This window comes from Phyllobates terribilis, unplaced genomic scaffold (assembly GCF_046119375.1).
Source record: "Phyllobates terribilis strain yellow unplaced genomic scaffold, ASM4611937v1 Scaffold_3__8_contigs__length_932513732, whole genome shotgun sequence".
In the NCBI taxonomy this organism is placed as follows: domain Eukaryota; kingdom Metazoa; phylum Chordata; class Amphibia; order Anura; family Dendrobatidae; genus Phyllobates; species Phyllobates terribilis.
This window is the reverse complement of record NW_027362763.1, coordinates 894,685,690-894,829,868: the sequence shown is the minus strand read 5'-3', so window position 1 is coordinate 894,829,868 and position 144,179 is coordinate 894,685,690. Positions and strand designations below refer to the sequence as shown.

Below are 144,179 nucleotides of genomic sequence, written 5' to 3'. Positions count from 1 at the left end.
ACCAAGAGTCACCTCTGTTTCTGAGGATAAGTTTATCCGAGTCACCAGCCTCAGAAATCGCAGGTTAACAGCAGCTCAGATTAGAGACCAGGTCAATGCCACACAGAGTTCTAGCAGCAGACACATCTCTTCAACAAATGTGAAGAGGAAACTTTGTGCAGCAGGCCTTCATGGTAAAATAGCTGCTAGGAAACCACTGCTAAGGACAGGCAACAAGCAGAAGAGACTTGTTTGGGCTAAAGAACACAAGGAATGGACAGTAGACCAGTGGAAATCTGTGCTTTGGTCTGATGAGTCCAAATTTGAGATCTTTGGTTCCAACCACCGTGTCTTTGTGCGACGCAGAAAAGGTGAACGGATGGACTCTACATGCCTGGTTCCCACCGTGAATAATGGAGGAGGAGGTGTGATGGTGTGGGGGTGCTTTGCTGGTGACACTGTTGGGGATTTATTCAAATTGAAGGCATACAGAACCAGCATGGCTTCCACAGCATCTTGCAGCGGCATGCTATTCTATCCGGTTTGCGTTTAGTTGGACCATCATTTATTTTTCAACAGCACAATGACCCCAAACACACCTCCAGGCTGTGTAAGGGCTATTTGACCAAGAAGGAGAGTGATGGGGTGCTACGCCAGATGACCTGGCCTCCACAGTCACCAGACCTGAACCCAATCGAGATGGTTTGGGGTGAGCTGGACCGCAGAGTGAAGGCAAAAAGGCCAACAAGTGCTAAGCATCTCTGGGAACTCCTTCAAGATTGTTGGACGACCATTTCCGGTGACTACCTCTTGAAGCTCATTAAGAGAATGCCAAGAGTGTGCAAAGCAGTCATCAAAGCAAAAGGTTGCTACTTTGAAGAACCTAGAATATAAGGCATATTTTCAGTTGTTTCACACTTTTTTGTTAAGTATGTAATTCCACATGTGTTAATTCATAGTTTTGATGCCTTCAATGTGAATGTACAATTTTCATAGTCATGAAAATATAGAAAAATCTTTAAATGAGGTGTGTCCAAACTTTTGGTCTGTACTGTATATATATATATATATATATATATATATATGTATACATATATATATATGTATATATATATTGTGACAGTGTCACTGGTTTTATATGTGAGGGGAGGTATGTGTCACTCAGGATGCTCTCCTGTGTGAACTAAGACCTACTTTATTTTTCTGCCAGCGTGTTATATGTTGGTAGATTTACTCTGTTAAAGGGTGTGCGGTTTTATGGGAATGGCAAAGAGGGCGGGACGCCATTCCCCCTACCTCCCCTCAGGGTGTGGCTGAGCAATGTGTAAAAGCTCAGTCCTGTTTTTTTTCCTGTGGAGTGTGTTCTGGAGAGGGAAGTCTCCAGACAGTATTGTGGAAGCTGCAGAGCTTTTCACAAGGACTTTAGCAGTGCAGTTTATGCTACCGAGAGCGGGCGGAACCCCCTCATCCATGGACTGAGTTATACTTTGTTTTGTTTTTTTTCGGTTTAACCCAGAGGGGTCATGTTTGTTTTTCCTGCGAAACCTGCATGGGTTTATGACTGATAATAAACTAGCAGAAAGGAAACCTGGGAACGTGTGTCCTGAGTCTGCCTCCAGGAGAGCCGAGCGAGTCGTCTTGCCACAGGTGGTGTGAGAGTGCGTGCAGGATTCCAGGAACACGTGTACCTGCCACAAAGACCGGTGGATGTCCTGGGTGAAGGCTGCCAGCCAGCCAGAGAAGTCCAGCAGCATGGAGGAGCTTGTTAAGCACCTGGTCCAGGCCCAGCAGAGCATGCAGCAGCAACACCTACAGAGCCAGCAGAGTATGCAGCAGGCCCAGCAGAGCATGCAGCAGCAGCACCAGGAGACGACCAAACTGTTGCTTCAGCAGATCCAGTTGCAGCAAAAGTCGCAACAGCAGCACCAGCAGGAGGTGCAACAGCAGATACAGCTTTTGGCGTATGCCATCCAGAGCAGGGCGGCCGCCCCACCCTCAGGGACGACTGATGATTCTTACGTCAGGAAGGCGGTAAGGCGGGCCATGCAGAAGATGACCCCTGGGGATGATGTAGAAGCATTTCTGACTGTTTTTGAGAGGGTGGCTGATCGGGAGAGTCTTCCACCAGCACAGTGGGCAGAGGTTCTGGCGCCATATTTATCGGGTAAACCCCAGAAGGCGTATTTTGACTTGGCGCTGCAAGATGCTAAGGATTATCCCAAACTAAAGACAGAGATCTTAGCACGTTTGGGAGTAAATATGGTGGTGAGAGCCCAGCGAGTTCATCACTGGGCATATGCTAGCAACAAACCCCCTCGTTCGCAGATGTTTGACCTCCTGCATCTTGTTCAGAAGTGGCTACAACCGGAGTCCTCCACTCCGGCCCAGATGGTTGAGCGGGTGGTGATTGACAGGTTCATGCATTCCCTTCCCAAGCCAGTACAGACCGGGTTGCCCAGGGTGATCCCCAGAACGCAGATGACTTCATCGGCCTGGTAGAGAGGTACCAGGTAGTCGAGAGATCTCTTGGGAAACCGGATGCAGTCACTTCTCCCTACTGGGATACCCAAAAGGGGGCGGGTTCACCACAGAAGGGGTCTAGAGCCACCACTGGGGGACGTCCCACTCCTACTGAAGGTGCCTTTAGAATAGTTGGTAAAGATATAGTTTGCTGGCGGTGTCACAACCCTGGACATGTAGCCGCCAGGTGTCAAATATCCCCTGAGCCCATGGACTGCAGCCTAGGCAGACGGGTCTCCTATTATGCCTATCCAGCCTGTAGCGTGGACTGTTGACCCGGCGAGGGGCCGCGGGCGTGTGCAGTGTCCATTAATGGAATAAAAGTGCTTGGGCTGTTGGACTCCGGGAGTCTGGTGACCTTGATCAGAGCATCCCTTCCCCATCAGTTGATCCCTTCCAAAACCCTGGGCGTTCGGTGCATCCATGGTGATGCCAAGGACTATCCCGTGGCCACAGTAACAGTGGGGACAGACTGTGGTGCCCAGTCCCATGAAGTCGGGGTAGTAAAGGACCTGATACATCCCGTCATATTGGGCCGTGATTTTTCCTTATTCTGAGACTTGTGCGGGAAGGGAACTGGACTAAGTAGCATGGGGAAAAGCCAGGTCCTTGAAGAAGAGCCCCCGACGAAGTCTCAGATGGAGGAGTTCCCACTGTGCGTCCTTGTCGGTGATGAGGGTGAGACGGTGACCGAGGAGGCCGACCTCCCCGCGTTAGATATGTCCAGAGAGAACTTTGGGACTGCTCAAGTTCGAGACCTGACCTTAAAAGGGGCGTTCGACCAGGTTACTGTATGTAATGGGGTTGCCCAAGAGCCGGGGGCCGACACCAGATTCCCCCACTTTGCAGTGCAGGGGGAGTTGCTATATCGGGTGGCCAAACTGAGGGGCGGTGAGATAGTGGAACAGCTGTTAGTGCCGGGGCCATACAGACGGCGGGTGCTAGATATGGCCCATTCACATGTTCTGGGGGGACACCTAGGGGTCGAGAAAACTCAGGAGAGGATATTGAGAAGGTTTTATTGGCCAGGGTGTTATCGAGAAGCTCAAAACTATTGTAGGTCCTGCCCCACCAGCCAAATAACCGCTCCCTCCTCCCACTTCCGTAGCTCCTTAGTCCCACTACCTGTGATAGAGGTTCCCTTTGAGAGGATTGCCATGGACCTCGTGGGCCCCTTAGTTAAATCAGCTCGGGGCCACCAATATATCCTGGTCGTCATGGACTATGCGACTCGGTATCCGGAAGCGGTTCCCCTAAGGAACATGTCCAGTAAAAGTATTGCCCGAGAGCTGGTCCATATTTTTGCTCGGACAGGTCTACCAAAAGAGATTCTGACAGACCAAGGAACCCCCTTCATGAGCAAGGTGATGAAGGAGCTTTGCAGAGTCCTTCAGATAACTCAGCTTCGGACCTCGGTTTATCATCCACAGACGGACGGCCTAGTGGAACACTTCAACAAGACCTTAAAGGCTATGCTCAAGAAGGTCGTTGAAAAGGATGGGCGAGACTGGGACTACCTGCTCCCATTTCTGCTTTTCTCAGTCAGAGAAGTTCCTCAAGCCTCCACTGGCTTCTCTCCATTTGAGCTCCTATATGGGCGGCATCCAAGAGGTCTCCTAGACATCGCCAAGGAAACTTGGGAAGCTGAAGTCACGCCACACCGGAGTATCATCGAACATGTCGCCCAGTTACAGGAGAGAATGTCAAAGGTGATGCCCATCGTGAGGGAACATCTCCAGGCGCAGGAAGCCCAGGCGAGGGTCTATAACCGGTCGGCGAGACTAAGACAGTTCCAGCCCGGGGACCGTGTTTTGGTGCTGATCCCTACCGTCGAGAGCAAGTTCCTCGCCAAATGGCAAGGTCCATACGAGGTGGTGGAGAAAATCAGCGAGGTTAATTATAAAGTCCACCAGCCTGGCCGAAGAAAGCCGCATCAAATATATCATGTAAATTTGCTCAAGCCGTGGCGGGACCGTGAACCTGTGGAAACTCCTTGCCTGGGAGCCGCACCTGAAGGCAAGGTGGAGGAGGTCACTATGGCAGAGACTCTTTCATCGGCCCAGAAGCAACAGTGTCGAGAATTACTACAGCGGAATCGGGAGCTGTTCTCAGAGTTGCCGGGGCATACTCAAGTGGTAGAGCATGATGTGCTGACAGAGCCGCACGTACGAGTGAATCTGAAGCCGTATCGGATTCCGGAAGCACGCCGGGAGGTGATCTCGGCCGAGGTGAAGAGGATGTTAGACCTCGGAGTAATAGAGGAGTCAAAGAGTGGGTGGTCGAGCCCAATCGTCCTCGTGCCGAAACCCAATGGAGAGTGGAGGTTTTGTAATGACTACCACTGGCTGAATGAGGTATCCAAGTGTGACGCGTACCCGATGCCCCGCATCGACGAACTCATCGAGAGGCTTGGACCGGCGAGGTACATCACCACTCCTGACCTGACGAAGGGCTACTGGCAGATCCCCATGTCCCAGATGGCTAAGGAGAAGACGGCTTTCTCAACACCTAATGGGTGTTTTCAATACACGCGGATGCCGTTCGGACTACAGGGAGCCCCAGCCACTTTCCAGAGGCCTATGGATCGGATCCTAGCCCCACATAAGAAGTATGCCGCAGCCTACCTCGACGACATTGTGGTCTTTAGCCCAGACTGGGCTAGTCACCTATCTAAACTACAGGCCGTTCTGGACGCGCTAAGGAAGGCAGGATTTACCGTAAATCCAAAAAAGTGTGTCATCGGGAAGGAGGAGGCCAAGTCCCTGGGCTATGTTGTTGGGAGAGGCGAAATAAAGCCGCAAATCAAGAAAGTGGAGGCAATTCAAACCTGGCCGCAACCACTCTCGAAGAAGCAGGTGAGAGCATTCCTAGGAATGGTGGGATACTACCGGCGGTTTATCCTGAATTTTGCCATGATTGCCGCGTCACTAACGGATCTTCTAAAAGGCACCAAATCAACCACGGTGAAATGGACGGAAGAAACGGAGACCGCGTTTTAACAGTTGAAGCTAACACTGTGCAAGCAGCCGATCCTGGTAGCGCCAGACTTCAAGAAAGAATTTGTGGTCCAGACGGACGCTTCAGAGGTTGGTCTAGGGGCTGTACTCTCCCAAGAGATAAATGGGGAAGAACATCCCATTCTCTATCTAAGCCGAAAGCTGTCCTCCTGCGAGAAGAACTACGCCATAGTAGAGAAAGAGTGTTTAACCATAAAATGGGCCGTGGATACACAGAAATATTACCTACTAGGCCGGAAGTTTAGATTAGTATGAGACCATGCCCCGTTGAGATGGTTGAGGGAGAAGAGGGGTAAAATTGCCAGGGTAACTAGATGGTTCCTAGGGCTTCAAGAGTTTAACTTTCACGTGGAGCATAGGCCCGGGAAGTTACATGGGAATGCAGATACCCTCTCTAGGATTCCCTGCCTGGTGTCAGAAGGTGCCCAAACCCCCGGCTTTGGGCAGAGGGGGGGAATATGTAACAGTGTCACTGGTTTTATATGTGAGGGGAGGTATGTGTCACTCAGGATGCTCTCCTGTGTGAACTAAGACCTACTTTATTTTTCTGCCAGCATGTTATATGCTGGTAGATTTACTCTGTTAAAGGGTGTGCGGTTTTATGGGAATGGCAAAGAGGGCGGGACGCCATTCCCCCTACCTCCCCTCAGGGTGTGGCTGAGCAATGTGTAAAAGCTCAGTCCTGTTTTTTTTCCTGTGGAGTGTGTTCTGGAGAGGGAAGTCTCCAGACAGTATTGTGGAAGCTGCAGAGCTTTTCACAAGGACTTTAGCAGTGCAGTTTATGCTACCGAGAGCGGGCGGAACCCGCTCATCTATGGACTGAGTTATACTTTGTTTTGTTTTTTTTCCGTTTAACCCAGAGGGGTCATGTTTGTTTTTCCTGCGAAACCTGCATGAGTTTATGACTGATAATAAACCAGCAGAAAGGAAACCTGGGAACGTGTGTCCTGAATCTGCCTCCAGGAGAGCCGAGCGAGTCGTCTTGCCACAATATATATCGTCGGAAAGTGGAGAAATAAAGCCGCAAGTGAATAAAATAGAGGCGATCCAAAATTGGCTGCAACCAATCTCCACAAAACAGGTTAGGGTGTTTCTGGGAATTGTGCGATACTATCGGCGATTTATCCCAATTTTTGCCATAATAGCTGCACCCCTGACAAAAGGCACGAAGACATCGATGGTCAAGTAGTCTTCTGCAGCGGAGATGGCGTTCCAGGAGTTGAAGCTCGCCCTATGCAAACAGCTGGTCTTGAAAATATAGGAGGAAAAACGACAATCAAATAATCTCCATCAAGATAGAAAACATATAAAAATATCATCTTTATTGAAAGTAATATTTACAAAGATTCACATCGTGTAATAGAACCAATGGTAACATGATGTGCAAATGACAAAGGACATGCTGCACATCCAGAGAGAATATATATAATTTCCATATAGGATATCTGACCTAGAAATATATCACACATGAACACTCCCCTCATAGTGATGAAAATTCATATCATGTATGCAGATACCAAATGGCAAACAATAATAAATGGTGCAATAAACTTGTAATTATATATAGGGTACCTGCTGGAATGAAATCATGCGGTCCCGCACTCTCTGGTTGGGGCGCATCCACCCCAACGCGTATTTTGGTGAGTCTTTGTCAGGGGGCAGTGCCATAGTGAATCAAACAGCTATTTAAAATGAGAGTCCACCAATCAGCGCATTTCGGACCGGAGGTGACACATGTAGTGTCACTGTTGTCCGGACGACCCGTGGCGTCTGCATCAAGGAGGAGCATATCCGAGTCACGTGGAAACCATGTGATCCCGGAAGGTCCTGGCAGGTAGATGCTGAAAGCTGGGAGGAGTGAGGAGAACCGCGATGCGCATACATGAAGGTCCTGCAGTGGCTGTAACGGGGTCACGGTGGCTAACATAGAGGCATTTGTTTGTAGCTCCAATGTGCTACTATACCCGTGTGGGGCATCTAATATAGAATCATTGGTCATAGTTCCAAGTAACAACCATGTCAGATCCCCATGCATGGTTACCCATGGCTGGATCCGAGGACCCAGTGCACCAAAGGGCGCAATACAGTACATAACTATAATAAATCCAATATTCAATTTTTGGATCCAAAAAAGGAGGAGTGGGTAACAGAGGCAGTAGCCGGTTGCTGCACCTAACACTGTGCCCGCTGTTAAAGAAAATGAATATTCACTGCTCCCCACGCCCTTGGGGCGTGGGGAGTGCATCATGACCACATTTTTTGCTTCAATTTTTTTTTCCTATTTTTTTCCTATTGCAATAGTCGAGGTGGGAGATGGTATTTTGTAGATTCATGGTTGAGGAATGTGAGGATCCAGGAGATATTTTGGAGTTGGAGTTGGCAGCAAGTGGAAAGGTCTTGGATCTGACGTTTGAAGGAAAGAATGGGCAGCCATTGACTTTGATGGATAGGTCAGTTGGGGGGGATGAATGAGATGGTGGAAAGATAATGAATTTGGTTTTACCCATGTTAAGTTTTTGAAATCTAGCAGAGAACAAAGATGAAATAGCGGAAACACATTGTGGGATTCTGGTTAGTAAGCAGGTGATATCAGGTCCAGAGAGGTAGATCTGTGTGTCACCATCATAGAGGTTATACTGAAAGCCGTGAGACTCTATGAGCTGTCCCAGGCTGAAGGTGTAAATGGAGAAGAGCAGGGGTCCTATAATTGAACCTTGGGTGACACTGACACATAGGGGGCGAGATGAGGAAGTGGTGTGTGAGTGGGAGAAACTAAATGTGCTGTCTGTTAGGTATGAGGAGATCCAACAAAGGGCCAAGTCTGTAATGTCAAGAGATCAGAAAGTCTGTAGTAAGAGGGAATAGTGCACTATGTCAAAGGTAGACGCCAGGTCCAGGAGAAGGAGGACAAACTAGCGTTGATTGGATTTGGCGGTTAATAGGTCGTTGGTGACTTTAGTCAGGGCAGTTTCAGTGGAATAGTGCGGTCGGAAGCCAGATTGTAAGCGGTCAAACACAGAGCAAGAGGAGAGATGGGAGGACAGTTCAAAATGGACATGTTGTTCCAATAGTTTTGAGGTATAGGGGAGAATTGAGATGCGGCGATAGCTAGACACAGAGGATAGTTCAAGAAAGAGCTTTTTGATGATGCGTGTGATCAAGGTATGTTTGAAGCATGAGTGGAAGACACCAATTGTTAGTGACAGGTTGAAGAAGTGGGTTAGGGTTGGGATAAAGACTGTGGTAAGGTTTGGAATGAGGTGTGACAGGATTGGGTGAAATTCAGAGGTGGTGAGATGTGATTTGGAAAGTAAAGAGTAAAGTTGATCTTCCGTGATGGTGGAGAAGCCGGTTTTGGAGGAGGATAGATGAGTACTTGTGATGTGGGGCTGTGAGGACTTTAAACAAAAGCTTTGCCTTACATTGTCAATCTTCTGCTTGAAAAATGAGGCAAAGTCTTCAGCTAGATGAGAGGAGAGGGAGGGGAAGCTGGTGGAGGGAGGAGAGAATTGAAAGTACTGAATAGCTGTTTAGAGTTGTGAGACAGGGATGATATGAGAGATGAGAAGTAGGTTTGTTTTGCTGCTGTAAGTAATTACGCAGCATTTTGACAACTTCTGTTACTGGACGGGCTACTCAACTCCCTTCTTTTGGCAGCCACACAGCAGTACGCCTTGTAGGTGAGGGACAGAAGAAGCATGTGGTCCAGTGGATGGTAAGCGCTGCATCCAGTGGCCTCTACTCCACTGCCTCCACCTGAACATCAAACACAGTACAGTCCTAAGAGGTGGCACCCCAATTACCCTTGTTTCCCTTGGTGTCAGAACGCTCCAACCACCCAACTGACTGTGGGGAACCACAGATGGACGAGTCTGTAGAGCTGTTCACACATTCTATTCCGGGGCATCAGAAGTCTGATCCAAAGATTCACAGACTCAAGAGGAGGAAAGCACGTACAGCAATGCCAAAAAAATTTTCAGAGGAGGAAGACGAGGAGGTTATGTTTCGACTTCCCGCACAGACACGGAGTTATGCAACCACGACAAGCACTGCATCCTCATCTCCAACTCTGGCAGTGGTCAGCAGCATTCTCGGGTCTGCAGTTTTCAGGGTTAGCAAGGGTTGCCTAACCTGGGCCTCATCAACCATCGGCCGCTCCATCAACTGCATCTTCTGATTCTTCCTTCTCTGTTACCATGGTAAGTGTTCTCACACAGGTCTACGGCTGCAGAAGCTCCATTTTGGGTTTCCTGCTAAAGTTGGGGTGAGTGAGAGCCCGTCAGCTGTAACGGAAGTGGACATGCCTACTGATTTTTCTTCACCGAGCACACCTCATCTTTCTCAATCCACTGTAACATCTCTGCCTGCACCTCTCTCACAGTCCAGCCTCTGCCTGCACCCTCTCTCTTATCACAGCAGCCAGCCCTCAATCCCACAGTTGTGGTCACATAAAATATTGTTTCCTCCTACACATGCCAAAGCAAAGAGCTTGAACTTCACCATCTCCAATCTGTTGAACACGGAAATGCTACCTTTCTGTCTGGTGGATACAGATGGTTTCCGAAAACTGATTGCCGTCGCAGTCTCCCAGTACCAGTTGCCCAGTCGCCATTACTTCTCTAAGAAAGATGTGCCTGCACTACACCAGCATGTTGCAGGTAGCATCACCCGTTTCTTGTAAAAATCAAAGTCTTACAGGGTGCATTTCACCACTGACACCTGGACAAGAAAGCATGGCCAGGGGCTTTACATCTTGCTGACTAGGCACTGGGTGACTCTGGTGGTTGTGAGGGCAGGCGAGGAATGGGCTGCTCCACAAGTCTTTGAACCCCCGAGGCTTGTAGGGCGCTTGGGGATGGAGAAGTAAACAACTACCCACCAGAAGATGGAGAACTAACCTACTAGACAACAGGGGTTGTACAACTAAACTACTAAACACCTAGAGTTGGAGAACAAAAAAAATACACACCAGAACATGGAGAACCAAACTAATAGTCAACAGGGGTTGGATATGGATAACTAAACTACTACATAGCTAGGGTTGGCAGAGCTCTCAGAGGACCAGGCCTACACGTGTCACTCATCCACCAGTTACTGATCAAAGTTTAAGTTAGAAATGCTGCTCCAAGCCTTGACCAAAGCTGAAATGTGTCATAGTTTCAGGACCACGCTATTAGTGCAACCAATTTAGACTCTTAAATGTGGACTCCTGGCTGTATCACAATACTAGCACAAAATAATTAAAAGCTGAAATGTGGTCTAGTTTCTGAAGAACGGTAGTAACAGATAAAATTTCGATTTTATCATGTGAACCATTGTATGGAGCAGAATATCAGCAACAAAGAATTAAAATATGAAATGTAGCCTGCTTTAGGTAGCACGGTAGTAAGAAAACCAATTTCAATTTTCTCATGTGTACCCCTGTATGGAGCAGAATATCAGCAACAAAGAATTAAAAGATGAAATGTAGCCTGTTTTAGGTAGCACGATAGTAAGAAAACCCATTTCGATTTTATCATGTGTACACCTGTATGGAAAACAATATCAGCACCAAAAAAATTAAAAGATGAAATGTTGCCTGCTTTAAGTAGCACGGTAGTAAGAAAAGCAATTTGGATTTTATCATGTGTACTCCTATATGGAGAATAATATCAGCACCAAAAAATATCAAACTGAGATCTGGTCTGCTGTATCACGTTAGTAACAGAGTTAATTTGATTTTTTAGTATGGATGAGGCCTGTATACAATAAAATATATGCTCCAAACAATTTCAAACTGAGATTTGGCCTGCTGTGTCACCTTAGAAATAGAAGAATTTTTTTTTTACTGTCGATGAGGCCTGTATAACATAGAATATATGCCCCAATAAATTTCAAACTGAGATCTGGCCTGCTGTATCACGTTAGTAAAAGAAGAAATTAGATTTTTTTTACTCTGAAAGAGCTCTGCATACAGCTGAATTTCACTGCTACAAAATGTCAAGCTGAGATATGGTGTGCTGTATCACGTTAGTAACAGGAAAAATTAGATTTTTAAAGGTGTACTTGTGCAGTGCGCAGCAAAGTTCTATGCTGAAATGTGCCCTGCTGTCTTTGTCTGGACCTCACTAGAGGCACAAAAAAAAACTGCTGGAAGGTTGATTTCACAGCCACACAGAATCCTATTTATCTAAATGATCTAACTTAGAAGCAACTGCCTAGGTAACTATGTAAAATCACTCAGTATTGAGGAGCAGACCAGGATCAGCCTCTCTGATCTGTTATACTGACAAAATGGCACTAAAAGAACATGTCCGCTCATTATATAGAGCGGGACATGTAATTTCAGCAGCCAATGGCACAAGCCCTTATGTCTGGACATTGCGGATGGTTCCTTCGCCCTGATTGGATAGCCACAATTTGCACACATTAGATTAGAGAAAAAAAATTAGACTACATACACGCTGCTCCTCTGACCTCTTCTCACCCCTTCCCCTCATCAAACACATCCCTCCCGCTCATCATACAGCACCACTATCTTAGCCAAAGTGCTGAAAATACTGTAGTGGAAACGCAATCATTTGCCGGACTTTTAGCGAATTTTGCCTATTTTAAGTAAAAACGTTTGGGTGTTCGATTTATTATTGGAATTAGCTGGTGTAAAAATTGTCAATTTTGATCACGGACCTAAAGGAAGAAGTTGTTCTTCATTTGTATTTGGATCCTTAGTGAAATGCAACAAATGTTTATATAAATCAGAAGCTTGGGTTCAGGGAGAATTTTATTAGGTGGATTAAACTATTACTGTATATACTTGTGTATAAGCCAACTTTTTCAGCACATTTTTTATGCTGAAAAAGCCTCCCTCAGATTATACTCGAGTAAACACTTACATTCCGGCTGTGAAAGGTGGGAGGGGTTGCGGTGGCAGAGGAGTGGTGCACAGGCAATAGCCAGCTGTTGCAGCTACCACGTGTGCCCACTGCTAAAGGGAATGAATATTCATTCTTCTCCACGTCCATGGGAGTAGAGAGGAGTGAATATTCATTTTCTTTAATAGCGTGCAGAATATCAGTGGCGGACGTCGACTTCCTGCTGCGGCTCAGCGATCCTCTGTGCCCGCTATTAGAGAGTATGAATATTCACTCCTCTCCACTCCCATAGGCGTGGAGAAGAGTGAATATTCATTCTATTTAGTAGCAAGAACACACATTTGCTGAGCTGCAGCAGGAGCTGCGGCCGCTGCGTGATATTAAATAAAATAAGTATTCATTCCTCTCCACTCCCATAGTCCCAGCGTGGAGAGGAGTGAATATTCCCACAGCTCATCTCAGCATCTGAGGGCGCATGGCAGTGATGTCATGCGTTGCTCAGATGCTGAGATCAGCTGCTGGCAGAACGGGATGTAGCGCTGGAGCAGAGTGAAGGAAGGCGAGTAGAAGTGTTTATTTTTTTCATGTGTGCAGTGATGGGGAGGCCATGTATACCAGAATTGGGAATGAGAGGGCTATGCATACCAGTATAGGGGGTCATGCATACCAGGATTGGGGATGAGGGGGCCATGCATTCCAAAATTAGGGGACCATGCATACCAGGATTGGGGATGAGGGGGCCATGCATACCAGGATTGGGGATGAGGGGGCCATGCATACCAAAATAGGGGGACCATGCATACCAGGATTGGGGATGAGGGGGCCATGCATACCAGGATTGGGATGAGGGGGCCATGCATACCAGGATTAGGGATGAGGGGGACATTCATACCAGGAAATGGGGGGCCATGCATACTAGGATTGGGGATGAGGGAGCCATGCATACCAGGATTGGGGATGAGGGGGCAATGCATACCAGGATTTGGGATGAGGGAGCAATGCACACAAGGATTGGGGATGAGGGTGCCATGCATACCAGAATTTACCAGTAGCTGCTGCATTTCCCACCCTAGGCTTATACTCGAGTCAATAAGCTTTCACAGTTTTTTGTGGTAAAATTAGGTGCCTCGGCTTATATTCGGGTCAGCTTATACTCGAGTATATACGGTATACCATTCACCCCAAGCCAGAGGGATGAAACGGTATCATTTCTTTTGGTGCCCACTCTGGCTTGGATAGCAACTGTAGTATATGGGTTTTATTACTACTTGATGAAAAAAATCACAAGGCAAGTGTGAAGAGATTTATAGATTTTAGTAAAAACATACCTTTGAATATTTAGGGATAATTACCACAGGGGAGGTTGTGAGTTTTATATAACTTAACATTATATTGTTAAATAGGAAATTAAATCAGATGTCGATGTGGATGAAGCTTCTGTTATGTAATGTTGATAGCATAGCCCTGATTAAGATGATGGTATCTCACCTCTAGTTCTTTATGTCCTCAGTGTCTGCCCGGTATGGGTGAATGAGAGACTTATTAAATTTATAGAAACTATTCTGAACAACCTGATTTGTTAGCAAGAAAGGGTGAGAATAAAAGTAAATATCTTCTGAAGTCTCAGACAGAAGGAGGCTTTGTCGTCCCTTATTTCCACAGATATTTCTGGGCAGCACAATTACTTACATTTCAGGAACAGGAATTCTCATTTGGAAAGATTTTTACTAAATAAGAGAAAATGGGGATTTTGTTACATTGATAAATTTTTGAAATCAGGAGTCTTGTTTCATGGAAATCTAGTACGTGACCGATGTTTTATTCTTGGAATTATACTTGGGGATCTTTAAAGAAGATATTAAATATTAACACGGCAATTGGATGCATCTTATCATTGGATAATATAAATGTACATAAAATTGTTAAGATACAAGATACAATGTTTTGAAGGTGAAAGGATTTTATTTGGTTAAACATTTAATCCATGAAGCTAATTTGATGCCTTTTATTGAGTTGGAAACACAACTTAGCTTAAATAAAGTGCACGATTTTAGATATTGTCAGATTCTACATGCGGTGAAGAGTATGAAGGAATCAAATAACTTTCACTTCGCCTCTCATTGAGGAATGGATTATGTGTTGATTGGTTGCCATTTTAAAAATAATCTATTTAATATTAATTAACTTGTATATATTCTACAATATTCTATAATATAATGTTAATAAACTATTAACCGTGGATTACTTGCATATTTAATCTTTAAGAAGAAGATTAGTTGAGAAAATATAGAATAAATATTGCAGAGGCTCAATATGTAAAAAAACATAAGTGACATGTCAATCAATCAAATCATAAATTAATCCAATTGATCCATTGGTTCTATTATTTTCACCTGGTATACAGAATGGAGAAGAAAGCTGACAATTATTGTAAACTGTGTAGGAAACACCGGCAGATTTGATACATTTATCATAGGGTATAAAGATATAGAAGGTAAATGGGGGACTTAGATGTCCATTGAGGTCAAATCAACAATTGTAACTTGCTCTCTGGAATGTAAGAGATGAAATGAGGTAGAAGAGCTCATAAGTAGATGGCTTTATACAGCAAGAGTGGATTTGGTTAGGAAATGGATAGGGGAAAAAATTCAAATACTACAGAATGGAAGAATTTATTTCAGAAAGTAATAAAATACGAGAGCGTATGGTTTTGCTCCTCATAGAATATTAAAAATTGGGAAAAAAAATGTAACATTTTTTTAGACAGAGCATTAATACTTGGCGGAGAGGGATAATCAACCGCTTATACATTAATGAGGTTTTTTTTGCTTGTTTTTTATGTTGGTTTATATGGATTTTTTTTGTTTATTATTTTTTTTCTGAAGAATTATAAAAAGGGCAGGAGTGAGGGAATTAGAAGGATTGTTGTTTTTGTCTGATTTAATTTTTTGTATTTCTACAATATGTTTTGTATATTTAAATAACGTTATACAGTTATATGAAAAAGTTTGGGCACCCCTATTAATCTTAAGCTTAATGTTTTATAAAAATTGGTGTTTTTGCAACAGCTATTTCAGTTTCATATATGTAATAACTGTTGGACACAGTAATGTTTCTGCCTTGAAATGAGGTTTATTGTACTAACAGAAAATGTGCAATCTGCATTCAAACAAAATTTGACAGGTGCATAAGTATGGGCACCTCACCAGAAAAGTGACATTAATATTTAGTAGATCCTCCTTTTGCAAAAATAACAGCCTCTAGTCACTTCCTGTAGCTTTTAATGATTTCCTGGATCCTGGATGAAGGTAATTTTGACCATTCCTCTTTACAAAACAATGCCCAAAGTTTTTCATATAACTGTATATAAAAACAAACAGTCACAGCATTCCGATGATGCCACAAATGACTGGACGATATAGTACACTCCGTCATCCAGAGTTCCGTTGAGGGTTTTTGTAGGCGTTTGTGGAGAGAGGAGTGTTCTGTGTGACTTTTGCAAATATGATGAGAAAAAAGCAATTTAAGCGTATTATTGTTCTCTCTGACACCGAGGACAGCAGTGATGATGACGACTTCCATCAGGTATCACTTTTATATTTTTGAAAAATTAGATTACATTTGGAATAAAAATTCCAGAAAAATATGGAGATACAAAAAATATAGCTCCAGGAAGAGGGATGATGGAGTGAGAGTTTGGATCATGTTTGCAGTGTAATGACTGACTTAAGTATTCATGTCAATATGTCCATGTACAGGATACATAATAATATTGTATGAAGACAAGTAAATGTCACCACCGCCCCTATCCATACCCTAACCATAAGTGTCCCGTACACTTGTCATACCGTGCACATGAAGTAAGCACAGGCCAATGGTAACTATATTCATATAGGTGTCTTACTGTAAGTCAGTGGAATATGGAGTAAGATTATAAATTGGAGATTTTCATGTTTATAGATTTTCTCTGACATCTTTGCTATTTTTTCAGTCTCATCCACGAAAGAGGCCAATACTAAGTTCTCCAGGCCAGGATAACATCAGTGGCTTCAATTCGGGCCCGACTCCGAGTTTACCAGGTACTGTGCTCTGATCCAGTAAAGGCTCTTATATATGGATGTGTCATTATAGTCAGTAGGTGCAACTCATTGTGGTCAGGGTTTGGATTTATATTTCTATTGTACATCTAAGGTAATGAGTTCATATTAAATATTTATTTTCAGCATTTTGTCAGGAATATTTATGCAGGCATTATAAAGTCAGAGAGAAATGGGATTTGGGGATTTCTTCTCATGGTGGCCATGCACAGTGCAGGCTACTGCCCCATGTACATATAGGGGTACACTGAGCACTATATTATGATTTATTTCTTTTGATATTTAGCCCCAGTCGTTGCTATTACAAAATTGTATTAAGAGATTTATTGTTTTGTTGCCCCCACAGATCTGATTTCACCACCTTCAGATGCTGATCCGGACAGTACCACCTGGTAAGACTCACGTCTCCTCCATTACTAGTTACATGATGGGTTCATATGTCTGCCACAGTGAATTAAACCTACATATAAGACACAGAAACTAGAATACCATAAAATATAACATTTATTAATAAATATAAAATAAACAGAATAAAATACAAGAGAAAAGTGTCACAACAGAAGCCAGATGGGGGTAGTTAATAATGCAGAAAATTCATACTATCATGTATAAAGAGAAGGTGAACAACAATTTCATCATGACTGAACATTAAGCCATCAATGTGAAACACTAAATGTGTGAAAGCATACATGAGAATATAATCAGGTATATAGAAGAAATATAAATAAAGTGCATAGTGCTAAATACAAAATCTATAGAGACCTATATGTATACACATGTAGAGGTCAAAATGACATATATAACACAATCAATGGTGCATCCATGTAGCTAAAGATATATAGGATGGCATTAGTCTGTGTACTCATGGACTGATAGATTATGCATATACATACATGTATAGTATGGAATAGGAAAATAAAGTGAATACTGACCCCCAAGTGACAGGATCCAACGCGCGTTTCGCCAAGGGCTTTGATGAAGATCACAGTTACATGATGGGGATTAATGGTCGGCTCATTATTTGTTACATTTATTTCACAGCTCCGATGACATCATTATTCTTGATGATGAGAATTCCAATAGAGCGGGAACTTTCGCATGTAACAGTAAGTTTCTAGATAAAATCCAGGGCTATGTTATAGTAGTCATGGTAGAAAAAACATTGAATTTTCTGTACTGTCAGAGATCAGTTTTCAAACGTAAGATTTAAAGACAAATTATAGATGAGTCTGTACATTTTTACTTTAAAGATACATTAAAGCGGTAATCCTATTTTAGATAAGCTTTATTGGTGTTGGTCCAATGTCTGGGACACTTCCATAGTGGGAGAACAACATTTCTTTTCAGCATTTGGTCAGGAACATTACTCATGGATTCGCTCTATAGTCAGGCAGGAATGGGATTTGGGGATTTCTTCTCATGGTGGCCATGCATAGTGTGGGTTACTGTAGCTGAAGGTGATCTATTTCCCAATGTACATATAGCGGTACACTGAATACTGTATTAGGATTTATTTCTTTGATGTTCCTCAGTCGTTGCTATTACAATATTCTAATAATAGGTTTATGTTGTGTTGTCCCCACAGATCTGATTTCACCACCTTCAGATCCTGATCCGGACAGTGCCACCTGGTAAGACCGACATCTCCTCCATTACTAGATACTTGATGGGGATTAATGACTAATGGTCGTCTCATATTCTGTTACATTTATGTCACAGCTCCGATGATGACATCATTATTAGTGATGATGATGACGATTCCAATACTGGAGAACCTTCCACATATAATGGTAAGTTATCATTTCTAGATACAATCCTGGGTTATGTTATTGTATAAAGAATATTGAGTTTTCTGTACTGTCACAGGTCAGTTTCCAAATCTAACAACAAAAAGCAAATCACAGATGAGTCTGTGCCTTTAACCCCTTAGGGAATGGTCAATTTTTCGTTTACTTATGTCTTTTCCTCTCCTTGTTCCTTGAGACATATCTTTTTTTTTATATTTCCACCCACATTGCAGAATAATGGCTTGTTTTTAGAGCAATGAGATGTTCTTTTCAATGACACAATTCACATTACTATTTAATGTATTGGAAAAGGGAAAAAAAATACAAGTAAGGGAAAATTGAAAGAAAAAAAAAAAACATAATTCAGGATTTTTTTTTGGATTTTTAAGGCCTTCATTGCACAGAAAAATGAACATGGAAATATGATTCCCCATGTTAGTATGATTATGTTCATAGCAAACTTTAAAAGCTTTTCTTTTTAGGTGTCAAAAACAATTCTGAAATTATTAATAAATACATTTGATTTTGTCGCCATTTTCCTAGATCTGTAACATTTTTATTTTGCTGTTGCTGGAGCTGTATAAGGGCTTTTTTATAGGGCGACTCAATGGTTTTGTTGATACTATTATGGGGTGGATGCGACATTTAAATCTCTTCTAATTACATTTTTTTAGGAGTTGCACAGAGAAAAAAAAACACAATTCTGGCATTTTGATTTATTTTCACTTTACAGCATTTATTATTTTTGCTCTCTACCATGGATTTGCATTCTGACATGTCTTATTACAAATTTTCATTCTTCCATATTTCTGTACAGATAATTTACCATCTGATAGTGAGGAGAGCTCTGCTACAGAGGAGAGGTGAGTTATGCCGGATGCATCTACATCTATATAAAACCATGACCTCGGTAAGAAATGTTTCCGGTGGATTTATATTTGATTCCTTATCTTTCCCAGGACACCACTATGTAACATCCCCAACTGTTTCCTGGAAGACATTATTTCTCCTGCTTCCATCTACGTTACCCATTTCCAGGTAACAAAGGAGAAGCTGGTGGAGCGACTGTACCATCTATTTAACAGGACAGTCTTCGAGAATAAGGTATCTTATCATTGGTATCTGGCGACACATGTCTTATCCATTATCTCCACCTTCAAACATTCATTTCTATCATTCTAACTTTCTCAAAAGCACCCTAACCTCTTTGTCATGGTTGTGAAATTTAGTTATTGAAAATCTCAGGCAAAACTCACTCAGTTTGGTAAATGCCATCACCCTCTTCTAATCTGTGGGATGAGAGGAGACCTTACATGATCCATCATGCAGAGATATAGAGATTAGCAACTTTTGTCTTGTAGGTCACAGGATTTTACATTTACATATAAAAACTATTTTGTTGACAACTGGACATTTTAGGAAAGATTTATTTTTATTTTTGTTCTCACATGTTGGACTTCTCAGTAGACCCCATGTCCCATACAAGGAGACCAATGCTGTAAATCACACTGGAGAGTTGGGTACTTGGTAAGATTGGGGTCAAAGAGTTTACAGATTTAGTGGAATTTATTTCCTCTATTTTAGCTCCCTAAGAAAATGAACATAGTCTGGAATAAGAGGCTGACATCAGCATCGGGTCAATGCCATCACAAGTTGGAGAGCAACCGCCGTTCTTCAGTTATTGAGCTTTCTGATAGTCTTGGATTCTGCCGGTAGGTTTCACATCACGTCCATCCTGCAGCTTCATGAGACAACCTCTGTACAGGGCAGAAAACTGCTACTTGTGATGTAATACATCTTATAAATTCATTGTAAATGCTGTCATCAGGAAAACTAAGTACACCCTCTTTGAAATCCAATGTTTTACATATCAGGACAAAATCAGAAAAGCATCAGGTCCTTATAAGATCTTAAAAGTAGGGAAATACAATCTCAGAAAACAACATAAATAATATAGCGTAATTATTTATCTAATAAAAAGTAGGCCAAAATGCAAAAGCAGTGTGTGATAAATTAAGTACACCCTTGCTGCAACTTCAAGTTATTACTAATAAAGATCATTGTAAAAGCTAGTGATTTGTGGGGTGTACTTATTTTTCACTCTCCGCTTAGATTTTCTTATGCCTGTATAAACTCTTGTTTTAGTGCGACTACGATCCACACTTGCGCATAAGATGTGCCATGCTGCCTGTTGGATAATCGATGGAGAAGACAGAGATAAACATGGTCCGTTATGGCAGGCTTATACCAGAAGGGTAAATGATATCCATCCCGAGCTGCCAGAAGTGACGATGTTTCACAGTTATACCATCACCTATAACTACCACTACCAGTGCTCCCTGTGTGATAACAAGTACTGTAAGTAGATTTAATGATTCCCAACCCCTCATGAAATACAATCACCGTGGAGAGACGTCAGTGCGGGTCTGTTGGTATAACGCTTTTATACTTTACTACTATCAGAGTGGAGTGACGCCTGGGGGCTGTAGGATTTAGGATGATACAGTTAGGTCCATATATATTTGGACAGAGACAACATTTTTCTAATTTTGGTTCTAGACATTACATTACATGTTAAGGAGCTGAAACTCCTAAACCCTTCATCCAATTTTAATGTGGATACCCTCAAATGAAAGCTGAAAGTCTGAACTTCAACTGCATCTGAATTGTTTTGTTTAAAATTCATTGTGGTAATGTCTAGAACCAAAATTAGAAAAATGTTGTCTCTGTCCAAATATATATGGACCTAACTGTACATGTTATATTTTCTGTGCTGGGGCCAGTCCTTAAGATATTAGTTTCAATTTGTTCTTTTTAACATAATCCATGGTATTAACGAACATTCATTCCAGTCTGGTAATCAATATTCCTCTTATCTTTGTAGACTTCGGCGTTTTCAAAAAATAGCAGAGAATAAATCTTATTGCCGCCGGTGTGGAGGCCGATTACGCCAACTGTCCAGCAGCTGAACATGTAACTATTATTCAGAATATTTAGTCTCTAATTTTGTTTCTTTATAATTTAAAGTTCAGATACTTTTATATACTTTCCCCTGAGCAGCGAGACAATGAGCATCTGTGTTCATCACCAGCACCAGCAATTAGCAGCAAACATTCAGAATCCATCCTCATAGGTTACTATATAAATACTGGTTACATTTTCCATAACTTGCTGGATATGGAACGATTGACAATTTCCCATCAATTATCTACAATGCTTTTGAAAACCTTATAATTTCAACTTTAGTAGGATTGTAATTATTTTCTTTATATTTTCAGGTTCACTATTTGAACATTGAGATTTATCTAAATATCATCATTTCATCTACCTAAGATGAAGGTAAGAAAGAATCCTCCACTATCATCAATAGTCAGTAATAAGTTATTTTTAAAATATTGAGAATCTTGAGTTTCTAATTTAGTCTCTTATTGCCTTATATCATTTAAAGTTTAAATCCTTTCATATATTTTGCCTTTTTTTCACCATGTAGGGAGACAATCAGCCTTCTGATGATGTCTTCATCACAAGCAGCTAGCAACAAACATTCAGAATCCACCTATCCTGATTCACACAAAGCTTCCAACATGTATTTTTAGGTGTTTTTCCTCCATGAGTTTTCTTTAGTTTTTTTCATTTAATAACCAGTACATATTGTCAATTTTTAAAAACATGTATTTTAATTGTTTTCAGATTAATGAGAAAGTCATCTTATTGCTTCTATACAGACATGAGACATCTTGTTAGAAAGAGGTGAATACGTGCACCAACCTTCGCTGACAACATGATCAGATGCCGTTTCCGAGATCTGGAAAATTTCTACATGTGTTTTTTCAATGCTGCCCAGCAATGGATATGGTGTCGAACATTTGAATATTGTTTTTTTTACATTTAAATATAAAAAAAACATAAAAAAAATATAATAATTCTTTCTAGCTTTGGATTTTTGTTCTGAAAATCAATGCATTTTGCTAAACATATTACAATCAATATAAACATAAACACTGAGAGCCACCTCTAAAATGAGAGAATGAGATCCCCACAAGATTAAAATACATTTTTATTAGAAAATAATTAAAAAATACATACAATTCAAGAAAGGTAACTTGAAAAGGAAGCATGAATGACATTACCTGTTGTAGCAACCCGACAACAGATAAAAATAAATGAGCCTGTTTACAATAAGAAATGCAGACTATATTGCCCCAAGTATAGGTCAAAGTATATATAGATGATAGAACGACCAAGGAGAAATGCACGGGGTGGCACACTGTATGAGGTAAAAAATCTTTATTAGTAGAAAGGTAAAAGCATGGATGCGGGGGAGCGGGTCCGCAGATGGACGATTGCTGTTTTGCATGCTAAACACGCTTCCACGGGTCCAGGTATGATATGGCATAGGGGAATGGGGGATACTTAAACTAAGCAGCAAAGCCCTCATAGCTAGAGATGAGCGAATGTTTCAATATTCGGTTCGGATTATGATCGTCGAATCTGCAATTTTTGCCAATTTATTCATCGAATTTTAGATAAACATTTCCGAACGCCATAGGATTCAATGGGGGCAAAAAAAAAACGCATATACAGTGGTGGCCAAAAGTATTGGCACCCCTGCAATTCTGTCAGATAATACTCAGTTTGTTCATGAAAATGATTGCAATCACAAATTCTTTGGTATTATTATCTTCATTTAATTTGCTTGCAAGGAAAAAACACAAAAGGGAATGAAGCAAAAATCAAATCATTGATCATTTCACACAAAACTCCAAAAATGGGCCAGACAAAAGTATTGGCACCCTCAGCCTAATACTTGGTTGCACAACCTTTAGCCAAAATAACTGCGAGCAACCGCTTCCGGTAACCATCAATGAGTTTCTTACAATGCTCTGCTGGAATTGCAGACCATTCTTCTTTGGCAAACTGCTCCAGGTCCCTGATATTTGAAGGGTGCCTTCTCAAAACTGCCATTTTGAGATCTCTCCACAGGTGTTCTATGGGATTCAGGTGTGGACTCATTGCTGGCCACCTTAGAAGTCTCCAGTGCTTTCTCTCAAACCATTTTATAGTGCTTTTGGAAGTGTGTTTTGGGTCATTGTCCTGCTGGAAGACCCATGACCTCTGAGGGAGACCCAGCTTTCTCACACTGGGCCCTACATTATGCTGCAAAATTTGTTGGTAGTCTTCAGACTTCATAATGCCATGCACACGGTCAAGCAGTCCAGTGCCAGAGGCAGCAAAGCAACCCCAAAACATCAGGGAACTCTCCGCCATGTTTGACTGTAGGGACCGTGTTCTTTTCTTTGAATGCCCCTTTTTTTTCCTGTACACTCTATGTTGATGCTTTTTCCCAAAAAGCTCTACTTTTGTCTCATCTGACCAGAGAACATTCTTCCAAAACATTTTAGGCTTTCTCAGGTAAGTTTTGGCAAACTCCAGCCTGGCTTTTTTATGTCTCGGGGTAAGAAGTGGGGTCTTCCTGGGTATCCTACCATGCAGTTCCTTTTCATTCAGACGCCGAAGGATAGTACGGGTTGTACCCTCGGACTGCAGGGCAGCTTGAACTTGTTTGGAAGTTAGTCGAGGTTCTTTATCCACCATCCGCACAATCTTGCGTTGAAATCTCTCGTCAATTTTTCTTTTCTGTCCACATCTAGGGAGGTTAGCCACAGTGCCATGGGCTTTAAACTTCTTGATGACACTGCGCAGGGAAGACATAGGAACATTCAGGTCTTTGGAGATGAACTTGTAGCCTTGAGATTGCTCATGCTTCCTCACAATTTGGTTTCTCAAGTCCTCAGACAGCTCTTTTGTCTTCTTTCTTTTCTCCTTGCTCAATGTGGTACACACAAGGACACAGGACAGAGGTTGAGTCAACTTTAATCCATGTTAACTGGCTGCAAGTGTGATTTAGTTATTGCCAACACCTGTTAGGTGCCACAGGTAAGTTACAGGTGCCGTTAATTACACGAATTAGAGAAGCATCACAAGATTTTTCAAACAGTGCCAATACTTTTGTCCACCCCCTTTTTTAGGTTTGGTGTGGAATTGTATCCAATTTGGCTTTAGGACAATTCTTTTTGTGTTTTTTCATTGAAGACAAATTAAATGAAGATAATAATGCCAAAGAATTTGTGATTGTAATCATTTTCAGGAAGAAACTGAGTATTATCTGACAGAACGGCAGGAGTGCCAATACTTTTGGCCACCACTGTACAACACCTTCAAATGGGCCCAAAAGCTGCCAAAACACATCAAATTAGAGGTAGACACCTGGAAAGTACCATCAATTGACCCAGAGTACAAGTACTATAATTATTATTATTAGAGAGACATTAATTTCGTGGCGCTTTACATGTGAAAAGGGGTCACTGTCGGTGACTCACCAACTGGTACAAGAGGAGAGAGGAGAGAGGTCCCTGCCCGCGAGGGAGCTCAATCTACAAGGAATTGGTGAGGATATAGTAGGTCAGGGTACAGCTAGTCCTGCAGCGGTATGCTGGAGCGAGGGGTACCGCAGATTGTACGCTTGTCAGAAGAAGTGGGTCTTCAGCTTTCTTTTCAAGGTTTCCACAATAGGCGACAGACTGATGTGTTGAGTTACAGAGTTACACAGTAGGGGAGATGCATGGGACAAATCTGCTGAGAGCCTAAATGAAAGGAAGCTTCCAGGAGCTCACAACTGAGCAGATTAACCCCTGAACTGATTAAGATGAAGGCAAAAGGCTTCTAATGACTGCAGAGTGGGAGGAATCTGTTACAGGTGTGGGTGGTGGAACCTTTGTGCTGAGATGCAAGGAGGGACCAGAGGGGCGTAATTAAGTGCCAACTCAGACCGACCCTGGCCACACGGCAGCTTAATCGACTCTGTGAATCAGGGAGGCACCGGACAGGTGGACCAGGTGCCACTCTGGGACCGACATTGTGCGAGAGCAGGCGACTCCCACGGGTCAGATGGCTGAAGCGGTACAGCGAATGAGCATGGCAGTTAGCTTGACGGGTGGTCTGGGTAGGCAAGCAGGCGGGCTCGGCAGGTAGCCAGACAGGTGATCAAGGTAGGCAAGCAGGCGGACACGACAGGTGGCCTGACAGGTGATCCGGGTAGACAGGCAGGCGGACACGGCAGGTGGCCTGACAGGTGATCCGGGTAGACAGGCAGGCAGACACGGCTGACAGACAGGCTGGCGGGCACAGCAGATAGACAGGCTGGTTGGCAGGGCTGATAGGCAGGCTGGCGGGCACAACTGATAGACTGGCTGGCAAGCACGGCTAACAGACAGGCTGGCAGGTACTGGAACCTGAGGGCTGAGGAGAGTGTTAGCACACAAACAACAACCTTGCACAGACACCTCCATTTTGGAGGAGGTGCTTTATATAGGAGTTGTCCTCCGGCCTTTGGCCGGGGACTTTTTAGGACGGCGCGCGTGGCCCCTTTAAGAGGGAGGGAGCATGTGCCCGGGAAGCTGCTCGCGGTGAGCGCAACAGCAGCAGGGGAGCTGGAGGATGCCGGACGGGACCACGGCGGTGAGGGGAACGGCAGAGACGCCGGCGCTACAGAATCAGATGCTGTGGTCTTCTGGCTCCTCTCTGTCATGGTAAACCCGTGACACCTTGCAAGCTTCAACACAATGTTCACAAGGTAAACAGCAGTGGTGATCGGTCTCTTAGACAACGAGCTAACTCCTTTATGATGTTAGAGGCCATCTCCTTAGCTTGCTGCAGGTACTTTTCTGTGGGAATGAGCTTGTCTCCAACCAGCCTGGAATATTTCCAGTGAATTATGGCTTGACGCCATGGTATTAGCAGTGCACCCAGTACCAGAAACAAAGCCATCCACAATTTCCTTCTCAGGAATTTTATTTGGTAGTCCGAGTGCCTGCCCAAACATTCTCACAAAGGAGCTGAAGACACTGAGTGGCAGTAGGTGCAAGTTTTTCCAGCATGTTAGACTGGAGATTACGTAAGGGAATATATCCGGAGACTAGTTCACAGATGTATGGAGGAGAAAGGTTATGGATGGCTTTGTAGGTCAGTGTTAGTAGTTTGAACTGGATACGCTGGGTATTTGCGAGCCAGTGAAGGGATCTTATAGATTGCAATCTTATAGATTGCTGGAGCCAGTCCAAAGTAAAAAAGCAGCCATAGAGTGTCCGGGAACCTTCACACAGACTTTTTTAGCCAGGACTGCTTCTCGATGAGAGTTGTATTTCACCACAGCCATATTCTTTAGCTCAGTGAAAGGACTGGCATAGAGGGAAACAGTATATACTCCGGCTGTCATTTCTCCCAGGAAGTCCTCTAATGCAGTTTGTTCCATAAGCAATGGCAGCCCGTCCAACATCATCTCACACTTCTTGCTGGTGGTCAGTGGAGTCACACACAAAGATCTTTCTTGACACCTTGAATTTCATGATTATAGAGTTGGGAAATGGCTCAATCTGCGATGCGTTTTGAGAAATAACGTGCGTAAGCAAAGCCACGGTTTAGGTTACTGAAGGTCATCATTAAGCGAAACTCATAAAGCTTTCCCACAGACTGAAAGAGGGGTATCAAGACTTCCGAGATAGCCAAGACTTCCCTGTCCTCACCAAGAGGATGACTGTCCATGTTCTCTTCCTCTCCTTATCAATCAATCTGCGTTGAGATGAGGCTGGGATTTGTAGCATCACCCACTCATCAACTCTTATGTGGGGAGGCTGACCTGAATTCAAACAGGCGTGTTGAAGCAGGTATTCAACAACTGCCCTCTGCTGTTCACAAATCCTTCCCAACAACTGCAACGTTGATTTGAAATGTGTGGTCACATCACACGCCAGTCGGTGAGCCGGAAGCTGCAAACACTGCTGAAGCACTGCCAGGGTGACAGAAGCTGCAGCTGACTTTCTGAAATGGGCACACACACAGCATACTTTCACAAGCAGCTCTGGCAGATCTAGGTAGGTTTTGAGAAACCGCTGAACCACTAAGTTGAGCACATTTAGTGCTCGCTCATCACTAATGTGTACCCCTGTGTGGAGAACAATATCAGCACTAAACAATTAAAAGATGAAATGTAGCCAGCTTTATATTCCACATTAGTAAGAAAACCAATTTAGATTATATCATGTGTACCCCTGTGACAACAATATCTGCACCAAAGAATTAATTTAACTAGAGTAGAACTAGTATAATGGGGGCCGACAACTCTTCCACTACAGCCAACCCACAGATGGAGACCCAACCAGGAGTGTTCACAGTTCAAAAAATTAGGACCTGACACCACCATTTTGGTGGCCAACAGATTGGAGATGGTGGAGTTCAACCTTTTAGCTTTGTCATGTGTAGGAAGAAACAACTATGGGACTGTGGGTTGGCTGCTGTGCTGAGAGAGGTCAGAGTACTGTGAACCGGACAAACTGCTGGACCGTGATTGAGATGCAGGCAGAAATGCTACGATGGATTGATAAAGTTCTGGTGTGCTCGTTTTCTGAGATAGGTCAAAAACAGCAGGCATGTCCGCTTCCGTTACAGCTGACGGGCTCTCACTCAACCTGACTGTAGCGGGTAAAGAACTGGAGGTTCTGCTGGTGGGAGACCTGCATGACAATACTTGGCACGGTAACAGAGGAGGAGGAAGAAGCAACAGATGCAGTTGATGGGGCGGCTGATGGTTGTTGAGGTCCACATTTTATCGCAGTGAGATTGCCAGAGTAACGCATGTTGATTGCGCATGTAGAGGTTCATGAATGTAGTAGTCAAATTATTGCCCTTTTTCCCTCTACTGAGTTTTTTCTTGCAAAGTTGCCAGATAACGTGAGTTGGCTCATCCTTTGCGGTGTCAAAAATGGCTCAGGCTAGACAACCCTTATCGCCCCTGTGAGCTGCAGACCCACGACCGGTGCTGGTCGCTGCCACGGTTGTGGCTAAGGATGTAATGCTCATTGCAGTTGCATCACCATCTTGTCTTCTTCCTCCTTCACCTCCTAAGATGAGCTACTCAGCTGTGTGCCTCTGGGTTCACACCAAGTGGAATCTACAACCTCATCATCATCCAATGTGTTATCCCATTCCTTGACCGGAGAGTCACCCTCCTCCTCTTCTTGCCCTGACAGCACAGTACAGTCCGCGTGACCCTCAGGTATCTGAGTCTCATCAGGATCACCCTGGGGGGGGGTTAACTTAACATCTGCTGACAAAGATCAGGAAGCTGCGCGGACCCTATTTTTTTTCCCCTGTATGGAGAACAATATTTGCATCAAAAATATTAAGATGAGATGTAGCCTGCTTTATATACCATGGTAGTGAGTAAAACAATTTTCAGTTAATCATGTCTGTGTACCCCTGTTGTGGAGAACAATATCGGCACCAAAAAATTAATTTCACTAGAGTATAACTATAGTAAAGGAGACCAAAACCTCTCCCACTACAGCCAACCCAATAGATGGAGACCCAATCAGGATTCTCCACATTTCCAAAAATTAGTGTCAGACACCAGCAAAGCGGCATCAATTTCACTGCAGTAGAAATAGTGTAATTATGACCGACACCTCTTCCAGTACAGCCAACCCAAGAGATGGAGACCTAATCAGAAGTGTTCACATTTCCCTAAATTAGGGCCTAACACCACTGAAGTGGCATCAATTTCACTACAGTACAAATAGTAGAATTAGGAACAACACCTCTTCCACTACAGCCAACCCAATAAATAGAGACTCAATGAGGAGTGTTCACATTTTAAAAAATTAGGGTCTAAAACCACCAAAGTGGCACCAATTTCACTCGAGTATAAATAGTATGATTGGGACCGACACCTCTTCCACTACAGCCAACCCAGCAGATGGAGACACAGTCAGGAGTGTTCACATTTATAAAAAAATAGGGCCTAAAACCTGCAGCAGCTGCAAGAGCAGGCACAGAAGCCATATCACAGACTGCAATTCCGCAAGATCAATTCAGCACAAAAAAAAGTACAACATCACCGAGTCTGTACACTCTGCGATTGGGGTGTAAAAGTTCTTTAAGATCCATGACTTGCTCATCTTGATGAAAGTTAAGTGGTCTACACTTTCATGGGACAACCGGCTGCGCTTATCGGTCAGGGCACCACTAGCAGCGCTGAAGATACGTTATGAGAGAATGCTGGCTGCCGGGCACGATAAAACCTCCAAGGCATGACAGGCAAGCTGAGGCCATTCATTCATTTTTGAAGACCAAAATCTAAAATGGTCCAAATTCTCCCTGATGGTATTCATATTGAGCTCTAGATACTCCTGCACCATCCTCTCCAGCTGTTCACCACTTGTCAGACTTGTACTCTGTTGTGCTGGTGCATGAGCTGATATAAAAATTGTGTAAAATGACTCACAGAAATTGCTTCTGCCACTTACTCTGCTGCTGCTGATGCTAATGTTTTGGAGTTGATGAACTAACATGCCAGAGGTTGAAAGACTACAGCTGCAATGCACACTGTGTGCCTCACTGCTATCTTGGGGAAAACCTCTCTTAAGGTTGCTTAAAAGCTTGTTTAGATTGCGCATGTAAAGGTTCATGAATGTAGTAGTCAAATTATTGCACTTTTTCCCTCTACTGATTATTTTCTTGCAAAGTTTGCAGATAACATGAGTTGGCTCATTCTTTGCGGTGACAAAAAAGGCCCAGGCTAGGCAACCCTTGCCATCCCTGTGAGCTACAGACCCGTGACCGCTGCTGGCCACAGCCACAGTTGTGGCTAAGGATGCAGTGCTCCTCGTGCTTGCATCACTCCGTGTCTGCGCCGTAGGGCGAAACGTAACCTCCTCCACGCCCTCAGATGAGCTGCGTGACTCTGGGTTCACACCAAGTAGGATCTTCAACCTAGTCATCATCCAATGTGTTATCCCATTCCTCGTCCTCAGAGTGACTTTTCTCCTCTTGTTGCCCTGACAGCACAGTCCAGTCCGCATGAGCCTCAGGCCTGTATAACATATGATATATTCTCCAAACTATTTCAAACTGAGATGTCCCCTGCTGTATAATGTTAGGAATCGAAGAAAGTATTTTTTTACTGTGGATGAGGCCTGTAGAACATAAGAGATATGCTGCAAACAATTTCAAACTGAGATGTCCCCTGCTGTATAACGTTAGGAATGGAAGAAAGTATTTTTTTACTGTAGATATGGCCTGTATAACATAGAATATATGTTCCAAGATATTTCAAACTCAGATCTAGCGTGCTGTATCACGTTAGTAACAGCAAAAAATAGATTTTTTTACTCTGCATAAGCTCTGCATGCAGCTGAATTTCACCACCACTAAAGGACTAGGTGGCTTATAGCAGAGTGTAACACGTTTGTGAGACAAAAATAATATCTTTGGACTCTGGATAGCAACAGAAAAAATATATTTTTTTCCTCTTAAAACAGCTGAAGTTCAATGCCACTAAAGTACTAGCTGACTTATAGCAGAGAATATCACGTTTGCAACACAAATAAATCTTTTGTGGACTCTGGCTAACAACAGAAAAAATATATTTTTTTTACTGTGCATACAGCTGAATTTCACCCACAAAAAATGACAAAGGGGGCTACTCTAGCTTGCACTATCACATTAGCAAATGAAAAAAAAAGTTTTGTGTGCTCCGCATTCAGAAGCTCTGCAGAGTATGCATACAGCTGAATTTCAACCCCAAAAAATTAAAAGTTGGGATACAAAGGCTTGCTTGCGTTATCACATTAGCAAGTGAAAAAATAGATTGAAGGGATACTGGTGCATACAGCACAATACAAGCAGTGCACAACACAGTTATATGCCATGGACCCTGCTGTTTCTGTCTGAAAACTCAGTAATTGCACAAGAAAAAAAAAGTGCTGCAATATCGATTTCACAGGTACACAGTAGAGGACTTATCTACACTATCTGACTTCCAAAGTAGTGCTTACCTATCTAGCTAATATCTCTCATTAAACAGGAGCACACTAAGCAGCAGCATCTATCACCAGCAGTAACATGCATAAAATGGAGCTGAGGGAACATGGCCGCTCTTTATATAAAGAGGACATGTGATTTCAGCAGCATGTGTCAGCAGGATTGTGCTTAGTAAACCACATACACTGTCAGGTGGGCGCCGTTATACTAAGTAAAATGATACCTTTGTTGATGAAATCCATCCAGCGGTTTTTTACTTTCAGTTCTGACATAATGATATGCATGCACGGGTGCCATTTTGCTCTTGGAAAAAGAATTTGGGTGCAGCAATATGGCACCATGTATGCGCAGTAGCATCTCTCGGTAACCAAGAAATGCTACTGCGCAAGCGCGGGGGCCATATTGCTGCAGGCAAATTTCTTCAAATTTCATTTTCCTGTAGCAAAATGGCGTCCGCATGTGCAGAGTAGCTAAGTGTCCACGCGTGCGCAGTAGCCAAGCACTGCGGTGCCTAGCTTTTGCGCACGCACGGACACTTGGCTACTGCGCACACGCGGACGCTTAGCTACTGCACACGCTTGTACGCCACTTTGCTACAGGAAAAAGAAATTTGCCTGCAGCAAATGCGGTTGCCAAGAGATGCTACTGCGCATGCACGGCGCCATATTGCTGCACCCAAATTATTTTTCCAAAAGCAAAATGGCGCCTGCGCAGTAGCATCTCTCGGCAAACGAGAGATACTACTGAACATGTGCTGGCAGTGGCCATTTTGGTAGGAATGTAAATTTCACTTTGTGACACTAATTACACAGTCTGTATGTAAAATAGTAGGCAGGTCACTGAAATCACACTGACCTGTCACAAGGCAGAGATAGGCATACAAGAATACATAATTACAGCACCAGAGAGCATGCATATCATTATGTCAGAACCGAAAGTAAAGATTATAAAAGAACCGCAGGACGGATTTCATCATCAAAGGTATCATTTTACTCAGTATAATGGAGCCCACCAGACAGTGTATGTGAATTACTAAGCACAATCCTGCTGACAGGTGCGCTTTAAAGTTACAGGAAAAAAAAAAGATTACAAGAGCGCCGCTGCTCTGACCTCATCTGAGCTCTCCCCAGCCCCTCCACTCATCAGACATCCCCCTGCTCATCATACACAAGAACTATGCTAGCCAAACTGTTAAAAGAGCTGTAGTTGACGATTGTGAGAGTGAAGTTTGAGAAATCTTACTAGCCTGCTGGGTAACCTCTTTGTGAGAATTTTTCTTTTAACTCTTGAGCCTAACGTAAGAAGACATAGTTTTATTAATTTTTCTTAAGCGCAGAAATTGACTATAAGGTAGGGAGTTTTTTTGTATGCATTGGATGTGCACTATTGAAGTGGAGAAGGGAGTTGCACGCTGTGGATTTTCTGTATGTTTCTGTTATCAGAGTGCTGCTGACAATTTTTATTTTGACATCTAGAAAACTCAATTCTGAACCCCCAAACACATGTGTGAACGACATATTCATATCATTTTCAGAGTTTAAAAAAGTGACAAATCCCCAAACTGACTTTCATTGACCGACCAAACAATAAAAATGTCATCCACGTAGCGTGTGAGCATTTTTAAGTATTTGAGGAAGGGATTAGTAGTAGAAAATATTTATCTTTCTTCAAATATGGCCAAAAATAAATTACCAATTGCAGATGCTGCTGGTGTGCACATTGCCATGCCAGTGCACTGAAGGTACCATTTATCCATGAATTTAAATGAATTATGAGTAGTGTTGAGCGGGCATGCTCGACACTGCTCGGTACTCGCCCGAGCATCACGCTACTCGGGATGTTCGGCGAGCACCGAGCATTTCTTTACAGAGCCAATGAACATGCAGGGATTTCCAGCCAGTCACTGTAATGCCGCAGCCATGTTGGTTGTGGGCATTACATTGATTGGCTGGCCGCATAGCGTCACCTCGAGTATTTAAAACCGGACGCCGCCATCTTGGACACAGACGGCTGGGATCAGACAGTGTAGGGACAGCGCTGCTTATTTAGGGAGACATATATACTGCGAAATAGTTAGTGTAGGGTCTGTAAAGGCTGCCAGATCAAACAAACAGTCCTTCTCAGGAGTAATATCCATCCCAGATATCAGGCAGGCAGGCAGGCAGGCTGTATTGGAGACGCAGTGGTTATACCAGCAAACGCTGCATTACAGTCCTGTGTGATCCTGTTGCTGAAATTGCTGGACTTAGCTCCAGGTCTCGGGGGCCAGGAAAAATCCTTTTTTTTTTCATCTAAATCCTGCTTTTTTTTTTCCTCCTTCACACTGTACTAATACCAGTCTTATTAACCTTGTGGTGTCCCCCCCTTCCCCCCCCCCAAAAAAAAAAAAAGTGTGTCTCTTATTTTTCAGACACAAATATATCTGTTGAAAATAGTCTGGTGTAGGCCCGAGAAATAGAAGTGTGGTTTTGCAGTTCCACGGGTCAAATCTCTGTATTATCCTACTTTTCGCATTTTTTGCCGTAAAGAAAAACAGTAATAGTGTCTCCTGTATTATCCACTTTTGGGCCATTTTTACCCCCAAAAAAATAGTTTGAGTGTGTCGCTCACTGTTCAGCCGCAAATATATCTATTTAAAATTGTCTGGTATACCCCAGTAAACAATAACTGTGGTTTTGCCATTCCACGGTAAAAAATCTGTATTATTCAGCTTTTGGTATTTTTTCAGTAAAGAAAACAGTAATAGATTCTCCCTGATTGTTCAGATTGCTTAAAAGAGTCGGGTGTAGGCCAGAGAAATAGAACTGTGGTTTTCCTCTTCCACGGTTCTAATCTACTTTATATTATCCTTTTTCCATTGATAGTGCGAGTGTAAGCTATTTTACTTCCTTTACAATGGGCAAGGCGCGTGGCAAGGGACGTGGAACTGGACGTTCTGGTGATGGTGCGTGCAGAGGACGGGGCCGTGGGCAAGGTGAAAATGTGCCAAAACCAACAGCCACATCTTCTCGCTCCCACTTCTTGACCGAATTACTAGGGAAGCACAGAACACCAGTATTGCGAACTGATCAGTGTGAACAGGTTATTAATTGGATAGCAGATAATACTTCCAGTTACCTGGGCACCACCACCTCCGGTCTGTCTTCCACACGGCCAACTCTTAGTAGCCGTGAGTCTCGACCGCATACTCCTCCTCACTCTGATGCTCCTTCCTCCCACCATGCCGAGTGTCGTCAGACAGCAACTGATCCCACACTTGGACACTTTGAAGAGCTGTTCACTGGTCCATTTCCAGATTTGTGCCCCTCGCCTGCTCCGCTTGAAGTGGTGGAAGAGGAGATCCCATGTAGCAATGCCCAAATATTTGAACAGCCACGGCCACAGGAAGTCGACGCTGGCAATTTGTCACAAGAGGTGGACGATGACGAGACACAATTGCCAGGAAGTGAGGAGGAGGTAGTGGATGATCTAGTAACTGACCCAACGTGGCAGGAGGACATGCAGAGTGAGGCCAGCAGCACACAGGGTGAGGGAGGCAGAGTACCCCAACAGGCAGGAAGAAGCAGTGTGGTGGCCGCACACAGAAGGCAGGCAACAGTTCCCCGTTACACCAACACGAGGGACGTTGCCAGTACAACCTGTAGGTCTTCCAGAGTCTGGAATTTTTTTAAAGACTCTGCTAATAACCCCAAAAAGGCCATTTGTACCACCTGCCATGCCAGCATCAGCAGGGGTGACAAAACTACCAGCCTGACCACCACCAGCATGATCAGGCACATTGCAGCAAAGGACCCGACTTTGTGGGGTGAACCCCAGGGTCCACATCCAGTGTCAGCGGGTGTCACCACTGCTTCTTCCGCTGTTGTGCGTGCAATAGAACCCCCAGTTGTGTGTGCAAGGCAATCCCCTGTCCATACTGCATGCCCCCTCCTCTCAGTCTTCACTTGTTCTGCCAGTTTCTCAAGAAACAGCATCAACGTCCACATCCACGTCCCACCGCAGCGTTCAATTGTCCATATCCCAGACCTTTGAACGAAAGCGGAAATTCGCAGCCAACGCCCCACAGGCCACAGTTCTAAATTCGCACATTTCACGACTGCTTGCGTTGGAAATGCTGCCTTTTAGGTTGGTGGAGATGGAATCCTTCCGCAACCTTATGGCGGTGGCCGTCCCTCGGTACTCGGTCCCCAGCCGACACTATTTTGCCTGGTGTGCCATCCCCGCACTACACAAGCATGTGTCCCAAAACATCTGCCGTGCCCTCAACAACGCAGTTACTGGGAGAGTCCACCTGACAACGGACACGTGGATAAGTGCTTGTGGCCAGGGACGGTACATCTCCCTGATGGCACACTGGGTAAACATAGTGGAAGCTGGGACCCAGTCGGACCTTGGGACGGAACACATCCTCCCCACACCGAGGATTGCGGGCCCTATGTCAGTCAGAGTTGCCCCCACAGTGTACAGCTCCTGCGCATCATCCTCCTCCTCCTCATGTTCAGCCTCCATCTCAGATATCACCACATCAGTTACAAGCTGGAAGCACTGCAGTACTGCCTCCGCCAAGCGGCAACAGGCTGTGCTGAAGCTCAGAAGCTTAGGTGAGAAACCTCACACTGCTTGTGAGTTGTGGACAGCTGTGAAAGAGCAGGCAGATCTGTGGCGGACACCGCTGAACCTACATCCAGGCATGGTCGTGTGTGACAATGGCCGTAACCTGGTGGCGGCTCTGAGGCGAGGCGAGATCACACACGTACCATGCCTGGCTCATGTGCTTAACCTCGTGGTTCAGAGGTTTCTTAAATCGTACCCCGAGTTGCCAGATCTGCTCGTCAAAGTACGCCGCCTGTCAGCTCATTTTCGCAAGTCGGCTACAGCTTCCGCCGCCCTTGCTGTGTTGCAGCAGCGTTTGCAGCTTCTGTCACATCGACTAGTGTGTGATGTCCCCACACACTGGAACTCTACCCTCCACATGTTGCAAAGGATTTGTGAGCAGAAGAGAGCAGTTGTGGAGTACCAGCTGCAACAAGGCCGTGGATATTCTGGTCAGACTCCACACATAAGACCTCAGGAGTGAACCTGGATGTCTGACATATGTACCATCTTGACAAACTTTGAGGAGTCCACCAAGATGGTGAGTGGTGATGACGCCATCATTAGCATCAGCATTCCACTTGTCTGTCTTTTGAAATACTCTCTGCAGAGAATTAAAGAAGAGGCATTGCAGCCAGAGTATGATGAGATGGATCAAGAAGCCGTAGCGGTCGATTACACACAGCCCAGCCTCATCTCGTCCCAACGTGCATTGGGGGACAATGAGGGAGAGGAGGAGGAGGAGGGGAAAGAACAGGAGCTTGTATCATGCGCTGTAGACGGTAGTACCTGTACAACTGTCATACCGTCGGTTCAGCGTGGGTGGCCTGAGGATGAGGGAGAGGAGGAGGAGGAGGAGGACAGAATGGTCAGTCGTCATCTTGGTGAGGACACAGAAGTCTTGCCCATTACCAGTCAGGCACGCATGACTGACTTTATGTTACGCTGCCTTAACCGTGACCCTCGCGTTGTCAAAATGATGGGTGACAGTCATTACTGGTTGGTGACACTTTTAGACCCCCGCTACAAGGAGAACTTTCACTCTCTTATTCCTGAGGTGGAGAGGTCTACAAAAGTGGGGCACTACCAGAAGGCCCTTGCTGCAGAACTGTTAAAAAAATTCCCATCTGAACACGCTAGCGGCAGAGGTCACAGTTCGTTGTCCAACCAAGGCGTACATGCGAGAGAGACGCAACTCCAATCCAGCAGAGGCAGGGGAACACTGTCAACGTTCTGGGACAGTTTTCTCAGACCCTCCCTTCGGACAGAGAAACCTAAAAGCTAGCCATATAATATATGGTCAATGATCCCTAGAAAACTAGAAAGACTGATTAGTAGCCTATTTTGGAGAGGAGGAGGTTCAATAGAAGGGAAAAGTCTCCCCTATAGGTTATATCTCAATCCACGTGTTAGTAGACCCCAAAATGACATGAGAGGGATTTTAATCCAAAAGTATCAATTTTATTAGAAAATATAAAAGTTACATAGCAATATGAATAGAAGAGAGGGAAGGAAAAGAGATGGTAGGACAACTATGAGGGCAGCGTTAAAGGAAGTGAACCCTGCAAGGAGACTAACATCCCTGAACCAGCATAAAGAATAAACCAGGTGTACGTATGAGCTGCCAATCAGAGGATAATAAGGCAAAGGTAAGCAAAAGTCATGTCAGTCTGTGTCTAGTAGCAACATTCATAGCAAAACATAGAATATGAATATAACATTCAAAATAGTGGTATTAAAATGTAGATACATAACAGCATGACAAATCGTGGGGCATCAGTACATATAGTAATGATACTTGAGTGTATAAGTAGGTAGATAGCGCTATACAGATAACGTTATGCAGATAACATTGAGGTATATAACAATGATACAAAAATATTAGTGAATCGATAGCGCTATGCAGGTAGCATTACTGTCTGATCAGGAGCAGCAGCTCTATAGGGTATTGTTTACCTTGTGCCATATGAGAAACAGTTCAGGCAGCGTGTCCTGGAATGCTGGGGGGATGTGTAACAGCCTTGACGCACGTTTCGCCCTGGGAGTGGCTTCGTCAGGAGGCGTGTCTACTAACACGTGGATTGAGATATAACCTATAGGGGAGACGTTTCCCTTCTATTTAACCTCCTCCTTTCCAAAATAGGCTACTAATCAGTCTTCCTCCCTTCGGACAGACCCTGAGGTGCGGGGTGCTCTCACAAGGAGTGGAAAGTTTCAAAAGATGGTGATGGAGTACCAGCGTCCTCCGTGATTCCTCTGTGCCTTTTAATTATTGGGTATCCAAGCTGGACACTTGGAATGAACTCGCTCTGTACGCCTTGGAGGTCCTGGCCTGCCCTGCCGCTAGCGTGTTATCGGAGCGTGTTTTTAGTGCCGCTGGGGGAATTATAACTGAAAAGCGCACTCGCCTGTCAACTGACAATGCTGACAAGCTGACCCTTATCAAAATGAACAAGGGCTGGATTGGGCCAGACTTCTCATCACCACCAAATGACAGGAGAGTAACATAAAGTCAAATCCACTGTGTTATTTCGGGAGGTGTATTCACATGCACCGCTTCACACTCACACATGGGTATACGCTTCCTCATTTCGGCTGTTTTATGTTCTTCTCCTTATCCTCAGCCTCCACCACCACTATACCACCAGGGTGACCGTGGTCCGTGTTGCCATTATTGAAAGTTCCTCCGTTCTAATTTTTGGCAGCTTTTGATTGGAAGGCATAAGCAAAGACTGTTAATTAACGCTAACCTCCACGACTCTTCGAACAGGCATTGCATTTCCTCCTAATTTTTGGCAGCTTTTGCATGGAAGGCATAAGCAAAGACTATGGGAGACCCACTCCCCAATAATGGGAATAATGTTTGTAATATGCTGTACTGCATGGCTCTTGTAAGGGGCATTGCAAGTTCCTCCGTCCTAATTTTTGGCAGCTTTTGCTTGGAAGGCATAAGCAAAGACTATGGGAGATCCACTCCCCAATAATGGGAATAATGTTTGTAATATGCTGTACTGAATGGTTCTTGTAAGGGGCACTGCAAGTTCCTCCGTCCTAATTTTTGCAAGCCTTTGCTTCGAAGGCATAAGCAAAGACTATGGGAGACCCACTCCCCAATAATGGGAATAATGTTTGTAATATGCTGTACTGCAAGGCTCTTGTAAGGGGCATTGCAAGTTCCTCCGTCCTAATTTTTGGCAGCTTTTGCTTGGAAGGCATAAGCAAAGACTATGGGAGACACACTCCCCAATAATGGGAATAATGTTTGTAATATGCTGTACTGCATGGCGCTTGTAAGGGGCATTGCAAGTTCCTCCGTCCTAATTTTTGGCAGCTTTTGCTTGGAAGGCATAAGCAAAGACTGTGGGAGACCCACTCCCCAATAATGGGAATAATATTTTTAAGATGCTGTACTGTATGGCTCTTGTAAGGGGCATTGCAAGTTCCTCTGTTCTAATTTTTGGCAGCTTTTGCTTCGAAGGCATAAGCAAAGACTGTGGGAGACCCACTCCCCAATAATGTGAATAATATTTTTAAGATGCTGTATGGCTCCTGTAAGGGGCATTAAAACCGTCTTGTTAAGCTACTGGGACCTCCACGTCTCTTCCAAGGGGCATTCAAACTGTCTTGTTAAGCTACTGCGACCTCCACCACTTTTCCAAGGGGCATTCAAACCGCCATGTTAAGCTACTGTGACCTCCACCACTTTTCCAAGGGGCATTAAAACCGTCTTGTTATGCTACTGGGAACTCCACGTCTCTTCCAAGGGGCATTCAAACCATCTTGTTAAGCTACTGCGACCTCCACCACTTTTCCAAGGGGCATTCAAACCATCTTCTTAAGCCACTCTGAACTCCACAGCTCTTCCAAGGGGCATTGAAATGTTGTTTTTAATTAATAATAATAATAATAATCTTTATTTTTATATAGCGCTAACATATTCCGCAGCGCTTTACATACATTATTGTTGCTGTCCCCATTGGGGCTCACAATCTAGATTCCCTATCAGTATGTCTTTGGAGTGTGGGAGGAAACCGGAGAACCCGGAGGAAACCCACGCAAACACGGGGAGAACATACAAACTCCTTCCAGATGTTGTCCTTGGTGGGATTTGAACCCAGGACCCCAGCGCTGCAAGGCTTCAGTGCTAAACACTGAGCCACCGTACCTCTAACCTCCACGACTCTTCCAACGGGCATTGCATTTCCTCCTAATTTTAGTCAGCTTTTGCTTTTCAATGCAAAGGCGAAAACTAAGGGGGACCCACTCCCCAATAATGGGTAGAAGGTTTTTAGTACACTGTAATCCACTTCTGTTTCAAGGGGTATTGAAGTTCCTCATAATTTTTGGAAAGCCTTCCATTCACTGCTTAGGCCAACAGTGTACAGGAGACCCAGTTGCTATAAATGGAAAAAACGGTTTAGTTAAGGCCCTCTGACCTCCATGTCATTTCCAAGGGGCATTGGAGTGCCTCGAAATTTTTGGTAGGCATTGCACTCACTGTATGCCCTATAACTGTGTAGCCGAACCGCTCCTTTTGTTACAGAAACATATCCTACAAGACATATGTGGTTGACTGGCCTGATATTGATGTGAATGGTCCCTGTTCCTCCTGATCTTTCTCCTTTGCCACCACCTCATCCATCATTTATCACCTGAAGCTTTCTTTTAACGGGAGTCATAGAACTGGGATAGTAGCAGGAAAACATCCAGCAATCCTCGGAGGAGGTAGGATATGCGCCAAAACGCTGACCACCTCAGGCCTAGCCGCTAGTACATACATGCGCTTGCATTCCAAGAAAACAAAGCAGATGCTAACTTCTATCATCATCATCATGCTCCTCACCTTGGCACTCTCAACTCCCCTGATGGACAAGCCAGGGCCCACCGGAGGAGTCTGGTTCTCTGGTGGGCTCGTCCAATGCTGCCCTAAAGCAGGCCAGGCTAAGAAAAGTGTGTGGGGGAAAGTTGACAGGAGAAATAGGTGTGGCTGGGGACCGAGTATGGACACCCGGCCGCCCCCTGGCAGCTGTGGACCGAGTGTGGACACCCAGCCGCTTGGCGGCTGGGGACTGAGTATGGATACCAGGCCGCCAACGCAGCCATGACGTGGTGGCCAGATTCCGCGTCCACATGCCTAAAAGGCCCAATTTCAAGTGCAAGCAAGCAGTATGGTATTGCAGCCTGGGGGTGGGTGGGTGGCAGGCTGCATACTTGCACTTGCATTGCAAGGAATGGGAGAGGTACAATTGAACACTGCCCTGGGACAAGGACTTGAATGGGGATAGTTGCAAGTCTGCAACAACAGGTGATGGGTGGGAGGAATCTTCGCATGTACCATGAACAGGGGTTTGGCATGCACACACTACAGTGGAATAGGCTGTCCTTCCCACTAAATGCACTGGGGAGGGCATAGGTAATGTTTTGGCATGCGCGCTTAATCTTATGTATAAGGCACACCGGGACAAATAGGGGCGGCTGGGGACTGAGTATGGATACCTCGCTGCCGAAGCAGCCATGAGGTAGTGGCCAGCTTCGGCCTCCTCCAAACTAAAAGGCCCCATTTCAAGTGCAAGCTAGCAGTATGGTACTGCAGGCTGGGGGTGGGTGGGTGGCAGGCTGCACACTTACGCTTGCATTCCAAGAAAACAAACCAGATGCTAGCTTCTATCATCATCATCATGCTCCTCACCTTGGCACTCTCAACTCCCCTTATGGAGAAGCCAGGGCCCACCGGAGGAGTCTGGTTCTCTGGTGGGCTCGTCCAATGCTGCCCTAAAGCAGGCCGGGCTAAGAAAAGTGTGTGGGGGGAAGTTGACAGGAGAAATAGGGGCTGCTGGGGACCGTTTATGGACACCCGGCTGCCCCCAGGTGGCTGGGGACCGTGTGTGGACACCTGGCCGCGGGGCGGCTGGGGACCGAGCATGGACACCCGGCCGCCCCCTGGTGGCTGGGGACCGAGTGTGGACACCCGGCCGACGGGCGGCTGGGGACTGAGTATGTATACCAGGCCGCCAACGCAGCCATGACGTGGTGGCCAGATTCCACCTCCACATGCCTAAAAGGCCCAATTTCAAATGCAAGCAAGCAGTATGGTATTGCAGCCTGGGGGTGGGTGGGTGGCAGGCTGCATACTTGCACTTGCATTGCAAGGAATGGGAGAGGTACAATTGAACACTGCTCTGGGCGAAGGACTTGCACGGGGATAGTTGCAAGTCTGCATCTTCTGATGCGGCAAGGATGACTTCTGATGGGCACACTTTTAGGCAGTGACCTGGGTGTCAGAGATGCTTCCAGGGGTCTTCCCCATGCTGTTCCCATGTCTTTTCAGCACTGTATGCATGTGTCACACAGCACATGGCCAGATAAGGTTGTAAAATGTTAAAATGACATTTCCCGGTTAATGCATTTGTCACGGTTGAAAGCAATACAAAAGTGCAAAAACGCATAAAAAATGCTACTTGTGAACATAGCCCAAGGTGTGGAGGAGTATTTTTTTGGGGGGGTTATTTATTTTACCTTATACACAAGTCTTCTTTACCCTGGAAAGGAAGTTCCTTAACATATTTCACAGGAAAGCAGTTTCAGTTTCATTTCTGAACGTTTTATTGTGAGCCCTTAAAAGTGGTTTAATACCTCTGACCACGTTGTTGACAGCAGTGACCTGGGGGTCAGAAATGCTTCCTGGGGCGATCCCCATGCTGTCCCCATGTCATTTGAGCACTGTCACTATTGTTTTGGGCACTTGTTAGGCTTTTAAAAGACTGCCCGGGGTGCAGCCGCAAAAATGCTCGGGTCTCTCATAGACTAACATTGGGCTCGTTGCTCGGGTCGAGCACCCGAGCATTTTAGTGCTCGCTCAACACTAATTATGAGTAGTGATGAGCGAGTGTGCTTGTCACTGCTCGGTACTTGTTCGAGCATCTCGCTGCTTGAGATGCTCGGCGCTCCTCGAGTATTTCCGGGATGCTCGGGCGCGAGCTCGGGTCCCCTCCCCGCATGTTTGGTGCTCTTTAGACAGCCAATTAACATGCAGGGATTGCCTGCCATTCACAGAAATGCCATGGCCATGATGGTTGTGGAATTATAGTGATTGGCTGGCCGCATAGCGTCATCGGGTCTATATAAGACCTGGTGACCCTATACTCGTCACAGTCTACCCCGGAAACAGGCACAGTAGGGAGACCTGCAGCTGAGTGAGGGAGAGAATTTTGCTTGTTTTTGTCAGGTATTCCACAATATATGCATCTAAACTAACAGTCCTTCCGAGTACTAATCCATCTTCCAGCTGCATATACAACCCCTTGCAAAAATTATGGAATCACCGGGCTCGGAGAAAGTTCATTCACTTGTTTAATGTTGTTGAAAAAAAGCAGATCACAGACATGGCACAAAACTAAAGTCATTTCAAATGGCAACGGTATGGCTTTAAGAAACACTAAAAGAAATCAAGATAAAAAATGTGGTACTCTGTAAGGGTAATTTTTTCAGACCAAGCAGAGGGAAAAAATTGTGGAATCACTCAATTCTGAGGAAAAAATTATGGAATCATGAAAAACAAACACACAAAAGAACACTCCAATACATCACTAGTATTTTGTTGCACCACCTCTGGCTTTAATAACAGCTTGCAGTCTCTGATGCATGGACTTAATGAGTGACAAACAGTACTTTTCATCAATCTGGCTCCAACTTTCTCTGATTGCTGTTGCCAGATCAGCTTTGCAGGTTGGAGCCTTGTCATGGACCATTTTCTTCAACTTCAACCAAAGATTTTCAATTGGATTGAGATCCGGACTATTTGCAGGCCATGACATTGACCTTATGTGTCTTCTTTCAAGGAATGTTTTCACAGTTTTTGCTCTATGGCAGGATGCATTATCATCTTCAAAAATTATGTCATCATCCCCAAACATCCTTTCAATTGATGGGATAAGAAAACTGTCCAAAATATCAATGTAAATGTAACATACCTGGCGGCGTCTTTGCATAGTGGTCCATCTCCCACTGTGCAAGAGCGCGCACTTGATCTCCAATCTAGAATGTCTCTCTGGCTTCCCTCCATGCTGTCTGTTTGCTTCTCTTTCTGCTGCTTAAGGGCGGCGCCCGATCACTTCCTGCTTTTTGTACCTGCTGCAGACACACCCCTTGTGCGTCCTCAGCCTATTGCTGTCTGTCACCTGATATTTAACCCAGCTGCTCCAATTAACCCATGCCTGAGCATTGTGTTTCATTCAGTGTGGTCTTTCACTCTGAATGTGCCAGGTCCCCTTCTGTGTTCTCTTGTCTGCCTATCCTGGAGGCTGTATTTCCAGGCCTGTCTGAACACGCTCCTTGCCTGTTCGTCTCGCCTTCTAGGGGCCGCCTACCTAGACCCGCTCCCGTATCTTGTCTGTCCTGTCTGAACACGCTCCTAGCCTGTTCCTCCCGCCTTCTAGGGGCTGCATTCCTAGACCCGCTCCTGTATCTAGTCTGTCCTGTCTGAACACGCTCCTGGCCTGTTCCTCCCGCCTTCTAGGGGCTGCATTCCTAGACCCGCTCCTGTATCTTGCTACAGTGTCTGTTCTTGTCTGTATTCTCTTCTAGCCTGTTTTCCGTGTTTCTCTATGTCCGTACCTTTCCTTTTTCTGCAGAGTCTGAACTCGTACCTAACTCCTGCTCGTTGTCACTGTACTCCTGTTTGTGAGTTTGTGGTCCACTCGCTACTTCACAGCAAGTACCCTGTGGGTATCTGGTTCTGCCTTTCCCTTCCTGTCTGTTCCCTGTGAACAGAGCCCTGTCCCCCCTGCTCTGCCTTGCTCACCACTCCGGCGGTTCTAGCCTGCTCTGCTTTTGCTCACCGCTCCGGCGGTTCTAGCCTGCTCTGCCTTTGCTCACCGCTCCGGCGGTTCTAGCCTGCTCTGCCTTTGCTCACCGCTCCGGCGGTTCTAGCCTGCTCTGCCTTTGCTCACCGCTCCGGCGGTTCTAGCCTGCTCTGCCTTTGCTCACCGCTCCGGCGGTTCTAGCCTGCTCTGCCTTTGCTCACCGCTCCAGCGGTTCTAGCCTGCTCTGCCTTTGCTCACCGCTCCGGCGGTTCTAGCCTGCTCTGCCTTTGCTCACCGCACCGGCGGTTCTAGCCTGCTCTGCCTTTGCTCACCGCCCCGGTGGTTCTAGCCTGCTCTGCCTTTGCTCTCTGCTCCGGCAGTCTCGCTCTGCTCTGACCCTTTGCTCGCCGCTCCAGGCGGCCTTGTCCTGCTCTGCTCTTGCTCGCCGCTCCGGGCGGCCTTGTCCTGCTCTGCTCTTGCTCGCCGCTCCGGGCGGCCTTGTCCTGCTCTGCTCTTGCCCGCCGCTCCAGGCGGCCTCGTCCTGCTCTGCTCTCGCTCGCCGCTCTAGGCGGTCTCATCCTGCCCTGCTCTCACTCGCCTCTCTGGGAGGCCTCACTCTGCTGTGTTTGTCCGCCACATCTGTGGTTCTGTTCCTGAGTCCCAGTGTGTACTGGGTCCTATCCCGCCTGTGTTCCTACCTGCTAGTGCCTCCCTGTCTGCACTCTAGCCGTGCTTGCCTGTACCCCCCTGCCTGCATACCCGCCTGTCTGCATACCAGTCGTGCCTGCCTATACCCACCAGTCTGTGTGCCAGCCTAACCAGTCTGTTCCTGTATTCCCCTGTGTGGGTCAACAGCCGTGTCCGGGGTCTGTCCTGGAGTAGCACCTGGTCCCTCTGCTCGGTGCCTCCTTGGCGCACTGGAGTCGTATGCCGTCGTGCGACCCTGGTCGGATCGGGTGAATACCTAGTTACGCCCCTCCAGGCATTCACTCTCCGGCACGGTCCAGTGGAATCACACGCACACGCCGCTCAGCCCGGGCGTGTGCATTACAGCATGCTCAGGCCATGGTTCCCATTGAGCCCCATGGCCTTCGCTCTCTGAGATGTTTTCCAGCAAATACCTGCATTAAAAATAAATAAATAATAAAAAAAAATAATAATTTTTTCTTTAGCTGTGCTCCAGGCGAAGTACGCAAACGTCCAGCTGGATATTTCTGCACTCGTTCCTGCGGATCCACCACGGTACTATGGGGATCCAAGACAGAGTCGTGCATTTGTGGAGCAATGCTTGCTACACTTCAAGTTCTACCCTCTTTGTTATCCCACCGATCGGGTTAAGGTGGGATTCATTATGTCTAACCTAGCGGGTGATGCCTTGGAATGGATCAACCCCCTATGGGAAACACAGGATCCTATCGTCCTGGACATAATGGCCTTCCTGGTGGCCTTTCTAATGGTCTTCGATGATCCTAACCCGGAGGCTCCTGCTGAAGCTTCACTTCCCAATATCCCGGAGCAGCCCCGATGGGTAATGTGTGTGGGTAGCGCAATAGTCCTCCAGCCCAATGAGACTACCGCCCACCCAGAATCCTCACAGGGTGACTACGCTCTCCGGAATACTTCTCCCAACCTCAAGAGGCAGTCCAGACGTGCTAGACGTAGAGGCAAGCCGTCAAGCCAGGGTCTGTCCTCCTTGAGACCTCCTGACCCCAACCTTCAAGTCCCTACTGAAGCTTCATCTCCCTGTATCCCGGAGAAGCCCCAACGGGTAATGTGCGTGGGTAGTGCACCAGTTCTCCTGCCCGAAGAGACTACTGCCCATCCAGACTCCACACAGGAGAACTTCCTGCATCCGGCATCAGATACTTCACCCACTTTAACCAGTGTGCATGTCCAAGGATGCTCCGAAGCTGTGATTACCTCCGAGTCTGTGCACCTCTACTACCTGGCGGAGGACCCCCTGTTGCCTCCTGAATCCTCCGGGATACCACTCGATGACAAATGGAGAGAGACTTCTCTACACCCGGTACTCGATACTTTGTCCGCTCCGTCCTGTGAGCCTGACAATGGGTACACCAAAGTGGTAGTTACCCCCGAGTCTCTACACCCCTCCGACCAGGCGGAGGACCTCCAGTTGTCTCCAGAACCCTTCGGGGTGCTACTTGGTAGCGAAAGGACAGAGACTCTCCTATACTCTGTACCTGATACCTCGCTCGCTTCGTCCAGTGAGTCCAACCTAGTGTACTCCGAAACAGAGGTTACTCCCGAGTCTCTACACCCCTCCGACCAGGCGGAGGGCCTCCAGTTGTCTCCAGAACCCTTCAGGGTGCCACCTGGTGGTGAAAGGACAGAGACTTTCCTATATCCTGGATCTGATACCTCGCTTGCTTCGTCCAGTGAGTCCGACCTAGTGTACTCTGAAGCAGAGGTTACCCATGAGTCTCTACACCCCTCTGACCAGGCGGAGGACCTCCAGTTGTCTCCAGAACCCTTCGGGGTGCCACCTGGTGGTGAATGGACAGAGACTTTCCTATACTCGGCACCCGATACCTCGCCTGCTTCGTCCAGTGAGTCCGACCTAGTGTACTCTGAAGCAGATGTTTTCCCCGAGCCTCTGCACTCTTCTGACCCGGCGGAGGACTTTCAGTTGTTTCCTGAATCCTCCGGGGTACCATCAGATAACAAAGAGACAGTGACTTTTTCTCACCCTGTACCTGATAACCCGTCTATTTCTTCCTGTGAGTTTGACAAGATGTACCTCGAAGCAGAGATTACCCCCAAGTCTCTGCACCCCTCCAACCCGGTGGAGGACTTCCAGTTGTCTCCTGTACCCTCTGGGGTGCCACCTAAAAATATATGGAGAGACACTTCCTTGTGTGCTGTTCCTGGTACTCCACCCATTTTGTCTGTTGCTGAGGATGGCTGGATAGGAGGTAGCATCCTAGCTACCCAGAGGAGACCAGTTTTTCTGGTGGACAGTGGAAGTGATCTCCTTGAAGTGAAGGATTGGCCCTAGAATTCCCTGCGGAAGATTCTGGCAGGCCTGAAGAAGAGGGGGCGTAAGGGGGGGGGTACTGTAACATACCTGGCGGCGTCTTTGCATAGTGGTCCATCTCCCACTGTGCAAGAGCGCGCACTTGATCTCCAATCCAGAATGTCTCTCTGGCTTCCCTCCATGCTGTCTGTTTGCTTCTCTTTCTGCTGCTTAAGGGTGGCGCCCGATCACTTCCTGCTTTTTGTACCTGCTGCAGACACACCCCTTGTGCGTCCTCAGCCTACTGCTGTCTGTCACCTGGTATTTAACCCAGCTGCTCCAATTAACCCATGCCTGAGCATTGTGTTTAATTCAGTGTGGTCTTTCACTCTGAATGTGCCAGGTCCCCTTCTGTGTTCTCTTGTCTGCCTATCCTCGAGGCTGTATTTCCAGGCCTGTCTGAACACGCTCCTTGCCTGTTCGTCTCGCCTTCTAGGGGCCGCATACCTAGACCCGCTCCCGTATCTTGTCTGTCCTGTCTGAACACGCTCCTAGCCTGTTCCTCCCGCCTTCTAGGGGCTGCATTCCTAGACCCGCTCCTGTATCTAGTCTGTCCTGTCTGAACACGCTCCTGGCCTGTTCCTCCCGCCTTCTAGGGGCTGCATTCCTAGACCCGCTCCTGTATCTTGCTACAGTGTCTGTTCTTGTCTGTATTCTCTTCTAGCCTGTTTTCCGTGTTTCTCTATGTCCGTACCTTTCCTTTTTCTGCAGAGTCTGAACTCGCACCTAACTCCTGCTCGTTGTCACTGTACTCCCGTTTGTGAGTTTGTGGTCCACTCGCTACTTCACAGCAAGTACCCTGTGGGTATCTGGTTCTGCCTTTCCCTTCCTGTCTGTTCCCTGTGAACAGAGCCCTGTCCCCCCTGCTCTGCCTTTGCTCACTGCTCCGGCGGTTCTAGCCTGCTCTGCCTTTGCTCACCGCTCCGGCGGTTCTAGCCTGCTCTACCTTTGCTCACCGCTCCGGCGGTTCTAGCCTGCTCTGCCTTTGCTCACCGCTCCGGCGGTTCTAGCCTGCTCTGCCTTTGCTCACCCTTCCGGCGGTTCTAGCCTGCTCTGCCTTTGCTCACTGCTCCGGCGGTTCTAGCCTGCTCCGCCTTTGCTCACCGCCCCGGTTGGTTCTAGCCTGCTCTGCCTTTGCTCTCTGCTCCGGCAGTCTTGCTCTGCTCTGACCCTTTGCTCGCCGCTCCAGGCGGCCTTGTCCTGCTCTGCTCTTGCTCGCCGCTCCGGGCGGCCTTGTTCTGCTCTGCTCTTGCTCGCCGCTCCGGGCGGCCTTGTCCTGCTCTGCTCTTGCTCGCCGCTCCAGGCGGCCTCGTCCTACTCTGCTCTCGCTCTAGGCGGTCTCGTCCTGCCCTGCTCTCGCTCGCCTCTCTGGGCGGCCTCACTCTGCTGTGTTTGTCCGCCACATCTGTGGTTCTGTTCCTGAGTCCCAGTGTGTACTGGGTCCTATCCCGCCTGTGTTCCTACCTGCTAGTGCCTCCCTGTCTGCACTCTAGCCGTGCTTGCCTGTACCCCCCTGCCTGCATACCCGCCTGTCTGCATACCAGTCGTGCCTGCCTATACCCACCAGTCTGTGTGCCAGCCTAACCAGTCTGTTCCTGTATTCCCCTGTGTGGGTCAACAGCCGTGTCCGGGGTCTGTCCTGGAGTAGCACCTGGTCCCTCTGCTCGGTTCCTCCTTGGCGCACTGGCGTCGTATGCCGTCGTGCGACCCTGGTCGGATCGGGTGAATACCTAGTTACGCCCCTCCAGGCATTCACTTTCCGGCACGGGCGTGTGCATTACAGTAAACTTGGACATTTATTGAAGATGTAACGACAGCCATCTCCCCAGTGCCTTTATTTGACATGCAGCCCCATATCATCAATGACTGTGGAAATTTGCATCTTTATAAATCTCATTGGAACGGCACCAAACAAAAGTTCCAGCATCATCACCTTGCCCAATGCAGATTCGCGATTAATCAATGAATATGACTTTCATCCAGTCATCCACAGTCCACGATTGCTTTTCCTTAGCCCATTGTAACCTTGTTTTTTTCTGTTTAGGTGTTAATGATGGCTTTTGTTTAGCTTTTCTGTATGTAAATCCCATTTCCTTTAGGCGCTTTCTTACAGTTCGGTCACAGACATTGACTCCAGTTTCTTCCCATTCATTCCTCATTTGTTTTGTTGTGAATTTCCTGTTTTGGAGACATATTGCTTTAAGTTTCCGGTCTTGACGCTTTGATGTCTTCCTTGGTCTACCAGTATGTTTGCCTTTAACAACCTTCCCATGTTGTTTGTATTTGGTCCAGATTTTAGACACAGCTGACTGTGAACAACCAATATCTTTTGCAACATTGCGTGATGATTTACCTTCTTTTAAGAGTTTGATAATCCTCTCCTTTGTTTCAATTGACATCTCTCGTGTTGGAGCCATGATTCATGTCAGTCTACTTGGTGCAACAGCTCTCCAAGGTGTGATCACTCCTTTTTAGATGCAGACTAACAATCAGATCTAATTTGTTGCAGGTGTTAGTTTTGGAAATGAAAATTTACAGGGTGATTCTATAATTTTTTCCCCAGAATTAAGTGATTCCATCATTTTTCCCTCTGCTTGGTCTGAAAATAATTACCCTTACTGAGTACCACATTTTTAATCTTGATTTGTTTTAGTGTTTCTTAAAGCCCTAAAGTTGCCATTTGAAATGACTTTAGTTTTGTGCCATGTCTGTGATCTGCTTTTGTTCCACAACATTAAACAACTGAATGAACATCCTCCGAGCCCGGTGAGTCCATAATTTTAGCCAGGGGTTGTATTACTGGTTAGGGTCATAGCAGGAGTTAGGCATGCAGGGTTTCTGGACACATATATAGCACAATAGGGTCCATTGCACATTCTGTCTGCTGCTGCTGTTACAGATATCCACCCCCTCTTTCCTTAGTGTCTGGGCTCCCTTCCCCTCATCCCTTCGTGTTGCACTTTGTCTTTCCTACACTGCATGTGACATTATCACTGGCCGTGCACATTTTGAAAAAAAAAAACCTGACACTTGGGTTAAATTGTGTGTTTTTCTTTATTTTTTGTTGGACGTTTATTTTTTTCTTTCCTCCTTGGTATGGGTTCAGTTACAGAGCTCGCAGAGCAGCTGCGCGGTCTGTCTCTGGAGGTCAATGACCTCCACTGTGAGGTTCAGCAACAGCATCAGCGGCCACTGGTCGCTAATGTGGGGGCCTGTACAGGTATGCTTGTCCAGCCTGAACCCAAGGTTGACTTCCTGGACAGGTTTTCAGGAGGTATGGACAAGTTATTGTGTTCAAGGAGGCCTGCAAACTGTACTTTAAACTTTGTCCTTACTCCTCCAGAAGTGAGGAGCAACGAGTGGGAATTGTTAACTCACAATTGCAGGGAGATCCTCAATCCTGGGCTTTTTTTTTGCCGCAGGATTCGGTTTGTCTCCAGTCTGTGGAGGTTTTTTTTGGGGCCCTGGCCCTCATCTACGATGACCCTGACCGAGTCGCCTTGACTGAGTCTTGGCTACGTTGCCTTCTGCAGGGAAATCAGTCAGTAGAGACATACATCACCAAAAACGACGAGAGAGGAAGTCCGCGGTTACCTTACCACCTGGATGACCAGCAAGCACAGGAGTTACGATGTTCCTTAATTACTTTGCTGCACAGATTAGATGGTACAAATAACCTTCCTGAAGGGAAGGAGTCCCCCTGAGCCTCCAACACCTCACCCTCCAGTTCAGGATATAATGCCGAAATGACTAACCCCTTCTGTAATATCGGCGCAGGTTTCTCATGGTCACTGTCACCAGGGAAGCTCCGGGACAAAGCATCAGCCTTGACATTTTTGACCCTTGGACGAAAAGTGACAACAAAATTGAACCTAGTAAAAAACAGGGACCATGAGGCTTGCCTAGGGTTGAGACGTTTAGCTGACCGTGTAAACCGGTGTCTGGGACCTCTGCTATCTATGCCATTTTTTCTACTGTCGGTTGTCTATGCTTTTAATGAAGGTTTTGGAATAAAGTTTGTTGGAGTGTAACCTTTTGGTGCTGGATTCTTTACTACCTACTAGGGATAGGTAGCGGAAGAAGAGTACCAGACGGACAGGTATGCAAGACGCAAATACTACAAGCTGATACGTATTCAATCACATCCCGATGCAACCCCGGACAGAATCCACTGGCAGGTCACCGTTCTTCAGTGCATACGGTTATCACCAATAGTTTGGTACCTTTAGTGGGGGAGGAGCTTCAGGACTTCCTGAAGAGGAACAATTTACTTTGTCGCTCTCCCCGGTATGGCAGGGTGTGCTGAGTAATTTAAAGGTCATAGGAGACAGGTATAAACGTATGGCTGACAGAAAACGCTTGCCAGGTCCAGACCTGAATGTGATTGACTTTGTGTGATTGTCCTCGGTGTGGCAGGGGGGTTTTGAGTAATTTGAAGATCATGGGAGACAGGTATTGTTACGGGTCCAGGTGGTGGAACCTCTGTGCTTTGAACCAAGGAGGGACCGGGCAGGTGAACCAGGTGCCACTCGGGGACCGACCTTGTGTGAGAGCAGGTGACTCCGACGAGTCAGATGACAGGAGCTGACCGGTACAGTGGATGAGCACGGCTGATAGGCTGGAGGGGGATCTGGGTAGACAAGCAGGCAGGTACGGCGGATAGCAAGACAGGTACTCCGGGTAAGCGAGCAGGCGGACACGGCCGGTAACTTGGCAGGTGCTCCAGGTAAGCAGGCAGGTGGGCAAAGCAGGTAATTTGGCAGGTGCTCGGGGCAGGCAGGCTGGCGGACACGGCAGATAAGCAGACTGGTGGGCACGGCTGATAGGCAGACTGGCGGGCAGGACTGTTAGACAGACTTGCGGGCAAGGAACCTGAGGGCTGAGGAGACTGCTAGCACACAAACAACAACCTTGCACAGGCACCTCCATTTTGGAGGAGGTGCTTAATATAGGGGCAGTCTTTCGGCCATTGGCCAGAAACTCTTTAGGACGGCGCGTGCGGCTCCTTTAAGAGGGAAGCGTGCGCGAGCCCTAAGCACAGTGCCCGGGAAGCTGCGCGCAGTGCACGCCTTAGCAGCAGGAGAGCAGAAAGAGGCCGGACCGGGACCGCGGCGGTGAGGGGAACGGCGTCTCTGCCCGGCAGGAGGCAGAGACGCCGATGCTACAGTACCCCCCCTTTACGCCCCCTCTTTTTTAAGCCCGCAAGAAATTTTTCTAGAAGATGAGGAGCATGAATGTTCTCCCTGGGCTCCCAAGACCTCTCCTCAGGACCAAACCCCTTCCAATCCATAAGAAAGAAAGTCGTTCCTCTTACCCGTTTGGTGGCTAAAATGTTTTCTACCTCAAAGACGTCCTCAGCGGAGACTGGAGCTGGGGTGGTACCTGGATCGTCAGAGAAAGAATTAAGGACAAGTGAAATGAGTTGGGAATCCGTAAGGAGGCCGGGAGTTGACAAAGTGTTGAAGAAAACTGGTGAGGATTTTATTGATGCGTTCCACTTGGCCATTGGACTGAGGATGATAGGCCGAAGAAAAATCCAGGGAGACATCCAGCAGCTTGCACGTGGCTCTCCAGAAGCGCGAAGTGAATTGAACTCCGCGATCCGAGACAATGTGGAGGGGTAAGCCGTGAATGCGGAAGATGTGATGGATGAAGTCCTTAGCCAGCACCTGTGCAGACAAAAGACCAGGCAAGAGGATGAAGTGAGCCATCATAGAAAAGCGGTCAGCGACCACCCAAATGACAGTACAACCGGAAGAAACAGGGAGATCCGTGATGAAGTCCATTGCAATATGTTGCCACGGAGCAGAAGGCACGGGAAGAGGAAGGAGATGGCTGGCAGGGAGGTGTCTGGGGATCTTGTTACAGGCACAAGAGGAACAAGCCGCGATAAATTCAGCAACATCCTTGTGCAGGGTGGGCCACCAATAATGTCGGGCAATGAGCAGAAATGTCTTCGTCTGGACGGCGTGACCAGCCAGTTTGGACGAATGACCCCACAGTAAAACCTTCTTCCGATCCTGAACCGTTACAAAGATCTTACAGGGAGGTAGATGAGACAGGTCAAACGGAGCAACAGTCATTATTTTGGAGGGGTCGAATATATGTAGAGGCTCCTCCTCCTGGTCGGTAGACAAAAACGAACGGGACAGAGCGTCGGCTTTAATGTTCTTGTCTGCCGGGTGGTAGTCGAGAGTAAAGCAGAATCGAGCAAAGAATAGTGACCATCTGGCCTGACGCGGGTTTAGTCTTTGGGCATTCTGCAAATAAGCGAGGATTTTATGGTCAGTGTAGATAACCACCGGGTGCAGAGCCCCCTCCAGCAGGTAGCGCCACTCCTCCAGCGCTAATTTGATGGCCAGCAGCTCTCGATCTCCTATGGATTAGTTGCACTCAGATGAGGAGAAGAGCTTGGAGAAGAAGCCGCAGGTTACCATTCTCCCGGACGAAGATTTCTGGATGAGCACTGCTCTGGCCCCGGAGGAGGAGGCATCAACCTCCAGGAAGAACTGCTTGTTACAATCTGGACAATGTAGCACTGGAGCGGAGGAAAAGGCTTGTTTAAGGGAGACAAAGGCTTTCTCCGCCTCGGAAGACCACTCCATGGGATTTGCTCCTTTATGGGTGAGAGCAGAGATGGGAGTAGTCCGGAAGGAAAAATGAGGAATAAAGAGGCGTTACTACTTTGCGAAACCCAGAAACTGTTGAATCGTGTTCAATCCCTCCGGTCGGGGCCACTTTAAGACGGCAGACACCTTCTCGGGATCCATCCACAGACCGGTCTCTGAAATGATAACACCAAGAAACGGCAAGGAGGTCTGCTCAAAGAGGCATTTCTCATATTTAGCGTACAGGCGATTCTTCCGGAGCCTCAGCAGAACCTGACGAACATCCCTCCGGTGTGAGGACAGATCCGGGGAGAACACCAAGATGTCGTCCAGGTACACCACCACGCAGGAATACAGGAGTTCTCGGAAGATGTCGTTAACTAGCTCCTGGAAGACGGCTGGGGCATTATAGAGACCGAAGGGCATCACGCGGTATTCGTATTGACCGTCCCTGGTGTTGAATGCCGTTTTCCACTAGTCTCCCTGACGAATCCGGACATGATTGTACGCCCCCGAAGATGGAGCTTGGTGAAGATCTTCGTGCCTTTTAGGCGGTCAAACAACCCCGAGATGAGAGGCAGGGTGTACTTATTTTTGATGGTAATCTGGTTTAGACCCCTATAGTCTATAAGTATGCAGCAGCTAAAGTGGAATTGTATAACAAATGGTTCACTCCACTAAATGTACAGTATGTATAAAGAGAATAGCAGTGAGTGTTGAAAAGAGGATAAAACATAACCTTTAATGAATATTAAACGAATATGACCATATAAAAATATAAAATTATCACTAGGACCATACTAGCAATGAAATGTCCGCCTAGGATGTAATATATTTGCCTAGGCAACAAATGTAACAGTCTTGAATGAATTAAACAAGAACTAACATCTAGGACATATCTCGCCTGTCAATTATAATGAACCTGTGACAGGACATATAATTCAGAGCTGGCAAACAGTCTAAGGAGGTATATATAATTAAGCTGATGCTAGTGATTCTAGATGAGCGTCCATGCTTAAAAATACAAAAGGAACAGTCTCACCGTGCACGTTCTCAGCTCTCATACGCTCCTCAAGGCAGCTCACTTATTGAGGCATTAGTATCACTATATCCGCCATCCACATGTCACAACACCGCTCCCAACACGTTTCTACGCCTCATTGCTCATCAGGGGAGATGGGGGTGTCTGTTGCCAACCATTTACTGAGGATGGCACCATCCGTAGAAACGCATTGGGAGCGGTGTTTTGACATGTGGATGGCGGATATAGTGATACTAATGCCCCACTAAGTGAGCTGCCTTGAGGAGCGTATGAGAGCTGAGAACGTGCACGGTGAAACTGTTCCTTATGTATTTTTAAACATGGACTCTCATCTAGAATCACTAGCATCAGTTTAATTATATATACAGTACAGACCAAAAGTTTGGACACACCTTCTCATTTAACCCCTTAAGCCCCGAGTGTGGTTTGCACGTTAATGACCAGGCCAATTTTTACAATTCTGACCACTGTCACTTTATGAGGTAATTACTCTGGAATGCTTCAACGGACCCCCCTGATTCTGAGAATGTTTTTTCGTGACATATTGTAATTCATGATTGTGGTAAAATTTCTTCGATATCACTTGCGTTTATTTGTGAAAAAAATGGAAATTTGGCAAAAATTTTGAAAATTTTGCAATTTTCAAAATTTGAATTTTTATGCCCTTAAATCAGAGAGATATGTCACACAAAAGAGTTAATAAATAACATTTCCCACATGTCTACTTTACATCAGCACAATTTTGGAATCAAAATTTTTTTTGTTAGGAAGCTATAAGGGTAAAAAGTTGACCAGCGATTTCTCATTTTTCCAACAAAATTTACAAAACCATTTTTTTAGGGACCACATCACATTTGAAGTCACTTTGAGAGGTCTTTATGACAGAAAATACCCAAAAGTGACACCATTCTAAAAACTGCACCCCTCATGGTGCTCAAAACCACATTCAAGAACTTTATTAACCCTTCAGGTGCTTCACAGGAATTTTTGGAATGTGGAAGAAAAAAATGAACATTTAACTTTTTTCACAAAAATGTTACTTTAGACCCAATTTTTTTTATTTTCACAGGGGTAACAAGAAAAAATGGACCCCAAAATTTGTTGTGCAATTTCCCCTGGGCACCCAGATACCCAATATGTGGGGAAAAAACACTGTTTGGGCGCACGGCAGGGCTCGGAAGGGAAGGAGCGCCATTTGACTTTTTGATTGTAAAATTTGCTTGAATAATTAGCGGACGCCATGTTGTGTTTGGAGAGCCCCTGTGTGCCCAAACATTGGAGCTCCCCCACAGGTGACCCTATTTTGGAAACTAGACCCCCCAAGGCACCTATCTAGATGCATAGTGAGCACTTGGAACCCCCAGGTGCTTCACAAATTGATTCGTAAAAATGAAAAAGTGTTTTTTTTCTTCACTTTTTCATTTTTACGAATCAATTTGTGAAGCACCTAGGGGTTCCAAGTGCTCACTATGCATCTAGATAGGTGCCTTGGGGGGTCTAGTTTCCAAAATGTGGTCACTTGTGGGGGAGCTCCAATGTTTGGGCACACAGGGACTCTCCAAATGCAACATGATATCCGCTAACAAATTGAATGGAAAATCGTCTCAAATTGTTAGCGGACACCATGTTGCGTTTGGAGAGCCCCTGTGTGCCCAAGCATTGGAGCTCCCCCACAAGTGACCCCATTTTGGAAACTAGACCCCCAAGGCACCTATCTAGATGCATAGTGAGCTCTTGGAACCCCCAGGTGCTTCACAAATTGATTCGTAAAAATGAAAAAGTGTTTTTTTTTTCACTTTTTCATTTTTACGAATCAATTTGTGAAGCACCTAGGGGTTCCAAGTGCTCACTATGCATCTAGATAGGTGCCTTGGGGGGGTCTAGTTTCCAAAATGGGGTCACTTGTGGGGGAGCTCCAATGTTTGGGCACACAGGGACTCTCCAAATGCAACATGGTATCCGCTAACAAATTGAATGGAAAATCGGCTCAAATTGTTAGCGGACACCATGTTGCGTTTGGAGAGCCCCTGTGTGCCCAAACTTTGGAGCTCCCCAACAAGTGACCCCATTTTGGAAACTAGACCCCCCAAGGCACCTATCTAGATGCATAGTGAGCACTTGGAACCCCCAGGTGCTTCACAAATTGATTCATAAAAATGAAAAAGTGAAAAAAAAACACTTTTTCATTTTTATGAATTAATTTTTTTTTATAATAATATTTATTGATGGGTACATTATATTTTTATTTTTGGTGGATTATTTTTTTTTTTTATATTTTTGCAATTTTTTTTTTTTTTTCACTTTCTGAAAGTTTATATACTTTATTACTTTGTCCCACTCTGGGACTTTCACTTTTTTTTCTCTGATCGCCTGCATGGCACAGGAATGCAGCACCATCCCTGTGCCATGCAGGCTGTCAGCGCTGCACAGTGAGAAGATTGTTTAGAGATGCACTGCGCATGTCCAAACAATCTTCCTGCTGTCTGGTGACCCGGATGTTGTCATGACGACATCGTGTCGTTATGGCAACACCCGGGAAGCCTTTGCAGACAGCGCTGGAAGCCGGAAGAGGAGGTGAGTATCTGCGATCACCTCCCCTTGCCCCCGCAATGCTGCGATCGACTTCGATCGCAGCATTGCGGGGGTTAATGTGCTGGGAGCGGTGCAGGACCGCTCCCTGCACATAGTATCAGGTGTCAGCTGTGACAATCAGCTGACACCCGGCGGCGATCGCGCCCGCACAGCCTGTGTACGCGCGCGATCGCCATGGCGTACTAATACGGGTCTGGCTCTTAAGTCCCAGGGCACAGACGCGTATTAGTACGTCAAATGTTGTTAAGGGGTTAAAGATTTTTCTGTATTTTCATGACTTTTAAAATTGTACATTCACACTGAAGGAATCAAAACTAAGAATTAACACATGTGGAATTATATACTTAACAAAAAAGTGTGAAACAACTGAAAATATGTCTTATATTTTAGGTTCTTCAAAGTAGCCACCTTTTGCTTTGATGACTGCTTTGCACACTCTTGGCATTCTCTTGATGAGCTTCAAGAGGTAGTCACCAGAAATGGTTTTCACTTCACAGGTGTGCCCTGTCAGGTTTAATAAGTGGGATTTTTAGCCTTATAAATGGGGTTGGGACCATCAGTTGTGTTGTGCAGAAGTCTGGTGGATACACAGCTGATAGTCCTACTGAATAGACTGTTAGAATTTGTATTATGGCAAGAAAAAAGCAGCTAAGTAAAGAAAAACGAGTGGTCATCATTACTTTAAGAAATGAAGGTTAGTCAGTCTGAAAAATTGGGCAAACTTTGAAAGTGTCCCCAAGTGCAGTTGCAAAAACCATCAAGCGCTACAAAGAAACTGGCTCACATGAGGACCGCCCCAGGAAAGGAAGACCAAGAGTCACCTCTGCTTCTGAGGATAAGTTTATCCGAGTCACCAGCCTCAGAAATCGCAGGCTAACAGCAGCTCAGATTAGAAACCAGGTCAATGCCACACAGAGTTCTAGCAGCAGACACATCTCTTCAACAACTGGTAAGAGGAGACTTTGTGCAGCAGGCCTTCATGGTAAAATAGCTGCTAGAAAACCACTGCTAAGGACAGGCAACAAGCAGAAGAGACTTGTTTGGGCTAAAGAACACAAGCAATGGACATTAGACCAGTGGAAATCTGTGCTTTGGTCTGATGAGTCCAAATTTGAGATCTTTGGTTTCAACCACCGTGCCTTTGTGCGACGCAGAAAAGGTGAACGGATGGACTCTACATGCCTGGTTCCCACCGTGAAGCATGGAGGAGGAGGTGTGATGGTGTGGGGGTGCTTTGCTGGTGACACTGTTGGGGATTTATTCAAAATTGAAGGCATACTGAACTAGCATGGCTACCACAGCATCTTGCAGTGGCATGCTATTCCATCCGGTTTGCTTTTAGTTGGACCATCATTTAATTTTCAACAGGACAATGATCCCAAACACACCTCCAGGCTGTGTAAGGGCTATTTGACCAAGAAGGAGAGTGATGGGGTGCTAAGCCAGATGACCTGGCCTCCACAGTCACCAGACCTGAACCCAATCGAGATGGTTTGGGGTGAGCTGGACCGCAGAGTGAAGGCAAAAGGGCTAACAAGTGCTAAGCATCTCTGGGAACTCCTTCAAGATTGTTGGAAGACCATTTCCGGTGACTACCTCTTGAAGCTCATCAAGAGAATGCCAAGAATGTGCAAAGCAGTCATCAAAGCAAAAGATGGCTACTTTGAAGAACCTAGAATATAAGACATATTTTCAGTTGTTTCACACTTTTTTGTTAAGTATATAATTCCACATGTGTTAATTCATAGTTTTGATGCCTTCGGTGTGAATGTACAATTTTCATAGTCATGAAAATACAGAAAAATCGTTTAATGAGAAGTTGTGTCCAAACTTTTGGTCTGAACTGTACCTCCTTAGACTGTTTGCCAGCTCTGAATTATACGTCCTGTCACAGGTTCATTATAATTGACAGGCGAGATATGTCCTAGATGTGAGTTCTTGTTTATTTCATTCAAGACGGTTACATTTGTTGCCTAGGCAAATATATTACATCCTAGGCGGACATTTCATTGCTAGTATGGTCCTAGTGGTAATTTTATATTTTTATATGGTCATATTCGTTTAATATTTATTCATTAAAGGTTATGTTTTATCCTCTTTTCAACACTCACTGCTATTCTCCCTATAGTCTATACAAGGACGAAGCGAGACGTCTATCTTCTTGACGAAGTAGAATCCGGCTCCTGCCGGAGAGGTGGATTTCCGGATAAATCCCCTAGCAAGATTTTCCTCAATGTATTCAGATGTTGCACGGGTCTCGGCCAACGACAAGGGGTAGATTCGCCCGCGAGGAGGTGAAGCACCAGATATTAGGTCGATGGTGCAATCATACGGCCTATGAGGTGGTAGTGTCTCAGCCTCCTTTTTGTCAAAGACGTCCACATAGGACCAGTAGGCTGCCGGCAGGCCAGGTAGGTTAGCCGGCGTAGACGGGGGTTGAGCAGGATGAACCGGAACCAGACAAGACTCATGGCATTCCTGACCCCAACGGAGCACTTCACCAGATCTCCAATTCAGGACGGGCTCATGTCTTTGTAACCAGGGTAGACCAAGCAAGAGGGAGTGAGAGAGACCGGACAGCACATGAAAGGAGATCATCTCCGAGTGCAGCATTCCCACCTAAAGGGTTACAGGCTCAGTGACAAGCAAGATTGTCTCCCGGAGAAGCTTCCTATCAACAGAGGCAACCGCCAATGGTTCAGCCAGACGTACGGTAGGAATCTGGTAATGCTCCACGACGGCCTGTTGAATGAGATTCCCAGCGGCTCCGGAATCCAGGTGGGCTGTCTCGAAGAAGCGAGTCTCACCACTGGAAATGGAAATAGACAGAGTCAAAGACGGAGAGAGTTTACTCTTGCCTAGGACGACCTCTCCGAGCGGTCCTAGACACTGGAGTTTCCCGGCCTCACCGAGCCCTTGGCTCGGTATGTCTCCAGGCGAGACTTGACCATCTTGGTTTGGTCACTTTGCATAGGCTCAGGCGAACATGCCCGGGGAATTGCTTGTTGCGAGGCTGGACTTTGGAATGTTGGAGCGAGACGCGGAAATCTTCTCTCCCGGGTAGTCTCCTTAGCACGTTCCAGAAAATTGGATGTCAATCTGGATAGCTAATGACACCAGGTCGTCCAGGGTGGAAGGGATGTCACGACAGGCTAGCTCATCCTTGATCCGTCTGGAAAGACCCTCCCAAAAGGTGGACACCAGGGACTCATTGTTCCAGGCAAGTTCAGATGCGAGGGTTCGGAAACTTTTGGCATACTGGCCCACAGTGAGACTCCCTTGGCGGAGACGGAGAAGTGAGGAGGCAGTAGAAGATTTTCGTCTGGGCTCATCGAAGACCTTCTTGAAGGCAGCAAGGAAAGCCAGAAGATCGGACACCAGGGGATCCCCTCTTTCCCACACAGGGTTTAGCCACGCTAATGCCTCCTCTGTGAGGTGAGACATGATGAACGCCAGGAGTTCAAAGTGCAGTGTGCACTGATTTAAGAAGCCCCGACATAGGACGTGGTCTCCACCAAAACGTAGAGGCGCAGAGATCCGGGGTCCAAAGCTGGGTGCCACAGCGCCACTCGGTTGAGGTGCCGTCGGAGCGGGTGCCGCTCGGCTAGAGACGGACACAGACGGGGTGGATAGCGTGTTCAGGCAGGAGTTGACAGTCCGCAGATAGGACAGGATAGTTTCCTGTTGGGATCTCTGACGTGAGACCTCCTGGAACAGGTCAGAGAGCGAAGGAGCCTGGGAGCCACCGGATTCCATGGCCTGTGCAAACTGTCACGGATCCGGGTGGTGGAACCTCTGTGCTTCGATGCAAGGAGGGACCAGAGGGGCGTAACTAAGTGCCTACTCGGATCGACCCAGGTCACACGGCGGCTTAGTTGACTCCATGAACCAGGGAGGGACCGGGCAGGTGAACCAGGTGCCACTCTGGGACCGACCTTGTGTGAGAGCAGGTGACTCCCGTGGGTCAGATGACAGAAGCTGACCGGTACAGCAGATGAGCACGGCAGGAAGGCTGATGGGTGGTCCGGGTAGATAGACAGACAGGTACAGCAGATAGCCAGACAGGTGCTCCGGGTTGGCAGGCTAGCGGGCACAGCAGGTTACAGACAGGTGCTCAAGGTAGGCAGGCTGGCGGGCATGGCAGGTGCACCAAGTAGGCAGGCTGGGGGGCACGGCAGGTTACTGGCAGGTGCTCCAGGTAGGCAAGCGCTCCAGGTAGGCAGGCGGGCACGGCAGGTAACTGGCAGGTTACAGGCAGGTGCTCCAGGTAGGCAGGCTGGCGGGCAGGACTGTTAGACAGACTGGCGGGCAGGACTGTAAGACAGACTGGCGGGCAGGACTGACAGGCAGCGGGACCTGAGGGCTGAGGAAAGTGTTAGCACACAAAACAACAACCTTGCACAGGCACCTCCATTTTGGAGGAGGTGTCTTATATAGAAGTCCACCCGCCATTGGCCGGGGACTCTATAGGACGGCGCGCGCAGCCCCTTTAAGAGGGAGGGAGTGCGCGCGCGCCCCAAGCACAGTGCCCGGTAAGCTGCGCGCGGTGCGCGCCACAGCAGCTACAGGGGGGCAGGAAGACGTCGGACCGGGACCGCGGCGGTGAGGGGAACGCCGTCTCTGCCCGGCAGGAGGCAGAGATGTCAATGCTACAGAGCTCTCCAGGTGCTCCCTGTTCTTAGTAATTGCCTTGCTATTTAGGTGAGCTGTCTGGCCTAGATCAGTGCGAGTCAAAGTGTCTGCTCTCTGGTGTGTGTTTGCCTGATTCCTGTGCTGTGAGTTCTGATCTACTGCTGCCTGACCTTTGGACCGTGTAATGACTACTCGTTTGTTTCTGCCTCTTTTCTTCGATCCGCTAGTTCTCTGGTATTCTGACCCCGGACTGTGACCTAACTTACGCTTTTTTCTTTTCCCTTAGTTTACTACGTGCTCTCTTGGTACTGACCCCGTTATGTCTGACTTCTTTTCCTCCGTGAGAAATGACTATCATCACAATGTGAATGGCACAGTACATTTGGGGGCACTTGAATGCCATGGTATATTGGAGGGCAGGTGAATGGCACAGTATATTGGAGGGCATGTATATGGCATGGTAAATGGGAGGGTGTGTGAATGGCATGGTATATTGGGGGGCAGAGGAAGGGCACGGTATATTGGGGGGCAGGGGAATGGCATAGTATATTGGGGGGAGGTGAATGGCACGGTATATTGGGGGGTAGGGGAATGGCATGGTATATTGGGGGGAGGGGAATGGCACAGTATATTGGGGGGCACGTGAATGTATAATAAGGGCAGTCACTTATGAGAGGAGTGGCAGTTGACTCTGGTATTGGCACTCATTGGGGCAAGTAGATGCCACTGACTACTCTGTCTGACACCTCCTGTATAACTCAGCAGGAGCTAAATGAACCACATACAGTGCATTACCTCAGCTAAGGTCACGTAACGGCTTCTGTACAGTTTCCCAATAATTTCCTATCACACAATAATATACAAGAACAAGGAGCTGCCGACCGAGGGCCTGAGGAGAGGGGCCCGGGAAATCAACATGTATAAGGAGAATAAGCCGCCATTGCGCTGCTTCAGTCATCACTGTGCACGGGCCGTTCTAGCGGATAAACAATGCATTACTCAAACATTGCCACACGATGGCGCCAGTGGACGCGCACCACTCCGAGTTGCCAGTCACAAGATGGCGACGCGTCATTGACGTGCGGGTTAGAGGTGAAAGTGCGGCAAGTCATGCTCCTCAGCCTCTCCCGCTGTGTTCTATGCGGAGTCCGAAGAAACCTTTGGGGAAATAGGAACAATGTGGCAATTAAGCGCTGCGTGCTGGGGCAGAGGATCCTGGGAAGCCGGACTGTATTCGATAATGGCCGCCCTCCACTCCTAGAAGAGCTGATTAGGAGCGATGCGTGGACAGGTTATCTTGGGCGTCTGGAAGAGTGGGGGGCAGTGGATGGAGGGGGCGATGTGGCGGGGCCGTGGTCTGAACGGAGTGATCTGGCGGTGGTGAAGCGGCTGCTCCCGGTCCTCCGGGAACTGAGGGGCAAAGAGAAGGAGCTGGAGGAGCTGCAGCAGCTGGCAGGTGGGTACGGCCGCCCCATGGCTGCTACAGTGAAGACCACCCTGTGGTTGGTAGGAGACCATGACCTGCCCTGTATCCAGCGGTCTACAGTCCTGCTGGAAGTGGAGATGAGGGGATCATGCAGAATGCTAATTTATCTGTTCCCTGGGAAATTATGATTTGTAGCGAAGATATTCTCCGAGAATGTAATGTCCCGTAGTATGTCTGTCCAGAATAAACGTCATGTAAAAAATAAATAGCTCCCCCCTCGCTTGCCCCTCTGCTCGCTCCCCCCCTCGCTTGCCCCTCTGCTCGCTCCCCCCCTCGCTTGCCCCTCTGCTCGCTCCCCCCCTCGCTTGCCCCTCTGCTCGCTCCCCCCCTCGCTAGCCCCTCTGCTCGCTCCCCCCCTCGCTAGCCCCTCTGCTCGCTCCCCCCCTCGCTAGCCCCTCTGCTCGCTCCCCCCCTCGCTAGCCCCTCTGCTCGCTCCCCCTCGCTAGCCCCTCTGCTCGCTCCCCCTCGCTAGCTCCTCTGCTCGCTCCCCCTCGCTAGCTCCTCTGCTCGCTCCCCCTCGCTAGCCCCTCTGCTCGCTCCCCCTCTCGCTTGCCCCTCTGCTCGCTCCCCCCCTCGCTTGCCCCTCTGCTCGCTCCCCCCCTCGCTTGCCCCTCTGCTCGCTCCCCCCCTCGCTTGCCCCTCTGCTCGCTCCCCCCCTCGCTTGCCCCTCTGCTCGCTCCCCCCCTCGCTTGCCCCTCTGCTCGCTCCCCCCCTCGCTTGCCCCTCTGCTCGCTCCCCCCCCTCGCTTGCCCCTCTGCTCGCTCCCCCCCCTCGCTTGCCCCTCTGCTCGCTCCCCCCCCTCGCTTGCCCCTCTGCTCGCTCCCCCCCCTCGCTTGCCCCTCTGCTCGCTCCCCCCCCTCGCTTGCCCCTCTGCTCGCTCCCCCCCCTCGCTTGCCCCTCTGCTCGCTCCCCCCCCTCGCTTGCCCCTCTGCTCGCTCCCCCCCCTCGCTTGCCCCTCTGCTCGCTCCCCCCCCTCGCTTGCCCCTCTGCTCGCTCCCCCCCCCTCGCTTGCCCCTCTGCTCGCTCCCCCCCCTCGCTTGCCCCTCTGCTCGCTCCCCCCCCTCGCTTGCCCCTCTGCTCGCTCCCCCCCCTCGCTTGCCCCTCTGCTCGCTCCCCCCCCTCGCTTGCCCCTCTGCTCGCTCCCCCCCCTCGCTTGCCCCTCTGCTCGCTCCCCCCCCTCGCTTGCCCCTCTGCTCGCTCCCCCCCCTCGCTTGCCCCTCTGCTCGCTCCCCCCCCTCGCTTGCCCCTCTGCTCGCTCCCCCCCCTCGCTTGCCCCTCTGCTCGCTCCCCCCCCCTCGCTTGCCCCTCTGCTCGCTCCCCCCCCCCTCGCTTGCCCCTCTGCTCGCTCCCCCCCCCCTCGCTTGCCCCTCTGCTCGCTCCCCCCCCCCTCGCTTGCCCCTCTGCTCGCTCCCCCCCCTCGCTTGCCCCTCTGATCCCGATCCCCCCCGGGCCTTTCCCAGTGAGCCAGGGGTGTCCGTGCTGATGAGGCTGGGAGGGTCCACACATGAAAGGTCATGACATGCTGTGACCTCGCACGCGCAGAGCCACCCAACTCGCTGTGAGTGGTGGACATCAGAAGGTGCGACGAGGGGAGTACAGGGATTCTGAAAAATAGCGACCAGTGGCCACCAATGTGCTGAATCCTCATTCAAGCAAATTACTAAAAATCTGCATTTTGGCAAATGCGATTTTTTTTTTTTTTTTTTTTTTTTTTTTTTTTAATTCAAGTAGAATTGAATTTGATGTATTCGCTCATCTCTCAGTGACCAGGCGATCACAGGTTCCAGTCCTCTGATGAGACTAAATAAAGTAAAAAAATAAGTTATTAAAACATAATAAATTGCATCTCCCACTGTTCACCTATAATAAGTACACATACCATGAAAGTCCCGTCTTTGGTAACATAACACCAATTAACCCGATCAGTAAACGTCGTAGACAGAAAAACAATAGAAGGGCCAAAACTGCGTCCCATCACCCATCAGTCATTATAACACTGCAATAAAAGGTGGTCGTCAGTTGTCACACATGAAACATGCTTTCATATACAGCTCCATTGCCATAAACATGTCACTGCTCTGTGTATAGACACCGGCGGCTGTAACTACGCCCCCCGACACTGACTGACAGCAGCTCAGCATTAGGGATGACACACGATCGCATGCAGCTGCGCTCCAATGCGTGATGTGTTAGAAAGTCACTGCAGAATAGGAGTGGGGGGCTGCCCTGACGTCTAAAGTCTATGGACAATCTGTAAACGGTTAATAAGTGCTATGAACCCCCAAGTGATGGCACTGAGAAATACAACTCATCCCAAAAAAACAAATGAAAAAAAATTGTGTAGTATTAAGGCCAAAAGGGGCTGTGATGCCAAGGGATTAATATATCAGTTTTTTATTGTTCCTGTGTTTCACATTATAGAGGAAAATGAAGATTTAAAATCTCTGGCGACAACAGAAATGGCTTCCTGCGAGGAGGAGATAACCAACCTAAAATACAAGGTGTCGTATGGTTTCATTTCTTTACACTGCAGTCGGGAAGGTTTTACATAGTGGGTGAGATTTATCAAAACTAATACAAATGGCTCCTCATCTTGCAGAGTGCCCAGCGTCTTAAATGGGGCTGTCAGTATATGACTCTGCCAGGGTGTTTTAGCACGTCCTTACTGTCAGGAGCGGGGAGCCGGCTGACAGACGTGCAGACTTTCCATACTGAGGATTTATACAAGTGCTGTGTATACAGTATAGGAAGCACTAGTGATGTCTCCTGCTTCAGTCCCGGCGATCACCGAGTAATGGGAAGGAGAAGGAATTGCTGGAGCCTGACAGACCCAGACGACCGACTCAGACTAGCTCTGCAGTGTAGCGATCATCAACTGTTGGAGCCTAACAGAGCCAGGTCAGCTTTCCATTCTTAATATGCAGGTGCTTCTCAAAAAAATTAAAATATCATTAAAAAAAGTTAAAGGGGTTTTCCACTGTATGAACGACCGGGGTCCCGCACATGGAACCCCCGCCAATCAGCTGTTGTCGGTGCCGCCGGTCGGAAGTGCTCACCTGCAGTGCTTGGTCGTCAAGTTGTAGTGACCGGCGCTTGGTACTGCACATCCGCCTCCCATTCAATTGAATGGGAGGCGGATGTGCAGTACCCCGCAGCGGCCACTACAGATGGACAGCCAGGCACCGCAGGTAAGGACTTCCGGCCGCCGGCACCGACAACAGCTGAGCGGCGGGGGTGCCGTGTGCGGAACCCCGGCCGATCATATATTGATGCCCTTTCCAATGGATAGGGCATCAATGTGAAAGGAGTTGAAAACTCCTTTCATTTATTTTAGTTCTTCAATACAACAAGTGAAACTCATATATTATACAGAGTCATTACAGAGAGAGTGATCTATTTCAAGTGTTTATTTCTATTAATGTTGATGATTATGGCTTACAGCCAATGAAAACACAAAAGTCATTATCTCAGTAAATTAGAATACTTTATAACAACAGCTTGAAAAATATTTTTAAAATCCGTTCCGAAATGTTGGTCTACTGAAATGTATGTTCAGTAAATGCACTCAATACATGGTCGGGGCGCCTTTTGCATCAATTACTGCATCAATGCGGCGTGGCATGGAGGCGATCAGCCTGTGGCACTGCTGAGGTGTTATAGAAGCCCAGCTTGCTTTGATAGCAGCCTTCAGCTCGTCTGCATCGTTGGGTCTGGGGTCTCTCATCTTCCTCTTGACAATATTCCATAGATTCTCTATGGGGTTAAGGTCAGGTGAGTTTGCTGGCCAATCAAGCACAGTGATACTGTTGTTTTTAAACCAGGTATTGGTACTTTTGGCAGTGTGGACAGGCGCCAAGTCCTGCTGGAGAATGAAATTTCCATCTCCATAAAGCTTGTCGGCAGAGGGAAGCATGAAGTCCTCTAAAATTTCCTGGTAGATGGCTGCGCTGACTTTGGTGTTGATAAAACACAGTGGACCTACACCAGCAGGTGACATGGCTCCCCAAACCATCACTGATTGTGGAAACTTCACACTAGACCTCAAGCAGCTTGGACTGTGGCCTCTCCACTCTTCCTCCAGACTCTGGGACCTTGATTTCCAAATGAAATGCAAAATTTACTTTCATCTGAAAACAACACATTGGACCACTCAGCACCAGTCCAGGTTTTTTTCTCCTTGTCCCAGGTAAGACGCTTCTGGCATTGTCTATTGCTCATGAGTGGCTTGACACAAGGAATGCGACACTTGTAGCCCATGTTCTGGATACGTCTGTGTGTGGTGGCTCTTGAAGCAATGACTCCAGCAGCAGTCCACTCCTTGAGAATCTCCCCCAAATTTTTGAATGGCCTTTTCTTAACAATCCTTTCAAGGCTGCAGTTATCCTGGTTGCTTGTGCACCTTTTTCTACTAAACTTTACCCTTCCACTCAACTTTCCATTAATATGCTTGGTTACAGCACTCTGTAAACAGCCAGCTTCTTTAGCAATGACCTTTTGTGGCTTACCCTCCTTGTGGAATGTGTCAATGACTGCCTTCTGGACATCTGTCAAGTCAGCTGTCTTCCCCATGATTGTGGAGCCTACAGAAACAGACTAAGGGACCTTTTAAACATGTAGGAAACCTTTGCAGGTGTTTTTTTGTTTATTATTCTAATTTACTGAGATAATGACTTTGTGTTTTCCTTGGCTGTAAGCCATAATCATCAACATTAACAGAAATAAGCACTTGAAATGGATCACTCTGTTTGTAATGACTCTATATAATATAGGAGTTTCACTTTTTGTATTGAAGAACTGAAATAAGTTAACTTTTTGATATTCTAATTTAGTGAGAAGCACCTGTATGTAACAATACTGTGGTATTGCTGTATATAGTACAAGTATAGTATTTTTTGACCACTAAAATAATAAGAAAAAAGACAAGTTTTGTTATTGCAGTAATCATACTGATGAGGAGGACCAGGTTCATTCAGTTTCACAACACTTGACTTTTTTCCCCTTTTCAAATACACTGTGATAAAATGAATGGTGGTGTTCAAAAGTACAACTTGTCTTGAAAAAAAAAACAAAAACTAACCCTCTTACGTCTACGGACAGAAAAATTCAAATTATGATGTAGAAATATACGGCCCTCCCTGGTTAGGAGATCAGGTGCTCAAGTAGGGTTCCAACCCGTATACAAGCAACTAAGGGACTCGGCACTGAAATTGCAGTAAATTAAATAAATTCTTTTTAATGGCAATCCATATTATTGGACCTTCATCAGAACTGTATGAAAAATATAATAGTGAAGTAATAGTTGCATACATATTTACAAAATTATATCAACAGAAAAAAATCCATAATATAGGATATGGTGATTATATATTCAGTTCATATGATGCTTATTTTGTTTTTTTGAAAAACCGTATTATCTCTTCTTATTTAATGTGTGAAACAGAATTTCTACCAGCAATTTATATAAACAATTTCAGAAAAAAAAACCAAAATACTGTTTTCCAAAAAACAATGAAAAAAAAAGCATCATGTACCGAATGTATAATCACCATATCCTATATTATGTACTTTTTTCTGTTGACATAATTTTGTGTGTGTGTATATATATATATATATATATATATATATATATATATATATATATATATATATATATATATATATATATATATGTACACTACAGACCAAAAGTTTGGACACACCTTCTCATTTAAAGATTTTTCTGTATTTTCATGACTATGAAAATTGTACATTCACACTGAAGGCATCAAAACTATGAATTAACACATGTGGAATTATATACTTAACAAAAAAGAGTGAAACAACTGAAAATGTCTTATATTCTAGGTTCTTCAAAGTAGCCACCTTTTGCTTTGATGACTGCTTTGCATACTCTTGGCATTCTCTTGATGAGCTTCAAGAGGTAGTCACCGGAAATGGTTTTCACTTCACAGGTGTGCCCTGTCAGGTTTAATAAGTGGGATTTCTTGCCTTATAAATGGGGTTGGGACCATCAGTTGTGTTGTGCAGAAGTCAGGTGGATACACAGCTGATAGTCCTACTGAATAGACTGTTAGCTGCTTTTTTCTTGCCATAATACAAATTCTAAGTAAAGAAAAACGAGTGCCCATCATTACTTTAAGAAATGAAGGTCAGTCAGTCCGAAAAATTGGGAAAACTTTGAAAGTGTCCCCAAGTGCAGTTGCAAAAACCATCAAGCGCTACAAAGAAACTGGCTCCCATGAGGACCACCCCAGGAAAGGAAGACCAAGAGTCACCTCTGCTTCTGAGGATAAGTTTATCCGAGTCACCAGCCTCAGAAATCGCAGGTTAACAGTAGCTCAGATTAGAGACCAGGTCAATGCCACACAGAGTTCTAGCAGCAGACACATCTCTTCAACAACTGTTAAGAGGAGACTTTGTGCAGCAGGCCTTCATGGTAAAATAGCTGCTAGGAAACCACTGCTAAGGACACGCAACAAGCAGAAGAGACTTGTTTGGGCTAAAGAACACAAGGAATGTACATTAGACCAGTGGAAATCTGTGCTTTGGTCTGATGAGTCCAAATTTGAGATCTTTGGTTCCAACCACCGTGTCTTTGTGCGACGCAGAAAAGGTGAACGGATGGACTCTACATGCCTGGTTCCCACCATGAAGCATGGAGGAGTAGGAGTGATGGTGTGGGGGTGCTTTGCTGGTGACACTGTTGGGGATTTATTCAAAATTGAAGGCATACTGAACCAGCATGGCTACCACAGCATCTTGCAGCGGCATGCTATTCCATCTGGTTTGCGTTTAGTTGGACCATCATTTATTTTTCAACAGGACAATGACCCCAAACACACGTCCAGGCTGTGTAAGGGCTATTTGACCAAGAAGGAGAGTGATGGGGTGCTACACCAGATGACCTGGCCTCCACAGTCACCAGACCTGAACCCAATCGAGATGGTTTGGGGTGAGCTGGACCGCAGAGTGAAGGCAAAAGGGCCAACAAGTGCTAAGCATCTCTGGGAACTCTTTCAAGATTGTTGGAAAACCATTTCCGGTGACTACCTCTTGAAGCTCATCAAGAGAATGCCAAGAGTGTGCAAAGCAGTCATCAAAGCAAAAGGTGGCTACTTTGAAGAACCTAGAATATAAGACATATTTTCAGCTGTTTCACACTTTTTTGTTAAGTATATAATTCCACATGTGTTAATTCATAGTTTTGATGCCTTCAGTGTGAATGTACAATTTTCATAGTCATGAAAATACAGAAAAATCTTTAAATGGGAAGGTGTGTCCAAACTTTTGGTCTGTACTGTGTATATATATATATATATATATATATATATATATATATATATATATATATATATATATATATATATAGCTGTCACTACTTTATTATATTGTTCATATTTTTGTACAGCTCTGATAAAGGTCCAATAATTTGGACCGAAACCTTAACTATTTGAAATATTTGTATTTCCGTTAAAAAGAATTTATTTAATTCACTGCAAATTGAGTGCTTAGTCCAGAAATATAAAAAAGTTATGGCTCTTAAAAGAAGGGGAGGAAAAACAGACTACGTAAAAACAGAAAATGACCATGTCGGAAAGGCGTTAACATTTGAGAAAAAGTGAATGTTTAAAACTCAAAAACTTTTAAATAATATATAAATATATATTAAAGGACTAATTAAAGATGTCAATTTTTTTTTTTTTTTTAATATAAATTTTTTTTTACACCTTTAATTAGTCCCTCTCAACATGAGCAGGATGGCAGACTCTGGTGGCTTACATGACAAACCATCAGCTCCCTGCGATTGTGCTGCAGGGACAATGTGGTGACAAAGAGGGATCCCTCTAGCCTCTTGGCAACTAAATGGAACACCTATCAATGTATTCTTAACTGCATTCAGAAAGTTTACCCTCCTCAGGTGCTTCACTGGAATTAATGCAACGTGGAAAAAAAAAATAAAAGTTACATGTTAAGTGTTGCTTTAGTCCAAATTTGTTATTTTCACAAGGGTAAGAGGAGAAATGGAGCCCACAATTTGTTGTGCTTGCAGCCCCACAGGTAGTGAATGGAGCGGTGGACGCATATTCTAACGGGGATAAGCGTTCCCATTCTGTCAATCAGTGCGGGTCCCCTGTGGATATGATGGACAATAACTTGTTTTCTCCAGACAGCCCCTTTAACATGTCATTAATGCCATTTAAAAAAAAATAAAATGTTCCCATTAACCCCACCAACCCAAAGAAACTAGTAACATTTTTCAATATATTGCGTTTTCTTAAATGTTGCTGTTAAGCAGTTATTAGAAGAGTTGAGGGGATTTTTAGGATTAAACCTATAAACCATTCCCATCGCTCCATGACATGTAGGGGCTGTTGTAAAGTTCTATCTAATGATCCCCAGTAGCACCACATTTCTTTAGAAAATCTCCTGAACCGTATGCCAATAAGGGGTCAAGTACATGATGGGGGCGTCCGGACCAGGCAAGTATCTGGGTGAACCAGTGCAAAGCCAGCCCCTCTTCAGTTGATTGACGCCTGATACCTTGTAGATTTTGCACAGTTGGGTCCATATCTTGTGCTTACAGATGATCAGCTGTTCCCGATGTTGGAGGCGGCAGGAACTGCTCCGATACGGAGCTGCACAGCTTAGTTGACAAAATATTGACCATGACCGGGTACTGCATATCCACCCATTATTGATTGGAATAGAGGGCGGATGTGCAGTACCGGCTGCAACCACTATACAGTCGGTGGAGCTGTGCTGTGTAGTTCTGATCGGCGGAGGTGCCAGGTGTCGCTTCCCCACCGATCAGACACTGATGACTTATCCTAAGGATAGGCCATGAATATTGAAGTCCCGTACAACCCCTTTAATGTGGGTATAAGGTTGTGCTGTATATCTTTTGTCCGGTTTTGATCATCCCGTCATGTAACTTACATTATTCCGTTTCTGTCGTACAGATGGCATGGCTTTTAATTTCCAAAGAAGAAGCTGACGACTGTAATCTTATATTAGAGGTGACCGCCGGTGTGGGAGGACAGGAGGCAATGCTCTTCTCTGCGGAGATATTTGATATGTATCAGCGCTTTGCCACCTATAAAAACTGGAGCTTTGACATATTGGAGTATATGCGCAGTGATTTAGGTGAATTGTTTTTGTTGCCTACTTCACTAAAGGCCATACTGTCATCCACTATGCTTATACCAATGATTAATCTGTGTTTCAGGAGGTGTACGGCACGCAACTGCAAGTGTGGCCGGTTCTGATGCCTATAAACACCTGAAATACGAAGGGGGCGTGCACAGGGTCCAGAGGGTACCCAAGACTGAGAAGCAAGGAAGAATTCATACAAGCACCATGACTGTTGCCATTCTGCCTCAGCCAAGTGAGGTAAGGACTGTGAGCCAAAATGATGTTTAGTTTCTACAAAGTTTTAATTTACTGTCCTGTCTTTTTTTTTTTTTTTTTTTTTTTACCTATCCACTTTTAAGTGGCCACAGACATTAAATGGACCATTGTTTGTTTTTGTAATCTGAGAGCAGCATAAGAGACTGAGACGCTGATTCTAGTGATGTCACTTACTGGACTACTTGATGTAGTTTTGATAAAAATCATTTTATTAGCAGGAGATTATTACTAGAGGACCCATAATCCTGCTAATATGTAGTCCTCCATATTCATGAGCTCTCTATAACCCTGTCCCCACCACTGATTGGCAGATTTCTGCCTATGCACAGTGTACACAGAATGCTGTCATTCAGTGGTGGGGACGGAGTTATACAGAGCTCAGCATTCAGAGAGCTGCTAGATCTGCAGCAGAGAAAACTGTGACTTTATCAAAACACCAGCACCCAATAAGGTAACTTATATATTTCTGGAATCAAGGTGTCCGCCCCTATATCATGCTGTCAGATTACATAGCAAAAATGTGGAATTGATTCCTTTTAATTAGAAGTAAACTGATAGTTGAATGACTATTTGCAGACAAGACCATACACATTTAGTCTACATTAGTTGTTACAGTTCACACTGGCTGTACGTGCTAAGCTACAACTAGCCTTTCTGAGAACGTTCTTTAACCCCTTAATGACCTATGACGTACAGGGTATGTCATATTCCTCACTCTGATGTTGGCTCACAAGCTGAGCCTGCAGCTTTACCGGCAGATGATGGCTGATTTAATCTGCTGCTGTTAACCTGTCACATGCCACTGTCAATAGAAATACATGAAGCTGTGGGAAGACCTGAGGCCAGTCCGTGCTCGGACTGATTTGCACGAATGTGCGTGAGCAGGATGTGGTCAGGGACTGTATCCAGCCTCTGAATGCCGATAAAACATGTTCTGTCACTTCTCTACCTGCAGATTCATCTAGTAATTAATCCTAAGGATTTACGGATCGATACAAAAAGAGCCAGTGGTGCTGGAGGACAGCATGTGAATACCACAGACAGCGCGGTGAGGATCGTCCACATACCAACTGGTAGGTGGCTCTGCCGATATTCACCAGGACCTCAAACTCCTAACACTCATTTACTTTAGTATGACACTGATGGCATAGCTGTATGAACACCACAATTATCCTGACCATGTGGCCCAGGATCACTGGCACAAGAGTGCTGGGCACAGCTGCCAAGGTAGACAGCAGTAAAGGCCACACGGCGCCCACTCGTGCTGCTCACCGAGGCTTCCAGAGATTGGACCATTCACACATTGGCTCAGCAGATACCTTTTCCTTTTTGTTTTTTTTAATCAAAACTATGCATTTTCTTTATAAAATTGTATTTTGTATGGTTCCACCTTGGTTCTAGCTGAAAAAAAATGATTAAAAAAAAAACAACAACCTTGCTTTAAGACAGTCACCCAGTCTGAATGTGTGTAAGGCCACATGAGGGGACTGTTACTAGTCAGCCATTGCAGTAGTTGCAGCTGTTTTTTTATTTTTTTGTATTAAGTCTGAGCTTAAGGCCATGGCTCCACCATCTGTATTCGGTCAGTATTTTTTCTCAGGAGTGGGAGCCAAAACCAGGCGAGGAACAATCAGAGAAAAGGTCTAATAGAAACAAGTCACCAATTCTGCATTTATCACCCACTCCTGGTTTTGTCTCCCACTCCTGAGAAAAAATACTGACCAAATACTGATAGTGGGGCTGTGGCATAAAAGGGAATCTCAAAGTTTTTGCTACCCTATCTGAGAACAGTATGAAGTGAGGGAAGACGCATTGATTCCAGCGATGTAACACTTACTGAGCTGCTTGCTGCAGTTTTGATAAAATGGCTGTTTTCTCTGCTGCAGATCTATCAGAACTGATTGGCAGATATGTACACTGTGCATAAGTAGAAAGCTGCCAATCTGTAGTGGGGCGTGGTTGGACTATCTGGCAGCAGGTTTAATAGTCCTCTAGTGATCTACTGCTGATAGTAATTTTATCAAAACTACAACAGGCAGCCCAGTAAATGACACATGGCTGGAATGAGAGTCTCTGCCCTTCATTATGCTGCTATCGGATTACTTACCAAAAACCCAATGACTGACTCCCTTTAAGGATTCTGCCTGAAAATTACTGAATGTAAGCATAGCAATGTAAAAACGTCTTGCTGTGCTCATGTTCAGTCACCTTGAACTTCTGTTAACCGTTTCAGGTCTCCAAAGCCGCAAAGCAGTTAATTGAAGTGACCGGTCCATTCTTCAGGTGGCTTCTGCTTGGAAGCCGCTCACTATTAATATATACAGTAAAAATAAAACAATGTAGAAGATGTTTCAGAAAAAACACTGCTGGCATTTTCCTGAAGTGTCTTTTGCAGGAAAAACTCAACATGTACACTGGCGGCTAAAAGGCTCTGTGTGCACATGCTCTAAAGAGAGGATCTGGACTGATGCTAAAATAAATGACACAATTTTAATAACCGTTAATTTTTATTGTTTGCGACCTGAAACTACTGATGGACGAGTAACCTCTTATTTTTGCGCTTTATACTGCAGGAATAGTTTCTGAATGCCAGCAAGAAAGATCACAAATCAAAAACAAAGAGACTGCCATGAAAGTTCTCCGTGCAAAGTTATACAACATGAAATTAGAAGAGCAGGTTAATAAACGACAGAACGCGAGGAAAATCCAGGTAAATGGCCCACAAAGCTTCAAAAAATGTTTTTTGATGTCAAATTTGTGGCTGTGGTAGCTGAAATTAGAATAATGATCTGGATGACAATCTAGTTCTAAGCTTCATACCCGTCATACCTTCATAATGTCAAGAACATCTCAAATATGCCAGACTACCTATTAAAAGGTAGAAATATCACAAGTTGTATGGATCTTACCCTAGCATGAACTGATGGGGATGATGGTGTTACTCTAGGCCCAAATATTAGGAATACTATGGCATTCATGGTGCCTATATTGCACAATAGTACTTTGGGTTTCTACATGTAGTGAGCTTGAGAGCCACATGTAGCTACTAAGTAACTTGTGGGCAAACTCTTAGGCCCCTATACATTACAGTGCTTAAAGGGGTATTCCCATCTCCAAGATCCTATCCCAATATGTTGTAGGTGTAATAATAACAATAATATTAGCAAATATCCCCAATTAGAAATGTAATATAGTATTTTTAGTTTGCTATGTCTCTTTCCTCATGTGCAGGCAATACAGGACCTTAGGTATCCATGGTTACTGCCACTAGCAGCTAGCTAGCTGTGACTTTATCAGTGGACGTAACCTTGGATGCCTGTTACTTCAATGCCTGTGCACAAGGAAAGAGACATGGTGAATCTAAACTACTATACTACATTTCTAATTGGAAATATTTGCTAATATTATTATTATTACACCTACTACATTTTGGGATAGTATCTTGGAGATGGGAATACACCTTTAAGCATAAAATACTTTGAAAAGTCATAAAGTTTTTGCACATGTCAAATAAAGCAGTTTGGGGCGACTTTACCAAAGTGGGTGAAGGAGTGACGGGCCATCAAATTAATTATCAGTGCTTCTTACTCCAGAAATGTTACTTCAAGGAATTTTCCCACTAACAATATACATTTTAATTAATAGATCTTGGAATAACAGTAACTTCCACAATTGGATGTGTTTAGATAAAATGTTCCTGTGCTGAGATAATCTTATAAATGTGCCCCTGCTGTGTACTGTGTAATGGCTGTGTCTGACCGTACAGGAACATGGTCTGATCATACCACAGCTCCTGGGCAGGGGGGGAAGCAAAAGAGTATACAGACATTACAGCACGGGATCACAGCTGATTATTTCTTTGAGGTAAAACGTTTCCCTGCCTGTTTTACCTCAAAGGAAGAATCCTCTGCGACCCTGTGAAGTAATGTCTGTATACTCTTTTGCTTCCCCCCCCTGCCCAGGAGATGTGGTATGATCAGACCATGTTCCTGTATGGTCAGACACAACCATTACACCGTACACAGCAGGGGCACATTTATGAGATTATCTCAGCACAGGGACATTTTTTTTAAACGCATCCAATTGTGGAACTTATTATTATTCCAAGATCTATTAATTAAGATGTTGATTTAAATTAGCTTTGTTCGTGGGGAAATCCCCTCTTAACTCCATGACTGGAATAACATTTCTGGCGAGGAACATGCTACTGTTGAGATGCGCCAAATTCTTTAAAGTAGTTGTGCATTACTTTAGATTACCCCCCCCTCCCCCCCCCCAATGTATCCTCCCGGGGCCCCTAAGACTTTTTGTAAATACCTTATGTTGCAGATAGCGCCGCTCACAGGCATTATCGGTGGCATCACGTCACCCCGCTCTGACGTCACGACAAGTGAGGTGTGACTCAGCGTTGGGGTCCCCGCAGTGGCTGCCGGGTTGTGTGCGGGGTTCCCCCCCGTGTCACACCCAGCATCCACCGTGCACTTTCCCAATGAATGGGGAGAGGCAGAGAGCGCAGTGGATGCCGGGTGTGATGCGGGGCGGTAACCTCGCCCGCAGCCTGGCATCCACCGTGGAACCAGGAAGACAAAGACCCCCAGCTGCTGCGAGCACTTGTCGTGACATCAGCGGATGTCAGAGCCGGCTGCAGCCGGGGGTCACGTGATGCCTGTGAGCGGCCAATGATAGCGCCGCTCACAGGCATTATCTGCAACAGAAGGTATTTACAAAGTCTTAGGGGCCCCGGGGGGATAAATTGGGGGGAGGGGGGGGGGGGAGTAATCTAAAGTAGTGTACAACCCCTTTAAGTGGCATGTGTCTCTTAATGAATATGGCGTCTTATTCCTGCATCACCTTAAATAAGACTGGCATACAAAACACTAGTCTTAATACGTCGGGGCCTTAGGGCATCCATTAGATGCATCCTAGTTGGTGTCTGTCACACTTGCAAATGTTCTATAAAGACACAATGCTCCAATGTACAAATATTACCACAGTTGTGTTAAGATACCATACTGGGTTCATCTGCATGGTGCCATGTCTGAGCTCATCCCTCTCACCATCAGCTATGTGATTGATGCCTGTGCTGCATGCTTGAACGAAGTCTTCTAATATATTATCAATGGTTTTCTCCAGGTTGGGACAAAAGGAAGGTCTGAAAAAATTAGAACATACAACTTCCCTCAGGACCGCGTTACAGACCACCGGATTGGCATGTCCGTACACAACATTGATGGGTTCCTGTTTGGTGATGAACTTTTAGATGAGATGATTCAGGCTCTTAGTGAATTTTCTGACTACGAGACCCTCATGGAAATGATTGAACACGCGAACATTTGTAAATAAAGGTGCTGTATTTCTAAGGTTCTGTGTAGCATGGCTTATATTCAGTACTGTTCAAAACAGGATGACCAATCCATAATCCAAAATGTCTGCTCCTGACAATCTCTAGCGTATGTATCCGCCCTTAAAGATTACCTTTCACAATATTTTTTGTATATCGATATTAAGGACCAGAAGGGCTGATTAAAATGGGATTTTTTTTGTTCTCTCCCTACAATTGTGGAGATGTGGGCTTTTGTAGTTATGCAGATTTATTTCCCCTTCAGCTAAGGCTGTGAGCACACGTTGCCGATTTAGTGTTTTTTTTTCTACGGGAATTTGTTGCAAAACCTGATGCCAGCAAAGTGAATGAGAAACCTGAAGTGTCTGCACACGTTAAGTATTTTTGACTTGCAGATTTGGTGCAGAAAATAATCCTCGGGATGTCAGTTCTCTGTGCGTTTTTGCCTGCGTTTTTCAACCATTGAATGCACTGAAAAAAACGCTGAAAGAAATACGTTTTTGAGGCTTCGTTTTCCTGCCAAGAGATGCAGAAACGTTGCAGAAATTTCTGCAATTAAATACTAAATGTGTGCACATACCCTAAAGAGGCACTATCAGATTATTCTCTGGGGGCGATTAAAAAAAAAACGTATCACACTGAGATCTCATCATTCCAGGTGTTTACTGTCATTACAAGCACCAGGAGAGGAGAAGAGCTGCCCTGTAATGTCATTACATACCGCACTCTGGGTCTATCCAATGTACAGTTATATGAAAAAGTTTGGGCACTCCTATTAATCTTAAGCTTAATATTTTATAAAAATTGGTGTTTTTGCAACAGCTATTTCAGTTTGATATATGTAATAACTGTTGGACACAGTAATGTTTCTGCCTTGAAATGAGGTTTATTGTACTAACAGAAAATGTGCAATCTGCATTCAAACAAAATTTGACAGGTGCATAAGTATGGGCACCCTTATCATTTTCTTCTTTTAAATACTCCTACCTACTTTTTACTGACTTACTAAAGCACTTTTTTTGGTTTTGTAACCTCATTGAGCTTTGAACTTCATAGCCAGGTGTATGCAATCATGAGAAAAGCTACTTAAAGTGGCCACTTGCAAGTTGTTCTCCTGTTTGAATCTCCTCTGAAGAGTGGCATCATGGGCTCCTCAAAACAACTGTCAAATGATCTGAAAACAAAGATTATTCAACATAGTTGTTCAGGGGAAGGATACAAAAAGCTGTCTCAGAGATTTAACCTGTCAGTTTCCACTGTGAGGAACATAGTTAGGAAATGGAAGAACACAGGGACAGTTCTTGTTAAGGCCAGAAGTGGCAGGCCAAGAAAACATCAGAAAGGCAGAGAAGAAGAATGGTGAGATCAGTCACGGACAATCCTCAGACCACCTCCAGAGAGCTGCAGCATCAACTTGCTGCAGATGGTGTCACTGTGCATCAGTCAACTATACAACGCACTTTGCACAAGGAGAAGCTGTATGGGAGAGTGATGCAAAAGAAGCCGTTTCTGCAAGCACACCACAAACCGAGTCGGCTGAGGTATGCAAAAGCACATTTGGAGAAGCCAATTTCTTTTTGGAAGAAGGTCCTGTGGACTGATGAAACCAAGATTGAGTTGGCGGCAAAAAAACACAGCATTCCAAGAAAAACACTTGCTACCCACAGTAAAATTTGGTGGAGGTTCCATCATGCTTTGGGGCTGTGTGGCCAATGCCGGCACCGGGAATCTTGTTAAAGTTGAGGGACGCATGGATTCCACTCAGTATCAGCAGATTCTTGACAATAATGTTCAAGAATCAGTGACAAATTTGAAGTTACGCAGGGGATGGATCTTTCAGCAAGACAATGATCCAAAACACCGCTCCAAATCTACTCAGGCATTCATGCAGAGGAACAATTACAATGTTCTGGAATGGCCATCCCAGTCCCCAGACCTGAATATCATTGAGCATCTGTGGGATCATTTGAAGAGGGCTGTCCATGCTCGGCGACCATCAAACTTAACTGAACTGGAATTGTTTTGTAAAGAGGAATGGTCAAAAATACCTTCATCCAGGATCCAGGAACTCATTAAAAGCTACAGGAAGCGACTAGAGGCTGTTATTTTTGCAAAAGGAGGATCTACTAAATATTAATGTCACTTTTCTGGTGAGGTGCCCATACTTATGCACCTGTCAAATTTTGTTTGAATGCAGATTGCACATTTTCTGTTAGTACAATAAACCTCATTTCAAGGCAGAAACATTACTGTGTCCAACAGTTATTACATATATCAAACTGAAATAGCTGTTGCAAAAACACCAATTTTTATAAAACATTAAGCTTAAGATTAATAGGGGTGCCCAAACTTTTTCATATAACTGTATCTGGGAATAATGCCTCGATACCTGGGAAAGATCCAGAGTGTTACATGTTAAAAATGCTGCTTCCACGATCATCTTCATCACTGCTCCTCGATGCAGCTCTCCTCTCCTGGTGCTGTCATTTTATTACAATTCAGTCACCTACTACTCCCTTGGGAGAGGAGAGCTGCAGCAGTGATTAACCACTTTACAGCCTGTGCCGTATTTGTACGCACAAGGCTGTAACCCCCGGTTCAGTGAGAGGGCTCTGGCGCTGAGCCCTCACTGAACCGGGCACATGTCAGCTGATTCTTACAGCTGACATGTGCCCGCAACAGCCGCGGGTGGAATCGCGATCCACCCGCGGCTGTTAACATGTTAAATGCCGCTGTCAATCTCTGACAGCAGCATTTAACATTGCTTCATCGGAAGCGCGTCACTTACCCCGCCCATCGGTGACCCGTCACGTGATTGCGGGTCACTGATGGGTGGGCATGACAACCCTGGGTCTGCAGCAGACTCCAGTGGGTGTCATGAGCGGATCGCTATGAATGCCACCTAGTGGTCAGTACTCATAGCACAGGACCATTTCTGCTACACAGAGGTGATCTGCTGATCACCTCTATGTAGCAGAGGCGATTAGACAAGTGCTGCTTCTAGTCTCCTATGTAGACTATAGAAGCATGCAAAAAGTGGAAAAAAAAATGTTTTTAAAAAAATATAAAAGTTTAAATCGCCCCCCTTTCGCACCATTCAAAATAAAATAATAAAAAAAAAACCACATACACATTTGGTATCGCCGCATTCAGAATCGTCCGATCTATCAGTATAAAAAAAGAATTAATCCGATCGGTAAACGGCGTAACGAGAAAAAAATTCTAAATGCCAGAATTACGTATTTTGATCGCCACAACATTGCAATAAAATGCAATAACAGGCGATCAAAACATTGGATCTACCCCAAAATGGTATCAATAAAAACTTCAGCTCGGTGCTCAAAAAACAAGACCTCACCCAGATCCCGAAAAATGGAGACGCTACGGGTCTTGGAAAATGGCGGCATTTTTTTTTTTTTTAAGCTAACTTTGGAATTTTTTTTCACCACTTAAATAAAAAAGAACCTATACATGTTTGGTGTCTACGAACTCGTAATGACCTGGAGAATCATAATGGCAGGTCAGTTTTAGCATTCAGTGAACGTGGTAAAAAAAAACAAAAAAAACCCCAAACATCTGTGGTATTGCACTTTTTTTGCAATTTCACCGTACTTGGAATTTTTTTCCCGTTTTCCCGTACAAAATATGGTAAAACTAGTAATGGCGTTGAAAAGTACAACTCGTCCCGCAAAAAATAAGCCCTCACACAGCCATATGGACCAAAAAATAAAAACGCTATGGCTCTGGGAACAAGGGGAGCAAAAAACGAGGTAAAATCTCAGTTTTGCGAAGGGGTTAAAGATGACCTGTCAGCAGGATATTCCATCCATAACTAAAATTATGAGTGTAGCCCCCACCCCCACTTAGGCTTGGTACATTTACATCTTTGTAGTAGAATTTCATTGGGGCAAATCTATTTTTAAAGTTTTATTCTTGAGTGCATCGGGGAAAGGTAGTCACCAGCTCTGCTGTACTTTGCTGCCCACCACCGGTCATTGATTGATTGATTGGGTCACTCTTCCTTCAGTGACATGTCTTCCCTGTGCAGGTCATCATTTGTCCAGATTCGTTTCATCAGAAGGGGCGGTGCAGGAGCTCCTGATGACGTTGCGAGATCAGTGTACCGGCTCCCGCAACGGCATTAGGAGCTCACTGCTCACGTGCTGTCCTTGCAATAAACCTGGGCAATGATGGCACCTGCGCAGGGGAGACAGGTCACTTTGACAGGTCACTCTTCCCTATCAATGGCCAAAATACAGCAGAGCTGGTGAGTGCAGTGCCTGCCCCCATGTAGTTGAGAATAAAACTTCAAAAATAGATTCCTCAAAAATACCTCAATGGAATTCTACTAGAAAGGTAGTGTAATGAGCACTAAAGAGGCTTTACACGCATACCTTGAGTTGAGGGTTGAATATCCTGCTAACAGGTTCTCTTTAAGATGATTGTGAGCAGCATTTGTCACATACATCTTCATCATTGGTCCTCGCTGCAGCTCTCCTTTTTCAGTGCCTTTAATATTACATCTACAGGAGAGTAGTAGACTACTGTATTGTAATGAAATTATATCGCCGGGAGAGGAGAGCTGCAGCTAGGAGCCGTAATTAAGATGAACGCACAATCGGTGATTGTAACATGTCACGGTCTGGATCTATACCCGGTATTGGGGCACTATTCCCCGATACCTGGGATAGATCCGCAGTGCTGTACAGTGGGTATAAAAAGTCTGCACAGCCCTGTTAAAATTACATGCTTTTGTCATGTAAAAAAAACATCACACCAAGGAGTAATTTCAGAACTTTTTCAACCTTTGTCACCTATAATCTGTGTAATTCAGTAGAAAAATAAGCCGAAATATTTTCGTGTTGAAGAAAAAAAAACTAAACTAATGTGATGGGGTAAATATGCACACCGTTACAGTAATACTTTGTTAAAGTACCCTTTGAATTTATGACAGCTTTCAGTCTTTTGGGGAGGAGTCTATCTGCATAGCATATCCTTCCTTGCAGTAGCTCTATAAATCTGTGAGATCCTGTGTACAGCGCCCTCTGCAGGTAAACCCACAGATTTTCAATTGGATTCAGAACTGGACTTTGGCTGTGCCATTCCAAAAATTTGTTCTTCTTTTGGCGAAGCCATTCTGTTGTTGATCTGGAGGTATGCTTAGGGTCATTGTTGTGCTGAAAGGTGAAATTCTTCATCTTTGGTTTTGATGTAAAATTGACTGATATTTGGAACTGTTCATAATTCCCTCCACATTGACTAAATTCCTAGTTCCAGCTTCCAAAAAAAACAGCCCCAAACCATAATGATACCTCCATCATGCTTCACTGTGTGTATGGTGTTCTTTTGGTAATGTGCAGAGTTAGCTTTGTGCCAGATATACCTTTTGGAATATGGCCAAACAGTTTAACCTTGGGCTTATCAGACCACAGTTTTCCCACATGCTTTTGTCAGACTTGATTGTAGGTTTTGGTAAAATATAAAAAAATAAAACCCAGGATGAAATCATAATAAGCAAATACCCTGCAGTAAATAAATAAACCGCAATAGTGCATGAAAATAATATAGGATGTTGGTTAACATCATTTTGATCAAAAAAATGTAAAAGCTATCCCACCAGTTAATCTTTAGTTTTTTTTTTATTCTTTTTCTTTTTTCTTGCAGTCTGTGTAAATAAGTGTGGCTTCCCTTTTCTTTCAGCTGGACATTACATTCATGTAGTTCCTGATGCCTGGGTGCCCATTAGCCGGGTCGCAGTAGAGACATCTCAGCCCTTATCCACATGTACGTCATTTGACAAATGGTAAGGTTTTAAGTTAGCACCGTCCTGAATAGGGTGAACGTGACATGGTGGGATGTCTTTTTTTTTTTTTTTTTTATACATCTTTTTGATCAAAATTATGTTAACTAAGCGCCCTATATTATTTTCATGCACTATTGCTGTTTATTTATTGCAGGGTATTTGCTTATTTTTTTTTTATCTTGGGTTTTGTCTGTTTAGTGACCAGTGTGAACATGCACCTACATTCTACATGCACCTACATTCTACATGCACCTACATTCTACATGCACCTACATTCTACATGCACCTACATTCTACATGCACCTACATTCTACATGCACCTACATTCTACATGCACCTACATTCTACATGCACCTACATTCTACATGCACATCAACTTATATTCCAGTTCATCTCTTTAGGTTTTTTGGTGAAATATAGCTAGGCTTGGATATTTTTCTTTTGTAAGAAAAGGCTTCCATCTTGCCATCCTACCACACCCCACAAATTAGACATATGGAGAATACTGGAAATTGTCACATGCAGTACACAACCACCACTTGCCAGAAATTCCTGCAGCTCCTTTAATGTTGCTGTAGGCCTCTCGGCAGCCTCGAAGACCAATTTTCTTCTTGTCTTTTCATCAATTTTTGAGGTACATCCAGTTCTAGTTAATGTCACTGTGTCAAATTTTAAAAGGAAACCTGTCATGTGAAAAAATGCAGCTAGACTGCAGATATGGGGTTAATATGCAGGTTAATAGCACTGAAAGCCCGGCTTCGGGGAGGAATGAAGTTCATCTGACTCAGCAGTGCATCAGTGCCGAGCTGGCTGTCAGTCAGTGCATGGTTTCTGGCGATGCTCACTGTGTACGGAACGGTGACTGAAGCCGCACCTCTATGACTGGAAGCCTGAGGCTGCTGGTGGAATAAAGTTTAATTTATTCGGTCGCCCATGACAGCACCATGTGAGAGAGAGGATCCGCCCATCAAGGACAGGAAACCTACAGGTTAAAAAGGGCGGCCCTCTCCTCCCGCCTCAGTTTAGGTTTCGTGTCCATGATGGGGGACCTTGCAGGCTTACCTGCAGAAGATGGACTCCTGTCCCAGAGAGGGCCACAGCAGGTGGTTGGAGCCGGTCCGTCCCGGTCCCCTGGAGACGCCACGGCAGGGCTCATGGGGGCGCCTCCGTGAGCGTTGCGGCGGGCGCGACATCGCCTCACGGGAGGTAGATGTCCGCCAGGTGTGGGGCCGCTAGCGGGCTCCCCCCCCGCTACAGCTTGCAGGAGATCCAGGTCGCGCCGGCGGCGCACGTGACGGGCGGCGCACGTGACGGGCGGCGCGACCTTCTGACGTGACTTCCGGTGCGCCGGGCAGGAAGCCCTGTGACGTCATCGGAAGGGGCGGGGCTCGTTTGAATTTTTGGCGGCGAGCAGCTGAACGCCGGGGGATTGAGGACCTGGCGGCGAGGAGTCCACCTGGATCCCACCTGGACCCCACCTGGACCAGGGGAGGAAGACCAAGGAGCAGGTAACGCCCTCCTGGGTTTAAAAAAAAAAAAAAAAAAAAAAAGGAAACACACACCCACACATGGTACCGGTATGGCCAGTATATAAAGGGTCTGGTAACATACAGAGGTGCTTCCCAGCCCATTCTTACATTGTAAGCTATGGAAGATTCACAGGAGCTGTCACCTAGGCAACAACATCTGCTGCAGGAGCAGCCCTCTGGGGAGCCCTCACAACTAGTGGCGCAGCGTCATTCCCGGCTAGGGTCTGGTCGTACAACTAGAAGAGCTACCACTAAGAGCAGGAAGGACGGTCCGGCGCGGCGTGATTCCTCGCCATGCATGTTGGATTCCTCTGCTTCTACGGTACCGAAGGTTCTGTGGGGTGAGTGGAATCTTCGTGAAAGTTCTACTAATGTTTCCTCCTTCTTTCTATCTATGACTTTCTTTTAGAGCAAGAAATGTTCCTCGAAGTCCAAGCACAGAGAGTGTGCCTTATGCAGCTATCCGCTCCCTGATTCATATAGCAAAAGGTTATGTCAGCTTTGTATCAGCAAAATGATATCGGAGGAGACCCCAGATTTTTCCCTAGGCCTAAGAACTTTAATAAGAGAAGAAATAGGCAAAGCATTGCAAGGTTCAGAGTCTGGGCATATTCCTCAAGAAACCCAGCTGGGTTCAGACTCTGAGCTATCGGTCGCTTCCTCCTCCGCCTTCTCTTCCTCTGATAGTGAGCCAGATAGACAGTGCTTCCCCCTGAAGGAGGTCGATGCCCTAGTAAAAGCCGTCCGATCTACAATGGGGATAGTGGACTCGAGGGTAGAGAAGTCAGCTGAGGATGTTATGTTTGGTGGTCTGGGGCTAAAGAAGAGAAGGGTCTTTCCAGTAAATTCAAAGGTGAAAGACCTCATTGATAAGGAGTGGAGAAAGCCTGACAAGAAGGGTAGTGTTCCTCCATCCTTTAAAAGGAAATATCCGTTTGAGGATGCTATGTGTTCCTCCTGGTTAAAAGCACCCAAGCTGGATGTTGCTGTTACCAAAGCAGCGAAAATAACTTCCCTCCCGTTCGATGATATGGGTGCATTGAGAGATCCCCTAGACAGACGGGCTGATACTTTCCTGAAAGGGGCATGGGAGACAGCTGCGGGAGCACTGAGACCAACAGTAGCAGCTACCTGTACGTCCAGAGCCCTGATGGTGTGGCTTGAACAGCTAGACAGTCAGTTGAAGGATGGGAATTCTGGACGATAGAATTATATTAAAACCTGATCCAGCCTTTCTTCCTAAAGTGGCCACTCGATTCCATAGAACCCAGGAAATAGTTCTCCCGACTTTTTGCTTCCCGCCCAAAAATCAAAAAGAGGAGAGACTTCACACTTTAGACGTTAGGAGGTGCGTACTAAAGTACTTAGAAGTATCACGTGGCTTTAGAAAAGATAAGTCCCTATTTATATGCTATCAGGGGGCTAGAAAGGGTTGTAAGGCCTCAAAGGCTACAATCGCTAGATAGATCAAGGAGGCCATTTCCCTCGCATACTCCTCAGGGGATAAAGAGATACCGGAGGGATTGAGGGCGCATTCTACCAGAGCGGTATCAACCTCCTGGGCGGAGAAGACAGGGCTTTCCATTGAGGAAATTTGTAAGGCTGCCACTTGGTCTTCTCCCTCTACTTTCTATAGGCACTATAGATTGGATCTGGGTGGCTCTGCAGATCTCACTTTCGGGAGAAGGGTGCTTCAAGCTGTGGTCCCTCCCTAATTTCCTTCGTCTCTGTAATTCTCTCACGTGGTGCTGTCATGGGCGACCGAATAAAGCCTTAGTTACTTACCGGTAATGGGATTTTTCGGAGCCCATGACAGCACCTTTATATTCCCTCCCTTCACTGGTGTTGTGCACTCCCGTAGATTTGATTTCTTTTTGTGCACCCTTGCGGGAAATTGATGAAAAGTAATGTACTTAATGTGATTATGTTTTGTTATAACTAACCTTGGCGGTACTCTCATGCTCTGTTAACTAAACTGAGGCGGGAGGAGAGGGCCGCCCTTTTTAACCTGTAGGTTTCCTGTCCTTGATGGGCGGATCCTCTCTCTCACGTGGTGCTGTCATGGGCTCCGAAAAATCCCGTTACCGGTAAGTAACGAAGGCTTTCCTCCTAGCAGCCGGGCCTACAGTGTGGCGGCCGCATGGCGTCAGAACACTGTTAACTTACAGATTAACCCCATATCTGCTGGCTAATCACATTTTTTCACATGGCCGGTTCCCATTAAGCCACTTCTTGATGACAATCTTCACTTTGTTCCATTGTGTATATATAATGCCTTGCAAATGTTTTTGTTCCATTCTCCTGACTTGACTGCTTTCAACAATGAGATCCTTTTGCTATCTTGTAAACTTTTTATGGACCAAATAAGAAAATGTCAGGAAAATCCTACCAGAACAGCTAAACTTTATATGGAGTTAATTAGAAACACTATAAATGAGGTCAGCTTTGTACCAATTCGTTAACATGAGTTTAAACATCAGTGACTAATTCTGAACACTACCGCATCCTCAAGTATGAGGGTGTTCACACTTATGCAACCACATTACTTTAGTAACATACATAAAAACATAGGTTGAATAAAGACCTAGGTCCATCAAGTTCAACCTTTCTCCCCCAATTGTACTCCCTACACTAACACTACTTGTTTTTTTAATTTTTTTATTTTTCTTAACGGATTTGTACAGATTATGTGTCACATTTAAAGGCGGAAAAAGTTCTGAAATGATTCTTCTTGGTATGATTGTTTTACATGGGAAAAAATCTCGGGTTGTTTGCCCTTTTTCCCCATCTATGATGTTGCCTTCTTTATGATTGGCACAAGAGTCATACAGTGAGAAAAGTAAATGCCCATAGAAAATATTCTGATCAAATAAATATTTTGAAAGGTCCTCTTAAAATAGGAGTATCGAACATTTGCCTGAATTGAACATGCATGCCCTGATTCATCAAATCGATTACGCTAGAACCCTGACGTAAACTGCTTTGAAAAGTCACAAACTTCTGGCAATTTCATGCCAGTTTAGCTCAAAATGGGTGGATCTGAGGCTGGTTGAGCGTGTGATACAACAGCTTGTCTAATTGGATCTCTGCCTTAAAAGCCTCCAAAAATGGAGTAAGATTTGTGGCGAGGCGCACACAGTTTGTCAGACACTCCTGAATCATTAGAGGCATAAAAATCACTGGTCCTGATGAATCGGGGCCCCAGTCTTAACAGATCCACATTAGTCTTGGGCGGTTCATGTGCCACTGTAATCTCAGCTCATCTGGAACTATGCTGCTGCGAAGGCTGATTGCGAGGGGTCATCTCTCCTACTTTACTCTGTGAAAATCAACTCTAGCTATCAGAGGAATTACTTTCCTACATACCTTTGAATTCTGGTAATACCCAAAATTTATATTCTAACCAGCCATAGGATAGCGATTAACTTCCTGATCATGGGGTGTCCAACCGCTGAGATCATCTGTAATTGTGAGAAGGGGCCTCTGCTCCATTCATTGTCTGTTGTCTATTAGAGTACAGCGCTCAACTTCCTCCATCATTGGGATTACTGGGTGTATCTGCAGCACTGCAATGTGTTGTATTTGGAAATTGCAACATATTACACTCATGGAGTGGATTATTGTAGGCTAATACTGCATGAAATAGCGCAAGGCCATTTATTGTGCATAAGTGTAGAATTAAATGTGTTAAAACAATTAAAAAGCCCGGTCTTGAAGTCCATTTGCATTCCACAATTATCGTGCAAAATCTCGTTTTGCAATAATTGTGCGGTGTAAACAAGCTGCCAATTGCCTCACAAAATACTTGTTTGTTTGGTGAAATTCAATTTAGGTTTTCTCGAAAGATCATTGTTCTCAAAAGCTCATTGTCCTGTGTAAACAAGTTGTGCTGCCGAGAACAATGGCAGCCTATGCGCACTGAGCGATCTGTTAAAGGTAAGCTAATGTGAATTTTTAGTGCCTTGAAAAAGTATTCATACCTTGTGAACTTTTCCACATTTTATACCCACAAACTTAATTGTATTTAATTTGGATTTTATGTGATGTACTAGCACAAAGTAGCAAGTTTTTGTGAAGTGTGAAGGAAATGATACATGGTTTTCTAAATATTTTAAAAATATAGATCTGAAAATGTTTTGTCCATTCTTCTTGCAAATTAGCTGTAGCTCAGTGAGATTGGATGGAGAGGGTCTTTGAACAGCAATTTTCAAGTCTTGCACAGAGTTTCAATGAGATTTAGGTCTGGACTGTGAATGCAATGAATATACTTTGACCTAAACCATTCCACTGTAGCTCTTGCAATATGTTTAAAGTTGCTGGAAGGTGAACCTACGCCGCAGTCTCAAGTCTTTAGCGGTCTTTAACAGGTTGTCCTCCAGGATTGCCCTTAATTTAGCTCCATCCATCTTCCCATCAACTCTGACCAGCTTCTCTGTCCCTACTGAAGAAAAGTATCCCCACACCATGATGCTGATACCACCATGTTTGACAGTGGGGATGGTGTTTTCAGGGTGATGTGCAGTGTTTTCCACCACACACAGCATTTTGCATTTAGCCGAAAAAGCTCTACTTTGATCTCCTCTGCCCAGAAGACTTTCTTCCACATGCTAGCTGTGTCACCTACATGGCTTTGGCAAATTTCAAATAAGACCTTTTTGTGGCTTGCTTTCAAAAATTATTTTCTTCTTGCCATTCTTCCATAAAGACTAGATTTGTGGAGAATATGATTAATCACTGTCCTGTGGACAGATTCTCCCACCTGAGCTGTGTATCTCTATAGCTTCTCCAGAGTGAGCATGGGTCTTGTGGCTGCTTGTCTAATTAGTACTCTCCTTGCTTGGGATGTCATTTTAGGTGGACATCCAAGTCTTGGTAGGTTCAAAGTTGTGCCTTACTCCTTCCATTTTTGGATAATGGATTGAACAATGCTCCTTGAGATGTTCAGAGTTTGCCCTAAGGTTTTTATAACCTAACCATGCTTTACTCTTCTTCACAACTTTATCCCTGACCTGTCTAGTGTGTTTCTTTTATTTTCATGATGCTGTTTGATCCCTAATGTGCTCAAATAAATCTCTGAGGCCTTCACAGAACAGCTGTAGTTATACTGAGAATAAATTACACACGTGGACTCCATTTCGTAAGTATGTGACTTTTGGAGGCAGTTGATCACTCAGGATTTTATTTAGGGGTATCAGACTACAGGGGCTGAAGACGAATGCACATTACAATTTTCAGATTTACAAGTGCTTCTCACTAAATTAGAATATCATCAAAAAGTTAACTTATTTCAGTTCTTCAATACAAAAAGTGAAACTCATATATTATATAGAGTTCTTATGAACACAGTGATCTATTTCAAGTGTTTATTTCTGTTAATGTTGATGATTATGGCTTACAGCCAATGAAAACACAAAAGTCATGATCTCAGTAAATTAGAATACTTTATAACAACAGCTTCCGAAATGTTGGCCTACTGAAATGTATGTTCAGTAAATGCACTTAATACTTGGTCGGGGCTCCTTTTGCATCAATTACTGCATCAATGCGGCGTGGCATGGTGGCGATCAGCCTGTGGCACTGCTGAGGTGTTATGGAAGCCCAGGTTGCTTTGATAGCAGCCTTCAGCTCGTCTGCATTGTTGGGTCTGGGGTCCTCTCATCTTCCTCTTGACAATACCCCATAGATTCTCTATGGGGTTAAGGTCAGGCGAGTTTGCTGGCCAATCAAGCACATTGATACTGTTGTTTTTAAACCAGGCATTGGTCCTTTTGGCTGTGTGGACAGGCGCCAAGTCCTGCTGGAGAATGAAATTTCCATCTCCGAAAAGCTTGTTGGCAGAGGGAAGCATGAAGTGCTCTAAAATGTCCTGGTAGATGGCTGCACTGACTTTGGTCTTGATAAAACACAGTGGACCTACACCAGCAGATGACATGGCTCCCCAAACCATCACTGATTGTGAAAACTTCACACTAGACCTCAAGCAGCTTGGATTGTGTGCCTCTCCACTCTTCCTCCAGACTCTGGGACCTTTTTAAACGCTTAGGAAGCCTTTGCAGGTGTTTTTTGTTAATTATTCTAATTTACTGAGATAATGACTTGTGTTTTCATTGGCTGTAAGCCATAATCATCAACATTAACAGAAATAAACACTTGAAATAGATCACTCTGTAATGACTCTATATAATGAGTTTCACTTTTTGTATTGAAAAACTGAAATTAACTTCTTGATGATATTCTAATTTAGTGAGAAGCACTTGGTTTTCTAATTTTGAAAATATACATGTAGCATTTCATTTACCCTTCACAAATACTTGCTACTTTGTGTTGGTAGATCACATACAATACATTAAAATACATTAAAGTTTTCTGGGTGTAACATGGAAAAAAAATGTGGAAAAGTTCATGGCGTATAAATACTTCTTCAAGGCAGTGTATATGATTACTGCATTTTGTTTTTGGGTTTAAAGGGAATCTATCAGCAGGTTTTTGCTACATAATCTAACCATAGCATGATGTAGGGACAAACACCCTGATTCCAGGGATGTATAACAACTGTTGCACCTAGTAAACTATCAGGTTTCTCTGCTGCAGATTTGTCGGGGCTCACTAGATGAGCCCAGTCTAATCCCCTCCACATCAACCACCACTGATTAGACGCTTTCTGTGTACATTGTATAGTGACAGAGAGGTTAGTCCGTATTGGGGGTGTAGCTACTGTAGACCAGGAGGCACTAAGCTCAGTTGTCCTGTAGTGATAATCTACTTCTGATAAAACACTGATTGTATTGAAACTGAAAAAAACAGCCTAGCAAGGCCCGCTTCACATGTTTTCATATTGCTGGAACTGGAAAAAACAGTACCGGTGCTGTCAGTGTGTAACATCCGTGTGCACCATCAGTGTGACAAGTACTGGCGTATGGGGGAAAAAACAGTACAGTTAGTGCTATTTCTAGGCCCCAGGTGCTGAATCCAACTCTCATCATCGCCTGGTCTCCCTGTGGTCAGTGAGACCAGGCGATCCTGGTAACAGTTGTTGTCAGCACTGCCGTCTGTGAATCACGCGTATTAAGTGAATAACTAGAAAAAAAAAAAAAAAAAGGTGTGGGGTCCCCCTTAATTTTCCTCACCAGCTGAGGGAAAGCTGGGGACTAGTGTTCTTATTCTGGGAATGGGCTAATAGGCTGGGAACCTTTATGGCTATTAATAACAGCTCACAGTTATCTACCTACCCTTTTACTGGTTGTTAAAAGGGGGGGGACCCCAAAAAATGACATGGCGTCCCACCTCTTTTAATAACCAGCAAAGGCTAAACAGACAGCTGTGGGCTGGTATTAATAGGCTGGGATGGGGCCATGGATATTGTCCCCCTCCCAGAATAATGACAAGCCCTCAGCCGCCCCAGAAGTTGCACATCAGATTCGCCAGTTCAGGCGATTAACCTCGGCTCTTTCCACTTGGCCTGGTGCAGTGGCAAATGAGTAATCGTTTTTGAGGTTGATGTCAGCTGTTTTATGTCTGCTGACATCAAGCCCAGAGGTTAGTTATGGAGAGGTGTCTATCGGAAACCCCCATTTCTAACCCCGTAGTCCAAAGTAATAAAGAACTTTTCTCTGTGCGTCTTTAATTAACAAATTACTCCCCGACAATTACCCTCTTTTAACCATTTTTTAACCTAAAAATAAAAGTAATCTTCTCCTGTCTGCCATTAATCCATAATGATGAGGTCCCACGACGATCCCCGACTCTGCTACATCTGGATGGTGTGATAAGTGGTGACATCAGTAATGTGACCGCTCACCACACCAGCCGGAACACAGTGAAAGTATCATGAGAAATTTCCAGCTGCAGTGACGAGCGGTGATGTAATTAAGGTTACCGCAGATCACAGGCAGCGGTTCTCACGGTAAGCTCTGTGTGAGCCAGCCTGTGACCTGCTTTCACCTTACTGAAGTCACCGCTTGTGACGCGCCCCCTGGGCCGTGTGAGTGTGGGGATACCCGGAACCGGACCCGTTGCGGATGCTGGGGGTTGTAGTCCTCGTGTGGCGGGGACCCGGTCCCGTGGCTCAGGGTGGTCAACCCAAAGGGCAGTCTATTTGTGTGGTTTTGTGATATTTAAATGTCCGACTACGCCACCCGTGGATTGCGGTCAGAGAGTACCGCCGCTGCAGGGCAGACCGCTGAGGCTGGTATTGGGAATGCAGCAGAGGATAGTATAACTCCCCACGGGAGGAGTATAGCCTCAGGGCAGAAAGTAGGGATGTTGGTGGTGATGGTGCACAGGAGCAGCAGTAACCACACGGAGTCTGTCATGCAAGTCGGGGTCTTTAAAGTTGGTGGTATTAAGGGACCCGTCCGGAATACAGGTTAACAATGGAGGCTTGGTCAGTCTGAGAGCAACTGGGAAATCCCGCTGGTCACGGGGAGTTTGTAGGCCTACCGTGCTGACTTCACTCTTTCTTGGCTATCCTGCTGTAGTGTAGTGGTAGCCCACGTCTCTGAGTGTACAGTGTTGTTCTCACCCGTATGACTAGCGACTCGGGCCTTCCGTACTTCTCACCCCTCCGGGGCAGTAGTGGTCCCTCTCGTGTGGCGGAGCCTCCGGGCTTCCTTGGGCCAGAGGACTTGAAGTCCCCTGCGTGGTGGTTTTCTGCTGCTGGGCTTATAACCCTCACAGCCTCGGACTCCAGTGTCCGGCTGTGTAAGTCTCTAGCCAAGTTGAGCTCTTCTAGCTCCCCTCCTGGCCTCGTGTTCCTCCTCTGCCTACAGGGACTCCTCAGCCTCCTGCTGACCTGTCTCTATCTGCAACTTGTCTGGAACTTCTCTGGCACTTGACTCTCTAACCCCGCTCCAGATCCAGTTTATAAAGGGCAGGTTTCTCCCCTCCCTGGCCTGAGGCAGGAGGTGCTGCATGCTAATTGTCCCCAACCAGGGAACCTCCCACCTGCTCTCAGACATGACATTGGTGCCACTGTGGCGACCAGACCTGGGGTGCCACATTCCCCCCTAGTGAAATTTAGTACTCCGGGGCTAAACACATTTTGCAAAAACACAACAGGTAATAACAATACAGTAACATATATACAAGAAGTTTAGTCTTTTTAGGTCACGGCGTTCCCGTAACCAGGTGTCCTTGTCACCCATGATGCAGTTTTGAGGGACCCGTCCCAAACCCTCCACGTAGGCCCTGGGGTGGCTACAGGGCTTTGATGATCCGGAGTTGGACCACGTCTTCAGCCACCTCCACGGGTTTTGTGTTCTGTGGTCGTCTTCAAAAGAGGGCACCTTACCAGGTGCAACTATGTACAAGGTACAGTTCCGGTTATTCATTGTCCATAACCTGTTAGTCCATTGAACCCTGTCGGGTAACTAGAAAAACATAATTAGTATTCAGGCAACAAACACAAAACATTTCAACTTTTGCAACATACAGGTAGATATATTACATTTTAAATTCTCCAGCGAGCGGGCATTTGACCCTTAGTGCTCCTGGTGGACCTACGTAACCCACTGTCTGGTGGTACTCTACTCGGTACTCGTACTGGGTGTGCTCGTGTCTGCACTAGAGGTGTTTGCTGATGTTACGGGTAGGTTGGGCAGCTTTCTGCGTACTCTTTGGCTCACCACGGGCATGGCAGGTTCACTACTAGCAGAGGGTTGATTCTCCTGGTACGTACTCTTCTGCCTCCGGGGCCACTTGCTCTTCCAACATTACTTGCTCTTCTGCAGGCCCTTGAGGGGCTGGCTGGAGGAATGTAAGGACGGGGTACCACTATAGCGTTGTTGATTTGTGTCCAGGACCGGGGAAATTCTCCGAGCACTGTACTGACCATTTCTTCCCTTTCCTCTGCGGGTTGAGGGCTATCTTGGTCTTCATCAGCGCTTTGCAGCTGCTCGGAACACTTTTTCAGGTGGTCTCTAGAGACAGTGGCTGTGGTCTCTCCTCCATCCTTACTGATAACACACACCTTTGGGTCTTCATGGCTTGACGGCAGTACGGTCTACGGGTCTTTCTCCCACTGGTCATCCAACTTGTGGAGCCGTCTCTTCCTCTTCAAGACCTGCTCTCCAGGTGCCAGGGGAGCAGCAGGAGCATGCTGGTTGTAATTCCTTTCTTGCTTGAGACAGACTTCGCTCCACACTCTCCTGTACTTTCCGGTACTGCTGCTGTCGTTCTGTGTCCCAGTCTGCTTCTGGTGGTGTCCTCGGGTGTCAGGACTCCCATCTCCAGGTCAATTGGTAGCTTACCAGGTCTTGCCCTCATTAGGTAAGCCGGGGTGCAGTTGGTAGAACCCACTGGGATATGGTTATACAAGTCCACCAGATCCGGCAGTTTCTCAGGCCACAGGCTGCGTTCCTCCAAGGGCAACGTCTTGAGCAGGTCTATTACTACCTGGTTCATTTTCTCACACATCCCGTTCGTTTGGGGGTGGTAAGGCGTTGTCCTTCTCTTCTTGCAGCCATACAGGTTGCAGAATTCCTGAAAGACTTCAGCCTCGAATGCTGGACCTTGATCAGTCAACACTTGCTCTGGATACCCGTGTGGATGGCAGAAATGCTGCTGAAAGGCTCTGGCGGCCGTCTGAGCTGTTAAGTCTTTGACAGGAACTACCACTAGGAACCGGGAGTAGTGATCTACGATTGTGAGGGCGTAGACGTATCCCGATCTGCTCGGAGCCAGCTTTACGTGGTCCAGGGCCACCAGCTCAAGGGGCTGCTTTGTGATGATGGGCCGCAGGGGAGTCTTCTGGCTGGCGCGGTCTTTCCTCCTTAGGTTGCACGGGCCACAGTCTCTGCACCATCTCTCGATAGCCCCTCTCATGCCTACCCAGAAGAACCGCTCACGCAACAGGTACTCCAGCTTCTTCCATCCAAAGTCCCCTGCTCCGTCATGGTATGCTTCTAGGACCATAGCCGCGTCCCGCCTTGGGACCACTATCTGCCAGGTCAGCTCATGTGTTCGAGAGTTGACGGTTCTGCGGCACAGCCTCCCCTCGTAGAGAAACAGCTTGCTCCTCTCCTTCCACAGCTGTTTGGCCTCTTCTGGAGCATCCGGATCAAGGTGGCATCAGCCTGGGTCAGCATCTTTTACCAGGCGGACTGCAGGGTCACTATCTTGTGTCTCTGCCCAGTCGTGGTGGGGTAAGGGATTGAACGTAGCGGTGGCAGAGCACCTCTCCTTTACACAGTGGGAACACTGGGTGATCCCATGACGGTGGAATGCAGGGAGTTCAATTTCTTCCAGTTCTTCTGGATCCTCTCCCCTGTCCTGCAAGTGAGGCATTCTGGACAATGCATCTGCGTTGGCATTTGCGCGCCCTGTCCGGTATTTGATAGTAAATTCATAATTGGACAGCCGGGCCATCCATCTCTGCTCTAGGGCACTTGCAGTGTCCAGGTGTGTCAACGGGTTGTTGTCCGTGTACACAGTGAACTTAGAAGAAGCCAGGTAATGCTTGAAGCGTTCGGTGACTGCCCACACCACTGCCAGGAACTCTAGCTTGAAGGAGCTATAATTCTCAGGGTTTCTCTCTGTGGGTCTCCGCTTTCTGCTAGCATAAGCAATTACCCGTTCTCTGCCCTGCTGGATCTGGGACAGTACGGCTCCTAGCCCCATGTTACTGGCGTCGGTGTGGAGGATAAAAGGCTGGCCGTAATCAGGGTAGGCCAGGACCTCATCCCCCGTGAGGGCCATCTTCAGCTGGCGGAAAGACTCCTCCTCCAACATGTCCCACTTAAAGGGCGGCTTCTGACTTTTAGTCTTTGACTGACCTAACAGAAGGTCCTGCATAGGGGCTGCCATCTTGGTGAACCCGGAGATGAATCTTCGATAATAGCCTACCAACCCGAGGAACTGCCGCACTTCCTTTATGCTGGAGGGTCTTGGCCAGTCCTTAATCACCGTGATCTTGTCAGGGTCTGGGGCTACTCCGTCAGCACTCACCACGTGTCCCAGGTACTGTACTTTTGGCTTCAGTAGATGACGGTTTCACCTTTAGGCAGAAGCCTACCAGGGCATCGAATACCTCTGCCAGGTGCTTTAGATGGTCCTCATAGGTCTTGGAATACACGATGTCATCGTCCAGGTAGAGTAGGACAGTCTCGAAATTTCTGTGCCCCAGACAGCACTCCATCAGCCTCTGGAAGGTCCCTGGTGCGTTGCAGAGTCCGAATGGCATACAGTTGAATTCACTGAGACTCATCGGGGTGGTGAAGGCGGTGTTCTCCTTGTCTGACTGCTACAGGAACCTGCCAGTACCCGCTAGTGAGATCCAAAGTAGAGAAGTTAGCAGATTTTAATGCAGCCAAAGACTCCTCTATCCTAGGTAACGGGTACGCATCTGTGTGTTATTCTGTTGACCTTTCTATAATCTACACACATCCTCATCGTGCCATCTTTCTTTTTTACAAGAACTAGAGGAGCTGCCCAGGGGCTACAGCTATCCCTGATCACCCCAGCCTCCTTCATTACTCATAACATACCCTTGGCATTCTGATAGTGTGCAGGGGGTACAGGCCGGTATCTCTCTATTATGGGTGGATGGTCTCCTGTGGGGATTTGGTGTTCCACCCCCTTTACTTGCCCAAACTCTAGCGGGTGTTTGCTAAAGACTCTTTCGTACTCCTGAACCACCCGGTAGACTCCCGGTTTCTGGTGTGGGGAAGTGGAGTCAGTGCCCATGTGCAGCTTCTAGCACCAGTCCTCCATTTGTCTTTTAGAGCCGTTACCTTCCTCTGGGGGAGATGGAGGCAAGGGTTCCACGGCCTTTACAGAGTTTTGGTTAATGGTGAACAATTTGGCCAGAGTGGCATACCGGGGCAAGTGTACTTCTCTTTCCCCAATATTTAGGATGCGGACCGGCACCCTCCCATGGCGGACATCAACCACCCCCTGTGCTGTCAAAATGGTGGGCCTACTGTCTGAGTAAACGGATTCTACGATAGCTTGGTAGTCTCTACCTCTTAACCCGATTGCAGTCCGGCACCAGATCATCATTTCGCTTTTTGGGGGCATGGCGATAGGGAACGGGTCACTCATCCTAACGCTACCAATCTCACCACCAGACAGTTCTACCTGTTGCCGCTTCATCAGGGCTCTGATCTCCTTTTGTAAGACACGCTGCTGGCTGGAGCTGGCCTTCATTGCAACCTGCTGTAATATAACAATTATCTCTGAAAGACAATTTTCAATAACGTTAGTACCCAAGGTTATTTTAGGGTGACTTTCACGACGGTCAATGTCCACAATAATCAGTCCCTGCGCCGGCAGTTCAACTTTACCAATTTTGATGGTCACCTCCTTGAACCCCACCTGCGGCACGGGCTGACCATTGCTGGCGATGATGCTCAAGTCATTATCTGGGTAGCGGGTAATATCCGTGTCATCCCAGTACCGCTTGAAAAGTACATAGGGGATGGTGGTTACCTGTGACCCGGTGTCCAACAGTGCACTCATGGGAATGCCATCCAGTACCACAGGCAAGACCGGTCGTCCCCCCACATACTTGTCACGCCAGTTTGACGGGCCTGATGATCTTACGCCTGGGGGTTGGCCCTCTGCCCAAGGTTGGGCCCGTTTAAATTACAGTACCTCGCAATATGTCCTGGCTGGCTGCAGCGGCGGCAGATGGGTTGTCCATCCTGGTCGTAGCGGTCCGTTGGCTTCCCCCTGGACGGTGGGATCCTCTTCTGTCGGCGCCACGGGACGTCCTCCGGACTGGTAGCCTGCTGGATCTTTCCTGGAGAGGATACCTGTAACAACTGCACAGTCCTGGTTAGTGCGGCAACGCTTTTGGTCAGTTCTTGGACCTGATGGTGCAGGTCTGCAGCCTGGTCTTTGCCCAAAGCCTGTGCATCAGCTCCCACAGGCTCTGCAGATAAGGGCGCTGCCTCCTGGTGATAGCAGGGCGCCTATGGGTTACAGCGCCACCTGGTGCCGGTTCCCGGAGCACCCGTATGGCCCTGTCTTTGAACTGTGCAAAGTCACTCGGGGTTCTGCAGGGCCATTAGGCGTAACTGGGTTCGGTGGGCGCTGGACAGCAGACCCTCAATGAATTGTTCAGTCAGCAGTTTATCTGCATTCCGCACACTGTCAGGGTCTGCCTGCTTAATGGCTCTGAGGGCCTCTTGCAAATTCAAAGCATAGTCTCTTATACTGTCTTGGGCCTGCTGCTTGCACCCATAAAATCTCATTTTGATCTCTGCTGAGGTGCGGGTATCAAAAGTGTCCTTTAGACGGGCTAAAATCTCCTTCACGGTCCCCTTGTCCCTGACTGACCAGGACTTTACTTCTCGCTGGGCCGCGCCGGTTAACTGGCCTATCAGTATGGTCACTTTTTGTTCCTCCGTCAGGGGGTATACTTTAAATAGGCTATATAGTCTCTCTTTAAAGTCGCTCAGGGTATGCGACTCCCCTGAATACTGAGGCAACCAGGCCTTTCCCGGGATGTAAGGCATCGTGAACGGCATTGCAGCGGCCGCGCTGGCAGTGGCAGTTCCCTCCGCTTCCAGCATCTTCTTCCCCCCCTAGTCAATCGTGGCCTACCTTCCGTTGCTTTTCTTCTGTAGGCCGCGGCTCCGCAGGCGACCGTCGGGGTTGAGGACCTTGCGTCGCCTCCTGGTGACGCCAGCGTCCGCTCGGCTCCTTTCAGGACCTTAAGCAGCGTCCGTGCGTAAGGCGGGGCTCCAATTCTCGCGCGCTTTCGTCATCCACGCCCCTCTTCTTCCCACGTGGCGTCCCAAAGATGGCGCCCGATGGCGGGAAAATGGCTGCGGATGGCGGGAAACTCCACCAAGGTAAGTATTACAGTCTTTCTTCAGGCACGCAGTACCCGTTGGTGGCGGGCACGAAATCCTGCAGACTACGCCAAAAGTTGACGCGCCCCCTGGGCCGTGTGAGTGTGGGGATACCCGGAACCGGACCGTTTGTGGATGCTGGGGTTTGTAGTCTCCGTGGCGGCGACACGGTCTGTGCCCAGGGCGGTCAAACCAAAGGGCAGTCTGTGTGGTTTTGTGATATTTAAATGTCCGACTACGCCACCCGTGGATTGCGGTCAGAGTACCGCCGCTGCAGGGCAGACCGCTGAGGCTGGTATTGGGAATGCAGCAGAGGATAGTATAACTCCCCACGGGAGGAGTATAGCCTCAGGGCAGAAAGTAGGGATGTTGGTGGTGATGGTGCGCAGGTGCAGCAGTAACCACACGGAGTCTGTCATGCAAGTCAGGGTCTTTACTGTTGGTGGTATTAAGGGACCAGTCCGGAATACAGGTTAACAATGGAGGCCTGGTCAGTCTGAGAGCAACTGGGAAATCCCGCTGGTCAGGGGGAGTTTGTAGGCCTACCGTGCTGACTTCACTCTTTCTTGGCTATCCTGCTGTAGTGTAGTGGTAGCCCACGTCTGAGTGTACAGTGTTGTTCTCACCCGTATGACTAGCGACTCGGGCCTTCCGTACTTCTCACCCCTCCGGGGCAGTAGTGGTCCCTCTCGTGTGGCGGAGCCTCCGGGCTTCCTTGGGCCAGAGGACTTGAAGTCCCCTGCGTGGTGGTTTTCTGCTGCTGGGCTTATAACCCTCACAGCCTCGGACTCCAGTGTCCGGCTGTGTAAGTCTCTAGCCAAGTTGAGCTCTTCTAGCTCCCCTCCTGGCCTCGTGTTCCTCCTCTGCCTCCAGGGACTCCTCAGCCTCCTGCTGACCTGTCTCTATCTGCAACTTGTCTAGAACTTCTCTGGCACTTGACTCTCTAACCCCGCCCCAGATCCAGTTTATAAAGGGCAGGTTTCTCCCCTCCCTGGACTGAGGCAGGAGGAGCTGCATGCTAATTGTTCCCAACCAGGGAACCTCCCACCTGCTCTCAGACATGACATTGCTGCCACTGTGGCGACCAGACCTGGGGTGCCACACTTGCAGGGTGAGAAATGACACTGTAGAAATGGTCGTACCACTGGTTCAACCAAATCAATGTAGCGCTGAGATGTTAATGTATAGAGAATGAAAAGTAGTGGGGTCGGAGTCCTGTACATAATACAACCCCACGCCCTGATCCTGAAAGTAGGAGTCATGTGCTGTTCTCTCAAGAAGGCCTCCACATGGTTTTGCCTCTGTGGTCTCCTTACCAATCTCCAGCTACCATTGTATCAAAGATGGAACTCATTGCAGAAGAGTAAAGATCATCATTCCAGTCTTCACTGCCACCATGCTCTGCACCATGATAGCTGGAGCACCTGTAGTCGGACGGATGACTCGTAACCCCATGTCATTCAAATGCCTTATGTTGGTTTGTGCAGACACTGATGCCTTCGGCTTGGTACATGATGTCTAATGTTACTCGTAATACAGAATGGATCAATCATGGAATTGGTGGTAAGGCAATTTCTCCAAATTCGAAGCCACGTGTTTGTGCTCCTGTGAGCAGCTTACATAATTACATAGTTTATAAGGCCGAAAAAAGACAAGCGTCCATCCAGTTCAGCCTATTTCTTGTGCACTGCAGCTATTCCGCAGCGTTGATCCAGGGGAAGGCAACAAAAAACCATGAGGTATAGGCCAATTTACATCATTGAGGAAAAACTCACTTCCCGACACCAATCTGGCAGTAAGATTAAATCCCTGGATTAATTAACTAAGCATAAGATGTAATTTTATTGTTCTCAAGAAAGGCGTCCAGGCCTCTCTTGAACTCTTTAAGTGAGTTGGACATCACCACTTCCTCTCCCAGAGAGTTCCAGAGTCTCACGGCTCTGACCGTAAAGAATCCCCTTCTATGCTGGTGCAGGAACCTCCTTTCCTCCAGACGCATAGTGTGCCCCCTCGTCTTTGTCACCATCCTTGGTATAAACAGGTCATGGGAGAGATCTCTGTACTGCCCCCTGATGTATTTATACATGTTTATGAGGTCTCCCCTAAGCCTTCTCTTTTCCAATGTAAATAGGCCTAATTTTGACAACCTCTCTGGGTATTCTAGTCCCTCCATTCCCTTTATTACCTTAGTCGCCCTCCTTTGTACCCTCTCTAGCTCCAATATGTCTTTCCTGAGCACCGGAGCCCAGAACTGTGCACAATATTCTAAGTGTGGCCTTACCAGCGCTTTATACAGAGGAAGAACAATGTTCTCATCATATGCCCCTATTCCTCTTCTGATGCATGCCATGACTCTATTTGCCTTCGCAGCTGCTGCCTGACACTGGGCACTCCAATTTAATTTGCTATTAACCAAGACGCCCAGGTCCTTCTCCATGTCAGATTTCCCCAACGGTTTCCCATTTAATATGTATGGGTGACTGCTGTTTTTCTTTCCCATGTGTATGACCTTACATTTATCGGCATTGAACCCCATTTGCCATTTTTTGGCCCAACTCCCCAATTTATCTAAATCCTCCTGTAGCTGTGCCCTGTCCTCATCTGTATTAACTACCTTACAAAGTTTAGTATCATCTGCAAATATTGCTATTTTACTATGCAACCCTTCCACTAGATCATTAATAAATATATTAAATAATATAGGGCCCAAGACAGACCCTTGAGGCACTCCGCTAGTAACCCTGACACACCCTGAGCTTACTCCATTGATAACCACCCTCTGCTTTCTATCACTCAGCCAGCTATTTACCCACTTGCACACATTATCCCCCAGACCAAGCATTCTCATTTTATATACCAACCTTTTGTGTGGCACGGTATCAAACGCTTTGGAGAAGTCAAGGTATACAACATCCACTGACTCTCCCCGGTCCAGCTGTGAGCTCACCTCCTCGTAGAAGGCCATCAGGTTTGTTTGGCAGGAGCGATCCCTCATGAATCCATGTTGATATGGAGTTAGACAGTTATTATCATTAAGATATTCTACAATAGCATCTCTAAGAAATCCTTCAAACAATTTACCCACAACAGACGTTAAGCTGACTGGTCTATAGTTCCCAGGGTCACTTTTAGACCCCTTTTTGAATATTGGTACCACATTTGCTTGGCGCCAGTCTAGTGGGACAGTCCCTGTCCATAAAGAGTGCTTGAATATAAGATACAGCGGCCTGTCTATCACATTACTTAATTCTTTTAGTACCCGGGGGTGTATGCCATCTGGGCCTGGTGACTTGTCTATTTTGATATTATTTAGGCGTTTCTGAATTTCCTCCTGGGTTAGGTGGGTGATATTTAGCGGAGGGTTTACTTTATCACTCTGCATTTCCTCCGATAAATTGTTTTCTTTTGTGAAAACAGTGGAGAAGAAGCTATTGAGTAGGTTTGCTTTACCCTCATCGCCCTCTATGATTTTACCCAGGTTATTTTTCAATGGGCCAACTCCATCAGTTTTAATCCTTTTACTGTTTATATAGTTAAAGAACAGTTTGGGATTCGTTTTACTTTCCTTGGCAATTAGTCTCTCTGTCTCCTCTTTTGCTATTCTTATTTGTTTCTTACAGATTTTGTTTTTTTCCCTATAAGATATTAGCGCTTCCTCGCTGCCTTCTTGTTTAGGTTTACCGAAAGCCCTTTTTTTGTTTTTCATTGCCCTCTTGACTTCCTTATTTAGCCACATTGGCTTCCTCCTATTCCTAGCCCTTTTATTCCCATAAGGTATGTACCTTCTACAGTGACTATGTAGGACTGTTTTGAAAATGTCCCATTTTCTATCCGTGCTCCTATTACTGAAGATACTATCCCAGTCTATAAGGTGAAGGGCATCTCTTAGCTGATCAAACTTTGCCCTCCTGAAGTTCAGTGTTTTTGTGACTCCCTTGCTGGGCTCCCTACTGAAGCACATGTGGAATTGTATAATGTTGTGGTCACTATTTCCCAGGTGCCCCCCGACCTGCACCTCAGTTATTCTGTCTGGCCTGTTAGTTAATATTAAGTCTAAAAGGGCCGTCCCTCTAGTTGGTTCCTGCACAAGTTGTGACAAATAATTGCCTTTGATAAGTGACAGAAACCTGTTTCCTTTCTGAGATCTACAGCTTTCGGTTTCCCAGTCTATATCGGGGTAGTTGAAGTCCCCCATAATAAGCACCTCATTATTTTTTGCTACTTCCTCTATTTGTCTCATTAATAGACTTTCCGTGGCTTCTGCTATATTTGGTGGTTTATAACAGACTCCTATGATAATTTTATTATTGTTTTTTGCCCCATGTATCTCCACCCATAAGGACTCGACCTCCTCATTTCCCTCCCATACATCCTCCCGTATTGTAGGCTTTAGACACGTCTTTACATATAGACAGACTCCACCCCCTTTCCGACTTCTTCGATCCCTTCTAAACAGACTGTAACCCTGTAAGTTAACTGCCCAGTCATAGCTTTCATCTAACCATGTCTCGGTTATTCCCACTATGTCATAGTTACCTGTAGATATTTCTGCTTCCAGTTCATCCATCTTGTTTGTCAGGCTTCTGGCATTTGCTAGCACGCAGTTTACACGATTTTGTTTTGTTCCAATCTTCTCCCTGTGGATTGTATTAGAAATTTTCTTACCTCCCTTCCAAGTATCTTGTCTTGGACCTTCTTTGTCGCACTTCATATCTTTCATTAGTATGTTCTCTGGTTGCATGTTCGTGTCCGACGTTTTTCTTTCCATCCCCTCTTCTTCTAGTTTAACGCCCTCCTGATGAGTGTTGCGAGTCTCCTGGCGAATGTGTGTTTCCCGGGTTTGTTGAGGTGTAGTCCGTCTCTGGCAAGGAGTCCGTCATAGAGGTAATTCACACCGTGGTCCAGGAATCCAAATCCTTGTTGTCTGCACCATCGTCTCAGCCAGTTGTTCACCTCAAGGATCCTGTTCCATCTCCTGACGCCATGCCCGTCTACTGGAAGGATAGAAGAAAAAACTACCTGCGCATCCAGTTCTTTTACTTTCTTCCCCAATGCTTCAACGTCCTTGCAGATTGTCGGTAGGTCCTTCTTTGCCGTGTCATTGGTGCCAACATGTATCAGAAGAAATGGGTGGACATCCTTGGAACTGATGAGCTTCGGTATCCTATCGGTAACATCCTTGTGTGGTCTAAACCCAATTGTAGACATCATTAGTTGGCAATTGCAAAACAAGGTGGCAGCAGTGGATCTTGATGATTTGCCTGAGTGCTTTCAGCGTGGCAGAACATTCCCCAACCGTTAGTAACCTCATTGATGGCAGTAAAGACATGTAAGTGCGGGGATTTCTGCATGTTAGAGCTGACACTCAAAACTGAACAGAGATGTTTTGAAAAGGTTTCCATTTTTCCATCATTTGCATATCACAAATATGTCTATACGTCCTCTGATATCCATAATGCCACCACTTTTTCTTCTCCTTCAATGTTGAGTGTAATGTGCAGCAGTAGCTGTGCGGAGAACATGTGGTTATATCTTCCCTGTAGCCCCTGGCTTTCAGTGAGTGGGTCTGGTAGCCACGGCTCACTACACGGTGAGTGCGGTGTAATCACTCCTCGGCACTGTGACTGACAGCCTGCTCGATATTCATTCTTGTTGGGAATGGTTTTTCTGGCGGCCCCATAGAGAATGAATCGAGCGGATGGGCGCCAGTACGGCGGAGCCATTTTGTAACAGGGATGAAGATTCCCTGTTCTTGGATCAGTGCAGGTCCCAGCAGTCTGACCCCAGATCAGTGCCCCTCAAGGGGATAGGTGAGCACGTCTCATGGTAAATAAGGACAATGTCTGAGGCACATCATGTCCATAGTCTGTACTGGAGCCTCTGGTTCCGATATGGTTCTGCCATTGTGGTTGGGGCTATTTATTTGGGTGATACTTCTTGTTGTACACGCAGGTACAATACCTCACAGCCTGTGCATCTCTTCTCTGACGCCATTATAATGCCGGGCTGTAACATACCCACAGCCGACATCCTTCCGCCAGACACCAACATGGCGGCTCCTGCGCCCTTACCAGGGAAGTGTGCAGTGAGTGCCACGTGCCTCCCATCTGCCAATGGAAATCACAGACTGCTTCGGCGCCAGACGCCTGCTGATTGGCTAGCTGTGGTCGCAAGTGGCCGTTTATTGGTCAAACTGTTTAGACGCGAAATTTAAACACTTTCTAAAGTTGCTTCTGCAGCTGGCGCCATTTAACTGTGTCAGCGGCCGGGGCGCTTGTGCCGAGCGGCGGGAATAGTTTTAATAGAACAGGTTTTTAGCCTTAATGGTCTTATACATAAAGCGCTGAGAGCGGCACGGCCAGGACCCGGGGACTGAGTCTGGGAAGCAGTAAGTGGCTGGCACCCTGTATTACTAGTAGTCTGCACGGAGGAGGGCGATGTCCGGGGGAATCCCGCCGCGGGGGGAGGTGTGCACGGTGGAGATGTCGGGTCCAGTGAGGACGGAACCTGCAGTGTATAATATATGTGCACTATATCACCGGCAGGTGTGCGCTCACTGCGAGGGAAGGCTGGGGACACCGGATGACACCCGCCAAAATCCCCCGGAGCCCTGCATCAACTGTGTGGGGGTGGGAAGGGGGTTCTGGGGTCAGGGATATATTGGGGTCGGGGGTCGTACACTAATGTCTGCCCGGGTACAACGCTGTGTGCGCGGCCGGAGCCACACAAAGCAGGTTTAGGCGGACGGAAAATGGCGCTAGTGGGGGAGGGGGCGCCCAGCTGTTACCTCATACACTGCATAGTATATATACATACTGGGGAGAGGTAGTGTGTATATACTGTGGGGACCTGCCCAGTAATAATACTCCCTGTACTGGGGAGAGGTAGTGTGTATATACTGTGGGGACCTGCCCAGTAATAATACTCCCTGTACTGGGGAGAGGTAGTGTGTATATACTGTGGGGACCTGCCCAGTAATAATACTCCCTGTACTGGGGAGAGGTAGTGTGTATATACTGTGGGGACCTGCCCAGTAATAATACTCCCTGTACTGGGGGATATATATAGTATATACTGTGGGGACCTGCCCAGTAATAATACTCCCTGTACTGGGGGCAGATATATAGTATATACTGTGGGGACCTGCCCAGTAATAATACTCCCTGTACTGGGGGCAGATATATAGTGTATACTGTGGGGACCTGCCCAGTAATAATACTCCATATACTGGGGGCAGATATGTAGTATATACTGTGGGGACCTGCCCAGTAATAATACTCCCTGTACTGGGGGATATCTATAGTGTATACTGTGGGGACCTGCCCAGTAATAATACTCCCTGTACTGGGGGAGATATATAGTGTATACTGTGGGGACCTTCCCAGTAATAATACTCCCTGTACTGGGGGAGATATATAGTGTATACTGTGGGGACCTGCCCAGTAATAATACTCCCTGTACTGGGGGAGATATATAGTGTATACTGTGGGGACCTGCCCAGTAATAATACTCCCTGTACTGGGGGAGATATATAGTGTATACTGTGGGGACCTGCCCAGTAATAATAATACTCCCTGTACTGGGGGAAATATATATAGTGTATAGTGTGGGGACCTGCCCAGTAACAATACTCCCTGTACTGGGGGATATCTATAGTGTATACTGTGGGGACCTGCCCAGTAATAATACTCCCTGTACTGGGGGAGATATATAGTGTATACTGTGGGGACCTGCCCAGTAATAATACTCCCTGTACTGGGGGAGATATATAGTGTATACTGTGGGGACCTGCCCAGTAATAATACTCCCTGTACTGGGGGATATCTATAGTGTATACTGTGGGGACCTGCCCAGTAATAATACTCCCTGTACTGGGGGAGATATATAGTGTATACTGTGGGGACCTGCCCAGTAATAATACTCCCTGTACTGGGGGAGATATATAGTGTATACTGTGGGGACCTGCCCAGTAATAATACTCCCTGTACTGGGGGAGATATATAGTGTATACTGTGGGGACCTGCCCAGTAATAATACTCCCTGTACTGGGGGAGATATATAGTGTATACTGTGGGGACCTGCCCAGTAATAATAATACTCCCTGTACTGGGGGAAATATATATAGTGTATAGTGTGGGGACCTGCCCAGTAACAATACTCCCTGTACTGGGGGATATATATAGTGTATACTGTGGGGACCTGCCCAGTAACAATACTCCATATACTGGGGGATATATATAGTGTATACTGTGGGGACCTGCCCAGTAATAATACTCCCTGTACTGGGGGATATATATAGTGTATACTGTGGGGACCTGCCCAGTAACAATACTCCATATACTGGGGGATATATATAGTGTATACTGTGGGGACCTGCCCAGTAATAATACTCCATATACTGGGGGATATATATAGTGTATACTGTGGGGACCTGCCCAGTAATAATACTCCATATACTGGGGGCTGATATATAGTATATACTGTGGGGACCTGCCCAGTACTAATACTCCCTGTACTGGGGGCAGATATATAGTATATACTGTGGGGACCTGCCCAGGAATAATACTCCCTGTACTGGGGGCTGATATATAGTGTATACTGTGGGGACCTGCCCAGTACTAATACTCTCTGTACTGGGGGATATATATAGTGTATACTGTGGGGACCTGCCCAGTAACAATACTCCATATACTGGGGGATATATATAGTGTATACTGTGGGGACCTGCCCAGTAATAATACTCCATATACTGGGGGCTGATATATAGTATATACTGTGGGGACCTGCCCAGTACTAATACTCCCTGTACTGGGGGCAGATATATAGTATATACTGTGGGGACCTGCCCAGTAACAATACTCCATATACTGGGGGATATATATAGTGTATACTGTGGGGACCTGCCCAGTAATAATACTCCATATACTGGGGGCTGATATATAGTATATACTGTGGGGACCTGCCCAGTACTAATACTCCCTGTACTGGGGGCAGATATATAGTATATACTGTGGGGACCTGCCCAGTAATAATACTCCCTGTACTGGGGGCTGATATATAGTGTATACTGTGGGGACCTGCCCAGTACTAATACTCTCTGTACTGGGGGATATATATAGTGTATACTGTGGGGACCTGCCCAGTAGTAATACTCCCTGTACTGGGGGCTGATATATAGTGTATACTGTGGGGACCTGCCCAGTAATAATACTCCCTGTACTGGGGGCTGATATATAGTGTATACTGTGGGGACCTGCCCTGTACTAATACTCTCTGTACTGGGGGATATATATAGTGTATACTGTGGGGACCTGCCCAGTAGTAATACTCCCTGTACTGGGGGCTGATATATAGTGTATACTGTGGGGACCTGCCCAGTAATAATACTCCCTGTACTGGGGGATATATATAGTGTATACTGTGGGGACCTGCCCAGTAACAATACTCCCTGTACTGGGGGCTGATATATAGTGTATACTGTACGGACCTGCCCAGTAATAATACTCCCTGTACTGGGGGATATATATAGTGTATGCTGTGGGGACCTGCCCAGTAATAATACTCCCTGTACTGGGGAGAGGTAGTGTGTATATACTGTGGGGACCTGCCCAGTAACAATACTCCCTGTACTGGGGGAGATATATAGTGTATACTGTGGGGACCTGCCCAGTAATAATACTCCCTGTACTGGGGGATATATATAGTGTATGCTGTGGGGACCTGCCCAGTAATAATACTCCCTGTACTGGGGGATATATATAGTGTATGCTGTGGGGACCTGCCCAGTAATAATACTCCCTGTACTGGGGGATATATATAGTGTATACTGTGGGGACCTGCCCAGTAATAATACTCCCTGTACTGGGGGTTGATATATATAGTGTATACTGTGGGGACCTGCCCAGTAACAATACTCCCTGTACTGGGGGATATATATAGTGTATACTCTGGGGACCTGCCCAGTAATAATACTCCCTGTACTGGGGGATATATATAGTGTATACTCTGGGGACCTGCCCAGTAATAATACTCCCTGTACTGGGGGATATATATAGTGTATACTGTGGGGACCTGCCCAGTAATAATACTCCCTGTACTGGGGGAGATATATAGTGTATACTGTGGGGACCTGCCCAGTAATAATACTCCCTGTACTGGGGGCTGATATATATAGTGTATACTGTGGGGACCTGCCCAGTAACAATACTCCCTGTACTGGGGGATATATATAGTGTATACTCTGGGGACCTGCCCAGTAATAATACTCCCTGTACTGGGGGATATATATAGTGTATACTGTGGGGACCTGCCCAGTAATAAGACTCCCTGTACTGGGGGAGATATATAGTGTATACTGTGGGGACCTGCCCAGTAATAATACTCCCTGTACTGGGGGAGATATATAGTGTATACTGTGGGGACCTGCCCAGTAATAATACTCCCTGTACTGGGGGCTGATATATATAGTGTATACTGTGGGGACCTGCCCAGTAATAATACTCCCTGTACTGGGGGAGATATATAGTGTATACTGTGGGGACCTGCCCAGTAATAATACTCCCTGTACTGGGGGCTGATATATATAGTGTATACTGTGGGGACCTGCCCAGTAACAATACTCCCTGTACTGGGGGATATATATAGTGTATACTGTGGGGACCTGCCCAGTAATAAAACTCCCTGTACTGGGGGAGATATATAGTGTATACTGTGGGGACCTGCCCAGTATCAATACTCCCTGTACTGGGGGAGATATATAGTGTATACTGTGGGGACCTGCCCAGTAACAATACTCCCTGTACTGGGGGAGATCTATAGTGTATACTGTGGGGACCTGCCCAGTAATAATACTCCCTGTACTGGGGGCAGATATATAGTGTATACTGTGGGGACCTGCCCAGTAATAATACTCCCTGTACTGGGGGCAGATATATAGTGTATACTGTGGGGACCTGCCCAGTAATAATACTCCCTGTACTGGGGGCAGGTATATATAGTGTATACTGTGGGGACCTGCCCAGTAACAATACTCCCTGTACTGGGGGAGATATATATAGTGTATACTGTGGGGACCTGCCCAGTAACAATACTCCCTGTACTGGGGGAGATATATATAGTGTATACTGTGGGGACCTGCCCAGTAACAATACCCCCTGTACTGGGGGATATATATAGTGTATACTGTGGGGACCTGCCCAGTAACAATACTCCATATACTGGGGGATATATATAGTGTATACTGTGGGGACCTGCCCAGTAACAATACTCCATATACTGGGGGATATATATAGTGTATACTGTGGGGACCTGCCCAGTAATAATACTCCATATACTGGGGGCTGATATATAGTATATACTGTGGGGACCTGCCCAGTACTAATACTCCATATACTGGGGGCTGATATATAGTATATACTGTGGGGACCTGCCCAGTACTAATACTCCCTGTACTGGGGGCAGATATATAGTATATACTGTGGGGACCTGCCCAGTAACAATACTCCATATACTGGGGGATATATATAGTGTATACTGTGGGGACCTGCCCAGTAATAATACTCCATATACTGGGGGCTGATATATAGTATATACTGTGGGGACCTGCCCAGTACTAATACTCCCTGTACTGGGGGCAGATATATAGTATATACTGTGGGGACCTGCCCAGTAATAATACTCCCTGTACTGGGGGCTGATATATAGTGTATACTGTGGGGACCTGCCCAGTACTAATACTCTCTGTACTGGGGGATATATATAGTGTATACTGTGGGGACCTGCCCAGTAGTAATACTCCCTGTACTGGGGGCTGATATATAGTGTATACTGTGGGGACCTGCCCAGTAATAATACTCCCTGTACTGGGGGAGATATATAGTGTATACTGTGGGGACCTGCCCAGTAATAATACTCCCTGTACTGGGGGCTGATATATATAGTGTATACTGTGGGGACCTGCCCAGTAACAATACTCCCTGTACTGGGGGATATATATAGTGTATACTGTGGGGACCTGCCCAGTAATAAAACTCCCTGTACTGGGGGAGATATATAGTGTATACTGTGGGGACCTGCCCAGTATCAATACTCCCTGTACTGGGGGAGATATATAGTGTATACTGTGGGGACCTGCCCAGTAACAATACTCCCTGTACTGGGGGAGATCTATAGTGTATACTGTGGGGACCTGCCCAGTAATAATACTCCCTGTACTGGGGGCAGATATATAGTGTATACTGTGGGGACCTGCCCAGTAATAATACTCCCTGTACTGGGGGCAGATATATAGTGTATACTGTGGGGACCTGCCCAGTAATAATACTCCCTGTACTGGGGGCAGGTATATATAGTGTATACTGTGGGGACCTGCCCAGTAACAATACTCCCTGTACTGGGGGAGATATATATAGTGTATACTGTGGGGACCTGCCCAGTAACAATACTCCCTGTACTGGGGGAGATATATATAGTGTATACTGTGGGGACCTGCCCAGTAACAATACCCCCTGTACTGGGGGATATATATAGTGTATACTGTGGGGACCTGCCCAGTAACAATACTCCATATACTGGGGGATATATATAGTGTATACTGTGGGGACCTGCCCAGTAACAATACTCCATATACTGGGGGATATATATAGTGTATACTGTGGGGACCTGCCCAGTAATAATACTCCATATACTGGGGGCTGATATATAGTATATACTGTGGGGACCTGCCCAGTACTAATACTCCCTGTACTGGGGGCAGATATATAGTATATACTGTGGGGACCTGCCCAGTAACAATACTCCATATACTGGGGGATATATATAGTGTATACTGTGGGGACCTGCCCAGTAATAATACTCCATATACTGGGGGCTGATATATAGTATATACTGTGGGGACCTGCCCAGTACTAATACTCCCTGTACTGGGGGCAGATATATAGTATATACTGTGGGGACCTGCACAGTAATAATACTCCCTGTACTGGGGGCTGATATATAGTGTATACTGTGGGGACCTGCCCAGTACTAATACTCTCTGTACTGGGGGATATATATAGTGTATACTGTGGGGACCTGCCCAGTAGTAATACTCCCTGTACTGGGGGCTGATATATAGTGTATACTGTGGGGACCTGCCCAGTAATAATACTCCCTGTACTGGGGGCTGATATATAGTGTATACTGTGGGGACCTGCCCTGTACTAATACTCTCTGTACTGGGGGATATATATAGTGTATACTGTGGGGACCTGCCCAGTAGTAATACTCCCTGTACTGGGGGCTGATATATAGTGTATACTGTGGGGACCTGCCCAGTAATAATACTCCCTGTACTGGGGGATATATATAGTGTATACTGTGGGGACCTGCCCAGTAACAATACTCCCTGTACTGGGGGCTGATATATAGTGTATACTGTACGGACCTGCCCAGTAATAATACTCCCTGTACTGGGGGATATATATAGTGTATGCTGTGGGGACCTGCCCAGTAATAATACTCCCTGTACTGGGGAGAGGTAGTGTGTATATACTGTGGGGACCTGCCCAGTAACAATACTCCCTGTACTGGGGGAGATATATAGTGTATACTGTGGGGACCTGCCCAGTAATAATACTCCCTGTACTGGGGGATATATATAGTGTATGCTGTGGGGACCTGCCCAGTAATAATACTCCCTGTACTGGGGGATATATATAGTGTATGCTGTGGGGACCTGCCCAGTAATAATACTCCCTGTACTGGGGGATATATATAGTGTATACTGTGGGGACCTGCCCAGTAATAATACTCCCTGTACTGGGGGTTGATATATATAGTGTATACTGTGGGGACCTGCCCAGTAACAATACTCCCTGTACTGGGGGATATATATAGTGTATACTCTGGGGACCTGCCCAGTAATAATACTCCCTGTACTGGGGGATATATATAGTGTATACTCTGGGGACCTGCCCAGTAATAATACTCCCTGTACTGGGGGATATATATAGTGTATACTGTGGGGACCTGCCCAGTAATAAGACTCCCTGTACTGGGGGAGATATATAGTGTATACTGTGGGGACCTGCCCAGTAATAATACTCCCTGTACTGGGGGAGATATATAGTGTATACTGTGGGGACCTGCCCAGTAATAATACTCCCTGTACTGGGGGCTGATATATATAGTGTATACTGTGGGGACCTGCCCAGTAACAATACTCCCTGTACTGGGGGATATATATAGTGTATACTCTGGGGACCTGCCCAGTAATAATACTCCCTGTACTGGGGGATATATATAGTGTATACTGTGGGGACCTGCCCAGTAATAAGACTCCCTGTACTGGGGGAGATATATAGTGTATACTGTGGGGACCTGCCCAGTAATAATACTCCCTGTACTGGGGGAGATATATAGTGTATACTGTGGGGACCTGCCCAGTAATAATACTCCCTGTACTGGGGGCTGAGATATATAGTGTATACTGTGGGGACCTGCCCAGTAATAATACTCCCTGTACTGGGGGCTGAGATATATAGTGTATACTGTGGGGACCTGCCCAGTAATAATACTCCCTGTACTGGGGGCTGATATATATAGTGTATACTGTGGGGACCTGCCCAGTAACAATACTCCCTGTACTGGGGGATATATATAGTGTATACTGTGGGGACCTGCCCAGTAATAAAACTCCCTGTACTGGGGGAGATATATAGTGTATACTGTGGGGACCTGCCCAGTATCAATACTCCCTGTACTGGGGGAGATATATAGTGTATACTGTGGGGACCTGCCCAGTAACAATACTCCCTGTACTGGGGGAGATCTATAGTGTATACTGTGGGGACCTGCCCAGTAATAATACTCCCTGTACTGGGGGCAGATATATAGTGTATACTGTGGGGACCTGCCCAGTAATAATACTCCCTGTACTGGGGGCAGATATATAGTGTATACTGTGGGGACCTGCCCAGTAATAATACTCCCTGTACTGGGGGCAGGTATATATAGTGTATACTGTGGGGACCTGCCCAGTAACAATACTCCCTGTACTGGGGGCAGGTATATATAGTGTATACTGTGGGGACCTGCCCAGTAACAATACTCCCTGTACTGGGGGAGATATATATAGTGTATACTGTGGGGACCTGCCCAGTAACAATACCCCCTGTACTGGGGGATATATATAGTGTATACTGTGGGGACCTGCCCAGTAACAATACTCCATATACTGGGGGATATATATAGTGTATACTGTGGGGACCTGCCCAGTAACAATACTCCATATACTGGGGGATATATATAGTGTATACTGTGGGGACCTGCCCAGTAATAATACTCCCTGTACTGGGGGCAGATATATAGTGTATACTGTGGGGACCTGCCCAGTAATAATACTCCCTGTACTGGGGGATATATATATAGTGTATACTGTGGGGACCTGCCCAGTAACAATACTCCCTGTACTGGGGGCTGATATATAGTGTATACTGTGGGGACCTGCCCAGTACTAATACTCCCTGTACTGGGGGCAGATATATAGTATATACTGTGGGGACCTGCCCAGTAATAATACTCCCTGTACTGGGGGCTGATATATAGTGTATACTGTGGGGACCTGCCCAGTACTAATACTCCCTGTACTGGGGGCTGATATATAGTGTATACTGTGGGGACCTGCCCAGTAATAATACTCCCTGTACTGGGGGATATATATATAGTGTATACTGTGGGGACCTGCCCAGTAACAATACTCCCTGTACTGGGGGCTGATATATATAGTGTATACTGTGGGGACCTGCCCAGTAACAATACTCCCTGTACTGGGGGCTGATATATATAGTGTATACTGTGGGGACCTGCCCAGTAATAATACTCCCTGTACTGGGGGCTGATATATATAGTGTATACTGTGGGGACCTGCCCAGTAATAATACTCCCTGTACTGGGGGCTGATATATATAGTGTATACTGTGGGGACCTGCCCAGTAATAATACTCCCTGTACTGGGGGCAGATATATAGTGTATACTGTGGGGACCTGCCCAGTAATAATACTCCCTGTACTGGGGGCAGATATATAGTGTATACTGTGGGGACCTGCCCAGTAATAATACTCCCTGTACTGGGGGCAGGTATATATAGTGTATACTGTGGGGACCTGCCCAGTAACAATACTCCCTGTACTGGGGGAGATATATATAGTGTATACTGTGGGGACCTGCCCAGTAACAATACTCCCTGTACTGGGGGAGATATATATAGTGTATACTGTGGGGACCTGCCCAGTAACAATACCCCCTGTACTGGGGGATATATATAGTGTATACTGTGGGGACCTGCCCAGTAACAATACTCCATATACTGGGGGATATATATAGTGTATACTGTGGGGACCTGCCCAGTAACAATACTCCATATACTGGGGGATATATATAGTGTATACTGTGGGGACCTGCCCAGTAATAATACTCCATATACTGGGGGCTGATATATAGTATATACTGTGGGGACCTGCCCAGTACTAATACTCCATATACTGGGGGCTGATATATAGTATATACTGTGGGGACCTGCCCAGTACTAATACTCCCTGTACTGGGGGCAGATATATAGTATATACTGTGGGGACCTGCCCAGTAACAATACTCCATATACTGGGGGATATATATAGTGTATACTGTGGGGACCTGCCCAGTAATAATACTCCATATACTGGGGGCTGATATATAGTATATACTGTGGGGACCTGCCCAGTACTAATACTCCCTGTACTGGGGGCAGATATATAGTATATACTGTGGGGACCTGCCCAGTAATAATACTCCCTGTACTGGGGGCTGATATATAGTGTATACTGTGGGGACCTGCCCAGTACTAATACTCTCTGTACTGGGGGATATATATAGTGTATACTGTGGGGACCTGCCCAGTAGTAATACTCCCTGTACTGGGGGCTGATATATAGTGTATACTGTGGGGACCTGCCCAGTAATAATACTCCCTGTACTGGGGGAGATATATAGTGTATACTGTGGGGACCTGCCCAGTAATAATACTCCCTGTACTGGGGGCTGATATATATAGTGTATACTGTGGGGACCTGCCCAGTAACAATACTCCCTGTACTGGGGGATATATATAGTGTATACTGTGGGGACCTGCCCAGTAATAAAACTCCCTGTACTGGGGGAGATATATAGTGTATACTGTGGGGACCTGCCCAGTATCAATACTCCCTGTACTGGGGGAGATATATAGTGTATACTGTGGGGACCTGCCCAGTAACAATACTCCCTGTACTGGGGGAGATCTATAGTGTATACTGTGGGGACCTGCCCAGTAATAATACTCCCTGTACTGGGGGCAGATATATAGTGTATACTGTGGGGACCTGCCCAGTAATAATACTCCCTGTACTGGGGGCAGATATATAGTGTATACTGTGGGGACCTGCCCAGTAATAATACTCCCTGTACTGGGGGCAGGTATATATAGTGTATACTGTGGGGACCTGCCCAGTAACAATACTCCCTGTACTGGGGGAGATATATATAGTGTATACTGTGGGGACCTGCCCAGTAACAATACTCCCTGTACTGGGGGAGATATATATAGTGTATACTGTGGGGACCTGCCCAGTAACAATACCCCCTGTACTGGGGGATATATATAGTGTATACTGTGGGGACCTGCCCAGTAACAATACTCCATATACTGGGGGATATATATAGTGTATACTGTGGGGACCTGCCCAGTAACAATACTCCATATACTGGGGGATATATATAGTGTATACTGTGGGGACCTGCCCAGTAATAATACTCCATATACTGGGGGCTGATATATAGTATATACTGTGGGGACCTGCCCAGTACTAATACTCCCTGTACTGGGGGCAGATATATAGTATATACTGTGGGGACCTGCCCAGTAACAATACTCCATATACTGGGGGATATATATAGTGTATACTGTGGGGACCTGCCCAGTAATAATACTCCATATACTGGGGGCTGATATATAGTATATACTGTGGGGACCTGCCCAGTACTAATACTCCCTGTACTGGGGGCAGATATATAGTATATACTGTGGGGACCTGCACAGTAATAATACTCCCTGTACTGGGGGCTGATATATAGTGTATACTGTGGGGACCTGCCCAGTACTAATACTCTCTGTACTGGGGGATATATATAGTGTATACTGTGGGGACCTGCCCAGTAGTAATACTCCCTGTACTGGGGGCTGATATATAGTGTATACTGTGGGGACCTGCCCAGTAATAATACTCCCTGTACTGGGGGCTGATATATAGTGTATACTGTGGGGACCTGCCCTGTACTAATACTCTCTGTACTGGGGGATATATATAGTGTATACTGTGGGGACCTGCCCAGTAGTAATACTCCCTGTACTGGGGGCTGATATATAGTGTATACTGTGGGGACCTGCCCAGTAATAATACTCCCTGTACTGGGGGATATATATAGTGTATACTGTGGGGACCTGCCCAGTAACAATACTCCCTGTACTGGGGGCTGATATATAGTGTATACTGTACGGACCTGCCCAGTAATAATACTCCCTGTACTGGGGGATATATATAGTGTATGCTGTGGGGACCTGCCCAGTAATAATACTCCCTGTACTGGGGAGAGGTAGTGTGTATATACTGTGGGGACCTGCCCAGTAACAATACTCCCTGTACTGGGGGAGATATATAGTGTATACTGTGGGGACCTGCCCAGTAATAATACTCCCTGTACTGGGGGATATATATAGTGTATGCTGTGGGGACCTGCCCAGTAATAATACTCCCTGTACTGGGGGATATATATAGTGTATGCTGTGGGGACCTGCCCAGTAATAATACTCCCTGTACTGGGGGATATATATAGTGTATACTGTGGGGACCTGCCCAGTAATAATACTCCCTGTACTGGGGGTTGATATATATAGTGTATACTGTGGGGACCTGCCCAGTAACAATACTCCCTGTACTGGGGGATATATATAGTGTATACTCTGGGGACCTGCCCAGTAATAATACTCCCTGTACTGGGGGATATATATAGTGTATACTCTGGGGACCTGCCCAGTAATAATACTCCCTGTACTGGGGGATATATATAGTGTATACTGTGGGGACCTGCCCAGTAATAAGACTCCCTGTACTGGGGGAGATATATAGTGTATACTGTGGGGACCTGCCCAGTAATAATACTCCCTGTACTGGGGGAGATATATAGTGTATACTGTGGGGACCTGCCCAGTAATAATACTCCCTGTACTGGGGGCTGATATATATAGTGTATACTGTGGGGACCTGCCCAGTAACAATACTCCCTGTACTGGGGGATATATATAGTGTATACTCTGGGGACCTGCCCAGTAATAATACTCCCTGTACTGGGGGATATATATAGTGTATACTGTGGGGACCTGCCCAGTAATAAGACTCCCTGTACTGGGGGAGATATATAGTGTATACTGTGGGGACCTGCCCAGTAATAATACTCCCTGTACTGGGGGAGATATATAGTGTATACTGTGGGGACCTGCCCAGTAATAATACTCCCTGTACTGGGGGCTGATATATATAGTGTATACTGTGGGGACCTGCCCAGTAATAATACTCCCTGTACTGGGGGAGATATATAGTGTATACTGTGGGGACCTGCCCAGTAATAATACTCCCTGTACTGGGGGCTGATATATATAGTGTATACTGTGGGGACCTGCCCAGTAACAATACTCCCTGTACTGGGGGATATATATAGTGTATACTGTGGGGACCTGCCCAGTAATAAAACTCCCTGTACTGGGGGAGATATATAGTGTATACTGTGGGGACCTGCCCAGTATCAATACTCCCTGTACTGGGGGAGATATATAGTGTATACTGTGGGGACCTGCCCAGTAACAATACTCCCTGTACTGGGGGAGATCTATAGTGTATACTGTGGGGACCTGCCCAGTAATAATACTCCCTGTACTGGGGGCAGATATATAGTGTATACTGTGGGGACCTGCCCAGTAATAATACTCCCTGTACTGGGGGCAGATATATAGTGTATACTGTGGGGACCTGCCCAGTAATAATACTCCCTGTACTGGGGGCAGGTATATATAGTGTATACTGTGGGGACCTGCCCAGTAACAATACTCCCTGTACTGGGGGAGATATATATAGTGTATACTGTGGGGACCTGCCCAGTAACAATACTCCCTGTACTGGGGGAGATATATATAGTGTATACTGTGGGGACCTGCCCAGTAACAATACCCCCTGTACTGGGGGATATATATAGTGTATACTGTGGGGACCTGCCCAGTAACAATACTCCATATACTGGGGGATATATATAGTGTATACTGTGGGGACCTGCCCAGTAACAATACTCCATATACTGGGGGATATATATAGTGTATACTGTGGGGACCTGCCCAGTAATAATACTCCCTGTACTGGGGGCAGATATATAGTGTATACTGTGGGGACCTGCCCAGTAATAATACTCCCTGTACTGGGGGATATATATATAGTGTATACTGTGGGGACCTGCCCAGTAACAATACTCCCTGTACTGGGGGCTGATATATAGTGTATACTGTGGGGACCTGCCCAGTACTAATACTCCCTGTACTGGGGGCAGATATATAGTATATACTGTGGGGACCTGCCCAGTAATAATACTCCCTGTACTGGGGGCTGATATATAGTGTATACTGTGGGGACCTGCCCAGTACTAATACTCCCTGTACTGGGGGCTGATATATAGTGTATACTGTGGGGACCTGCCCAGTAATAATACTCCCTGTACTGGGGGATATATATATAGTGTATACTGTGGGGACCTGCCCAGTAACAATACTCCCTGTACTGGGGGCTGATATATATAGTGTATACTGTGGGGACCTGCCCAGTAACAATACTCCCTGTACTGGGGGCTGATATATATAGTGTATACTGTGGGGACCTGCCCAGTAATAATACTCCCTGTACTGGGGGCTGATATATATAGTGTATACTGTGGGGACCTGCCCAGTAATAATACTCCCTGTACTGGGGGCTGATATATATAGTGTATACTGTGGGGACCTGCCCAGTAATAATACTCCCTGTACTGGGGGCTGATATATATAGTGTATACTGTGGGGACCTGCCCAGTAATAATACTCCCTGTACTGGGGGCAGATATATATAGTGTATACTGTGGGGACCTGCCCAGTAATAATACTCCCTGTACTGGGGGCAGATATATATAGTGTATACTGTGGGGACCTGCCCAGTAATAATACTCCCTGTACTGGGGGAGATATATAGTGTATACTGTGGGGACCTGCCCAGTAATAATACTCCCTGTACTGGGGGATATATATAGTGTATACTGTGGGGACCTGCCCAGTAATAATACTCCCTGTACTGGGGGATATATATAGTATATACTGTGGGGACCTGCCCAGTAATAATAATACTCCCTGTACTGGGGGAGATATATAGTGTATAGTGTGGGGACCTGCCCAGTAATAATACTCCCTGTACTGGGGGATATATATAGTGTATACTGTGGGGACCTGCCCAGTAATAATACTCCCTGTACTGGGGGAGATATATAGTGTATACTGTGGGGACCTGCCCAGTAATAATACTCCCTGTACTGGGGGATATATATAGTGTATACTGTGGGGACCTGCCCAGTAATAATACTCCCTGTACTGGGGGATATATATAGTATATACTGTGGGGACCTGCCCAGTAATAATAATACTCCCTGTACTGGGGGAGATATATAGTGTATAGTGTGGGGACCTGCCCAGTAATAATACTCCCTGTACTGGGGGATATATATAGTGTATACTGTGGGGACCTGCCCAGTAATAATACTCCCTGTATTTGGTCAGATATGTACACTGGAAACATACATAATATTCACTGTTTAAGAATGATCCACTTGTTAGTATAGTCTATAATATACACTGTACTGGGAATATATACTGTAATAAATAATATACCATCATGAGTATATACATTATGATAATCAGTGAAGACATGCATTTTCATTACAGCGTATAATATATACTACACTGGGAATGTACATGTGCAAAGAAGCAATTAGAGTGACCCATAATACAGTGATTACCAAGTAGAGCGAGGGCTCTGCTCACAATCTGAGGAAGTAAGGGAGACACAAGGCAAAAAAGTGCTTGTCATGTATGGTCAACCATCAGTATAACCAATAGGGGCATAAAAATAAGACTGCATGAACCAGTCATCAGCCAGTAGAAGTACAGTTAGAAAGTGCTACTGAGTGCATGGAAGAGGCAAAAGTTAGATTAGTGAGGTGATGAGCTAAAGAGCTACCAATCCAGTGTTTGTGTGACCAGTAATAAATAAAAACAAAACTTTAACCTTGTTGCATATGGGTTTTGTTTGTTTTAGATAGTCTCCCCATCCATTTTTGGCTACAATTTGGGTTGGCCATTTTTACATGCGCGTATATCTTCTTTTGAATTTAGTTTTATTTTTCTTTGATTACAGGTCTCTATATAGCACTAACTTATAAGCCTAAAGATGAAGTGTGGGGTTAAGACTCCAACTAAGTTATCTCCATCGAAGTTAAAACCAGAAGAGAGCCCAATAAAGAGTGACCATGACCTTTGCGTAGGACATGAAATTTCCCCAAAGGCAAACACCAGCGTGGAGCACTTATCTCCTAGTCGAGTGTCTATCATTTGGGAGGACAGACCTGTGAATAATAAGGAAAATCTTCTGCGTAAGCTGAGTGCCGTAGAAACCAGCGATTTGGAGTGTAGTCCTCTCGAGGACAGCGGTTATTCGTCGGTGCTCCTCAGTGACTCTCAGAGCCAGGATGAGGATTTTGGTACCAGCCTTATATCCACCCATTTGTTTGAGACACCAAAACAACAAGACTGTCCGGAAAAAATTGCGCCAGTCCACCCAAGTACCCACTTGTTGCCGGTTCTCCACTTTGAGGAGGCTGTTTGTTCTACTTTAAAGAGAAGTGGTAAAAGATGTCCAAAGATTGATTGGGACTCTCTTCAAGAAGTAGTCTCCCGTGAGGCCTGCTGCCTTGATAAGCTTATTGGCAAAAAAATGGGATTGGAAAGAATGGACATTCTTGGGGAGCTTTTCCAGAGGGACTTTAAGCATCTGCTCAGCCAAATATTAAGATATCTTAGTGAAATCGATTTAATCAAGTAAGTTTTGTTTTAGTTTTTTTTCCTGCCAATTATGTGTCATTATTCTGATTTTGCTTTTCTTTTTGATTTAAATGTGGTTTTAACATGGAACTTGGGTCACATCGTTTGTCTCCTCCAGTTAGACATACACTACCGTTCAAAAGTTTGGGGTCACCCAGACAATTTTGTGTTTTCCATGAAAACTCATACTTTTATTTATCAAATGAGTTGCAAAATGAATAGAAAATATAGTCCAGACATTGACCAGGTTAGAAATAATGATTTTTATTAGAAAGAATAATTTTCTCCTTCAAACTTTGCTTTCGTCAAAGAATGCTCCCTTTGCAGCAATTACAGCATTGCAGACCTTTGGCATTCTAGCTGTTAATTTGCTGAGGTAATCTTGAGAACTTTCCCCCCCCCCATGCTTCCTGAAGCCCCTACCACAAGTTGGATTGGCTTGATGGGCACTTTTTACGTACCATGCGGTCAAGCTGCTCCCACAACAGCTCAATGGGGTTGAGATCTGGTGACTGCGCTGGCCACTCCATTGCAGATAGAATACCAGCTGCCTGCTTCTTCCCTAAATAGTTCATGCATAATTTGGAGGTGTGCTTTGCGTCATTGTCCTGTTGTAGGATGAAATTGGTTCCAGTCAAGCGCTGTCCACAGGGTATGGCATGGCGCTGCAAAATGGAGTGATAGCCTTCTTTATTCAAAATCCTATTTACCTTGTACAAATCTCCCACTTTACCAGCACCAAAGCAATCCCAGACCATCACATTACCTCCACCATGCTTGACAGATGGCGTCAGGCACTCTTCCAGCATCTTTTCAGTTGTGCAGACGGCATGGATTTATATAGTGTGACCGAAAGAATGTTAAAAAATAAATCTATACTTAGCGTCTGATGGCCCCCGCAATCTTGATTCGCTCCGTCCTGGCTTGCCAGCAGCTCGCGGTACACTGAAGGACCTGACGTCAGCGCAGGTCCTTCAGTCCACCGCGATCTGCCGACAAGGAGACCGGGGGCCATCAGAAGGTAAATATAATATTTATTTTTTATTTAATTCTTTTTTTTACAGGTTCTATGGTACTCGGGTCCAGAGGAGAGTCTCCTCTCCTCCAGACCCCGGTACCATCCGCACATTGAAACTCTTGGATTCCTCATGTACAGATGCAGTGATGCGAAGTCCAAGCGTTCCAATGCAAGTCAATGGCAGCGAAAACGCAGCGCTTCCGCAAAATAATTGGTAGTGCTGCTTTTTTTTCCGCAATGATAATCCGCTGCGGAAATTTCCGCAGCATATGCACAGCACATGTGGACTATCATTGGGGAACATGGCAGACCTTCTACCAAGCGTTTTTTTTAAGCGTTTCTTCAGCGGAATTGCCGCTGCAAAAACGCAAAAAAAAGCATTGTGGGCACACAGTCTAATGCTCCAGATTCTCAACTAGCTCAAAGGAAGGTCCATTTTATAGCTTCTCATATCAGCCAAACCGTTTTCAGCTGGGCTAACATACTTGTGCAAGGGTTTTCTAAACACCCATTATCCTTCTTACACAGTTAGCAAACACAATGTACCATTAAAACACTGGAGTGGTGGTTGTTGGAAATGGGCCTCTATACACCTATGTAGATATTGCAATAAAAACAAGACGTTTGAAGCTAGAATAGTCATTTACCACATTAGCAATGTATAGAGTATATTTCTGATTCATTGAAAAAAAATGTGCTTTTCTTTCAAAAGTAATGAAATTTCTAAATGACCCCAAACTTTTGAACGGTAGTGTATTTTGTTGGAAATTCTCCAGACAAACGGTATATCTCTTAGGCTTTGTTCACATGTCCAGTAATAGTCAATAGAAGGTATAACCACAATCTCTTTGGAGCCCTATGGATGCACTTTGTGAACAGGGAGCTGACACACGCCAAGTGCAGATCCATGCTTTCTTGTATCAAGAGTGGCTGACACCAGTGTGGCTGATGGTACTATTGTACATGATGTATTAGACAATATAATTTCAATATACAGCAGGGATGTCAAACTCAAACACAGGGGGCTAAAATGAGGCCAACCACTATACAGTATACTGGGCCCCACATAGTCCTCCATACAGAATAATGGACCCCACATAGGTGGCGGTTGTGGTCTCGTGGGCCAAATATAACCATCCTATGGGCCTGACTTGGCCCACGGGCCAGAGTTTGACATGTATGATATATACAGGGACCAGTGTGGTAGTTTATTAGAGGAAACTCTCTTGGTGTAAACTGCTTTGCTGACTTTGGTTTCTTTCAGTGTTATCAGTGTGAGCACAACATGGCGGAAGATCTTACAGAGCGACAAATGGGCGTACAGTGTGTATAAACGGTGCCATAAAGAAATCTGTGTAAGTACCCCTTGTGCGTGGAGATTTTCTCTGCATGCTCTAAATCACTGTTTCTCAAACTCCAGCCCTCGGGGCACACAACAGATCATGTTTTCAGGATCTCCGTAGTATTGTACAGGCGTGAGAGCTTTCTGATGCCTCGAGAGTATTGCACAGGTAATGGAATTAAGGAAAGCTGGAGCTTGGAAAAGCCTGCTCTAAATAATTGGCAAACTGCTAATTTGATCTAGTAGAGGCTCCTTAGCTTTTACATGGTGCATTTCTAGTAAGTGGGTTTTAAACTATAAAAGTGCCAATAATTGATGAGGAAGGTGAAACATGTTCAGGCTGAAGAAATAATAGCTTTATTAGCTAAACCACTCCTATTAGTAGATATTAATAGTGGCCTGGCATGGGTGCCTGTTCCTGACCTGCATAATTCCTGTAAAATATTAAAGCTGACACTCCTAAATCAGAGTTCTACTAGATCAGGGCTTCTTAAAGTTTCTCATGGTCCTCACCAGACAGGCCAAGATGATGTCTGGATCTTGCCTTCTGTATTGGAAGTCATTGTTATAATGAATAGTTTTTATACATTTCCATTTTATTTATTTTGTCTTTTCCCCTGAACTCAGTATTACATTTAAAATAAGTGTAGAATAGGTAAAATTATGTTAAAGTGGAGATTGCTGCAGCTGTTCTATATGTTAACTGCCTCTAACATCTCCCTGGCGCCTCAATAGTGTTGCCAGCCTAAGTTTGAGAAGCGCTGGTCTACATCATCAGGGTCTCCTAATTCAAGCCAGTAACAGCAGGAGGATGACAATCCTGAGGGGCGCCACAGCCTCTTTACTTTAGTAACTTGTAGTAATCTGTGCACCTTATTCAGTGTCTATTGACATGTCTGTTATTGGTGAAAGTGCACTGTTCTTTTAAGTCCTTCACAATGTCATCAAGCCATTAAAGGGGTGTTCAGGTTTTGGAAAATTCATGTCCTGCAAACTGCTTCACTCTCCCTCCCACATCCAGCGCTGAATCTCCGCGTCTGTCTGCAGTGCTGTCACATCGATGCTGAGCCTAATAACTGAGCCCATCAGCGTTGCCCGAGTTGACTGCACGAGCCACTGAGCTCATTGTATGCAGCATTGTCGACTCTACATTGGAGCTGAAGACAGTAACAGAAACTGGGAGCAGCAGCAGACTCCGTACTGGACCTGGGGAGGGAGAGTAAAGTGCAGTTTGCTGCTTTTTTTGTTTTCATTTACAGAAGCATTGCAGAATTTTTACCCCATAGTGACCAGGCCAATTTTTTTTTCAAATCTGATGTCACTTTGTGGTAATAACTGAAATGTTTCAGTGTATCCCATTGGTTCTGAGATGGTGTGTGTTTTTTTTTTTTTTTGACACATATTTTATGATTGTAAATTTAGATCCATATCTCTTGCGTTTATTTGTAATATATCTATATATATATGTATGTATGTATGTATGTATGTATGTATGTATGTATGTATGTATGTGTGTATGTGTGTGTATATATATATATATATATATATCTAAAAATTAGCAATTTTGATTATTCATTTGATCCAGACAGTCACACCACACAAAATAGCATCAGCATCATCTGAAATTTCCAATTGTAGCAGTAATTTTTCCTTTTTTTTTTTTTCTTCCAAGGAAATTTACAAAACGTATTTTTTAGGGACCTATTCAGTTTTGAAGGGACTTTGAGGGTTCTGTATATTGGAAAATCCACAAGTGATCCCATTTTAAAAACTGCACCCGTCAACATTCAAAACTGCTGTCAGGTAGTTTATTAACCCTTCATAGAATATTAGTTTGGCTGGGCCAGGGTCATTGTGTCCAACCCCTGCTCAATGCAGGATTCACTAAACCATCTCAGACGTCTGCCCAGCCTCTGAACACTTCAATTGAAGTTTCTGGTTACCACCTAAATGCTGCTAACTTCTGTACAGGTCACTATAGCCAGCTGACTGTAAGGCTATGAATTGCCATGGCAACCAACAGGACCACACAAATATGATCTCAGGGTGCTGATGGGGTTAAAGATGGCGACCCCCACACTCTATTAACCATCTAGATGCTGTAGTCACTATTGACAGCAGCATCTAAGCTGTTAGGGTATGTGCACATGATCAGTATGAGCAGCTCTTTGAACGCAGTATACTTTATGCTGCATCCAAAGCGCTGCACGCAGGTGAATCTGCATGTGTTCATTCAACCATGCGGATTCACCGCACTCAATACACTGTAGTGATCTAATTTCTCTTGCGGAGACTAGTGACTCCGCGCGAAATTGACATGCTGCGGTCTGTGAAGACGTTCCACATGTCCTTGTCGCGGGTGATCCGCAGGAGTACGGAGATGCATAGTGGGCATGGGATTTCTTGAAATCCCATCCACTATGCTGTAACATCTGACCGCTGCGGGATTGTACGCAGCGATTACTGATCGTGTGCCCATACCCTAAAGCTTTCGTGGTCGGTGCCAGCTATAGTGTACAGCCGATAGATACTGCATTTTCACCTGTCAGAGGGATGCTATTCTCTTATATCTCAGGTCAGTTTTAAGTTGTTTTGGTGGTCACTAAGGGGTTAAAATGGTTTCCTGTTTTGGAAAGCCCATGTCCCTGGCTAAAATTAGTTTAGATATTAACCATGGATTGCATCTGCTTTACATTTTCTAAGTAACACTCTGCCTTCACAGGAACGAGAGGCCAGGAAGGAGGAACATACTGCTACACGGGAAGCTTCTCTCTTCCGGATCCCGCTCTCGTCGGTTCAGAAGGTCGCCAGTGCAGCCTGCTGTATCTCAAAGAAGAAAAGTACTAAAAAGAACAAGCCATCTCAGTCATACAGTCGTTACTCAGAGTATATTGAGGTAAGACTCAAATGTCAAACTCTAGTAACTGTGATCATTAAGAGATGCTGAAATCCTAACTCGCATTTACTGCCTATTGTGCGATGTTTCACTGGGGTTGTCCACTACTAGAACAACCCCTTCTTGAAGTAAATGTTTGGCCCCAGTAAAATAAAAAAAACCTATACTCTCCTCCTCTGCCAGCGCCGTTTCTGCGGTGTCTGCACTTGCTCTCCCCGGGGCTCCCGTGCTGTTCTGACTTGTGACGCTGCCGCCCAATCAGCGCTGGCGTCCCTGCCCCCGCCTACGTACAGATAAAACAGGAAGAGGAAGTCAGAGAGCAGCTGCAGCCTGGACTTCCTCTTCATGTACAATCTGTGCGGGGGCCGGGACGCCAGTGCTGATCGGGCGGCAGCTTCACAAGTCAGAACAGCACGGGAGCCCCGGGGAGAGAGTGTGCTGGCACGGGAGGAGCTTATAGGGTGGTTTTATTTTATTTATATTTTTGAGGCCAAGCATTTAGTTCAAGAAGGTGTTGTTCTAGTAGTGGACAACCCCTTTAAGTGCGTTCGCCTCTATGAAAACAAAAAAAGACCTGGTTTGATGCGACAACAGATCTCAGGATAGCAGTCATCACAAGAGCTCTGGCATCTTATTAGTAAAGGCTGAAAGCTTTCAAAGCAGCAGAATTGTAGATCTTCACTAAACTAGTTTTGGGCAGCTGAGAGTACAATGGGAAGCTTTGATGCGATAAGTCACATGACCAGCCGCCATCTTGAGTGCTATGAACGTGACGGCACAGCATGCACTGTTCACACACCGCATCCTCTGGCAGCATCGTCTGGAGGACATGGATGCTGTGCTGAGACATGTGGGCGTTGGGGTTTTCTATGCCCGATTGTGGCAGTTTATCAAGAAGGGGCTAATGGCTGTAACTTCGTTCCCCCACAAACTTGCAGAGAGAATTACAGAGGAAGGTTTTATCCAGTTTCAGGAGTTGAGGCTGTTTTTACTGTAGCCGGTGGTCCCTAACATAAGTTCTTGGTTACTGAATTTCTGTATAGGTTGAAATGAAGTGAGATCCCACTGTCTCGTGGAGTTAACTCTTAATTTCAAATGCTCATGTCTTTCCGGGTGTGGTGTTATGTCGAGTTGTTCTCATTTTCTCTTTCTGCTTTCCTGACAGGTTGGAAGAACACTAACGAATGACCGAAGCCTAAAAGTGTGTATAGACTGTGGTTCTCCTGCCAAGTACGACTCCTGCCAGCACAGGGCGGTCTGTACCAGGGACAGTTGTCAGCTGGACTTCTGCACCTTGTGCAATTGTAAATATCATTTTTCCAAAGACTGTACAACCAGCAAAGCTCAAAATCACAGATACTTATCAGAACCACTTCCAGGGAGTAAGAAGAGCAAGCAGAATTTGCGAAGGCTATAACTTTTAAGAGAAAAAAACACTGATCAAATGTTTCCTGTTGGAATCACAAAAGCTAACTTTTTTTTCACATAGAAAGTACATTTTATCCCATTTGTAAAAGGAAAACTGAAGTAATGTTTATTGGCAAACTACAGTCTAAAATATCTACTGGTGCCTAGCATTAACTACCAGTCACTTATTTTTCCCTGCCCATCCAGTTCATAAATTGTGGCGGAAACTTTCCAGCAGTGTGTGTAATGCCAATTAGACCTATATATTCTAATCACTGGAGTCTTCTACATGTCCGAAGACCTCCTGATATACAACAGTTGGAAGGCGCCCTGTCAGATTTCCCCCCAAACTTGTGTACTGGAGGCCGTATAGTTTGCGCTCTTGGAATTTGCTGGTTTTAGTCCCAGTTTGCCTATGTATCTTTGCAAGCTCATTATTTATTTTTTTTATTTGATCTTAAAGTTATATATTTTTTTTCTCAAATCTTTTAGAATTACCAAAAAGAATATTTTTATATCTCAGGATTCAATCAGTTTTAAGACATGTTACAAAGTTGTTTTTAAGGTTTGCTTTTGTGCTGTGCTAGTTTTATGACTCGATATGCTTTTGTATATATGTAAATATCTAAGTCTGTAAGCGTCCTGTTCTAGCTGTATATATTTACGTGTGCAATATTTATTTGCACTAAGTTGAATAAATTATTACAAATTTATCTGATTCATTTCAGACTTGGTTGAATGAAATGATTTTTGCCATAAATACCTGGAAAGTGCACTGCATCAGCAATGGTCTCAATTGTAACTTTACAGCTGACATCCCACTGCAATATCAGTGATCGGAGATGATCCTGAGTGAGATGACCCCAAGTGGTGTTAGTGACTGTAGCGTGTAGGTGGTCTGACGGAACGCTTGGGAATACCGGTCATTGAATGTATGCCCCGCACTATGCATATTAAGTGTGCCGACTGGTTTTCGTGATAGTTGGGGGACCTAATAAATTTAAAGCTGCCTGGTAGACTTCCATTAGTAACCTCATCAAAGTGATGACCTAGCACACAACATGGTACCCAACCTGCTTTTAACATGTCCGCCTATTGCACACAACACGTACTGTGATGGATTGTCTGTAGAAAAGAGCAATAAGCAGTGAGGAAAGAGGATGGCACAGGAAACTTCTGGACTAGTTGCCTTTTATAAAGGCTTGTTCTGCTCTCCCCAAGCCATGTTTCAGATTTTGTGAATATGCTAGAGGAAGCGAATATTAGGACTGAGGTGTTGCACAGCTTCTGGATACCCACAGTTGCGGTAGAAACTTCAGAGCAAATTACATGGGATAACAAGCTTTTACTTCTCAGAACATGAGGTAAAGGACAAAACGCACAGTCACACAGTACTGCACCAGGAAGTAAGAACAAAAAAGAAAAAACGAGACTTTTCTTTTACAATACAGTAAACAAGGAAACTTTGCACAACATTGCCATCTACTGTCAGATCAGCATAAAGTCCTTCACACAAACACAAAAGTCCACAACTGTTGTATATACCAACACCCTTTCTCAACAGTAAGGACTTATTCAGTCAAACCCAATTTCTTCATTAGTCTCTGATGTTTTTCCGCATTCAATGCCTTTGTGAAAATGTCTGCTGTCATATCTTCAGTTGGACAATATTCTAATTTCAGGATTCCTTGTTCCTGATAGTCCCTCAAGAAATAATACTTCACATCAATGTGCTTGGTTCTTGGGTTAACTCTTTTTCCATCTGAGCAAGAACAAGACATCACTGATTGTCATTTTATTTTTGATGGTTCAACGTATCCAGTTAAAATGCATTTATCACTTGCAGGCAGTTTCAGTTTAACATTGCTGGTTCCTTTCAAATAACGTATTACTCTCTTCACAGCATTCCAATCCACTTTATTTGGCTTGGACACTTTTCTACTCAGAATTCCTACTGCTGCTGCAATGTCTGGCCTTGTAACTGTCGCTAGATACAGTAATTTTCCTATCGCCATTCTGTACTCTTCATTATTTGGTAACAAATTTTTCTCACTAATCTCTTTAAGATTAGTTTCCATTGGAGACTTTGCTGGTTTTGCATATTTCAATCCAAATGTTTCAGTTATGTCTTGAATCATGTGATTTTGATTAAGTAGGAAACTTCCATCTTCTCTTTCGATCTCTTTATCCCTTTCTTTTTCAAAACAAACTAAAATGTCTTCAACATATAGGAGTACATAGATCCGTCTGTCCACTAGTTTTTTTGTGTACAGGCAAGGATCAGCTTTGCCTCTTAAATATTTCATTTGTGAGCACCTCTGTGATTTTATCATTCCACGCTTCAGCAGCTTGTTTTAAGCTGTATATACTTTTCTGTAATTTGCAAACTGTGTTTGGGTTACTTTCATCTTTGAATCCTGGAGGTTGTTCCATGTAAATATCTTCTATTAAACTTCCATTCAAAAATGAGGTCTTTGCATCCATATGTTTCAGTTCCATCTGTTTCATTGCTGCAACTGCAAACAAAGTTCTTATTGTAGTATGTTTGACAACTGGAGCAAATGTTTCATCGTAGTCTTCTCCGTATTTTTGAGAATAACCTTTAGCTACAAGTCTTGCTCGGTATCGTTCAGCTGTGCCATCTGTTCGGTACTTTTACTTTAAAAACCAATTTACATCCTATTAGGGTTGAGCGAGTATGTTCTGTCCGAGTATGCTCGGGCCGAGCTCCGAGTATTTACAGCTGCTCGGTGATGAGGTTAAATCGCTCCCGTGTGCATGATTTGCAACTGTTTGACAGCTTTATTACATGTGAGAAATGTGTAAGAAATAGACATTCCTCCCATATAATAAAGCTGTCAAACAGTTGCAAATCATGCACACAGGAGCGATTTAACCTGATCACCGAGCAGCTGTAAATACTCGGAGCTCGGCCCGAGCATACTCGCCGAAAGGGTTAATAGAACATACTTGCTCAACACCACATCCTATAGCTTTTCTTCCTTCTGGTAATTCTGTTAGTGTCCATGTTTTTGAGTCATGCATGGATTTTATTTCTATTTCTGTTGTTCTATCCATTTATTGGCTGCTTCTTCAGGAAGTCGAGATATGTCTTCCCAAGAGGTAGGCTCATAAATTTTACTTGTACTTGCCTTGTATGAAAGGCGTATTGGTGGTTTTCCTTTGTTTTCTCTTATTGAACGTCTTGGTTCTGTGTCTGTAGTTGTTTCTCTTCACTTTCAGTATTCTGTTTTTTATTAGTTTCAACTTCTGTTTTTCTCATTTTTTTGTTTTCAGTGAAATCAGTGTCGTCTTTTAGATCCTCAATGAATGTCACACTGTTACTCACCATAACTCTGACTGTTTTGGGATCTAGGACTCTATATCCTTTGCAATTTTCACTATATCCAACAAATATTCCTTCCATGGACCTATTTTGAAGTTTGTAATGTTTTTCTGTTGGAATGAAAACAAAAACTTTACAACCAAAAACTCTTAATGATTTACACTTGGTTTCATACCTTGCCACAGTTCATGTTTTTTTTTCAGTTTTCTAGAATAGTCGGTTCTCTAGATATTGTAGCGGTCATTGCTGCTTCACCCCAATATTTCTGATGGTTTGGAATCTGTCAGCATACACCTTATCATTTCAGTCAGAGTTCTGTTTTTCCTTTTTGCTACTCCATTTTGTTCAGGTGTGTAAGGAACAGTCTTTTGATGCTCTACCATTTTTTAAGTAGTTTTCTATTTGGTGTTCTGTGAATTCACCTTCATTATCACTTCTAACGACAATTGGCTTCCTCTGAAATTTGTTAGTTGACTGTGTCATGTAGTCTACTAGTTTATTGAAAACTTCGCTTTTGTTCTGGATCAAGTATGTGACTGTATCTTGAGTAATCATCTATAAAAGTCACCATATATCTATTGCCTCCTGATGTAGTTACTTTCATGGGTCCACATATTTCAGTATGCACCAAATCAAGTGGTCTTGTGCTCTTCGTTTCACTTTCTTTAGGAATAGATATCCTTGTGGCTTTTGATTTTAGACAACATTCACATCTTACGGTAATTGAGCAGTCAGATATCAATAGATCATTTTGTCAATTCTTTCCTTTGTAGCTCCATTTTACTTTCAGGATGTATTTGTCCTAGACATGTGTACACAACTTCATCTGTTCCTTTAATGTGTCTAGATGATATAATTGTTCATCTGCCTTGACATTGGTTATTACCTTGTTTCCTGCTAAGATTCTACACTCATCTTTGAATTTTACAGTAAGTCCTTTAGCTGTTAGACATTTTACAGATAACAATCCTCCTTATAATCTTGGAACATAACACATCCTGTACAAGTATTTTTTAATCATGCCCAAACTTGTTAAAACAGTTTAGCATTCCTTGTCCAACACCTGCAGTTATTTTGCTTCCATCTGCAAGATAAATGGCTTCTTTCTTATTTAAATTAAGTTCAGTAAAGAAATTTTTATTACTTGTCATGTGACTTGTTGCTCCTGAGTCAATAAACCAATCCAACGATGATTTCTTATCAGTCACCTTAAATGTGTCATTCCAATTTTTTTCATATGAATCAAATTGTGTTTTTCACCTTGTGTATTCTCTTTATGATGTAATTTCTGTTCTGCTTTCCATATAGTACAGTCTCTTTAAATGTCCTTTTTTTTCTTACATCTGAAACATTCTCTTGTCTCTTTATTATAGGGTCTTTTTTATTCTGTAGCTTTAAGAGCATTTCCATTATCTTTTTCAGTAGAAGAATCATTTGTTTGTTCTTTCCTTCTTTGATATTCATTTGAGTCTGGTCTTCACAAACTCGAATGTAATGTCTGGTTCAGGTCTTGTCTCTAGTGCATTTATCAAAGCAGTATATGAATCCGGTAAACTGCACAATAATATTGCTGCTACATGGCTTTCCTTAATATCTTCACCAATTGATCTCAACTGTGATATCACTTCCATAATAGAGTATATATATGCTTCTGCATGTCATTGTCTGCACTTAGTCTCATACTGTAAAGCTTTCTTAGCAGAAATAACTTGTGATTTAAGCTGGGTCTTTCATGTAGCTTTCTTAGTTCTTCCCACATTCCCTTTGCTGTATCCTCATTCCTTATGTGGATTGAGCATCATCCACTAATAGGCTGATGGTAGCTCTAGCTTGTCTATTTTTCTTATCCCATGTCTGATTATCCTCATCAGGTCTATCTGTAGTGATTTACTTCTCATAAATCATCTTTAGACAATAACATTTCTACTTTGAACTTCCAGAACTGATAATTCTCATTCAGCTTAGATACTGTGAGTTTTAGCTCTGTGCTACTTGTCCTCTTTAACTTGTCTTACTTGTTTGGAGAGAATTGTACTGAAGAATTCTTCTGCATTCACCAGGGTCTTGCTGAGAGTTCCGGTGTCCTGGGTGTCTGGGGTCCTCGGTGCCTGGGCCCATAACCTCTTGCACAGCTTCTGGATACCCACAGTTGCGGTAGAAACTTCACAGAGCAAATTACATGGGATAACAAGCTTTTACTTCTCAGAACATGAGGTAAAGGAAAAAACGCACAGTCACACAGTACTGCACCAGGAAGTAAGAACAAAAAAGAAAAAACAAGAGACTTTTCTTTTACAATACAGTAAACAAGGAAACTTTACACAACATTGCCATCTACTGTCAGATCAGCATAAAGTCCTTCACACAAACACAAAAGTCCACAACTGTTGCATATATCAACATGAGGCATTCAAGGAACCAGCCTCATGTATATACTGCTGCTCCATGTCATATGTGGTTCTCGGGGTGAGAGGGACTGAAGGCATCTCCAAGGGGAAGGTGGCTGCAGCCAATTAAGTCACCTTTCCTCTCCCGCCAACCTGTCCCTGAGCTGTGATTGCAAGTGGTGCTTGATCCAGAGGAGTTGACGTTACATGATATCTAGGTACCACATGGTATCCCTGTTGTATTATACCTTGCTCTGTCTGGCACCCTGCAGGGTGGTAAGCTAGCCAACAATGGGCTACATGAGGATCCTAGTACTACAATAGCTACATGTTCCTTTTTAATGGAATATGGACTTTGTTTTGAGATGTCAAAATCCTCAGCAAGTCCTTTTTTTTTTTTTAAAGCAATTTTAGCAGGAAAGCTCACACAAGTCAGTTCTGCAGGACCTGGAACCCTGTCAGCATCATTTGTTTTTACAGTCACTTTTTTTTTTCCTCATATCCATAGAACAATGCTTTGTACACATGTATGTGCCCTAAATCTGGTCACTTTGGGTGACACGCTGCAATAACATAATGGCCACAAGATGGTGCTCCTGCAACGTTAGAAATCGTAACGAAATGGTGCACAAAATTAAGCAGTAACATCACTAAAGATGGAAATATTGTGTCTTGATAGTTGGGCAGGGTTTTTTTTTTTTTTCAATTTAATCTGAATAATTATCTGACATCTGGAAAGTTTTCTTGTCTATACTATTACTGGGTTATTCAGATCTGCCGTTCTACTCTGACATGGGAATAACTGCTGCGAAGTCCTGGCCTGTTGGAATTTATTACAGTGGTTACTGCTACAAGTACTGCGCTGTACATGACTGTGATAGGATAATACAGGGAAAAGAGATTTATACTGATACTTTATCTGTTCTGGAATAAACCACATGCCTTGACAATTTCTGGATTAGTAATCTATTTCTAAGTCTTGCACTCCGCAGGCGGGGTTTAGAAAATAGGTGTGCAAAGCTGGACTACACTGTTAGTATAACTCCCATATAAAAAAGTTACAGGAAAGTGTAGCAATGTGAGCTACACTGCAGGAATATGCCCCAGCAACTTCTATAGGAGTTATTTTAAAGGCATAATGCAGCTGTGCTTGGCTATGTTCAGAACCCCGCCTCTGTTAATCAGGACTTGGACAAGACGGGGATAACCGTTTCTATGACAGGCAGGAATGGAAATACAGGTGCATCTCACTAAATTAGAATATCATCAAAAAGTTAATTTATTTCAGTACAAAAAGTGAAACTCATTATATAGAGTCATTACAAACAGAATGATCTATTTCAAGTGTTTATTTCTGTTAATGTTGATGATTATGGCTTACAGCCAATGAAAACACAAAAGTCATTATCTCAGTAAATTAGAATACTTTATAACAACAGCTTGAAAAATGTTTTTAAAATTCGAAATGCTGGCCTACTGAAATGTATGTTCAGTAAATGCACTCAATACTTGGTCGGGGCTCCTTTTGCATCAATTACTGCATCAATGCTGCGTGGCAAGGAGGCGATCAGCTTGTGGCACTGCTGAGGTGTTATGGAAGCCCAGCATTTGAAAGCAGCCTTCAGCTCGTCTGCATTGTTGGGTCTGGTGTCTCTCATATTCCTCTTGACAATACCCCATAGATTCTCTATGGGGTTAAGGTCAGGCGAGTTTGCTGACCAATCAAGCACAGTGATACTGTTGCTTTTAAACCAGGTATTGGTACTTTTGGCAGTGTGGACAGGTGCCAAGTCCTGCTGGAGAATGAAATCTCCATCTCCAGAAAGCTTGTCGGCAGAGGGAAGCATGAAGTGCTCTAAAATGTCCTGGTAGATGGCTGCGCTGACTTTGGTCTTGACCTACACCAGCAGATGACATGGCTCCCCAAACCATCACTGATTGTGGAAACTTCACACTAGACCTCAAGCAGCTTGGATTGTGGCCTCTCCACTCTTCCTCCAGACTCTGGGACCTTGATTTCCAAATGAAAATTGGAACTCTGGGACCTTGTGGAGTATGTCAATGACTGCCTTCTGGACATCTGTCAAGTCAGCAGCCTACCCCATGATTGTGGAGCCTACTGAAACAGACTAAGGGAACTTTTTAAATGCTTTTTTTAGCCTTTGCAGGTTTTTTGTCAATTCTAATTTACTGAGATAATGACTTTTGTGTTTTCATTGGCTGTAAGCCATAATCATAAACATCAACAGAAATAAACACTTGAAATAGATCACGCTGTTTGTAATGACTCTATATAATATACGAGTTTTACTTTTTGTAGAAAAAAAACAAACTTTTTGATGATATTCTAATTTAGTGAGATGCACCTGTAAGTCAATGGATTATCATGGGAACAGGTAAGAAAGCCTCAAATATTAACTCCTACACGACATGAGGTAAATATGTCATGTCCCTGCCTGCATCTTTCCCTGCACATGATAATTGATGTAATCAGCAGTTACGTGCCTTTTAACAGCTGTGAATGGGTCAGAAATCCGTCTGCGGCTATTAACTGATTAAATCCCGCTGTCACTCTCTGACAGTGGTATCACAGGTGATTGGGTAGCTTTAAGTTTAAGAGGACTATTCAATACAGGAAAAAGGGAAAATAAAGTTTTTAAAAATATGAGAAAAAATAAACACAAGTTCAAGTCACACCCCTTTTTTGCGCGATTAAAAATAAAACAATAAAAAAAGGACATATTTGGTATCGCTGCTTTCAGAAATTTCCGGTCTATCAAAATATAAAATAAATTAATCCGATTGGTAAATGGTGTAACTAGAAAAAACAATCAAAACTCCAGAACTAGTGTTTTATCCGTCTCAACAAGGCGATCAAAACATCGTATTTACCCCAAAATGGTAGTAATAAAAACGTCAGCTCAGTCACAAAAAAATAAGCCTTCACCCGGCCCCAGATCCTGAAAAATGAAGGGGTCTTGAAAAATGGCGAGAAATGCAAAAACGTTTTTTTTTTTTTTATATATATATATATATATACAGATTTCAGATTTTTTTTGTCACTACTGAAATGAAAAATAAACTATACGTGTTTGCTATCCGCGTAGTTGTACTGACCTGGAGTCATTCGGCCAGGTCTGTTTTATCACATAGTGAACATGGTAAAGAAAACAAAAACACAATTGTTTTTATGCAGTTTCACCGCACTTGGAATTTTTTTTCAGTACACTATATGGTAAAATCAATGGTGCCATTCAAAAGTACAACTCGATCTACAAAAAAACAAGCCCTCATACGGTTATATGGCCAGAAAAATATAAAAGTTATGGTTCTTGGAAGAAGAGAAGGAAAAAACGAAAACTGCAAATGGCCCTGGCGTGAAGGGGTTAACTCATAGTATTAATATCAGAATCCAGGCTCAGGTTGAGCCACAGGGGAACAGGTGAGTTCCTCGGAGGGCACCCAGCCCCGTACCACCGTATTTGACGGAGTACATTTTATATACTATGTGCAGACAGGCGTAAAGAGCTACTAGCCAGGTATAGAGCTACTGAGAGGCTTCCTAGGTGAAACAGTCTGAAGTAAGGGCCAAGATGCATCCAATGCCAATTTCACACGTCTGATTTTCTGGTACGTTTTTGTTCAGTGTTTTTAACCCCTTACTGACACGCCATACAGTTGCATTATACGCTGCCTCAATGACCGTTCCCGAGCCTGCATCTTTCCTGGCAGATGATGGCTGTGATATTCAGCCATCATCTACCTGTACCAGGCGCACATGGGGCGAGCCTCCACCCGTGGCTGTTAACCAGATGATGGACGGCAGCATTTAGAGAGCATCGGCAGGTAGGTGCGTCATTCCATGTATTCACCTGTGACACAATTGGGGGGCGCTGACAGCCCCAAATTTCTTTACCTTGCATCATAAGTGGAATGTTTTCACCCAATTTTAATGTAGGTGTATTTGGTACATGTTATAGTAAATTGTTGAGTTTAGTTTTCTCTTAATAGTGAGCGTTAATATATATTCAGAGTTGAGTCAACTTTACTAACTTGTTACTCATTTATTATGATAAAGAGTTCTTAGAGATATACTCAGGTCTGAGATCTAAAATGAGCCTATTATATTTGCAAAATTTTATATCCAAAGATAAATATAGAAGTAAAAAAAATCTAATGGAAATGTACAGTATGCAGCATAGGTTTAGAAATACAGCACTTTCTCTCATTGCCACTTGATGGCGCCAGCCATCTCTAGAAGTTCCTCATTCCCTGGGGAATTTGTTGTGATGATATATGACTCATAATGCAGCTGAAATGCAAGGTCTGTAATAAAACACTTACCATGTTTAATGTCAATTTGAGAGTTTTTCTTGCATGGACTAATTATTTTATGTTAGATGCTTTCTGTTCACATTTAAATCTAATTTATATGCTTGTGGCAGGGAAGATTAGAGCATACACGTCACAGGGAGGGCTCTTTCAGCAGAGTTACGTGTTTTCAATGTGAAACGTGACCTGCAGACGACTACTACATTTTTTACCATTGATAAAACCGAGAAGAGGAACAATTTATCTTTACTTATGAGATTCCCCCATTGCTGCATGCAATTAAAAATGCAGGTGTAAGTCATCAGATTAGCATGCATATCATCTTGTTGGTGCTCTGCTCTAGTCCTCATTAGTCAGGTTAATTACAAATTAAAGAATCATTAACTTATTCCCTGAAGTGAACCTGTCATTTTTTCTACAATGTTTAGCAAAATTTACTGAATTTGATTCTTTCTTTTTAACATGAATGAATGTGTTTATTATAAAAACCCCTATTTGAAGTGCAAAGGCATAAAAGTGTTTGTCTCTGATCTCCATTTAAAGGAAACAGGTCTGTTCTCAGGTTTTTGCTATGTAATCTGAAGACAGCATGAGGTAGGGGCTGAGACCCTGATTTCAGGGAGGTGTCACTTACTGGACTGTTTCCTGTTGTTTCAATAGTTTTATCAGCAGGAGCAGAGGCGTAGATAGTGTTCAGGTCGGGGGGGGGGGGGCAAAACATATAAGTGGGCTCCTAACAAGGTAACCCTTTTTACAAGTACGGTGGTGCACCCTAGCTGTGGGTATAGGGGAACCTCAGCAGATGACCATGAGGTTAAAGAAAATATCTCACTATACAAAAACGAACACTGATATTACTGTCATATGGTGACCATATAGTGGTAGAACATACAAGTGATCACAGTACAGTTATAGATGGTGACTTACAGATGGCGTTCTTTCTAATGGAGTTGTTCATTTTTCCCGTCTTTTCCATTTGGCCCAGACCGACATGACAACTTCTTCCAGCCAGGACTCGTCTGCAGGGATTCCAACAAACACATTTGACTTCTCACATTTCCAGCAGCCCCCCCATCTATTCCCAACCTGCATAAACTACTAAACCCAATGCGAAATTGAACTGTTTGCTTTTAATGATTAAAGGACCTCCCACATTGTATATATAAGAAGCTGAGATACCACCAGAATCACTCAGCAGTCCACAGGAAGACATCGATAAGGTAACACTACTGCTCTTATCGTGTACCTCCAGTATCCTCCCTGCTGCTTCTCGCCCACCGCATCATAACTGCCGCACCTTGCTTGAGGTAAGACTGCAAGTAAAGGGCCTGTCACAGCGGGGTGCCTGTGCTCTGTTTTTTATATCTCTGCAGTGATTATTGGGAACTGCCTGATGAGTCCCTTCCTCTATCCTGCAGCAGCCGTATCGGTCACTCATTGCTCCTGGTGCCACTAGCTCCTTGCACCACCTGCCTGATACTTGGTATCACAGGGACCTCCCATCCACTAAGTTAATAGGAACTACTCCACATATTAGGAAGGAACCGAGTTAGACAGAACTGGAACCAACCTAGGGGAGAATACCTCCACAAAAATACTATCAACACTTGTTGTCTCAGGCATAATAGGTATGACACAGTATAATTGGTCAGCCTATACATACCTTTTCTAATCATTAAATATGATTACCTTCTTTATTCTTCCAGGTTAATTGCTCTACTTTCATAAATCCCATTATCAACCTAAAGTACTGATCTAGGATAAAACCATAGAACCCTCGTATCAGGTAAATATTGGCAGAGTAATATTATCTATGACATAGCCCTTAACCCCTCCTTTTCTTGTACCTATTTGAGCTCCTTTTGTGTACTGGGTACCTTTGTACACTTAGCCACCGGCAAAGCCGCAGTAAGCACCAACTGTCAGAATTCTAACTTACAGTCAATCAGGTAATACAACAGTCTACTCTTAAAAAGTCAACAACCTCGGAACATTGATCCACTCTAACCCACATACCTTTCCCTCCATCTAGGGTCGCTTTATTTAACCAATTGACCACTCTGACAATCTCGGCTGTATTTCTGCTATCAAACGGACTCCATTTTTTCCTATCATCCAATCCTGTACCTAAATCTAATCTACCCCTCCAAAACGGTTGAAGTTATTGTCTACACAAACTATTGTTTACATATTTTAATCCTATTTAAATAAAATTATTTTTATTGATTTTATCTCTCTTTCCTTTTTATTATCCAGCAGCTCAGCGCGAATTATCTAATATGTATTAATGTCCCCCCATGTACAAATCCTCTATACATAGTAAGATAGGCCCACAGCTCCCCTATATACAGTATGATGGACCCATAGCTCCCCTATACACAGTTGATGGTCCCACAGCTCCCCTATCCACAGTATGATGTCCCCACTGCTCTATCAAAACACTATATAATGCCCCCACAGTAATCCCCACACTTTGTGAGGGCCCGCATACTGTATGAGACCCCCCCCCCCCCAAAGTACACCCCAAACTGTATAATGGCTTCCATGCTGGATAATGGCCCACATTAGCTCCCACGCTGTATATTAGCCCCACATTAGCTTCCACGCTGTATAATTGCCCCAACATTAGATCTCACACTGTATAATAGCCCACATTAGCTCCCACTCTGTATGATTGCCCCAAATTAGCTCCCATGCTGTATAATAGCCCCTATATTAGTTCCCATGCTATATATTGGCGTCAACATTAGGTATCTTGCTATATAATGGCCCCACATTATCTCCCATACTGTATAATGGCCCCACATTAGCTCCCATGCATTATAATGGACTTACATTAGCTCCCTCACTGTACAATGGCCCCATGTTAGCTCCCACCCTGTATAATGGCACCCAAATTAGTTCCTATGCTGTATAATTACCCTCATATTAGCTTCCACGCTGTATAAAGGCCCCACAGTAGCTCTCACACCGTATAATTGCCCCACACTAGCTCCCACGCTGTATAATTGCACACATTAGCTCCCATGATGTATAATTGCCCCACATTGGCTCCCACGCTATATAATGGCCCCAACATTAGCTCACACGTGGTATAATGGCCCCAACATTAGCTCCCACGTGGTATAATGGCCCCAACAATATCTCCCATGCATTATAATGGCCCTACATTAACACCCACACTTTATAATGGCCCCACATTAGCTCCCACACTGTATAATGGACCCACATTAGCTCCCTCACTGTATAATTGCCCCATATTAGCTTCAACTCTCTATAATCGTCCACAAATTAGTTTCCACGCTGTATAATGACCCTCATTTTACCTCCCATGATGTATAAAGACCCCGCATTAGCTTCCACTCTGTATAATTGCTCCCCACATATTGTATAATGGCCCCACATTGTCTCACACATTGTATATTTGCCCCACATTAGGTCCTACAC

General features: G+C 45.3%; 1 protein-coding gene across 3 annotated transcripts; it reads left to right on the top strand.

Moving 5' to 3' along the window:
• The first annotated feature begins 63,446 nt into the window (after window positions 1-63,446).
• Window positions 63,447-131,380, top strand: LOC141257774 (peptide chain release factor 1-like, mitochondrial). 3 transcript variants are annotated; one of them, XM_073672736.1, is made up of 9 exons: window positions 63,447-63,885; window positions 66,337-66,416; window positions 72,876-73,059; window positions 73,142-73,305; window positions 74,279-74,396; window positions 75,897-76,033; window positions 78,457-78,658; window positions 84,365-84,467; window positions 123,322-123,485. In XM_073672736.1, the coding sequence occupies exons 1-9, from the start codon at window positions 63,540-63,542 to the stop codon at window positions 123,344-123,346; spliced, it is 1,359 nt and encodes a 452-aa protein (XP_073528837.1). In that variant the 5' UTR covers window positions 63,447-63,539; the 3' UTR covers window positions 123,347-123,485. The 3 variants fall into 3 exon arrangements, with proteins under 3 accessions (XP_073528837.1, XP_073528839.1, XP_073528838.1); XM_073672738.1 differs by lacking the exons at window positions 63,447-63,885; window positions 66,337-66,416; window positions 72,876-73,059; ... (2 more) ...; window positions 75,897-76,033; window positions 78,457-78,658 and adding exons at window positions 126,287-126,377; window positions 129,087-129,260; window positions 130,426-131,380 and having other exon boundaries at window positions 123,322-124,001; XM_073672737.1 differs by lacking the exons at window positions 63,447-63,885; window positions 66,337-66,416; window positions 72,876-73,059; ... (3 more) ...; window positions 78,457-78,658; window positions 84,365-84,467 and adding exons at window positions 106,977-107,179; window positions 126,287-126,377; window positions 129,087-129,260; window positions 130,426-131,380 and having other exon boundaries at window positions 123,322-124,001.
• Window positions 131,381-144,179: the final 12,799 nt, after the last annotated feature.

Coding starts and splice junctions, on each gene's coding strand:
- LOC141257774 (XM_073672736.1), top strand. CDS start 63,540: ATGCTCCTCAGCCTCTCCCGCTGTGTTCTATGCGGAGTCCGAAGAAAC. Junction 73,306..74,278: donor TTCTGCCTCAGCCAAGTGAG/GTAAGGACTGTG, acceptor CTCTACCTGCAG/ATTCATCTAGTAATTAATCC. Junction 78,659..84,364: donor GATTGAACACGCGAACATTT/GTAAATAAAGGT, acceptor CTTTTCTTTCAG/CTGGACATTACATTCATGTA.